Below are 144,179 nucleotides of genomic sequence, written 5' to 3' on the forward strand. Positions count from 1 at the left end.
TAGATGAGATGAATATGTACTCAGTGGTGATGCACAGGTACCGTGATCTCATCTCACAGATGTCATCAATAGCGATAGTTGTCAGTAGACTTAGACAATGAATGCTTGGATTGTAAGGGCTAGGCACGGTTTATCTGTTTTGGAATTAAAACCCAGAAGGGGATATAGACATGCATATAGAAATACCCACACATCACAACTTTCACAAGAGCTTTGGTATCTGCTCCCGGACTTCTTTCCTTCTTCCTGCTTCTCTGATTCTGCCCCTGTGTCCTTGACCTCCTGACTTTGTCTGGCTCAGGGATCTTTCCTTCAGTTGACTAGCTTGCTCCATTCACGTACTTAAACACATGACATGCACGTGCTACAGGCTGTTGGTTGGAGCCCAAGGTATTCTTGCTAGTGATGTGAAGTTGGCACATTATTTTCCCACAAGCAGGAGTGGACATGGAGAAACAAATCTATGAATGAATATATTATATTAAAAACAAAAAAACAACTACAGGGGCACCTAGGTGGCTCAGTCAGTTAAGTGTCGCCTGTTTTTGGCTCAGGTCATGAACCCAGGATCCTGGGATTGAGCTCCGAGTCAGGCTCCCTACTCCGTGGAGAGCCTGATTCTTCCTCTCCCTCTGCTGCTCCTACTGCTTGTGCGAGCACTCTCTCTCTCTCTCTGTCAAATAAATAAATAAGATGTCAAAAACAAAAACAAAAACTACAGCAGATCTTATTCTCTTGGAAGACCAGCACTGGTATCATCTGGGAGCTTGTGAGACATGCAGAATATAAAAAAAAAAAAAAAAAAAAAAAAAAAAAAAAAAAAAAGGTAAAAAAGGAATGCAGAATATCAGGCCCCAAACTGGACCTACTCAATCTGAATATGCTTTTTAACAAGATTGCTAGGGAACTAATTTTAGAAATACTTCCTGGGAAACATATTAGATTAAAACTCAAGTTCTTATAGCAACACACCGTAGCAGTAAAAGCATGGAAACTAAAGCTAGAATGGTTCACCATTGAACAGTATGAATCATACAACTTTATTAACCTCTCAGAGACTCAACTTTCTCATCTGTAAAATGGGAATGATACTAGTACTACCCCATTGGATTGTAATTGAATTAATAATTGCAGAATGCTTGTAACAGTAACTGGCACTTAGCAATTAAGTGCCATATAAACATTGTTTAAGTATGCTTTTCTAAAGCTCAGTGTCACATAGTCAAGAACTTCTAGAACCTCTTTAAATAATAAACTTATGGACTAATTACCAAGGCATGATTGACTCGTTTCTCCAGATCTCACCTAGTACTTCCTTACTCTCTCTTCTGGGTTGCCTCTGAGCCTTGCATATATTCAACTCTGGACTTAACTACTCTGCAATGTCATTATTTGTTTTTCAGTCAGTCTTCCGTACTAGATGATGGGCCCTTGGGAACCAAGTCTGCATCTTGGTCTTTCTGTTATCCCTTCAGAGTTTGGCACAAGCAGGTGATCAACAAATGCTTTTAAAATGAATGAATAGGTGTTTGATTCACCACTATTTCTATTTCTTAATCTTTCTTAAAGCCTAGACATCTCTATTTCTCATGCATTTTTCTCTTTACATTATTTAATACCATCAGTTAATATTCACAGAAAGCCCATTGTATATAACTGTCTACATATTTTTTTCATTTACTAAATACATTTTTGCATTATTTATATCAGGTTTGAAATGGTGTCTGGTAGTTCTGATAATGCAGATACCTCTAATGGAATTATTCCAGGGAGAATTTCTGCTCTAAGTAAGCTTGGCCCTTGTATCCTTTTCTAACAGCAGGATGTGACTTCTAGTTTGTGTTCCTTTGGACACACATTACAACATGTGTTATGCACCCAGCTATTGGGACCTAATTAAGACATACATTCTTATCTTTGAATATTCAGCAAAAACCCAGCAAATCAAATCCAGCAATGTAGAAAAATGATTTTATACCACAAGAAAGTAGGATTTATTGCAGGAGTGCAAGGTTGGTTTAACATCAGAAGATCAATAAAATTAATAATATGTTCTATTGATACGTGACAAAATCCTACCGTTTCATGATGGACACTCAGTACACTAGGAATAGAAGGGAACTTCTTCCCATTGATAAAGAGAAGCTGCGAAAAACTGTCAACCAGGATCATACTAAATGGCGAAAGACTGAATACTTTCCCCTTAAGACAGGAGACAAGACAAGTTCCACCTGTATCCAACACTCTACTGGAGGTTCTTCCAGGTGAAGGAAATGGGACTGACTGCTAATAGATTTTTTCTTTTGAGATGATAAGAACGTTTTCTACTTAGATGATGGTGATGTTTGCACAGGCATACTAAAAACCATTGAGTTGTACAGTTTAAACAAGTATGTTTAATGTTACATAAATTATATTTCAATGTAACTGTTAAAAAGCCACTATTTAAAAAAAAATGACAAGTGACAAATGTTAGGAGAACCTTTCACCTTTTCCTAAGCACCCAGGGAATACCGCACAGTGCACTAAACTCTTTAAACATATTATCTCCATAATCAAATATAAAGGAAATGTTGCCATTATCCCTATTTTACAGCATTTGACAGATGGGGAAACTGAGGCTTAGAAAGTTTAAGTAATCTTTCAAGGTTACACAACTAACAAGTGGTGAAGGTGGACTTTGGTCCTAAATACTACCAGGCTACAATGTACAGGGGGAGCAAAGGGGAAGGACCTTCCAAATTCTACTATTAGTGAACACATTCTTTGATTATTAAATCTTCATGTCATTATAATTCTGTGGACTTATACCAGCCACTTTCTTTGTATGAGGTCGGGGACCGGACTTGGAACTGGGGCTCATCTGAGTCATGAAATGTTCCAGAAGTGGGCTGAGCTGAAACACAGATTTAGGCATGGGGAGATCACTTTCACTCACCCTACAGCAATGATAACATCCTACCCAAATCATCATCAGCACACAGAGGCATAACAGTAAGACTATTCTCTTCTTTCAACTCCTGGGAAAACAACAGGAAGAGAGAGATCTGCAGCATCACATTCTAGCTCTTACAAAGCAACCTACCCATCAAAAGGGAACATTGGTGAAGAAGAGATGGGACAGCGGCAGGTGAAAAGGGGCTATGGGAGGAGATTTTCCCTCTATTGCTAAAAAATGGGACTCAGTGAGCACTGAAGCACACGGAACTTCTCTTCTGTGGGTATCTTTTACCCTCACTGATTCTCTCTGGTTTCCGCCTTTTTCCTTTTTGTTTGAAAGAGCTAGAGAAAGTACATGAGTGGGTGAGCTGGGGGGGTGTGCAGAGGGAGAGAAAGAATCTCAAGATCTCAAGCAGGCTCCATGTCCAGCATGGGCCTGATGCTGGCTTCATCTCATGACCCAGAGACCATGATGCTGAGATCATGACCTGGGCTGAAATCAAGGGTCAAATACTTAACTGACTGAGCCACCCAGGGGCCCCTCTGGCCTCCTTTTTGTGACCTGTCTTTACTTTCAGGGTCCTTGGATGTTTATTTTAACGTGTTTATAAATGTTGAATTGGAAGGTGAAAATAGGACCAGGTGAGGAGTCTGGGTTTGCTGACTCACCACTACCAGCAAAGTTGCATGGGAACTGACCTCCAAGAGAACTAGGATGTTGCTACTGGCTTCCCTGGAGAGCCCTGAGGTTCCTTTTGAAAATTCCAATGAATGTTTTTTTTTTTAATTACAAAAGTAAGACATCTTGTTTTGATATATTTCACCTCAATTTCACCTCCCTGTCAATTTGAGAGCGATTTCCCTGTGGTTTTACTCTGGAGGAAAAACCCAAGTAAACATCAGGCACTAGGGAAGCACTATTTATGATACATTTAGAAGGGAAAACAAAATAAGTTCAGAATGTAAGGACCTATTTAAAAACTGTCCCTGCTCCCCTTCCCCCAGGGGATTTATTTGGAGAAAAGTCCCGAAAACCAGCTTCAGGTAACAAAGCCCAGATACAAAGGTGGGTCAGGCCAGGTGGAGGCCTCTGATCAGTGGGGGGATGCATACTGTCTCCCTGGTTACCAAGGAGTATGGGCCCCGCCCTTTGGGCGCCAATCCCAATCAAGGTGTAATAGGCTGATTCAAATGTCTACTAGGGTAAATTGTAACTCAGCTGGTCACCTAGCATCACTGTAAAGTTTCCTGTGTGTGTTACAATCTCATTGGCCATCTGTGTGTGGCCAGGCCCGACCTCATGGCCTTTGCCCTTAAAAGCTAGACTGTGAAACAGAGAAGGGTCGCCCTCTCTTGTAAGAGGTGCGGCCCCAAGCGTTCGGTTAGATTCTCGATGCTTGGCGCGAAATAAAGCTTTGCTTGACCTTTGTATCAGTCTCGCTCCTTTAATCGTGGACGCATTATTGGGGCATAACTAGAATAATTTTTAAGTGATTCTTAAAAGAAGAAATTAGGTGCACGGAGTCTTATACATATCTTTTGGAAGAGGTAGGCAGCCACAGACATGAATGACCCAAAGCTTGTGACAAATGCATAAAATCAGCACGAGGTACAGAGGATTTTCTCTATGCTAGCAAGCTAGCTGATCTTCAGAAAAGAAGCTTGGGCTCAGGGTCCCTCAGTTTTCTGGGGTTCCTTGCAAGGGCTTTGGAGAGGCTCCCACAGTTTTCTAGACTTAATTTTATATGTTTTTGAAGACAGTAATTTTAAAGAAGGGTAGACAATTTTGCATTATATATTTTTCTGAGGAAGATCCCCACACTCCCAGATTGTGTGAGCTTCAGGCACCCCCGAACCTGCCTCTCAGCCTCGGCTTAAACTTGCTTCTAAAGAGAAACCTTTTTCCTCCATCTCTCCCATCCTAACCGTGGAGTTCTGTCTTGACTACCCAAAGCCTCCCCGATTTCTGAGTGGTTTTGACATGTGTTTTGCACCTTGGTCAAGAGATCTATGAAGTGATGGTGGTATCCTCGGGCTGGGATAATGTGCTCAAATTCTCAACATTAAATTTAAAAGACATAATGTAAAAAAAAAAATCTAGCATTTGAGTTATAAAACAAAATGTACAGGGTAGGGGAAACTTGGCTGGAGTATCATCTGTGAAGAAAAGCAGTTAAGTGTTCTGTTTCACCATAGACTCAGTGTCAGTAGGCTATTCGAGAGCTCTGGAGCAGTAACCTGACAGGCATAGGGGTGTGCCCTGTACTCAGACCACATTTAGTCTATCCTACTGTGTTCTGGGAAGCCCATGTCAGAAGCGTGAAAGCATCCATTTTCTGAAAGGTAAAATCACAAAAATAAAATGAACAGGTGTCAAGTACTTTATTTAACTCATTAATTAAAATCTACTTAAAATGAGATTTTGACTTATGGAGATTTATGTCCTCCGCCAGACAAAAACCATTTGCATTGGCAGGAACAGAAATCATTTGCATTGCTATGGGCAGACGTTTTCATTGTTACCCATTTTCTACAATTTAAGGTCTATCCTGAAGGATTTGTAAAGTAGCTGTGGCAATTCTCAATCGAAGGCAATCAGAAAAGCACACCCCTATAGAATCAGATAACCCCAGAGGGTCTGCTAGCAATGCTCTGAGCTCTACTAAAAGGATACCAGATATCAGTTTGGCCCATTTCCAAAGATTTGGGACATATTTTTCCTACATAAGAGATATTACCAAGGAGGAGAATATTTAGTGTGGAGTAACGGGGAAGGTAGAAACTTGAAATTATGCATTATATGGACAAATGATGGTGGGGGTGGGGGGTGAGGGAGACTGCTTGGGATATGTTCAGCCCAGGGGAAGACAGAGTATATTGCACTGGAGATATTTTCCACCTGGCAATGATAAGATACATTGTTGACAGTGATTCAAGTTATACAGTATTATAGAAATGTCATGAAGCAAAGGGTTATCCTTCTTCTCTGTGGTTTAAGAGGTCAGAGCCAGGATAAAGGGAAAACAAACAAAAAAACTCCAGGAAGTTACAGCAAAGCAGATGTTGATTCAATATAAGAAAGTGCTATTTGGATATGAAAGTGCTAATTTGTGGGTTCCTTGCCATGGGAAACATTCAAGCAGAGATTATAGAATTTTTTATAGGAATTTTGTGGAGCCATTGTTACACTTTTTAGAGATTTGGTCTACAGCAGTGTTGTCTCTTAGAAATACAGTGCAACTTGTGGAATTTAAAATTTTCTTACAGCCAGATTCTTTTTTAAAAATACTGATTACATTGATTTTAATAATATACATTGTTTAACATGGTATATCCAAATCATTATTATTTAAGCATATAATCAGTATAGAAACCATGAATGAAATCTTTTGTTCATTTTTTGTGGTGTTTCTGAAATCCAGTGAGTATTTTCCTCATGGCAGCCCATCCCAGTTTGGACTAGCCACATTTCAAATATCCAATAGCAACATGTAGCTAGTAATGATATTATTGGACAGCACAGGTCTGGATCACTGGTTCTCCAACTTTAGCCTGGAGGACTTGTTAAACATTATCGCTAGGCCACATCCCCACCTGCCCAGTCTGGTGTGGAGCCCACAAAATTTGCTCTTCTCACAATTTCTCAGGTAAAGCTGATACTGCTGTTCTGGGACCATGCATTATAAACCTTTGTTTTGACAAACCTAAGATCTTTACACATATGGTGAGAAATGCTTCTCTTGACAATGGTTATACATTTTGGATGTCTGTCACATATTTTTTTGTTAAATGATGATCTTTGTGCAATAGAATTGAGATTTTCTGGGTTGATTCTAAAATGATTGACTTTTCAGTCTTCGTTGAAAATTTCCTCTCTTATATTATCTTGAGCTCCTAATGTTTCACTTACATTTGATTTTCAACAGAGGTACTTTTATAAAATTCACTGAGACTATATAAACATTAATACAAGAGTAAGTAAAAAAAGGGATTTTAAGATTTTTGTATTCTTATAAAGGGCAATTCAATGATGGGGCATGATTTCCCAATGCATCAGTCCCCAGAGATACAAATCTCTGTTTTTCTTTTGTAACATATCTGTAAGCTACTGAATTTAACTAAATCTTTCTTAAAACTATAAATTTGCTAACCTGCATCAAATTTTATAATCATAATTTTATATCATGATTTTTGAAGCTTAGTAAATATATAAAGTAGGCCCTCTTGTTATTTTTCTTACAATTGTATCTTTTGATTTCCAAGAGGAGCTTTCTTCATTTTCTTCTTCCAGGATTTGGCTATTACATCGATATCTATATCTAATTTACTGATACTACATCATTCCCAACTACAATGTGTTTAGATATCTCCTTGGGAGCTTTAGTTAGGGTCTTATCCAATGATGCCTATACACTGGCTATATCCATATGGAATTAACGAATTCCATTTCAACGTATGCTATCAAAATCCACGTTTCTTGCGCAGGTGTGCTGCTCTGGTCCCTTCAAACGATCAGTTAGCACCAAAGTGGTTTTGAAAAGGCAAAAACGAACAAACAAAAAACAAGAGAGGAGGAATTGCATTTCAGTGTTTTGGGAAAGGAGACATGCCTGGATATTCTTGGTAGCCAAGGCAACAAAAGTTTCTTCTCAGCAGATACAAGAAACACAGACCTCTATTTTTATGTAGCCAAGAAACAAAAGTTTCTTCTTCTTAGGAAGTTTGGTAGTATGACAGGGGCCATTTCCTCATGGTCTTCACAATGCACAAGGTTTCCATCAAATGCAAATATAGATGGGCCTGGGTGTGCTAGCTAGTCAAGAACGCCAGGTTTCCATCAGGTTTTTGTTATAGAGGAGAAACTTATTCACGTTGGGGCGATTCCCAAGGAGGACCAAAATCAATGGTATAAAATATAAAATATAAACAGTTTTAAAATGTAAATTAAAAACTTATGAAGCTTTTCATAAAAAAGAATTCATTTAGGTGTATTGTGGCTCAGAGATGCCATGTGAAAATAAGACTGACTTTCAGAGTATGTACCATATGAAACAAAGTATTTGCTAAGACCCAGAATTTTCATTTTAAATTATGGAGTTTCCAAAGCATGCTATAGGTGGTTGAAAAAAAATTAAAGTCTTGTCATGTGTGTTGGTCAACAAACATTTAATGTGAGGATCTACCATGAACCTCTTAGTAGGTCTTTGAGATTCAAAGACTAATAAAATGTAACCACTGACTTTTGAGAACTTGTACTCAAGTGCAAGAGATAGACATGTAAGTGATAATTATGGTGCAAATGCTTTGGGGATAACACCTGCTTTTGCAAAGTGTGGGAGTTTGGGAAGCCTTTGCAGGGAGAAAGAATTTGAGTAGAGTTTTGCAGGGAGAAGGGATAAGGAGGGTTGAAGGGTGGGGAACAGAAGAAGGAACAAGAGGTGCTCTCCCTTTGGGTGGAGGGAGCACCCTATGCAGTACACATAACAGGAAATAGGTGGCATTATATCTGGGGACCAGAAATTATTTGGTGTTGCAGGAGTTCTAGAAGTGGCTGATTCAACCCAATGGAGATAGATCACGTATGGAGTACATGGGAGTTTTGAGAGTAAGTGGCATTCAAGGTGGAGAGAGTCAAGAAGGGAGGGAGAACAGCTCGTAGTCAACCACAGTAGATGCGGGGAGAAATGACAAGGTCTAATTAGCTAGCACCCAGCTACTCAACTGTATCTATCAGTACCTAATGCATTTTGAATGTCAAATGCATTTTTGAAAAAACAGATTTGAGCTTTTCAACAATCAAGCGGCCGCTATTTATTAATTATCCATGTATTTCTGGAGTTACAATGTTCTATTACTGGAGTAAGAAAGCAACACCAATCTCTGAAGCTAGCAAATTGTGTGCGCATATTTTTTAAAAAGATATTATTTATTAAAAAAATATATTGTTTATCTATTTATTTATCAGAGAGAGAAAGAAAGAGAGAGAGAGAAAGCACGCACACACAAGCAAGGTGAGGGGCAGGCAGAGGGAGAAGCAGGCGCAGGGAGCCCACTGTGGGACTCGATCCTCAGGGCCCTGGGATCATGACCTGAGCGGAAGGCAGGTCCACCCAGGTGTCCCTGTACATGCATGTTCTAATTTCACTGCTAATTGCTTCTATCATGTTGGCAAAGTTAAATTAACTCTCTGAGCCTCAGTTTCCTCATCTGTATACATCGCAAAGTTGTCATGAAGATTAAAGAAGCAAATAAATCTCATAGACTTTGATTCATACTTGGTGCTCAGAATGTGCTCATTGCTGCTCCTGCCCTTTCCCTTCCCCTACTCTGGTGTAAGATATGGTTTTCTTAGGGAGCACCTGGGTGGCTCAGTGGGTTAAAGCCTCTGCCTTTGGCTCAGGTCATGATCCCAGGGTCCTGGGATCGAGCCCCACATCGGGTTCTCTGCTCAGCAGGGAGCCTGCTTCCTCCTCTCTCTCTGCCTCTCTCTGCCTGTCTCGCTGCCTACCTGTGATCTCTGTCAAATAAATAAATAAAATCTTTAAAAAAAAAAAGATATGGTTTTCTTAGATCTGTTAATAGGTTTAACATTGAATTTATTTAAATAACTTTTTAGAATTTTGTGACATCTCTGGAGAAACTGGAGACACTTGTGGGTTGGTTTTGTGAAGGTTTGCTCTAGCCCGGTGATTTTTAGCCCAGCTGTATATTGATATTAATTGGTGGAGCTTTTAAAAACTATGATTCTTGGCTCTGACCCTCTCCTGTAGTTTAAAACCATTGTTAATTCATTTAAAAGAATTCTTCCGAAGATACAACTGATCTTGGGCCATTATTTTAGTTTTTCATGCAGACTACAGTCACTGTTTTGGGTATTCTGAATGGGATTGAAAAGAATGTTTTTGCATCATTCATATTCAATCTGCAGAATCATGTTGATAAGTTAGAATAGCATTTAAGTCGTCATCTGACTGTTCCCTAGTACTGTTCTCCTAAGTTCGTTTTACTACGAGAGATTCCTTTTCTGGGTCACAACATGAGCTAGGATTTTTTTTTCTTTCCTGGCAGAAATAACATACAATTTTTTCACTTGGGATGACTGTAAGAAGTACTCAAAAGTACTTCTGTACTTCTAAGAAGAAGACTTCATTGTAGTATGATAATACTCAGCTCTGCAGCTGTTAGAGACACATGAGTCTATTCGAAAAATCAATGGTGAAACTACTAGAGAGGCTGCTGGAAGTATTTGGATTTTTCATTGTGTTTTGAGTATCTGGGATGACTCCATGGATTACAAAGGAACTCTTACCTCTACAGCCTTTGCAAAGAGATTCCAAGAAAGTGTTGTCTGAGAAACTTGGAAACCTAGGGGGCACCAGTGGGAAAAAAGAAGAGAAGCTTGCTTGAGTTCTAGGTTGAGAGTTTCTTGATACAGAGAAATGCCAAAAGACATTACTACAGAAAGCAGAAAGAATGTCAAACCTTTTGACCTGAGCCAAAATCAAGAGTTGGATTCTTGACCGACTGAGCCACTCAGGTGTCCCCAAATTGCCTTTTATTTTCTAAAAGTGGTGTAATGTTACTATATCATTAAGGACCCAAGAGTGTGATAATTTGGCAGTTGTCTTGTGGGAAAAGCAGTTGTAATTTTTAGCCTCCCAAGCGTATAAAATGTCCTTTGTAAGAAGTTATGTGAATAAAATACAACTTTGTGGTTAAAAAAAAAAAAAATGTCAAGCATTATCAAGAGACCTGAGAACTGAGACACTGAGGGTGTAAGCTTGGGGCAGGGGTTAAATCTTATGACCTCTCTAAATTTGTCTTTTGCAGCATTTTTTTTTTTTTTTTTTGAGAGAGAGAGAGAGAGAGAGGAGGAGGAGGGGCAGGGGAAGAGGGAGAGAGAATTTTAAACAGGCTCCCGGCCTAGCAGGGACCCTGAGATCATGACCTGAGCCAAAATCAAGAGTCAGACGCCTAAATGACTGATCCGCCCAGGTGCCCCTGAATTCTGCCTTTAAAATGGAGGGATCTGCAAAGGCTCTTCTGTCTGTCAAAAGTTATGAAAGACGTTTGAAATGGGCAAAAGAGATTTCTCGATGTCTTTTTAGTGGAAATCTCGCCATCGTATGAGGAGCCTTCCCAGGAGAGTTAGATTCTCTGGGGTCATAAGTCTTTGTCTTTGCTCTATTTTGTAACTCTGTAGCAGGAGAAGCTGTGCCTTAAAGTCATCAGTTTATAAATTTATTGAGCTGCCGGGAAACCATAAGCTGGGAAACTACTAGACACTAGCAAGGCAATGATACATAAATAAGATAGGTTTGCAGTCAGTTCCTAGCCTAGGAAAAGAGTCACATATCCCCACTGATGGAGTCTTCCTTTACCTGTGTGCCTACCAGCTTCTCTGTCCTCAAATCCATCCAAGAATAGGGAGTCAAAGAAGAAACATTATGCAAAATAGTATCCTTAAATGATGGACTGTTCTTTTATTGAAAACAACTGCGAGTATTTATAGTTCATGATAAATTTTGTGTGGTTAGACTTTTTTTTTTTAAACAATTTTTTTTAAAGATTATATTTATTTATTTGACAGACAGAGATCACAAGCAGGCAGAGAGGCAGGCAGAGAGAGAGAAGAGGAAGCAGGCTCCCTGCTGAGCAGAGAGCCCAATGCAGGGCGTAATCCCAGGACCCTGAGATCATGACCTGAGCTGAAGGCAGAGGCTTTAACCCACGGAGCCACCCAGGCGCCCTTGTGAGTTGATATTTTTATAGTATCATATTTTTGTCTTTCATAGAGGGGAATGCTACTCTTGTCAACTTCATCAAAGTATAATGTGGATTAGGCACTATGTGTGTATGTTGGTTCTTTTCACAATGAGGGCACACACAGTTGTCCTTTGACGTAGACTGGTCTTTCCCTGCTGATGGCTCTGTGGGAAACCTACAAGCACCTCATCTCTGGGATCTTCCCCAAGGGTCATACCATGATTTGTAAGGACTGTTTCTCAAGGTCATTACTAGAGGCATTCTGAATATGGGTACACCATTCATCATGGTATCCCAAGCCTTTAGACAGAATCTACCATCGAGTAGTTAATCAATAATTGCTGCCTCAGGGCACCTGAGTGGCTCAGTGGGTTAAGCCTCTGCCTTTGGCTCAGGTCACGATCTCAGGGTCCTGGGATTGAGTCCTGCATCGGGCTCTCTGCTCAGCGGGGAGCCTGCTTCCTCCTCTCTCTCTGACTGTCTCTCTGCCCACTTGTGAACTCTGTCTGTCAAATAAATAAATAAAATCTTAAAAAAAATCTTTAAAATAAATGCTGCCTCAATGAATGAATGGTTGAATGAAAGGACACATTGAAGTCATTAATGCTTATGGAGAGCGATATACTTGCAGTACTGATGGACCTCCTGAAAGAGAGTCAGCACTTGGTATTTGTGTCCTTGAGGGCTGCTCACATGTGACTTGGGTTTTGAAAGTGCCTAAGAAGTAGGACAGAAAGTGTGTAAAAATTCACATCTCAAGTGATCTTCTTGTTTTCTTCCCATTACCTCAGCTCCTCTGGTATACTTACTGATTACTTTCTACTTCCCTTGTATCTGAAATATAAATTATCAACCTTCACCCCTGCCCCCCACCCCATCTATGTGGTTATTGGTTAAAGAGACTTATTGAAAACCAGTCTAGAATACATAGAGTTGTCTAGAACCAAACTACCCTGAAGTCAAATACCTAGAGTCACCTACTGATTATCAGCAGGTCTTATTTTTTTTTTTTTAAAGATTTTATTTACTTATTTGACAGACAGAGATCACAAGTAGGCAGAGAGGCAGGCAGAGAGAGAGGAGGGAGCAGGCTCCCTGCTGAGCAGAGAGCCCGATATGGGGCTCAATCCCAGGACCCTGAGATCATGACCAGAGCCGAAGGCAGAGGCTTTAACCCACTGAGCCACCCAGGCGCCCCAGCAGGTCTTATTTTAATCTTTGGTCCCAAAGGGATATGGTCAATTCCCTAAGACTTGCAATACATTTGAAATCCTTAAGTGATGGACTGTTCTTTTATTGTTTTACATGCTTTGGGCAATCTCACGAATATGCAAGACATAAAGACCACTCCTGACTAGGAATATAATAGTAACTACTATTAATAATAATATAGATAGTAATCAAACTACTAATGATAATAATCAAATTAACTCAAACATAAAATGATCTAAAAAATATCCAGGTCATACACACTAAATGTCAGTTTCTTATAATTACCACCATGATAATTACATTATTTGAGAGTTTATTACATGCAAGGTAGAGTCAGTTTTGCTATAAATGTGACACACATGTTCTTAAAGACCAATGTGCTGTGCAAAATTGGCAGTGACCCTCACAGGGCTCATGGAGAAAATGAGCTTCGGGGCACAACACTCAAAAACTTCATCAGTGACACATTAAAAAAAAACGATGGAATGTAATAAGGTGGTAGTTTTTTACACATTTCAGAGATTAAGAAGTGCTAAAATAAGTGTGGCTTTTGAACTTGGAAAAGACTGATGTTTGCTGTAGCTTGTGAGTTACTGTGAAGGGGTGGGAGGAAGGTTCCTTGAAATCTGACGGACCGTGGTCACATCAGATGAGGATGGCTTGGCTGCTGATGCGCGGCGAACTAACGTAGCTATGGATGCCTGATGGGTGCACGTGTGCATTTAGTGTATTCTCTGCACAGCTCAGTTTACCCGGGTGTAGTTTTCTGTGTTAGTCTTGTATTTCGCACAGACAAAACTGTATAAGCAGCAGGAAAGTCTTGTTGTGCTCAAATTGTTCCTCACAAACCACTTGCATTAGAACAAATTTGCATTTCCAAAACAAGCATTCTAGGTGAGCTGACTGTTCTAGTTTAAGTACATTATCTATATGAACTTAATCATCCCATCACCCTCTTGGTTTGGTACTATTAGTGTTCCCATTTCTTTGATGAGGAGACTGAGGCAAAGAGAGGTTGAATAATCTGATCAAGATCAAAACTTAGTGACAAAACCATTATACTCTAATCTACTCTACTATATTTTCAACATTAAATGTTAATAATAATAATATGTTTAATGAGAGAAAGGTTTCCATCAGACTTTTGGAGAGGACAACTTGCAGCAATTCTTACTGTTTGATAGTCATTGTGTCTCACCGAACTCTCTTATGTTGAAGTTTTAGTCTATTTTTCTGTTATCTCCTTTGTCAAGGTGGGAATATCAAGTCACAATGTTGTATGTTACTGCCCCTTAAGTAATTAAGGCCCAGTGAAGTGCTTAGTCTTGTTTAGTGCTTGGCATGTACTCAGAACCAAACTACACTTTCTCTTCCACCACTGATAATTATGCTAAAAACAATATTTGGTGAAGTCTGATCAATGGGGTTCCAATCACAATGTAAACACGCTGTGCTCCATTAGCATTAGAAATGTTTATTGCTTTGTGTATTTCATTAGCGCCCCTGGTTCCTCCTCATTACACAAACTCTTTATGAAATAGAAATATTTAATATAAAACATCTTGAACGCTTTTTGTCTTTGATGGGTAGCATTTTAGGTTGCTAAGTAGGCACTTAATTCATATCCCATTGAGAGCTGGTTGCAAACGTGAAAGGATGAATAACTAATGAGATTTTGAATGGGCTTTTTGCTACAATAGTGGCTAAAGCTTGGCTCTGAGTGAGAGGTGGGAGAGGGTTATCGAAAAAGCTTTGTCTGTACAGCTGGTTGGACTTGGTTCAGATTTTAATTCTTCCATTGGTTAGCTGTGGGGTCATGCCTAAACCACTTAATTCTCTGAGTTTCAGTTTCTTCATCTGTTAAAAAATACCTTTTGTCATATTATGAATTAATGGCTAAATCACGTTGTATACTTAATATATAATGGGTGATTAGTAAATCACCAGCTAAGGAGGGAGGACGCTGCAGTCCACCAAGAGACATCTATTCCTGGGTTGTTAGTCTGAATTGGGTAAGCCTGAGTTCTTGAAGCCAAGCTGTGGACCATGTGCCGGGAGACATAAGAGCTAGAGAAGGGGCTGAACAAACGGGCCACAAGGACAGAGAAGGGAGAGGTCAAAGGAACAAGCCGAGGTGGGCTAAGGCTGCAGACCAGGGCTGGGTTAGGAGCAAATCTCTTCAACATGGAGTTCCAGCCACCGATTCCCTTTTTTATACCTATGCACACTTTAAAACATGGAATGTAGGACAGGAAGAGTGAACCTTCATGTAACCTATAGGCTGTAGTTAATAACAATGTGTCCATATTATTAGCTCATTATCTTTGTATCAGATGTACCACAGGAACGCAGGGTGCTAATAACGGGGAAATTGGTGTACAGAAGAGGGTAGATGGCAATTGTTTGTACTTTCTCCTTAATCCTTTTTGGAATTAAAAAATAGTTCACAAAATAAAGTCTATCATACTTAAAAAAAGTTTCAGTTGTTGTAGGTCTCTTTTTCCAAGCTGCTTCTTTTTTTTTTTTTTTTTTAAGCTCCCTTTACCCTTCCCCTGTGAGCATTCCTGACCCCCCAGCTGCCAAGACTGGCCCAGGATATCTCCCAGTTTGCTCAGAGGTGGAAGGCAAGAGGGCTGGCGTATGCATTTCACTTGGTGTTTGATTCTTTTTTTTAAGATTTTATTTATTTGAAAGAGAGAGAGGGATGAGCAGTGGGGAGAGGCAGAGGGAGAAGCAGACTCCCTACTGAGCAGGAAGCCTGATGCGGGCTCCCTCCCAGGACCTGGAGATCCTGACGTAAGCCGAAGGCAGATGCCCAACCGACGGAGCCACCCAGGCGTCCCTGCTTGATTCTCACCTGTTCCTGCAAACAACATTCTCCTGGTGGTGTATTACCTGAGTTCACCAACTCTAAAGGCAGTCAGTGTGGCAGGTCAGAGCCTGGGTTCCAGAGACAGACCTCTGGTCACCCACCACCTCTGTCTGTGGCCACAGATGAGTCTGAGCCTTTTTTCTCACCTGAAAATGAGCAATATTGATACTCTTAGGAGAATGAAAGGAAACAGCGTGGGAAATGCTTTGCGTAGAATCTGCTACATAGGTTAAGTGCTTGTTTCACTTATCCATGCTGTGCGATAAACCACTCCAGAGCTTCCTGGCTGAAAACAACGATTTATGACTTCTCATAGTTCTGGAGCCAGGAGTTCAGGCAGGGTCTCTTCCCGCTACACCTACCATCAGGTGGGGTCACTCACTTGGCAGCATTCGGCTGGTAGCTAAGCTGGGCTGGAAGGCCCGGAAGGGCTTTTCCCCTACGCTTATGCCTCTGTGTTCCTCCCAAATGTCATGACCCGCCTCCCTTGCTCTTCCTCGCAGCACGGCGCACGCTCAGGATAGGAGGGTTTCTTCCATGCAGACGAGTTTCTGAGAGCAAGAGAGGAACTGCCCAGCCCTCTTGAAGGCTAAGCCCCAAATTGCACAGGGTCACTCCACCACAGTCTGTCAGACAAAGCAAGTCACAAAGGAGGCTCTGACTTAAGGGGAGGGGAAATAGCCTCCTCCCTCGAATGGGAGGGTGGCATGTGTCTACAGGAGGGCAAGAATTGTGGCGGCCATCTTTGGAGACCTCCACAGTGCTCAAATAATTACTCTCCTATGAATTGGTTTGTTATCTTGCATAACAGGCATCCCTTTATCTCCTACAGCTAAACAGCATATTGTAAGGCAGAAAGGTGTCCCAGTTGCTGTGGGAACTAAAGTATGGGTGTGGCCAAGACACTGATACAAGCTGGCCACTGTGTCGCCTTTCAATGTTGAAAATGGCTCAGTATATTTTTAGTACTGTTCCGTCAATACTATGTTCTCACATAAGCGTATCACCTACTGTGTATTTTACTCTACGTCACGAGATTATTGAGGCTTTTAAAAAAAAATCACTAAGATGAACATAGACACATTATTTGAATGTGTCATTTCGCATTTTTATTAACCGTAGAAAATCTTCTAGAAAAAGAATAGTTGAGGTCTTGCTGGCTTCTGTATTTGAGTGTTTGGCGTTTATTTACCCTTTTGACTAGTATGTCCTTTGTACCTTCTTTCCTCTTCCCTTCGGTGGTCAAAGAGCACTTATTTATCTTTCAAGACCGTTTATATGTCATTTCCTTTATATATATATATATATCACTTCCTTTAAAGCCCCTATTGACCCACCTGCCGCCAAGTAGACCTGGATCACTTCCTCTTTTGTGGCCCCACTGTACCCTGAAAGCTTCTACCTTGCAATCATAATTTTTATTGCACTAATATATTTATAAAGGCTAATCAGGTCACCATATGGCTGCTGGCACAGGGAAGCGAATTCCTAAGTGCCTACCATGAGGGGAATACAAAGAGGAATAAGACGAATCCTTTGCTCTTGGGGCTTATCATCAATTGGAGGAGGAGGTAGCAATAAAATATGTATTTCAAACAAAATCATAATTTCAGGGCTGGAGATCTGGACACGGTATATGGAAGCGCTTTAACCGTGTGAGTGGGAGTTCCATTTGGCAGAACACTAGGAAGGTTCCCTAAGAAAAGTTTTGCTTCCTAATACAGGTAGATTTGAGAAGTATCACTGTAATGATCTCACCTCCCAACTGTAGCCTTTGTTATTTTGGTGCTAGATGGAGGGCCCTATGCCTAAGCGATATGACCTCAGAAGTGAAGGGAGTTACAGCCCATGTTTACTCAGAGCAGATGGGCATTTCCAAGGGATAAGGGCTTTCTCACTGTGTGGTAAGGCTGTGGGGACCCTACTTAGGGCCAGGGGTTCTAAAACCTTTGTAAGGTGGGCTAAGGGCCCCACTTGAGACTGCTTCTCTGCAGACCAGAGAGGTACTTCTTTTTTCTTTTTTTTTTTAAAGTACTTAAAGATTTTTTTTTAAGGTTTTATTTATTTATTTTACACAGAGAAAGAGACAGCGAGACAGGGAACACAAGCAGGGGTTGTGGCAGAGGCAGAGAGAGAAGCAGGCTTCCTGCTGAGCAGGGAGCCCCATGCAGGGTTCGATCCCAGGACCCTGAGATCATGACCTGAGCTGAAGGCAGACAACAACTAAGCCACCCAGGCGCCCTGAGAGATACTTTCATGTGAAAGAAAAAGGCAGATGAAAAAAGCATTTGAGGAAATGAAAATTACCCTTGAACTCCCCTTTACCTGATGGGCTACTATAACAGCTAGGTTGTATTAGGTTAAGCTGCTGTAACAGAGTATCCCCAAATTTCAGTGGCTTATAAAACAAAGGTTTACTTCTCACTGACATGACATGTCAAATTCTGGTTGCCTGTGGCTCTGATCTATGGTTCTTCGTTATGTCAGGATCCAGAGTGACTGAAGAAGCAGGGCCTTTCTTGGACTGGGTAATTTGGGGAAAGAGGGACAAACAGGATGGTAGAACCACATGACAACTTCTAACGCTTCTATTGGAAGTGGCTGGTGCCCATCTACCCGTATTCAATTGGTCAAAGCAGGTCCTATTTAGTCGGTGAAGTATAATCTCATAGAGAGGGGCAGTGAATGACAGGAATGATAAAAAAATCTGTCACAGCTACACCAAACCTGAAGACTCCAAGTTGATGTTCAGAAGGCAAAGACCAAGAAGAGGTAAAACTAAAATAGATTCATAAACAGAACTGTAAGCAGGCAAAATATGAGATTAATCTGATAAGAAAAAATATGAAAGAATTAAACTTCTTGCCTTATCAGCAAAGCTTGAAAGCTTCAGAAATCAAAATGTACAGAATGAGGAAATGTTTGATGTTGTGAAACTCAATAAAGGGAAGCCTCACTAGAATGGAGTTGGGAGGTCAGAGGGGGAAGCACAGAATTGGGGAGCCTTATCTCTCAAATGTCTATTACACAAAGAATTGTCAATTCAGACTTGAACAAAAGAACGGTCAACAGGAAAGAATCAACAATTACAGGCCCCAATAGGGAATGATGTCCATTGTATCCCCTGTAAGAAATGAACCACCCCTGCAACTCAGCCAATGAGAAACGATTATCACCTTTAACTCTTATTTTTCTCCAATGGGCTTTCATTCAAAACAACCCCTTCCAACCGCCTCCTTCTTTTCCATAAAATAATAGCTCTTTCCTTTATTTGCTGGACTTGCCTCTGGTTTTGCCATAGCTTACATGTTCCAAATTGCAATTCTCTGATATTCCTGAATAAACCTATTTCTGCTGGTAAAATAGGTGACTACTTCGTTTTTAAGGTTAGCAATGTCTTTACTAACAAAACAAAAATCAGACTAACAAACTAAACCAAAGAAATGTCTTACTTCAGACATAATCCCATTGAAGGACACTTTTTTTTTTTTTTTTTTTTGAGTAATCTAGATTGGTCTTGGCAGGTCACAGAGATGGAGAAATGGATCCACAATGAGCACTTCCATGATTTGGCATCATTACTTGATGATGCTTGAAATGCTGTTTGCTCACTCACTGTGCTCTAAAGCCAACTCATCCTTTTGCATTTGCCTTAAAAGCCATCTTTTCCAAGAAACTTTGCTTCATCATTCCCATCTATATGAATCTCATCTTCCTTAGCATCACTATTAAATATATTGCCTTTATTATAGTTAATTATTGATCCCCCCCCCGCCCCCGCCAAGAGAAGTGTGAATTCCCTGCAGGGAGAAGGAGTGTTATTCACTTTGGGGTCTTCCATAGTGCACAATACAGAGCAGTGCACGTGAAGATATACGATTCATTTTTGAAATTCAGAAATTTACACAATCTGGTTAGAAGCCATTTGACATAACTATGTTAGTTCTGTCCTTGAGGTGCTCCCAGAGCATAAGATACACAAAAGAAGAGAGTAATAATTGTTTGCGACTACTGCGGGGCCGAAACTCACCAGCACAAGAAGAAAGCCTTGAAAAGGTAGGCAAAGGATAGGAAAAGACTGGGAGGAGAAGGGTGTGTGAAGCAATCTCAGTGTCTCTTTGTCCCTGTGACATCTAGATAAGTTTGTCCCTTTTAGGTATTCCTATTTTCTTAGTATTAAATAGTAATCAGTTATATAAGCTTAGTTTTAATGAACTGTTCTACTGATGAGGTTTGACCTCAGTTATGGAAACATGAGAAGCAAGCAATAGAAAGTTAAAGGAATCTAATATGATATCAGGTTGAAATATTTTAAAAATTGCATATGGGGATATGTGGAGTACTTATGTTCATAATAGAGAGCATGAATATTTTTAGATTCTCTGATATTAGATTTGGGTGTGCTTGTTCTAGTTTATAAATCAACGAATTGGCCTATATCTTCAGGTCTGTGTGTTTAGGTTTTATGGTGACAGATACCTTATAATAACTAGAAATAGAAATTCCATCTTTAGCGATAATATAGTACAGGGACCTGAGAAGAGAAGGTCTTAAAGAGCTGTTAATTAGCAGAAATCTGAAGCACACAGTCTCAAAGCAATTAAGGCTGTTAATTGACTGCACTGTGGAATGGTTCATATGTTGCTGGGTAGGGTATCCTAGGCTTGCAGTGGATACATTATACACAAGACGTTGAATAATTTAGAAAGAACAAGTACGGGTAAACATATGTTTGCGTAGTGGTTAACTACATTTATGAATAGTGATATATTGTTGGCTATATACAGAATGGTCTATTAGCTGCAAAATTCAATATTGGTAATTCAATCTTGCAGCCTGTCTGCAGTAAATATGGCACACCATTTACTACTCAGGGAACATTGAGTTCTTTGCCATGGTGATTTTGCTGTCCTCTGGCTTGGTAAACATCTCTGTAATTCATGTAATACTTTAAATGAAATGGTGGTCACACAATGGTTACAGTGTGGCATCTATTCATGTTTGGGCCAGGAGAATGGACATTCCTGATGAGCCCAGGGTGGCAAGATGATTTTATTATTTTCTATAGGTTCCATTAGCTGCAGCATTTGATTAATGTGTGAATACACTTCTAGAAAGAAACTTTAATGAAAATTTCAAGATTGTGAAACAGTTTTCAACAACAGAAAAATAAATGAAATGTTCCTTTTAGAAGAACTTTAGTGAAAATGGTTAATACTTTGGGTAGTGCTTACTATTTTCAAAAACTATAGGTTTAGGGTAGACTTATACTTCTGTCAATCTCAGGCTTATTAAGGAACAGAAGAGAGAGGATATCCACTAAAGAACACCCAAAAGGCAGTGAGTGAAGAATGAATTTCATTTCTGTTAAACTGTGGCTCAAGTCCTCATAACTTTTTACCTACCTTAAGGGGGAGTTTTTTATTTTTATTATTATTAATTTTTTTAATGAGTGCTTGGAATCCTCAAAGCTAAAGCTGACCGATAGTTCTCACCTCTTTTGCTAAATGTTCCAGAAAGTGTCAGAATTGATTGACTTAGGCCCCCCCACCCTCAATCTCAATCCACTTTCTGGAGTAGTTTCTAATAACCTGTTAAATGCCTTTTTTACATAGTAGAGGGCTGAGCAGCCAGTGAATGCTAGGAGCACAGAACATGAAAATCCCCAGAAGGAGCATCTCCATCCTATGAGGAATGAAGCATTCATAAAGATGAGATGATTTATGAACCGGCAATGCAAACTGCTAACAGACGTTGCGGTACGTGCCCTGGCCTTATAAAAACAAATTCTGCTTGAGGTCCAAATCTGAGCTTTTAAAAATGCGGAATTAACCTGGTCAGGGGTTATAAACTGGGGCTTTTAAAACGTATTGCAACACGGGGGTTAGGGCATTAAGTCGTTGGGAAACATGTTTTAGAGGTAACAATGCTACCTCTTTAGATCAGGAAAGTTCTGTTTGTTATGCAATGTGTGCATTTCATTATTTACACGATTTCATTAGGCGTTTGGGAGCTGTGTACAGGTCAAGCTGTTCCTGTAGCAGCACCCCAGACTCTGAAACTAAAACCAAACATCCTTTCTTTATTGCTTGTCATTGCCTTTGAGATATTTTTGGGGGGGGAATCCCCAAATTGTATCTGCTTATCTAGATTGAAACATTTTTGTCTTATGTTTTAGGAACTACAAGTTCCTTGGAAATTTTTCCATTTCAACTTTCCACCGTCCTTTAAGGACGATGATAAAGTAAATAGCCAATAATAAAAATTCAGAGTGGGAAACGTCTTACAGGGTCTTCCCAGCCCTGTCCTTTACGCATAGCTATTAATCTCTCTCCTTCCTGAAACCCCCACCTTCGCTTTTTTTTTTCTTTCTGTATTTCCTGCAGTAAAGCCGAAAGTAAATAAGCTAGAAAGCCCCGGGTCTAGGGCCTACACACACGGGTCCCTGGGCGACTCGCGGGCTTCTGGAAGGTAAGCGTGGGAGAGCCGGCAGTGGGGAGCCCACCCCACAGGTACGGTGACCGGGCTTCCGCAGTTTCCCTGGTGGGGCCAGTAGCTCCAGGTCCTTTTCCTGCCGGCCGCCGAAGGGGGCGGATCCTCCCGTACCAGACACGCCCCGGTCGGGTTTATAACCCGCCGACTGCCGCTCCTGGAGCTACGGCTCCCCTCGCGCTCCGCCGGGACTCGGGGCGCGCGCGCTCCCCGCCCCGGCCGCCTGAAAACTCCGGCCCAGCCCGCGCCCGCCTCGCGCCCGCACGCGCGCTCACACCCCCACGCGCGCGCTCACACTCACACAGCCGTACGCTCGCACCCTCACGGACTTCTGGTCGGTCTCCCACCTCCACGCGCGCCCACTCCCACTCCTGCCCGCTTCCCTGCTGCCCAGCGGGCTCCGCGGGCGAGAGCGCCGAGGGGACCCACGGCCTTTTCCCCATGGCTGACCTGAGCTTCATCGAAGATTCCGTCGCCTTCCCGGAGAAGGAGGAGGATGAAGAGGAGGAGGAGGAGGGGGTGGAGTGGGGCTACGAAGAAGGTAACCGGCCGCGAGTCGGGCGGGCTGTCCGAGGTCCCGCGTCCCGCCGCGTGCGCGTCCCGCCGAGTCGCTGCGGCTCTCGCGCGCGCCCAGCACCGCCGCGGCCCCTCTTTCCCACGTGCGTCTCTGTCGCTTTCCAGCTCCCCAGGCCCGACTGGGGGCCGAAGTGGCTCCAGGCAGAGAGAGCGTGCCCGCCGCCTGCGCGCGTGTCAGGGCGCCGGTCGGTCCTGCCGGGCAGCAGCAGTTGGCACTTGCGGCCACGCGGAGGGCCAGCCTTACGCGGCGCCTCTAACCCTTGTGTGCCCTGAGTGCCGGCGAGGAGCAGCGTTGCATTTTACTCAGCACCTTGGGCACCCAGTGTTACCGAAACTGCTCGGTTCTTGCTTGCTGTGAGGACCCTGCGGGGAGAAAGCCTTCTCGCCGCTAGTCTTTCCGTGAAGGATGCGAACGGTGTTCAACTCTTGCTAAAGAAGTCCTAAATTTCAAGCCTGATCAGCGGGCTTGGTCGGAAGGGGTTGACTTTTTAAAAAAGTTTTGTTGGCTGCATTTATCCTAGAAGATGGAAATAGTTTTGACCGCTGATGCTGATGGTGAAACAAATGGGGAATTTATAACTTTATAAAACATGCCAAGAGAATATATATATGTATATATTGTAGGACAATAGCGGTGTGGGTATATGTGGATATGCCCACTTCTCTACTGCTGTATTTGCATTTCTGAGAAGAGGGTTTATTCACTAGGATCAGATTTATGGTTTTTGGCTCTCGTCAAGCAAGTTCAGAAGTTCAGGTATTTCTCAGGGACTGCATGTAATTGAACTAATGAGCAGAGGAAATTTTTGTGGAACTCTTGATTCTTTTTCAATCACTTCGAGATGACCTAAATTTCGTAGAGTTATATATTATTACATATATGTGGACGAAGACAGAATATTTTGTTAGTACAGCCCTTTGTATATGATATTTGGTAGCATTAAATCATTGAAAATATGAGTGCAGAAATTCGTACACCTTTACCATATTTCATCTGTAGAGAAACAATAGTCGTAACCTTAATAATGTCAAGGATCATAAACAGTGTCTAAATCAGCTTTTATGCGTTGAATTTTATTGGAACTTTTTTATAACATGTTCTAAATTTGCTTTATTTTGTGCTTAGGTGTTGAGTGGGGCTTGGTGTTTCCTGATGCTAATGGGGAATACCAGTCCCCCATTAATTTAAACTCAAGAGAAGCTAGATATGACCCCTCACTGCTGGATGTCCGCCTCTCCCCAAATTATGTGGTGTGCCGGGACTGCGAAGTCACCAACGATGGACATACCATTCAGGTTATCCTGAAGTCAAAATCAGGTATATTAGAAGATGCTTTTGCATGCCTTTGTAAATTAGAAGTTCTTACAGGCTACTGAGTTGATTTGGCTTCTATGACTTTAAAGGTAGAATTAACCGTAGTACCATTATCAGGATAGCTTACTATCCTATAAAATGCATTTTTTTGGGAATTGATTTCTAAAAAGTTTTTGAGAAGCTGAAAGGATGAAATTATGGCGATGGTAGTTTGGTTGTTCTGTGTTACATGATATTGCTGAAACAACCTTAGTTGATCAAATTAAACTTTGTGGGATTTATGGAAAAGCATGTGCAGGTGTCCTAATCTGCATTTTGTCCTAAATCGTTCATTAGCTTAATTCATCCAGAAAATTGTAATTCTCTGTTTTATTGCTTTGTAAAACTAAATATTAGGATTTATTGCCATAATCTGGCATTTGAGATAGACTTCTCAAATTAATTTTCTCTACTATATTAATGTGGCAAGAAGAATTTTAATAGCTATCAAAAACATCCTCTAAACTTAGTAAAAGATTTGAATGACCAGAACTCTTGTTTGTATTTACTTATTTATAACTCTTCCTCTCCCCCTTGAATCCGTTTGAGGTAGATTTGAAATGTTTTATAGAGAAGGTGTTGGAAATTATCAAGGAAATTGGCTTAAATGTAGGGGAGAAGAAAGAAGAATTTTTTAAAAAAAATTAGTATTAACATTATGCTTTTCTTTTCTTTTTTTTTTTTTTTTAAAGATTTTATTTATTTATTTGACAGAGAGATCACAAGCAGGCAGAGAGGCAGGCAGAGAGAGGAGGAAGCAGGCTCCCTGCTGAGCAGAGAGCCCAATGCGGGGCTCGATCCCAGGACTCTGAGATCATGACCTGAGCCGAAGGCAGCGGCTTAACCCACTGAGCCACCCAGGCGCCCCACATTATGCTTTTCTTAGTGAATAGCTGTATTTCTCTTTTGGAAAGAATATAAAATTAGAGTATGTTGAAATACTAGGAAGTACTAATGAACAGAGATCTCCTGTACTTAAAATTAATTTTCTGAATCAATAATATAATATCTCAAACCATAAAGTCTTTAGGTTTGTTATATGACAGGGCAGGCACTGATTTCCAACTATGGAATCTTTGTTTTAAAACTTACTGTGACTGTTCCTAAACTTTAATTTAGAACCCATGAGCTAGGCATAGGTTCATGTAGTCTTCCTTGATGATCTGACTTGGGTCAAAGTATGGGCATCATCCCAAACAGATTCTCGGTGTTACATGCGGTCAAAGAGAGACAGCTTCAGATGGAAATTTGAACTTAAATAAAATTTTTTTGGGGGGAGGGGCTATCCATGAAGGACATTAGGTATTATTTTTAAACTGCACAGTAAAATTATTAAATGCTGACTGTCGTGGTTTATAAAAAGCGTATTGATGTAATATATGTGTATTGGTACGTTGAGATATCTTTGTGTTTCTGAAGGTAAACATTTATATGTCTATAGAACAAAAATGCATTTCACATCAGGCACAGCGGTCAGTGCATATGAGTTGCATAACAAATGCTAAGACCGTTCTCGAGGATTCATAGTTTAGTGAAGAGTCAGTCATTTAAAGTATTAGTATGAAGATGTTATGGAAGAGTTATGAAATCTGGAAGCATAGAGGAATGACTGAGCACAAACACTTTCTGCTCTAAGATCCAACTTACTTGATCAAATTGAATTTAACATTTCCTTCTGGTACCTTCTCAAATATTGACGGTTTCCCTTGGCCTGCTCACTCATCCCCAAAACAGAGACTATCAAGCAGTGCCTTGACTCTCTAACCAAAAGGTTTTCCCTTGCACTCCAGTCCCCTCCCTCCTCCACCCCTGACCAGCAGGGGTGAGCTCTCTGTCTGTCCTAGCCTAATTTGAGTACACATGTTCCAGACCCCTTACTCCTGCCTCCTTAGAGAGCTTGCTCCTTTAGAAGCCCTGTCTCTTTTCTGCTGCTGGAATGTCTTCTTTGTTGTTTCTGCTTTTTCCATATTTCTCAAACTTAAAAAACAAGGGGCAAAAAAAATACCATGTGTGGACCATTTTTTTTTTTTTTTAGTTTTTCTTTTTTTTTTTTTTTTTTTTTTAATATTTTGTTTATTTATTTGACAGAGAGAGAGATCACAAGTAGGCAGAGAGGCAGGCAGAGAGAGACGAGAAGCAGGCTCCCTGCTGAGCAGAGAGCCTGATACGGGACTCAATCCCAGGACCCTGGGATCATGACCTGAGCCAAAGGCAGAGGCTTAACCCACAGAGCCACCCAAGTACCCCCTTTTTTAGGGTATTTAAGCTTCGCAAAGGAGTAGTCTGAAAGCCCCAAGCACATTGTCCTTCATTTATTTAATCAAGAGTTATCTTTATCAAAATAGGATATATACATGATTTAAGTATTTGACTAGTGCTATATGTTGTTTTTCTCTACCCTTGGGGAGACCCCATCCCCCACCTAAAACTTTTTGCCTTGGTGACAATCAGTTTGAACTCTTAGCTACTTCTCCTGTCTCCATCCCTCACGGGTATGTTCATAGGGTCCTGCTTTGACATGTAAGATATCTGTGAACTCTTTGCTACGGAAAATGAGGCTGGTCTCCTAACTACCCTCCCCCATCATGGTTTGCCCCTCTTTTGTCGCTGTAGACTTAAATTACAATTTTTTTAAAAAGATTTTATTTATTTATTTAACAGACAGAGATCACAAGTAGGCAGAGAGGCAGGCAGAGAGAGCGGGGAAGCAGGCTCCCCGCCAAGCAGACAGCCTGACTCGGTGCTTGATCCCAGGACCCTGGGACCATGAACAGACCCGAAGGCAGAGGCCTAACCCACTGAGCCACCCAGGTGCCCCAACAATTTTTTTTTTTAAAGATTTTATTTTTTTATTTGAAAGAGAGGAGAGATTGAGAGAGAGAGCGAGCATGAGAAGGGGAAGGTCAGAGGGAGAAGCAGACCCCCTGCTGAGCAGGGAGCCCAATGTGGGACTCAATCCTGGGACTCCAGGGTCATGACCTGAGCTGAAGGCAGTCGTTCAGCCAACTGAGCCACCCAGGCACCGCTACAATTTTTCTTTAAATTAGTACTCAGTATTTTTATCATTATGACAGTGTAGCTGTTGTTTCCAGCTGAGACTACAATCTATTTCCTTTACTGAACAATGAGGCGTGTTTCTCCCCTGGAGTTAATGCATTTTTGTTTATTTAATTTCTTATTTTATCTATCATGATTTTATTTCCAGGCTCTGACAGATGGCAGAGCTACATCGAGAAGTCCTTCCCTCCCTCCAGAAGTCCTTCCCTCCCTCCCCTTGGTCTTTCCCCCGTCCCTTTGGAGGCCTCTCCCTTCTCCTGCTTGATCTCTAGGCCTGCCCTCTAGCCATCGCCTGCAGCTCCTGGACCTTATGCCCACGAGGTCCCTTTGCTTCTCTCTCCTGTGCAAGCGCATGTTTCCTGGATGCTGTCCGCCACTTTTGAGGTTGATCCCTCATGTCAGGGGTTTCTTGGTTTATTCCCTCCTATAGTCCATCTTCCAGTAACTTCCTGAGAAGGAGGGCGTGTGAGGGCTCATGTTTGGCTACCTTGTATGTCTCTGTGGTGCGTGCTTAGTGGGCTTTTTGATCAGGATGATTGTGTCTTCTGTTTCTTAGAAATTTTCCTTACATTAGGTAATTGATAAGTTTTCTGTTTTTCCTTTATTTTCTTCTTTCATAACTCCTCTCTTTTTGTCTTTTCGTTCTGCTTCCTGATGGATTTCCTCAGCTTACATCTTCTAGTCTTCCCATTAAACTTTTGCTTTCTGTGCTAACTTCTAAAAAAGTTGTGCTTATACTACTTTTCTTAGTTGTTCAAGTACAGCTTCTGCTGTTTATTTCCTAAGTGCAAAGTCTTTCTCCATTGTTTTCCATCCGTCTTTCTTTCTTTCTTTTTTTCCTGTTCTATGTCTCTGTTTATTCTGGGTTCTTTTATTTATTTTGTCTCTTTTAGATGGGAGTTTTTCTCCAGTGTCTACTTATCTTTGGCTCTTTATTCATATTTAGGGATGGGTCTAAAAATTGGATTAGAAGCTCTGTGCACGTGGACAGGGATTGCTATCTGGTGGGCATCACAGTAATGTGATTATGTAAGGATCTGGCCATGTTGTAGAAGGAACTTTTGTAGGTTTATCCAGTTTTCTGGGGAGAGGGATGTGGTGGCTCACACCTGATTGTCAACATTCTGGTTGTTGACCCCAGGCCAAAGAGTCAAACAAGAGTAGTACATTTGTTACAGTTGATGAACCCGTGTTGACACATCATTATCACCTAAAACTTACAGTTTAAATTAGGGTTCCCTCTTGGTGTTGTACATTCTGTGCGCTTCCACAAATGTGTAATTATGTGTCTCCACCATTATACTGTCCTACAGAATAGTTCCATCATCTTAAAAATCCTCTATGCTCTACCTACTCTTCCCTTCCTCTCTCCATCTGGCAATCATTGATCTTTTTACCATCACCATAGTTTTGCATTCTTCAGAATGTTGTACAGTTAGAAACATACATTGACTTCTTTCACTTAGCAATGGGCACTGGTTTCTTTTACCGGTTTTCTCTGGTTTGCCAGATGCAGGTGGCAATCTTTGTTTTACCTTCTGCAAAGTGGTGCCTGCTTTGGGTCAGGTAAATAGAAATCAGGCTCCCAAGCTGCCCTTGGAAGATTACAGTGGTGGATTGTGCGAGATAGGAAGAGGTGATTTTTGGCTGCCATTTTGAGGGGAGGATGGGCAGAGGAGGTAGCATTGGCAGTAATCACTGAAGCGTGAAGAGCATTTGGATGAGGAAGTTTGGAATATATGGGAAGAGAGGGCAATAAGCAAAAAAGATGCAGCTGTGGGAAGGTCTAGACCTTGGATGAGGAAAAGAGAATCCTGAAGTGTATGTGGAAGAAAAGATTGATTCATGGAAAATGAGGTTAATATATACATCGAGAGGCTGTGTTGGAGCAAGCTCATGAGAGATTTTGAACCAAATCCTAAAGAGTATAATCTTTTTTCTTTTTTTTTTCTGTAAAATATATTGTTTCAGGAAAACTCACTGGGCCATACTGAGTAAGATGGGATCTGGGAGAGAGTGGGAGCGGCTGTGTTGGCAGTGCCAGTGGAAAGGCAGGGATGACACAGGGAGGTCTCTGAGATGCCATCCACAGGAAGTTGGTGATGGGGTATGTGACCAGCGCTGAGGAGGGAACCATTGGAGGGATGCCCTGGGGTGGAGCCCCTGTGACTGGACCATGCTTTGGGTCCTTTCACTGTGCTTCCGCCTCTGCTCTGAGCGTATTTCGAGGTGACAGAGTGCCTCCTGTCATGGAGTTGAGCCAAGCGTCACATTCTGGGTCCTGTTATCTCCTGGAGTTTGGAAAGTGTTATGAAGGCTGCCACATCCATCATTTAATTTCTCTTTCGAACTGGTGAATCATTGTAGCACAGGAATCTCCATGGTTAGTGTGCACAAATGAAAATCAGACATATTGCAGTGGTATAAAGAGTAGCTTAAGCATAAAAATATAACTCTAGATTTCTAGCCTCAGTGGCTGGATAGTTAAGTCCTGAGAAAGTGTGAGACTGGCCAAGTTTCTGCAATAGAACGTCATTCCATCTGACTGCAAGCTGTGTGTTAAGGGTAATGACATTTTTAATGGACCATTGGTATGGGAGAAATTGCTAATCAGAATAGGTCATTTGTGTCCTTTGTTGTAACTTATTATAGAAACCTTAATTAGATAGTTTTACTTCTGGGTCTTTTATAATTCTCAATATTAAATTTAGGCTAGATTACTTTTATTATTAAATCATACTTTTTTTTTTCAAAAACATGACAACTTTTTTATAGTGCTTCTTAATAGCCTTGCTGATTTAAAGATGGAGTTGTCAAAAATATCTTAAAATTTTCTGCACTTAGGCAGTGGCTCTGTATTGTTTATGAGATGTCAGGGTTGAATTTCTTTATGATTGACCTATTAGCTAACTTTGGGGGTCTTGCATTACTTGGACAGTTGTCTTAATCTGCTTCCCTTTGCTTATGCAGACCCAGGCTAACTGGCCTCCTCCCCGTACTGTCCATGTTACCCCCACTCTTAAGAACTGATGATATTCATTCTTTTTTTTTTTTTTTTAAGATTTTATTTATTTGACAGAGAGAGATCACAAGTAGGCAGAGAAGCAGGCAGAGAGAGAGGGGGAAGCAGGCTCCCTACTGAGCAGAGAGCCTGATGTGGGGCTGGATCCCAGGACCCTGAGATTATGACCGGAGCCGAAGGCAGAGGCTTAACCCACTGAGCCACCCAGGTGCCCCGATATTCATTCTTTAGTATAAAATGAAACCTTAGGTTAGAAGGTAAAGGGAGTAAAATAATCATTGCTTTCAAGATTTCAAATGCTTTTTAGAAGAACTAATTTATACTCTTTTTGGAATGTTTTGTGAATACGTTTTGGATTCCTTAAAAGTCAAACTGAGGTTATAAAATCTTTAGACCCATTGAGAATGAACTGTTTGGGTCTAGATCCGTTGGGGGACACAACAGTTAACAGTTTCCCTCTGTGCTGGAGACACAGCAGGGCTGTGGAGGACTCTGTCTCCAGGCCTCACCATCTATGCCTGAGTTATGACAGTCAGCTAGTCAGGCTTGCTCTTTGCTGGTCCACTGTTCACAAAGGTATGGAAGTAATATTTTACTAGTCTTCTACTTAAAAGCTATTGGCGATTCCCTCCATAATAACCTCCCAGTTCATAGGCATAGCCTACAGTTCCCCTCCCAGTGCTCACATCTTGGGAGCCTAACCTTTATTCTCCTGGAATAGACTCAGTCCTTTCTCGGTCCCTTCTCTCGGCTTGGTATGTTCTTACTCAATTCTCTTTGCTTCCTCTTCCAGACTCTGCTTAGTGATCTCCTCTGTAAAGTCTTTTCTGACTTTCCGATGCCCCCTTGGTTCTGGCATGGCCCTTGCTGGGTGCCTTTCCTGCATCTCACGTTTAAATGGGAGCATTGTTTCTTAAGCACTGAGAATACGTATTCCCTCCGGCATGGAGACTGTGTCCTCCTTTTTACATCCTTTGGGGGGCAACACAGGGCTGGGCAAGGAGTCCATCTTAAAATGTGAGTCGAACTCAAATAAAATGAGGGAGGCTAAGCCTTTGAACTCTCTGGCAAATTCGTTTTTGGAAAGGCTTGTGGAAGCTTAGCTAGATTTAGGTAAATGCATATATATATCATGCCTTTATGGGTTTCTCAGATTTTGCAGAGGTTTCTGAGAGGAACTCTTTTTATATGTACAAGCATAATAGCTGTGCCTGTTAAAGAGCATTAAAGAAAAAGCAGCTAGTGGCAATGGCATCAGCTTATCTTCTATTCTTTCTGCAAGTGTGTTATTCTAAGGAAATGCAGAGTGTCATCAGTGGGACTCTCACATTGTTTCATTGTAATTTGATTGAACATAATGACATCACAACTAACCTGCCACATGGTGACACCATGTCACTTAGCAAAATTTGATGCTCATAAATATAGGAAAAGTGTACCCCTTTTGGTATGAGTAGTTTCCTTATTAAAAAAATAAGCTGGGAAAAAGGAGAATAATGCTTTAAGAGGATGTTGCCAAATGGGTAAAACAGAGCTACTGTTTATTTTTAGTCTATCAATGCTAGCGTTCTTAGGGGATGAACAGGTAATGCTTTTAGCCGGCCCCTCATAAAATTCTGAATTCAGTATTTTGTTATTTTTTATGGCTTTGTACAGCCATGTGATTTGAGTGTGGTTTAACTTTGGATTATTCATCTGCAGCAAGAGTGACTGGTACCCAGAGCCTTGGCTGCTGGCTGGAAGCTGTGTCCTTGTCATTTCTTCCTGGGGACCAGGCCCCGGCTGAATGCTTCCCTTCTTGGTGTTTATTTTCAACCTGATAGAGTGTAAGACCTGTGAGGGTCTTATTTCATGATGATTTTATTGAACATAATGGCATCACAGCTAACAAATCTGCCAGGGGCTGACCACATACCGTTCAGCAAAACGTTGATCTCCATAAACGGGCGAATTTTCATTTCTCTCTAACAAAACCTAAGATTCTCAAGGGTAGTGAATTCCGTGGGTTTTAGCAGAGTCGGTATATCTTAAGCATTTAATGTGGTCCCTGGTATAAAAATATTAGTTGAAAGGATGAGTATATGAAGCCCTGTGGGCTTGGAGCTGGTCCCCGTCCACACAGAAACTGGTGCCATTTGAGTTTCTATGGCATTTAAAATAGCAGCTCTGTCCTCAAGTTCTAAGCTGAAGGCTTGGTTCCTAGGAAAGAAATCCTGGGCATCCATCAGATGGGTGTGTATTTTGGTGCCCTGAATTCACTGTCAAGGTCACTTATCTCCGTTTTTAGAGGAAAGCCTTGGGAGACGGTGCTCCCCAGGCTCAGAAATACTCGCCCTTGTGTGCGCACATACCCTAGGAAGAAGTTTGGGGGAAAGATTTTATAAATCCTCTTTTCCGGGCTTCATGTGCTTCCTGGCACAATGCTGCCCTTTCTCTTTCCTCAGCAGCATGGAGTTAAGCCTTCTCTAAGACAATTTCCACCTTCTGTTGAAAGTAGTGTTAGGGGCGCCCCTGAATGGCTTGGTCAGTTAAGTGGCGGCCTTTGGCTCCATTCATGACCCCGGGGTGCTGGGATCCGGTCCCACACCCAGCTCCCCACTTAGTGGGGGTCCTGCTTCTTCCTCTCCTCCCTGCTGTGCTCTCTCTTCACTATCTCTGTCTTTATCTCTCTCAAATAAAATTAAAAAAAAAAAGTGTTAAAGAAAAGATAGTAAATAGTAAAGTGTTAAGGGAACCGACTCCCACACCTCAGTTCAGGCTCTCACTGCTCTGGTGAGGGCAACGTTTTGGAGTTCTGGTGATGGGGGCCGGAGTGTGGCCTGGGATGTCACAAGAAGCTTTCCCCCATGTATTTTTTTTGGTTTGGGATGGGGGGTACATTCCACCTTCGGGAGTGGGTACGGTCCAGACTTCCTTCCTGGTTTTTCTTAAGACCAACATCGGGCAGCCAGGGGGAAAGGAGCAATTTTTGAGGTTATGCCCAAACTGGGGCATGGCTGGTTGGAATACAAGGGTTTCATCCACAGTGTGGGTGCTTGTTGGAGAAGATGCCGTGCACTTGCTCTGCCGTTTGGGATATCTGTAAACCTTTGTGATCCACGTGTTTACATTTTTTTTAGTTGTTTTGGGAAATAGGATGAGGTGTAGTACTCAAAGGATGGACTGCGATTTAGAAATCCAGGCTTAAAGAACTCATTGGTTTTTTAGTTTTAGTTCCAGTTCACAGACACAGAGATGTCCTGTCCTGTCTCAGTGTGAGACATGGGTCAGAAGATCCGAGTTCCAGGCTCCTGGAGCTGGCTAGCTGGGTGCCCGGGGCATGTCACACTTCACCTGTCCCAGCTACACTTTCTCAACCCTGTTCATTGGGAAGGTGATACTGACTGACCCCTCCAGTTTTTTTTTTTTTTTTTTTTTTTTTAAGATTTATTTATTTCACAGAAAAAAGAGAGAGAATAAGCAGAAGGGGCCAGGAGAGGGACAATCTCAAGCAGACTCCACACTGAGCACAGAGCCCGACGTGGGGCTCGACGCGGGGCTTGATCTCACGACCTTGAGCTCACAACCTGAGGTGAAATCAGGGGTTGGATGCTTAGCCGACTGGGCCACCCAGGCGCCCCTACAACTTACAACAAGACCAGACATGAAGAAAACATAAAAACCATGTGAGATAGTATCGTCCTAAAGGCCATGTGTCTGCCAGAAAGGAAAATTATAATTGTGTTTTGCTGCTGCTGCTCTTTTTCTTCTTTGAGCTGGCAAAAAGCATGGAACCGAACGTATAGGGTGCTTTTCGTAAGGACTTTATGACTTTCATTTGTGCGGTAGCCTCCCGTCTCCATCTGTTTTCCCTCTCTGTCTTTGTTTTCCCTTTGCTCTTCTTTCTAATTTATGCCTTCTGGCTGGATGACAGGTACTTGATGTAAGAAGCCTTAAATTCTTTTGGAACAAGTAATTAGATGACGAACCAGGCAAACAAATAAATATTTCTGCACCAATTCCCCTTCCTCTCCACTAAGGTTTAGGGTACGGATGGACAGCGGGCCTGTCCCTCTGTGTGGCACTCAGCTCTGGGCACTACTGTTCCTCCACAATGCTGGCCCAAGTGTGAATGCTCCTTTCTTTCAGGGACTGCTTCTTGGGAGAGGAGATAAATTTTGTCAACTTCTTGACTAAAAAAACTTTTAAGTCTTAGCTGATATCATTTAGAATAACGGGTTTTTTAAGAAGATTTTATTTATTGGGGTGCCTGGGTGGCTCAGTGGGTTAAGCCTCTGCCTTCAGCTCAGGTCATGGTCCCAGGGTCCTGGGATTGAGCCCCGCATCGGGCTCTCTGCTCAGCGGGGAGCCTGCTTCTCCATCTCTCTCTGCCTGCCTCTCTGCCTACTTGTGATCTCTCTCTCTATCAAATAAATAAATAAAATCTTTAAAAAAAAAAAAGAAGAAGATTTTATTTATTTATTTTAGAGAGAGAGAAAGCATGAGCCGGAGGGGCAGAGGGAGAGGGAGAGAGAGAGAGCATCTCAGGCAGACTCCATGCTAAGTGGGGAACCCAATACGGGGCTGGATCCCAGGACCCTGAGATCAGGACCTTCCCTGAAACCGAGAGTCGGACACTTAACCAACTGTGCCACCCAGGTGCCCCTAGAATTGACAGTTTTTATAGGAAAAATGTGGACAGTCTTTATTTGTGTCAAAATTGGTCATTTGTAATGAACAAAGTTTTCCTCTACAACGTCAGGGTGTGTTTAAACTAAGGAAAGTATTTTGTTGCTTCAAGACCGGTTCTTACACAGGTGTATTTTTCATCATCCTTTAGAGTGCTCCTGTTTGGGACAAAGTTCTGGGTCCTATCCAGAAATGAGAAATAGAGACAGGGCCCTGTGGAGCAAATGTTAGTATTTTTCCCCCTAATGTTAACATTTTAAATCATGTTAATATTTTATTATAACTTTATTTCACTTGCATTTCTGTGGTACTACATTGTAAACTTTTTAAGTGTAATTTTGTTGTAAAAAAATCACATTGGTGTAAACATTCTTTTAATAGGTAATTTTATTAGCTTGCACTTACTCTCTAAATTGACAGTATGGTATAAATGGGTGATCTGTAAACAAGATATAAATGATCGATTGGTCAATAGCAAAGTACTGGTCAGTGTGAGACGCAAACCCTGTCCTTGTCTCCTGAGCAGTACTAAGTGCGAGTGTCAGGGAGAATAGGTAATCTGTGTTTTCTTTGTCTACTCCTTTACCTGAAACACACAGGAAGTTGATGGGATGCAATATTACCAAGTATTTTATAGTCTTTGAACTGTATCAGTGTGATAGTGTAAATGCTTCCCACAGTTAGAATATATTTCTCATTTTGGCTCTCTGAATTTAATATATAGAGCTCATGAGAGCTTTCTGGCAAAAAATGTCTCCAATGTTTATTCTACAGTGTTCTACTGTACTGATGAATATGTTTTTTGTTAATTAAACAGAACTTACTTTCTTTTTTCAGTTCTATCAGGAGGTCCATTGCCTCAAGGGCATGAATTTGAACTGTATGAAGTTAGATTTCATTGGGGGAGAGAAAACCAGCGTGGTTCTGAGCACACAGTTAATTTCAAAGCTTTTCCCATGGAGGTAAGAATAACAAATCATCTTGTAAAACTCTTATTGTTTATGTAAAATATTCAGCGACTTACTGAGAATGGTTGAGTTTAGAAGTAGGTGTATACCATTTAAATTTTATCAATTTATAGTAAAATAACAAAGCGCTTAAGAAAGTGTATGCTTGGGTGGCAAATGGCATTTACCATTGACTTTGGTGAGCGTGGAGAGTGCACACGGGTGATTGGCCATAAAGGTAATCTACACTATTAAGTTTCATTTCAGTATTGTTACTGTTCTAAAAATTCTGCTGCCTCTGCAAATTCAGTAAGTCATTTCTGTAGATGCTACAAATAGATGATAAACTGAAAACCAGCAAAGTTAGAGAAACCTCAACATTAGTCAAAAGTCTGGTTAAAATTGATAAGTTGGATTTATTCACCCCAGGCAATTAGAGAGAGAGAGATTTTTAGAGAGTCATTCTTTTGTCTAAAGAATTCCCTCTTTACTTCCCTTAGTCAATTCCTACTCTTTCTTCTCGACCTAGTTGAAGTATCATTTCTTCCATGGGACTTTTTCTGAGTTCCTTTCCTAAGCAGAATACATTGCTCCCTCTTCTGTGTGCCCAGTGTACTTGACAGATTGTTGCCATGGCACTCATTGACTGTAAACTCTACTGTCTGCGGTGTCTTTCTCACTGATTCTGTGGGCTCCTCCTATGGACCAAAGCGTTGGTGCCTCCACCCACCCCTAAGTTGCATGTTGAATATGATGGAATTAGGTGGTGGGGCCTTTGGGACGTAATTAAGGTTAGATGAGGTCACTAGGGTGGAGTCCTCATGAATGGAATTAGTGTCCTTATAAGAGTCCAGAGAGAGCTTTCTCTTCCCTGCTCCATTGCCATGTTAGGGCAGACAAGAAGATGGCTGCCTACAATCCAGGAAGTGGGTCCTCACCAGACGTCTGTTCTGCCAGCCTCTTGATCTTGGATCGTTCAACCTCCAGAACTGTGAGAAATAAATGTTGTGTAAGCCACTCCAGTGGTGGTCATTTGTTGTAACGACTCAACGTTGACTAAGTTCCTGAAGAAAAGTCTCCCTCTCCTCTTCTCTTTACATCCATCATTTGGTCCACTGCTGGATACATCAGAGACAGCCCATGTTGGTGAACTTCAGACAATGTTGCTGTTGGTCCAGGTCTTGTTTCTGTGTTTTCCTGTAAGGCCCCAGATGTCTGCAGGAAACAGCATGTCGGTGGCACGTAACAGTATTTGGAGGCTGCTGGAATGCCAGTCTTCCTTCTCTGTTGTTGCCAACTGCCCGTACCTTTAGGTATGGAATTGAACATGGCTAGATTCTGTGTCTAGTCCCACCTCAGTGACTGGAAATCACTGCTGTATAATTCCTATTAGTGATACATCTACTTCACAGAATCAAGGAAGAGGAAGTATTTCTTTATATTACTTTACATATTACTTTAATTATAATTTTTAAAAAGTGCCTTAGGAATCTTAGGATATGCCTTTCATTAAAAAAGACTCAAATGCCTTTTTTTTTTTTTTTTTAAGATTTTACTTATTTATTTGAGAGAGAAGAGAGCATGAACGGGGCAAGGGAGAAGCAGGCTCCCCATTGAGGAGGGAGCCTGAGGTGGGACTCGATCCCAGGACCCTGGGATCATGACCTGAACTGAAGGCAGCTGCTTAACTGACTAAGCCACCCAGGCACCTCAAGACTTGAGTCTTAAAAGTGAAATATTTAAGTGTTTGAAGGAGGGAGGTGAAGGGGAAATGGTTGCAGTAAGCTGGGGACCACCTGAGTATGTGACTGTGGCCTTGTGACTGTGACTAAGACCTTGGGGGGGGCACCTGGATGGCTCAGTGGTTGGGCCTCTGCCTTCAGCTCAGGTCATGATCTCAGGATCCTGGGATCGAGTCCCATATGGGGCTCTCTGTTCAGCAGGGAGCCTGCTTCCTCTCTCTCTCTCTGCCTGCTTGTGATCTCTGTCTGTCAAATGAATAAATAAAATCTTAAAAAAAAAAAAAAAAAGACCTTGACGGGGAAGGTCAGGTCTTTATTTATTATCATCCTAGGGACTTTTTTTTGTCCGTACCTACAGATATCGTCTCCCTTCTGCTGCCTGAATACGGTTCTGCCCTGTCTCTGTGTCATGTCTGGCCACTGCACTGTCCTCACCCACCCTGAGAAGGAAAACACACACCAGGAGGCATCAGAGAGGAAAGGGGACACAAAACAGTCCAAAACAGCTGGACCTGCAGGGTAGTGAGGGCAGAGTCAGGGGCTGGGCTGGGAGACACAGACGGGCAGGGCTGCTTTGGGTTTAAAGGACTGTTTCATCATTTTCTCTCAAACAGTCTTCAAAGACCTATTTGTACTATGAAAAATTTGGGGAGAGATGGGAGTAATTAGACAGGCAACAACTTCCGGATGAGAATTTAGCGGCGCTGCTTGCAACACGCAGAATTTACAGCTTTGGGAACGCTTAATTAGATTAAGCGAGTTAGTGGTCTGTGCTTTTTGCTCTGTGGTCAGATAGAATTTCCAGGCCACATGTTCAGACTGGCCCTGTTACTTGGTGGCATTTTAACTGCTCTGGTCCATTAAACACAGGTAATGGTTTGTTTTGAGTGAAGATGAAATTCTGATAGGCTTTGTTTCTGCAGAAATATTTATATTTGGGATAATGGAATTACTGGCTGTAATTTTTCCAAAATAGGTGATGAATAATATTTATACTCTGTTATCCCAGATTATCTCTGATTCAGTCCTAGAGAAAATACTTGTATCCTCAGCTGATGTTTGTTTAGTGCTCTGTCCCACTGAGTTGCATAAATGTAGGGGGCTGTGCAGAAGTAGAGGGAGCGTTCTATAGGCCACGTTTTTTCCATTTTATTTTGTTTTGCTTTGTTTTAATGGAGGCTGTGAATACTGAGCTGGGTTTTATTTTTTTTTAAAGATTTTGTTATTAGAGTGAGCGAGAGAGAGCATGAGCAGTGGGGAAGGGCAGAGAGAGAGGGAGAAGCAGGCTCCCCGCTGAGCGCAGAGCCCAATGCAGGGCTCACTTCCAGGACCCTGAGATCATGATGTGAGCTGAAAGCAGACATTTAACCAACTGAGCCACCCAGGCACCCCTGAGCTGGGTTTTAAGGAGGAGAGGATTCACAGTGTGTGCTGAAAGAGAGAAGAGATAGACGCAATGTAGAATAAGTCCAGGAGGGAATGAGAAGGCTAACATGGAGATAGGTAGGTAACTTGCCACTGGTGGTCTGGCCTTGAATTGCCCTCAAGAGCCACCTTAGAGACAAGGGCCACCTTGCCAATAGAATAGTGGAGAGAGAAGGGATCAGGTAGGTACCTTCTTGGGTATGTGATTAAAAAAGTTTTAAGACCCTTTCCATCTTTTATTTACATTTCAGGATTAACTTTAATTTCTAAATCGCATATGTATACATAATTTGTTTTTAAGGATTTGTTTATTTGAGGGAGGAGGGGCAGAGGAAGAGAGACTCTTAAGCAGACTCCATGCTGAGCGTGGAGCCCGATGCTGGCCTCAGTTCCGCCTTCCTGAGATCATGACCTGAGCCGAAACAAAGAGTCAGAAACTCAACTGGTTGGGCCACCCAGGTGCCCCAACAGATTTCATTTGTATCGATTTCACTTAAACTTAAATGGATGGCTTACTAAATACTATAAACAAATATTCATCATGTCCATTGCGTGTAACACAGGAATGGCTTTTACCAGAAATTCATCAACCTCCCTCAACTGTTTAAAATTATAAATACAGTAAAAACAATTTAAAAAATTAGCAGTTTGTGATTTTTTTTTTAAAGATTTTATTTATTTATTTATTTGACAGAGAGAGATCACAAGTAGATGGAGAGGCAGGCAGAGAGAGAGAGAGAGAGAAGCAGGCTCCCTGCTGAGCAGAGAGCCCGATGTGGGACTCGATCACCAGGACCCTGAGATCATGACCTGAGCCGAAGGCAGAGGCTTAACCCACTGAGCCACCTAGGTGCCCAGCAGTTTGTGATTTTAAACAATTTAAATGGCAACCCCTTTGCTAAGCAAGATGGATAAAGCAGGCCATTTCTGCTTTTTCTTCTTGCAGTTTTCGGTTTTGAGAAACACACGAGTTTCCATGGCATCTGACATTCTCACTGTGCTTTCATCCTCTAAACCTGAATTCTATTATTAATACTGCAGGTTTATGCTTACATGACAGTACCTTAGCAAGAGAAAAACAAATTGTACTGCGTTTTTCTTCCTGTTACCTGAAAGCCTAATGGGCGTACAAACGTCTGAGTCATGTCTACCAGCTGGAATTCTTTCACTGAGTGTGTGGATATTTTGCATCCTGATGTTTAATCAAGAAAGCAACAGGAGTAGAAGGTTGTTGATTTAAGAGAAATCTGAGATCCAATCAAATTAATTCCTGTGTGTTTGTCCTTCTAGTGGCCGCAGAAGCTTCACATTTTCTTTGGGTATCATTAGATATGACAGCTCTTGAAGTCCAAGTTCAATGCTCTATGAATTTTGCCATTTTTCTCCCAATGGTATGCTCCTTGCATCCATCATACCACTGAAATTATTTACTCCATTCCCATTTAATTTTTGTTACAAATCTAACTGATAGAAGAATTTCTGAGTATTTATGTTCACATTCAACTTTTCAGGCTGTATATTCTGTTTCTGTCACTTGTCTGAGAAGACTGTCATCAGCTTCTTTGTGACTTGGAGGTAGCCTAACTTTGTGGTCTGTATAACTCTTGGAAATTATGATTAATCTTTATACATGAATTGCTACTTTCATACTTATATGGAAGAGTGCTTCACAGGCATTTAGATTTTATGTGGGAGCAATAAAATAAAAAAATATATTAGGGGTGCCTGGGTGGCTCAGTTGGTTAAGCATCAGACTCTTGATTTCGGCTCAAGTCATGATCTTGGGGTTGTGGGATTGAACCCCAGGTTGGGCTCTGTGCTTAGCACTGAGTCTGCTTGGGTTTCTCCCCCCCCCCCCAATAAATAAATCTTTAAAAAAAAATCAGAGGATGGGGAAACCAGTAGTGTGGCCAAGTTTTTATTTTTTCTGAATAAGAACATACGAACTGTGCTGTCCCCATCATTTTATAGAGAGATCATCTTTACTAGCTAAATGTAGGAAGGATACAGTTTCAGGATAAACATAGACCTGTAACTTGAACAGATTTTAGCATTTAAGAAACTCACTATGTTAGTTCTGTTTCCTCATTTCACTGCAGGTGAATGAGAGTCATGGACACTGGTCCTGCCCACAGACCAGCAGGAGATCCTGCATGGTGGGTCTGACTTTCTTGCCCTGTGGGCCTAAAAGTTTATAATTTGAGAGTGGATTACCACGAAAGAGGATATTGTAGGACAGATTTTTATCTTTATATTACATATTTAAAGAGCAGCCATTGGTCCGCATACTCTGAAAAGGCTCGGCATTAACTGAGCCACCCACATACCTGTGGTTTATGGGAAGTTGAATGGTTTAGGTAAATATTTAAAGAAAAGAAAAAGTAACTTTGATTGTGCAGAGCCGGATTCTTCAGTTGTGAAGAGTCTTGGCCTTGGTTGCAAAAGAGGCCAACAGAACTGGGTGAACAGTGCATCTCATAATATAGTGGCAATCCCTACTGTTGCATTCCCCACCCTCCAAGCCCCCAGGTCATCCAGCGAGCCTGTATTTTTCTTCCCTTGTCAGTGTCTGCCATTTAAATTTTCTTTCAGGAAAAATGGTCTGGCCTTTTGCTTTGCCGCCTCCCAGGTCATTTGCACATTTGCTGACTGAAAGACATTTAACGTGTGTTCGTTTATCTTAATACTCTGGGGAGATACCAGGAAGAGTTTGCCTGGGTAACAGTGAAATGAGGATCTTTTCAAGTTACACTGTTTCCACGGATAGCTCAAGTAGAGCTTCATGTTTGTGAAATCACTTCCAAATTAGAGGCTTCCACGGACTTCGCTTGACTTCAGTGACAGGACATGATGAGGTTAGATCTATGAGATATATAATCATTATTATTATTTATTAAATAAGATACACAATCTGTTTTCAAAAGGAGGCTTTAAGCTCACCTAGTGCAAACTCTTTTTTTTTTTTTTTTAAGATTTTATTTATTTATTTGACAGAGATCACAAGTAGGCAGAGAGGCGGAGAGAGAGAAAGGAGGAAGCAGGCTCCCTGCTGAGCAGAGAGCCCAATGGGGGGCTCGATCCCAGAACCCGGGGATGATGACCTGAGCCAAAGGCAGAGGCTTTAACCCACTGAGCCACCCAGTCACCCCCAAACTCCTTTTTAATACGGGAGAAATTGGAAGCTCCAAAAGGTTAAGGGTTACAGGGCAACTTACAGGAAGCCATAATGTATATGGCCTGGGTAGAGAAGGGGATATTTTGCTTAATTAAGTATTCCATTTAAGAAAGAATTATCCTTTAATGTTGGTCCTTTCTCTAATTGGTTAGATTGAAAGAGGTAACACAACAGTCCCTACCTCCCCCACACACCCCTGTGAGGGTCTTTTCTGTCTGCATGCACCCATATTTAGAGGTGGGCATGTCCTACCTTGTACAGGATTATAGTGAAGCTGTGTGGCATGGGGCCCTGGCTTTTCAGGATTTGAGGACAAAACTCAGTGGCTTCATGAGGGTGCAGGACCATGGTGTCATGAAGGTGGAATCCTTGCTGCTCCCTGGGGACTGGGGTGGGTTTAATGGATTGTGTAGTTCCCCCACTTTGCCGGTCTGCTCACCAAGGTCTGGAGAAGGAGGAGACTAGCTCAGGGTCATGTACCTAGGAAGTGACAGTGGCCACACAAGATCTGTGAATTGATTTCTCTAAGGGGTGCTTTTTTTTTTTCCCCCTTCACTTTCCAAAGCTAATTCTTACTGGGAAAATCAACGATAGTATTGAGATTTTATTTGCCATGGTAGTTAATACTTTGGATTGAGACTGCTTTAGGAGAAGAAAAGGGAAGGCAAGTTATCACTGATAACTAAAGGAAATGATTCAAAATTTGAGTGTTCAATTTCTTTTGATCAGAAAAAGGAACAAACCGTCAATATAATGATTATTATGATTATAATTTGGCATCCTGGAATCTTCCACGGGGCTAGTAAATTGAGCCTCATGGAAAGACAGATGGAGTTAGAACTTTGTGCTAGGGCCTTTTTGTGGTCATAGTTGCAGAAACTCCCTCTCACATCCAGGTTAAAAAAAACAACAACAACAAATTTTATGTTTCCTGAATTCTGATGAACACTTGCATTTTTACTCCATAAAAAACACAGTTCCTGCTTTGATTTAACATGTTTATTTTTTCATTTATGAAAATGTATTTAGTGTTAGAAACTGCACAGTTTACTGAATAGAAAATAAATTATAGTGTTGAACAAACAGAAATGTTCTTCTAGCTGTACCACATGATGTGGCAATCTGCCATTCCACTTAGAAATAGAAGTGTATAAGGCCACCTCGACCTTTGAATAGTGTTTGAGCCTACCTTCAATTTTATATTTTTTAGTTTTTTTTTTTTTTTGGTAGATTATTTTGTTCTTCTTTGAAGATGTATAACGTGTTTTTGGCAAACTAAATTTGAAAGAATCCTTCGTATGTATACTTTTACAATGTAATGAAAATTTGTACAAAATGAAAACTTGTTTTTGTAAATGAATACGATATGTAATTAATTCATAGGAGGTTATAGACTTGCAGCTAGAAAATATTTTAAATTGGGTTTTAACAGATCTAAATTCTACAATAGAATATATCCCCTTAATATGTCTCCCGATAGCGGCTCCTGGATGGCTCAGTCGGGTAAGCTTCTAACTCTTGATTTCGTCTCAGGTTCTGATCTCAGGGTTGTGAGATCCCTGTGTCAGGCTCCCTAGCAGGGAGCCTGGTTAAGATTCTCTTTCTCTGTCTCCCTCTGTCCCTTCCCCACTCTGTAAAAAAATAGTCTTCAGATGAAAAATAGACTCTGATTTAAATAAGTCAAGCAGAGAGAGTCAATTATCATATGATTTCACTTACATGTGGAGCATAAGGAATAACACGGAAGACATTGAGAGATGGAGAAGGGAAGTGAGTTGGGGGACATTGGAGGGGGAGATAAACCATGAGAGATTGTGGACTCTGAGAGACAAACTGAGGGTTTTGGAGGGAAGGGGGTGGGGAGTTGGGTGAGCCTGGTGGTGGGTATTGTGGAGGGCACATATTGCATGGAACACTGGGTGTGGTGCATAAACAATGAATTTTGGAACACTGAAAACAAAATAAAATTAAATTAAAAAATAAACATATAGTGTATAACCAAGTGGCCATCTTAAAGCAACTCACTTTCATCTGTTCATGCATCTGTTCGTCAGTGGTTTGTTCATCCATCCAGTCATCCATCCATCCATGCATCCCCCCATCTAATCAAATGTTTCTTGGGAGTCTACTGTTCAGGCTCTGGGCTAAGTGAAAACAGATACAACAGTGAGTGAAAAAGACAACCAGTGGGGTTCATAACAACCAAATGCCGTTTATGTGAGTCGTCTCCTCCCCTCCTTTCCCCTAAATTGACCAGCGTTTAAATCAAGTGTTTTCATGGCAGTTAAAGGGCCTTATCCCCTCTACCCTGTCTATGCAGTATGCGTACTCTGGCTGTCAGGAGCTGATTAGAGGAAGGTTTTGAAGACACTTGTTAGAAAGCAAAACATTATTTGAGATGTAATGATTGTCACCCAGACAATTTATAGACTCCTGTGTGAAAGGCTCTGTGTTAGGTATAAACCCTTCTACAGGATTAATTTAGCTGCAGTAAAATTAGGCTTGGTGAGACACTAGATAGGAAACTTTTGATGCTGAGGGGAAAGTTAGGAAAGGCCTAGGTCCTGGAAAGCTGCTGGAGAACCCAGGCCATTTACCAGTCCCAATGTGTGGGGGAGGGGTCAGGGTGCTCGGGTTGGCGAGAATTCAGGCTGGGAAACAAAACCAGAACTGAGATTCCAGCCCTGTGACCTTGAGCAAGCAAGTAAACTTTTTTTTTTTTTTTTTTCGCAAGTAAACTTTTTAAAAAAGATTTTATTTATTTATTTGACAGAGAGATAGAGAAAGCACAAATAAACACAACTGCAGGCAGAGGGAGAGAGAGAAGCTGGCTCTCTGCTGAGAGTCTCTTGGCTGAGGAGAGACCCTGATGCAGGGTTCGATCCCAGGACCCTGGAATCATGACCTGACCCAAAGGCAGCCGCTTAACCAACTGAGCCACCCAGGCACCCCAAGCTAGTCAACTTCTTACAGCCCCAATGGTCCTATGGAAAGGGCTCAAAACTAGCTCAGAGGTTGGCAAGGAGTAAACCTTTCTCTATATTACAAAAGTATCATTATTCCTTTTATGTTATTCCTATGATTAGGAAGAGATGGGGGGACATCAAAGGGGCGATTATAGTTGTGATGATAAAAACCTAGTGAAAGGGAGTGAGGGGAAGACAAAAGGATTTTTTTTTTCTGGTTTTTTTTTTTTTTTTTTGTTACTAACAATTTGAATGGAGAAGAAACTTGAAGTCTTTTCGTTTTCTTTAAAACCCCTATTCCCTTTACTTAAATATATTATCCTCCATAAGTCTAGTCAATATGTTATTTCCTGAGACTTTTTTTAATGATTATTACGTGTGTATATGCAGTAGAATTTATACCATCAGCTTATTTTGTAGTGAAAATCAACTAAATATTTCCTGTGTAAGATAGTTCAGTAATGGCATGATAAAACTTCTAATCAAACAAAAGAGTATTAAGAGATTTTTAACTCCGTAAGACCTTAATTAGTATAAAAGCTATGGAAGTTTGTTTTGGTCTCCTTCTGTAGCTCATTGTGCTTGCTTTGTCTCTTGCTCACTTTCTCTCTCTCTCAAAAAAATAGATAAAATCTTTAAAAAAAAAAAAAAGAATGACCACTTAAAATGGTGCAGCGATGTTGGTAAGATAATTGTGCCTTGGCCACAGCTTTGCTGTGCTTGTATGCATTTTTTTCTTTTAGCTTCTTAGGGTGATGCACAACAGGAGCTCACTATGGAATCCTAGAATGACATGCCAGGAGCCCTGTGGGAAATTGGAATTTGTGGTGTCCTGGTTTTCCAGGAGGGACCCTGTTCTGGTGACTGGCCCTGTCAGTTGGGAGAACTGTACTGATCGAGGCTCACCATGGTATTTGCTGTGGGAGGGATGTGTAGCCATTTAAGCTCCTTCCTTTGCTGGTACATCAGGATAATACAGTTGCACCTGCCCTTATGAAACTTAGGGAGAGACTATAAAAATTAATGGTGTAATATTGGAGGCACCAGCCACTAAATGTCTCCTATGGTGGTTTAAACACAATCTGGTATTCACTGAAAGTACTTTTGTGAAAGCATTTCAAGGGCATAATTAGCTGCATTTGATGTAAATGTTGTAATTTGTGACAGTATAATTGTTTTGGGTTTTTTTAATTTTAGAAGCCTTGGATAGAAAAGAAATCCAGATTTTAAACTGTTGAACGTAAACATTAGGTATAGCAGGAAGACATTAATACTTGTAAGAGCTGACAGTGAAAGACGGACCCATTTTTCATCAATTAATGTTTTCACTTGGGGACCCTGAGGCAAGTATGTTCTTCTCCAAACCCAGCTTAACACGTAGTGGAATTGATTTCTTTGGCTTCAGAGTTAACGTAGTTGTCACGAACATTACTGATGAGTTCTCTAAATTGTTGAGTTCTCTAAGGAGAGCCAAAAACCAATCCCTTTATCCTGCCTGCGTTTTGAACAAATTAGGAAATATTAGGAAATAGGCATTATTAGAGTCATCATTACAGAGAACCAAACATCACCTATATCGGGACTAGAATGACAATGGAAACCTAGCTTAGTGTTAGAGAGGAAAGGCTCTGCCTGCTCAGTTGTAGGCAAGGTAGAGGCGTGTGAGGGAGGGCAGAGCTGATCCTGGTCGGGGAGGGCCAGGTAGGGTTTAGAGAACCTGATCTTAGAGAGCAGGTAGCTCAAATTTCAAAAGAGGAATAAAAAAGAGGAGGAGTTAGTTGAAAGAGTGTAGAGGAAGGCCAGTCCTGTTTAGGGAAAATCCCTCTTTATAGGAGCCCGGAACAGGGAAGAGGCATTTCCTCTTAATAAGACAAGAGTCTTCACAATTCTCCCATGTACCTTTTAAAATTCGATGGCACTAGATGCTAGCAAGAGACCAACTATGTTTAGGAATCAGTGGAGGAAATTCTGTTTTCTTTTATTGCAGGTTTGCTCATTTTAACCATTTGGGATCAAATCCCCTTTTTGTTTGCTGCTCCCTTGGACCAAAGACAATCACATATTTTCCCACTTTCTAGAAGGAGCTGGGAGATGGAGCGAGCAAAGATTTTGATGCACGTGGAGGATTTATTATTATTTTTTTTTCTAATTTACTTGGGTGGATTTTCGCCCAATGCAGCATCTTAGTGTGGGCCAGTCACTGTTGAAACCACAATATGTATGTTGAAATATACAATATGAAATATTATGAAATGAAATATGAAATATGCAATATGAAATATGTTGAAAATACAATATGTAAATTGTATTTACATATATAAATAACTCTTTCCCTTTTCAAAAATGGTGAGCTGGGTCCAGGGCTTAAATTATTAATCCTACTCAAAATTTGGGTCATACAGTGCTGGAACTATTTTGCAATAATTTTTAAGAACAAATGTCACTTAATCCACCCTGTCACAGAGAACAAACATTACAGATTTTTATCAGCAGGCATTGTTTCTCATTAACTTATCAGCCCTGACGTACTTTAACGGTGCTTCCAGTCTTGCTATTTTCCAGCCGAGCTAGATCTTGCCGTGTGGGTCAGTGGTTTGGGTCTAGCATAAAGTAATGTTTGTTAGCTTTTCCTCAGCTGAGCTCCAGTGGGTTACTTCCTTTGAGGTTTTTCCCCTTCTAGAGGCTGTCTTCCCCATGAGCAAGTGAAAGGAAAGTTATGACTGGATTTTGAATCTCTCAGGAAAGCAAGATGGTGGTGTGGTGCATACCATTCAATTAGCAAACATTTGTTAAGGATCTGTATTTAAAGCCAAACCCTGTGAGATACACAACACATAAGACAACAGCATTTCTGTTTAATGATTCTGTAGTATGGTTGAAGAGGTGGAATTAACGTAAAAGCATGTGAAGAGATAACAGTTGGAGGGTTAGATGTAAAACAATTTAAAACACATTCTCTGAGTCCAGCAGAAATTCACCCAGGTGCCCCATAATAGCCATTTTTAGGAGGTCTGTCACCCTGTTGGGAATATGACCTCTTCTTTTTCCGTATATGACCTTCTTTTAGACCTGGATTATTTTTCAGTTATTGTCATATAGCAGCACCACACACAGCAACAAATACATAGTAGCTGCTGGACTCAGAGAAAGCTGTGGAAAAGAATGGATTTTGGAGCTTGGCCTTGACAATCTGGTAGGATAAAAACGATACCGAAAAGGAAGAAGTGGACGCAAGATGTGTCCTAAAGGACAAGCGGGATAAGGCTTAGTGAGTGATTTGAAAAGGCCAGTGTGCTGAGAAATGGAACTTGAGTAATGGAAATAGTCGTGGGATAATTAATAGGAAAATGAGGGAATCAGGAAGTGAGGTACACAGTAAGGAGAGGCTGATGAATTTGGTTTAATAAATGATGCAGTTTTAACAAGCATCACTTTACTCAATTATGTTGGTACTGTTATTAATCCTAGAACACTCTGAAATTAGGTTAAAAAACACAAGTTGGGGTTGCTGGTTCTTGAAAAGATACAAAGGTGCTCTCTGCTGTAGGTAAGGTGAAGAGAGGAAAATATTTGAAATCCTCCTTAGCCTTCCACAGTCTGAGACTTAATGAAGGCAAGGCTGAGCTTTCTCCACACAATAGGAAAGTGCATTACACGGAGGACTGCCAGATTTTAGTTGGTGTTTATTGTTAATTGGAGTTGATTTGTTTTCTCAGGGAAATAATTTTCAGCTTTGGGATTTTCATCCTCTCTTTTTAGTTTGGTGGTCTGAATGCATTGATCTTCACCGGGTAGCATGTATTTCTGCTGTGGGTTTCCTAGGCAACACCCAGCAGAACCTCTCTTTCTGGCGGTGTTTTTGAAGAGACTTTCTCTTGATATCTGTGCTCCTTGGAATTGCTACAGCTTGCCATTGTCAGTTGCTGTTTCTGGAGCGGCTCCTCCTCCTACCTTTCCTCTGGCCGTGTTATTTTTTTTAACATAGATGTCCATGCCCTGTCAGTGCCCCTGATGACTCTTAGAAGTTTCTGGATTTTAAAAATTGAAGTGGCAGAAATAGGAAGGATATTGACTGGGAAATGTGTACATGAAGGTGCGTCAAGTTACATGGATATTTACATTTCCATAGGTCTGAATTTTATTAGAGACTCTCTTTTGGATTCCGCATGAAACTCTGTGCAAACAACACAGAATTTTGTTTTAGGTTGTTAGGATTGGTGTTACTGGCATCCCTGCTCTGGTTAGCCAGAAGGCTGTGGAGAACTAGACTTTGTGCTTCTTGATTCCAGTCCAATTTGAACCTCCTCAACGGGAAGAATTAGCCTTGGTTATTTGAGTTGAGTATCAGAAACATCTTGGCTGTCTCTCTTATTGAATAAAGACTGAATCCTGTGGGGACAAAGATTTGAGATGATGGCAGATGCTTTGCCTTTCTCTTCCCAGGCTTCCTGTTTGAGGGTGGGATGGGGGAAGAGAGTCAGTATAAGATTGGGCTGGCCAAATACTATAATTGGGGGTGGGTGGTAATCTTTAGTACCTACTAAATGTAATGTTATGTTTGTCAAAAAGGAATAGTGCTTTTTTTTTTTTTAAGATTTTATTTATTTATTTGACAGACAGAGATCACAAGTAGGCAGAGAGGCAGGCAGAAGCAGGCTCCCCGCAGAGCAGGGAGCCCGATGTGGGGCTCGATCCCAGGACCCTGGGATCATGACCTGAGCCAAAGGCAGAGGCTTTAACCCACTGAGCCACCCAGGCGCCCCTGGAATAGTGCTTTTGAGTGTGAGGCTTGGGAGCATTGTGTGTTGTGAAATGACATGGGGATGTCAGGAGGGAGAGGGATTTGGAGGAAAGATGTCAGAGTCACCTCAAGTCATGCTGAATTTGAGATTGGTTGAGATTTTTATGTAATTAAACTCAAAGGTAAATTCTAGGAATTTTCACATCGGGAAGTTTGTTTTCTAATAGAATCTCAAATCCTGGCCTCTAGAGGGCTTTAAATAAATATACACAAGTGAGTGTGGAAGAATAGATGGGCAAGTTCTAGCATAGTGTCAGGTTCTGAGGAGGTAAATAGGATAGACCGGACCTTCTCCCACCTGAGGGACTTTGTCCTTGCAGTCCCTGGTCTGGAATGTGCTCCCGTTAGAGAGCCACACAGCCTCTCCTTGAGCACCTTTGGGTCTCTACTCAAATGTCACAGAATCAGTGAGGCTGACTTTAGCTTTCTTTCTTTCTTTTTTATTTTAAGATTTTTATTTATTTATTTGATAGAGAAGAGATCACAAGTAGGCAGAACAGCAAGCAGAGAGAAAGGAGGAAGCAGGCTCCCCACTGAGCAGAGAGCCCAAGGCAGGGCTCCATCCCAGGACTCTGAGATCATGACCTGAGCCAAAGGCAGAGGCTTAACCCACTGAGCCACACAGGCACCCTTAATTTCAGCTTTCTTTAACCTGCTGTGTTTTTCTCCATTGTATTTCATGGTAATTTAATAATATATATAGTTATTTATATATATATATATGCACACACACACACACATATATATATACATATATATGTATATATATACTGTGTATATATAAACATATAATAAATATAACAGTTTTATAGTAATCTATTGTGGTTGGAGTTTAGGGGACCTAGAAATTAAGTAGCTAGAGATATATTTCGAATGGCAGGTTGGGGACAAAGAATGGAGACTTGGAGACTCTAGAATGTCAGGATTATATTGACATGCTTTTCCTTAGTTAGATGTGTGATGTATATTATGATGTATATGGGTGTTTCACTAAGGACAGTGGGGATCACTATTCCACATTTCACAGTTACAGATTTTTTCGTGCACTCACTAGTTACTGAGCACCTACAATGTATGTTGCAGGCGGTCGTAAGTACTAGGAACACAGCATGACAAAGCATGCAAAGATCACTTCCTTGCTAAAACTGTACTTCTGGTGAAATCTAATCAATGTCATTGATCAGAAAGGTGATGCTTTGGGGAAGTCATTTTCAAAAAAACGGGTGTGATACAACTGGGATGATGGCCTTGACAAAGAAAAAGAAGGTAGTGTTAGAAATAGTGTGGGAAGAGAACATTCAGAGCTTACCAAAAAAAGGGTTTTGATAGCTTGTCTGGAGATCAGGTGAAAGGAGGAGTCAGTGATTCCTCTAAGATTTGAGCCTTGATAACTGGAAAAATGGTGGACCTTTTAAGAAATGTCAGAAAGGGGGACTGTTTTGGTGGGAAATCATGGTGGGTACTTTGATAAGTTCTTGGATATGGCATGCGGCGGGGCTGTTGTGGTGGGAAGTCATGGTGTATACATTGAAATGCTTTGAGTTTGTTAGCCGCCTTTCCTCCAAGTGGAAATGCCCAGGAAGGGGCTGGAAATGCAGATTTGTAACTCAGAAGAGAGGTCACTAACCAGGATTTACTGCAGCCACTGGTATTATTTACTTTTGCCTCTCTTCGAATCTGGGTCTAGGTAAATGAGTTAATATAAGAGCACACTGTCTTTTGTTCAGGCAATGTCATGGGAAAACAGTTGCAATTTTAATTTGGTATCACAGGAGTATGTAATGTACCCGAGTAAGCTTAATCAGGCAGTACTTCACCAAGGGGAAGTTATATTCTTAATCCTGGGTAACGGCTATTTTATGCCCTTAGTTTACGTATTACAATTGTAGCTATCGTAGTAGCATACGTTGTTTTCATCCACATCAATAATTAATCCGTTCTTGAACCTTCCTCCACTGTTCACCTCGGTAATAAACTAATAATAAAATCCACTGCTATTACTAAGAAATATTAATGTGAGCACAAGAGATTTAGGACTAGATTTATACTCCTGAAACTGCTGCAGTGATGATATGTTTTCTGCTCATTGATAACTGGTTTACATTTTTCATGTCTTTATTTTTCAGGGTATTAAAAATAATGATACAGAAAATGCCTCTCAGACTATTTTTGTCAGAGCAAAAAGCTTTATCAACTTTTGTGTATTCTTGGAACTTTATTTTCAGGAAATGTTCCATTTTGTTTACCCGAAGCCCAAATGTGAATTGTAATAAATTTTTTCTTTTATTTATTAAGTTATTCTAGGATGTCTGCATCGAAGAGATTGGATGTAAGAAACCAACAGAGTACTTTGGTTTAGTTTCCTCTGTCTCTTGGCAAGGAGTGCCTTGGTTTCAGGCTGGTAATAGGAAACATACCTGAGAAACAATCAGATACTTTCCTTCCACATTATGTCCCAATGAGCAGTTCTGGGTTGGTTAATTCAACTGCTAAGGCATATTTCTAAGTGCCAGTTGCTTTGTTTTTCTGCTAAATCATTTTAGAAGTTGGGCTTTGCACCTTGGTTTGCTCACTCATGGTTGCAAGATGGCCGTATCACTTCTAAGTGTCACATCCTCACAAATTAATGATTAAAAGTTGTATTTTCTTTCATTAAAAAATCGTTTTATGGAGATAAAATTTACATGTCATAAAATTCACCCATTTAAAGCGTACAGATCAATGGCTTGAGTGTATTTACAGTGTCATAAGCCTCTACCACAATCTAGATTTAGAACACTTCCATCACTCCAAGAAGAAAATTACTCCCCGTCCCCTACCCCCCCACCCCTTGCCCTAGGTAGCCGCTAATCAGCTGTCTCTACAGACTTTCTGATTCTAGACATGTCATGCAAATGGAACCACGCGAAGTTTTCAAGGTTCCTTTATCCATGTCATAGCCTGTATCAGTCCTTTATGACTTTGACTGCCAGAAAGTGTTCCACTGTATGGGTATACCATGTGCTGTTTATTCGCCAGTTGACGGACTTAGTTTGTTTCCACTTTCTGGCTGTTTTGAGTAATGTAGCTATGAACTTTTGTGTACAAGGTTTTGTGCCAACAGGTTTTCATTTCCCTTGGGCGTGTATCTAGGTGTGGGACTACTGGGTCATGTAGTAGCTCTGGGTTTAACATTTTAGGAATTGCTCATTTTTTTCCCAAAGGGGCTGTATATCCTTTTACTAGTCCCATCAGGATTTTATGAGGGTGTCCCATGTCCTGGTCAACACTTGTTATTGTCTTTCTTTTTGTGTAGCCATTCTAGTGGGTTTGAAGTAGTACCTCACTGCGGTTTCATTTGCCTTTCTCTGATGATTAGTGATATTGGGCATCATTTCATGTGGCTCTCGGCCATCTGTCTGTATTACATTTTCATTTTGGTGAAGGTGTTGCTTGATGTCCAAAACTTTTTGATATGGATGAAATTTCATTTACCAAATTTTTTCTCTTACTGGTTGTGTTTTTGGTGCCATCTCTATTTTTTACAGCAAAGACATTTTTATAGGTAAATAATACATGCAGTGCCCAAACCACAAATAGTTCATTGAATTTTCAGAAAGTAAACATACCTATGAAAAACCGACAGATTAATAAACAGAAATAACCAGTAGCCCAGAAGCTGCCTTTGTGGTTCCTCCAAGGTTAACTGTGTTCTTGACTCCCAGCATCATAGATAAGTTTTGCCTGTCTTGGGATTTTATATAAATTGAGTCATGTAGCAGTTGTTCTTCTGTGTCTTACATTTTTAAAATCCTGCATTATGTTCAGAGAGTTTTCTACACTCTGGTGTATACTTTCTGTTTGCTTACTTTACTCTCAGAGTATATCATTACATGAAGTTTCCACAGTATCGTTTTCTACTGTTGATAAACATTTAGATTACATTCAGAATCTGGTCTGTTAGGCTAGAGCTTCTGTGAATATTCTAGCCTTCTGGTGTGCATGCACCTAGAAGGGTAGCCTGGGTTGTAGGAAAGGCATAGTTCAGCTATAGTGGATGCTGCCAAGTAATTAACCAAAGTAATTGCCATAATCCATGCTATTACCAGTCTTAGGAATCCCAGAAGTCTTCCTCATCCCTACCAGCCACCAGAATTTCCCTCATATATCGTTGTCCAGGATTTCTGTACATGCAAGTGCCTGAAACAGTCATTTCAAGGTCAATGACAAGGCTGTAATTCTTAGCTTAATCAAGTTCACCCTGTGGGGCTGAAGAGGGGCCTAGCTTTCCCATAAGCACCTGCGCTTGTGATACATAAATGCCACTGAAGTTCTCTCTGCATGGAGGGAAGAGGAGGGAAAGAATGGCAAGTGGAAGTCAGCTGTGTCTGCTGAAAGTAGGAACATCCAGACAGACCAGTTAGATGTCTACCAGAAAAGTGGCTTTTTGCTCCACAAGATATCTCTTCTGGAATTATTTTCAAAATTGAACATGCCTTTTTGGGTTTCAGGTGCTCAATATAGTAAGTGCTCAATAAATATTTTCTATAGTGATTATGCTTTCCTCATTTTTAAAAAAAGATGTTTATTTACTCATTTGACAGAGAGATCACAAGTAGGCAGAGAGAGAGGGGGAAGCAGGCTCCCCATTGAGCAGAAAGCCTGATGCAGGGCTTGATCCCAGCACCCTGAGATCATGACCTGAGCCAAAAGCAGAGGCTTAACCGACTGAGCTACCCAGGCGCCCCTGCTTTCCTCATTTTAACTTGTATTTTTCTAACATTACATTTTCATTAGACCTGCTATAATAAATTGAATGTTTACCTTTGTACAGGGTAGCAAGTCCTCAGTCTTCTCTTTGTCACAGTGCCTTATTGAAAATGTGCTGGGGAGGCTGCTTGGGTGGCTCAGTGGGTTAAGCCTCTGCCTTCAGCTCAGGTCATGATCTCAGGGTCCTGGGATTGAGTCCCGCATCAGGCTCCCTGCTAGGCAGGGAGCTTGCTTCCTCCTCTCTCTCTCTTTCTCTCTACTTGTGATCTCTCTCTGTGAAATAAATAAAATCTTAAAAAAAAAAAAAAGAAAATGTGCTGGGAAATGCTCACTATGAAGTAGTTACCATTTTCCCACAGAAACAGTGTTTTCATTAAATTTTCATTCCTGTTTAAGGCTTACCCACAAATTAATTAAAAATCTCACAGTGTTCTACAAAAGCAGAGGTAATAAAGTAACTGTACACCTGTGGAATAATTTCATTCAGCAAAATTATCTTCTGAGCTACATTACTGTTGAGCAAGGAGGTGTCCTTGCTTTTCTAAGGGGCCCATCTCTAGGACTACATAGATGCACAAAACTAGTTTTACTCACTGCTGTATTTCAGTAGTCTAAAACAAATACGTTGCCTATACTGAAGATTTAGGGAAAAAAAAATAATTGTTTCAATTAGAATTTCTATCATTTTTTTTGAGAGTGGTTTTGGATGGCCAGGATGATAAAGGCATTTGAGTAGTCCGGTTAAAAGTACTAGTTTGACTACCATGAGGGCAGACCAGGGGAATAAATGTCATAAAACAGAGACTCTGGTCAGTCTTGGAGAGATAGGCCCCATCGGTAGGCAAATTCAAGGCCTAGATAAGGGTCTCCTTTTCTAATCAGTGTGCCCACTTCTGCTCTCTGAACACTGGGAGCACTGTGGTCATTGGTGATGATTGATTTTGGACGAGGTACCCAACGTAATCATTTCGTTTCAGAAGTGTTTTTCCCCTAAGTCAGCATGAGCAGCACAAAATTGAAGTGCGTTGCCATATAAACGTAGGTTAAATTTCCTATCTGAATTGTTATGCTTTTTCTGGTTCACACCCATTCATGCCTTTCCTGTTCCTAGTTTGACCTCTTTTTACCGGAGCTGTTTTGGGAGAAGTTCCATCTCAGTCAAGCAAAGTGATACTTTACCTTGTCACAGCATTGAAAAGAAACTTGGACTCCATGTTTGAGGTCATTTGTAGGTGAAAACCCAATTTTCTAGAAGGCGCTTTAAAATAATGTGATTTGCATTTGGCTCCCTGTAGCGTTGCTCCTCTGATAGCAGGAGAGTCTCACACAGATTTCAGGGAAACGTGGTCCCCTTCGGTTAGCACTGGAAGTGATGTGGTGTACGGTGAGCTTGCTCGAAGAATGGTTCTTTGTGCAACTCTCTTGAGCAACAAGTGAGTTGGATTAGTTTGTTATGACTTTAAAGTAAATTACAAAACTTATGTAAATAAGGAAGTATTTTGTGGGAAAAGCATAGGTGAGGATTTTTGCAGAGCTGTTTGTCTCCAGGAGTAGGGTAGTCTTCCGTTTTCATAGTCGTAGAGCTGGGGGAAATTCCTTTCTTGGCAGGGGAGTGTTTTGGTGAAAGTCTGTGACATGCGATTCTATGTGTACATTTATTTCTTTAGCCTGTTAGAGTTCACTCTTCTCAGGGTATCCCGAAGATACAAGATTTTTTTTTTTTTTTTTATCGTTGGAATGTTTTATGTCTGTTGCATTATCTCATGTCCATGGAGTTAATGCAAAATTCATTTTCCTGCAGTCTTCAGAGAATTGCGGAGCCAAGCGTTAACGCTTCTGAAGACCATCCATGTGCCAGGCATATGCCATATCTTATTTAATCATTAAAATATCCCTTAGAGGTAGATGTTATGTGTATTTTTCAGCTGACTAATCCGGTCAAGAGGCGTTAAATAAGTTGCCCCAGGTACATCCGTAATGGTTGAGACTCAGACCAAGTACCATTCTTTTCCCTCTACAATATATGCCTTCTCATATTTCTACTAAAACCATTCTGATTTTTGCTCTAGATAAGTACCTTTACAGGAACAGTGAGGATTAAAAGGGATTTTCTTTAACTTTTTTTTTTCAGATAAATGTATTTTATTGTGAATGGTAGTATTTTAAATACTGTAATTGGATTTAAAATATATTTCCTGAAAATTAGGTTAAGAGGCAATGTATTAGGTGTATCAAGTTGGAATATGAAAATTGACAGAGGTATTTTACAGAGAAATGAAATTGTGTTGAATTTTAAGCCCAATTAAAATTGTTTTATGTGCATTCTTATTGCTAAAAAGAGCTTCTTACTGTAATTGCTATCACCAACATATGTGAAACAGTTAATTTATAATAAAGCTGGCACACTTTCAAAGATTATAGGAAGACATTTTCTAGTGCCGTGTGTATTAAGAGTGTGCACTGTACCCTGGGGCCAGTAAGAAGCCTTAGATGAGCTTTCCCGAGGAGGATGACATCATCACATTTGCGCCATATACCTGCAAGGTCAGGGATGAATTTGAAATGCCAGCTGTAGAGGTTAGTTAAGAGACCTGGGCTGTAATTCCAGCAATAGGTTATTGATAGCTTAAACCAAGGAATTGCTCATGGGGATAAGTCACGTGGATGGATTTGGGAGATTTTAAGGAGGTAGAAAATGGCAGGACACAGCTCTTGATTGTAAGAGAAGAAGATGATGAAAGAGATTTCTGGTTTGGGTCCCTTAACAGAGCTAGGAGCGAAGGTTGGGGGAGCTCTGAGGAGTGCAGGAGGCACTTCAGTGACGAAACACTAATTTTGAAATATTTCAGTAGGCAGTTTAGTACAGGGGTCTAGACTCAGGACAGATTTTGGTGAAAGATGTTGATTTTGGAATCATGGGCATCTAGATGGCCAGTGACACCCTGGGATTGTAGAGGATCCCCCAACAACAATATGCTCAATGGGAAGAGAAGAGGCCAGAGGATGTCTTTCCTAGCTCTCCCCCTCCCTCCTCATCATGTGCTTTCCCTCATGGATTAGCCTGCTAGTTTGCAACTCTGGTAGAAGCGATCCAGCTTTCTATAATGGAAAACGTAGTCCTTACCTTTAACCTTGAGGAAAATAAATAGATGAGTTCAGCAGCAAAATGAGAAAATAACCAAAAGGAAGTTAGATGAGCTTACCTTTGTTTTCCAAGACTTTGAATACAGTTTTCATATATTCCCTTTCTTTTGGCCCCTCCTGTTTCTCCCCACTCTCACTGGCTCTAGTGAGCACTTTCGTTGGTATTAACCAGGAGCTTTCCATGTCCTATCTCTTGCCCTTGTAAGGGCCTTAAATGTTAGAGAGTATGATCTGTCCTTCGCAGCAGAGACTCCTAGAGCTCCAGTAGTTTCCCAGGGAGCTCAGAGGGAGTAAGTGTTCATTCACAGCAGGTGTGTGCCTTTGCACTGTGTGCTGTTGGCATCAGGCACAGCCTGACTGGATTACTAGCCATTTCTTGATGTGTACACCCGTCATTCTTTCTCCCTGGTTTTTCTTGTCTCGAGGGAGAACGCGGTTTGTCCTTCCTCCATGCACTGTGGGAATAATCACGCTGCGAAAGCTACCCAGATCAGTCTTCGGCCCTCCCTCTTTGGAGGGCAGAGCTGCCATGGAAGGGTGGAGCCCAACCGCCTGGGCCATCTCCTGGCTCTGTCCCTTGTTAGCTGTGTGACCCTAGGTGGGGTACTTTGCCTTCTGTGCCTCCGTTCCCTTCTTATCAAGATGGGGTGTTGGTGGTGGTGCCAGCATCTGTTCTTAGGAAGAGGTTAGTGAGGATTGAAGTGAAGTCAAGTTTGTAGTGAGCGGCGCCTGGTGGAGAATGTCACACATCAGAGCACATTAAATAACTATAGAGACACCCAAAGCAGCCTCCATAATTTACTTTGCAGCTGACCCTTTTTACTGCTTTTTTTATTCCATTGAATTAGAAGTTTTATATTTTTTATTTATTCATATCCCGTATTATAAAAAGATTTGAAGGGCGCCTGGGTGGCTCAGTTGGTTAGGCGACTGCCTTCGGCTCAGGTCATGATCCTGGAGTTCCAAGATTGAGTCCCACATCGGGCTCCCAGCTCCATGGGGAGTCTGCTTCTCCCTCTCATGCTCTCTCTCACTCTCTCTCTCCCTCAAATAAATATTAAAAAAAAAAAAAAGATTTGAGGTCTTTGTGATTCCAGTGTTGAAAGCAGTGAGCACTAAAACCCAGGTATTCCTGGTGCTCCGTAAATGTTTTGCTGAATGCTGCCATCATTTCAGAACTCTTTTCTAATGTGTTTTTTATTTGGGGACAGTGGGGCAAGAATACACACAGTATTTAGTGATTCACCGTACAGAGCAAACAGATGCAGTCCATAAATGACTTCTGTTCTGTAACATCAAGACCCGTGACACCCCTTAGCCGCCTTTATTTGACAGAATAACAAATGAAATATAGAGAATTTTGGTTATGGCAAGTTAATTGTACCCCATAATGCACAATTCAGATTTTCTTTTTATTTTTTTAATAAAATAAGAGGGGATTAAGAAACAAGATGGGAGATATTTCTTGGAAAACAGAGGCCAATGTGAAAGAATTTGTTTTAATTGTTTTTGATCTTGCATTAAATAGAAATTAATTTAAAATGATGTGTTTGTTTTCTTTGATTCCTGACTCCTCCCCCAAGCCTTTTCCAGCCTTTCCTAGTGAATTTCCTGGCCGAAGCTTCTGTTTTTGAGAGAAGAGCCCTAACAGTACTAAGATGCCCTCTTTGAAGAGGACAGCAACATCAAAGCAAACAAAAGGAAATTAGCATTCAAAGACGAGGTCATTCTGCTCTGAAAAAAGATCTTTTTAGAAATTTCAGAGAACTCAGGTGCCTTTTGAATGGACAATTCCGAACCCTAAGAACACTATAAATAGCTTTTGATATTAATATATTAATAGATGAAGTTGCTCTGAAATGTTTTACCAGACCCTCTTATTTTTCTTCTACCTGTGTAAGAGGATACATAATTAAGTTTAGGACCAGACCCTCTTATTTTTCTTCTACCTGTGTAAGAGGATACATAATTAAGTTTAGGCAAACATAACAAGTAAGTGACAGTCAGAGATAGAATTTCAAATAATTTATTTTCCATTTCATGCTTTACAGCGCTTTGTCACTATTCTATCTGTCTGCACCCTGGATGTCCTTCTCTGCATAATAGCTGCATAATTTATTGACAGTGACATCTTCAAGTGCAGCCTCACCTGAAAATGATACACACTAAATCCCAGTTTATCTGCAGATGAATGGCCGCCTCGTCCAGGGAGGAGATCTGCAGAGAGGGGCTGTTCTCTCTGCTCTTCTGCAATTAATTATCGCTCTCACTTCGTTACTCAAAACATTTCACTTCGTTTCCCGTTCTTTTTAAAAATTTGAATACTTCGCGTCTTCTTTGTTTCAACCCTCTCAGCAGAAGTGTAGCCGAGACATTATCTTTTCTTTTCCTTTTTCTCATTTCATCACTCTTCCCGAGTGCTTTGAAAATGGGTGTTTTGGAGTGTGAGGGAGCAGGGGGAGGTGACATTCTTGGCTTCCAAAACTCAGAATCTAGTGGGAGATGGGGCTGCCACTCTCCATCGTTGAATTTCTCGGGGGCGCAGTGAAGCAGTTAAGCAAAATCAGGACACAGAAACCAGGATGGCTGAGCTCAGAGGAAAGTTCTCGGTGACTATAGTTTGGCAGGAGAATGGTTTTCGGGGGCAATTGCTTGTGAGTTCATAGGTGCACTGAATACTTCTGATTTATCAAAACTTTCAGTGGCTTATGATTCTCTCAGGTTTTACCCTTGCCCGTTGAAAGAATAGATTAAAAGAACACTAAAGGCAAAGGTGACTTAAATTCAAGTGTACGGTTTCTCTTTATTAAAAAAAAAAAAATCAGTTAGCCCTTACTTGTAGTTAGTTACCTTTTGATTTGTTTTCTGATACTCCCCGCCCACCTTCTTGGATGAGTGGCCTTGCCCTGCTGGTTTTATCCTAATGTCTGCACATTCTGCCTCTGTGGCTTTCATTCTATTGCCCGTGCCTTCTCATTTATCTTTAAAAAGAAATAAATCCCAAATCTCTTCCTCTCCTCATTTTCTTCTGTTTCGTTGTATCTTTGTAGCAGAGCCTGGACACTGTTGATCACAATTTCTTCTAGAAGGATTTTTCTCTTTTGTCCATCAGGACTTTGGAACTTTCTGCCTTTCCTCCCGCATATTTGATACTCCCCTTTTCTCATCTCACTATTTCTGAAAGCTCAGTCTTTTCCCTTCTGTCACTCTCTTTTGTGACTGGATGCATGGGTGAGCGGACTCTGTAAAGCTCTCTCTAGACATCTAAGGCTATCTGTAGTCCATAACTTCAGCCTGTCTTCTTAAAGCAGTTCTCATTCTGTATCGCTGACTCATGGGAGACCTGTTGGACTGTTGTGATGTAACTTTCAACTCTTCTCTACGAGTGAACTCCTCTTACTTTTGGGAAGTGATACAGGGTGGAAACCCCAGTTATCTCTTTTCCTTTGTACCTATTGGTTCAAGCTGTTATCTGTTTCCATCTCCCGTCATGTCCGTCATGTCCGTCCTCAGTCTGTCTGTCTCTCTATCAAATGCCTGTTGAGGCCCAGGAGAATAGGTAGTAGAGTTTAGGTAAGTCTCAGGACAGGACAGGGTGTGGCATTCTAAATGAGTGGAACATAAAAATGGGGAGGCTGTTGTGAACGGTCAGGAGTCTCACTTGGTTTGAGTATTTTGGAGATAGTTAGGATGGGGAAGGATGAAGTTAGAGAAATTTAAATCTTGTGTGGGCAGGAAATAAAGCAAATTAGACATTTTTGAACAGAGGAAATGTGAAAGCTGCATGAAATAGAGCTTTATAATACAAACAATTAGGAGCCAGGAAAGGCGTTGGTGAGTTGGAGATAAAGGGTTCGGGGGGTGGTCAAGGTCTCAAGCCCAGGAGGTTGGGGCTCCGTGGTGAAGCTGGTAAGAGGGCATTTTTGAAGGGAGCTGACGTGGATCCTAGCGATACTGAACTTAAGCTGACATGAAGCCCTTTGAAAGGAATTGGCCATCAAGCATGTGAGGATAGGAGACTTCACAGAATTTGTGTGAATGAGTGCACAGGGCTAGAGAAAGAAGTTTGTGAGTCATAAGTGCCTTTTTAGCCTTCACTGCCTTTTCCATTCCTCATGATTCATTCTTTTATACTTTAATGTTGTCGTGTTATTTATGTTAATAATAAACCTCATTTATCTTGAAGATAGCTTTCTGTTAGGCTGCCATGAAATCTTCAAACTTATTTTTCTCAGTGACAAATAAGTGATTATAAGGCTATGGCTTGTCACAGTTTCATAACTTTGGACAAATTTATCTATCGCTGTGAGTTAAGTACATTAAGATTAACGTTTCACGGGTACTAATGGCAGAGCGGCGTAATCATTTGCAGGAAATTTGAATTTGTGAGCCCTACAGCAAAACTTGTGATTTTCTCTGAAACTGTAAAAGGATGCTTTACAGTTGTTATTGTAGGGTCAGCTTTTGTTTGTTTGTTTGTTTGTTTTTGTTTTTTTTTTTAATAGGAAGGAATGATGGTCATGATGTGGATAAGAGGAATAATGGCTCTCTGCTTCTTATTTCTCCATAATATGGACATTGTGCTTTTTTTTTTTTTTTTTAATTTTATTTATCTGACAGAGAGAGGCACAGCGAGAGAGGGAACTCAAGCAGGGGGAGTGGGAGAGGGAGAAGCAGACTCCCTGCTGAGCAGGGAGCCTGATGCTCCCTGATGGGCTCAATCCCAGGACCCTGGGATCATGACCTAAGCCGAAGGCAGATGCTTAACAACTGAGCCACCCAGTTGCCACAATATGTACATATATACCTCACGGGAGGTCACATACCTTGAGGCCTTGTGGTTGGGGGATGGTGGGGGTTGGGGGATGGTGGGGGTTGGGGGAAGAACAGTAAGTGAGGAAAGCCTTGGCTTTGATAGAGAAAACCACTGTCTTCTACTCAGACATACCCAGGTTGGGAAGAAGCCAAAACCTTTCGTCTTTTGAGGGTGAGTCCCTGAGGGGAGAGTGGAGAACTGCCCTGTTGTTTCTGTTGAAGAGTTCTCTCTTTTTTTAGCTACTGTTGTTGGTAGCCATAGTGGGAGTTGGGGTTCAAGGGGCAAGAGGCAGGCCCTATGCCACTTGCTGTGCTATGTGCTCAGGCTCCGGAAGGCCTTGGTGAGGCAGAGCCCTGCCCCCAGTCATCTTGGGTCCCATGGACCCTGACAGAATGAGTGGGAGCATCAGGAGTCCAGGCGGCCCTTGTGGCGAAGGTGCTGTCTCACCCCTAGACTCCTCAGCCACAGTCAGGGTCATTTAGACGCTCAGGTTTGATTCTCAAGTAAGCCACTCTCCACTCTGAAAATTCATCCCTCTGCTTCCTGGCCTTTGCTGCCTGCATATGATTAAGGCTAATGAGCACGATTGTGCCCAGGGAGAGAAATGGAGGGATAAAGAGAGTCGGCAGGGAGAGGTGTGAAGAAGCCAAGCTGGGAAGACACCGCTCTCCTTGTGTCACGGAGCCTGACTCTCAGACGAGTCAGTGACTTGTGAAGTTCACAGAACTAGAGAGCTGTGAACTGAACCAAGACTCTAAGACTTGATTGCTGGTGCACAGACCTTTTGTGAGAGCATGTTGCCGCTCAGAATTTATCAATAGGGTTGCAGAAGTTCCCAGCATCCCCGCCTCCGTGCTCTGTAGTCTTCTCCATGGGCCAGACACACCCCAGAGCCCGTGTCTACCGTTAGGCTTTGAAGTTAGCTTCCTAGCTTCCACTTCCCAGTTCCCTCGACTGATAACAGCATCTGCTTGGACCTCTGCGATAGCCTCCCTTTGACTGGACGGGCCGCTTCAAACTCCGCTGTCCCTCTGCAGATCTTGGAGCACCTACCCTCACTGTTGTTCATATTCAGGAATAAATACACGTGCTCATATGTATTTGATCTAGGTCTGTCTTTTTCTGTGTAATTATTTTGTGAGGTATAGGGAAGCTAAAATTTTAAAAAAGGACAAAAATAAATGAGCAGAAGTTCTGGTATGTATTTTCTGATCCTCTGTGAATTGTTTTGTCACTCCGTGCCCCTTCCCTACAGCAACCCTGCTTGGGCTTAGGAGAGGAAATTCCAAACACTGTCATTTTAATTGTCAGGGTCCTTTGTCTTTATCCCTGTGGCTACTTGTCTTGTTCATATTTAAACCTCCATTTGTCTCCACACTTCCTGCTTGTTTACTTGTCTGTACAACCTGTGCATCGGTCAGGGTTCTCCAGAGGAACAAAATATATATTGAGACTACATATCTGAGACAGAGAGTGGGGGGAGGGAGAAACTAAGATTTGTTTTAAGGAACTGGCTCATGAGCTCACAGGAACTGGCAAGTCCAAAATCTGCAGGGCTGGTCATAGATTGGAAACTGGGGTAGAATTTGTGTGTTATAACCTGGAGGAAGGAGTATTTCTTCTTCTTCAGAGGACCTCAGTCTTTGCTCCCAAGCCTTCCATGAATTAGATGAAGCTTACCCACATTATGGGGATTAATCCACTTTACTAAAAGTCTACTGATTGAAGCATTATCACATCTTTTTTTTTTTTTTTAAAAGATTTTATTTATTTATTTGTCAGAGAGAGAGAGGGAGAGAGAGCAAGCACAGGCAGACAGAGTGGCAGCAGAGGCAGAGGGAGAAGCAGGCTCCCTGATGAGCAAGGAGCCCGATGCGGGACTCTATCCCAGGACGCCGGGATCATGACCTGAGCCGAAGGCAGCCGCCCAACCAACTGAGCCACCCAGGCGTCCCACATTATCACATCTTTAAAAAGCACCTTCACAGCAGCATCTAGACTTTTTTTTTTAGATTTTTTTTTTTTTTTTTTACATTTATTTGTCATAGAGAGCGAGTGAGCACACAAGCAGGGGGAGCGGCAGGCAGACCAGGCAGAAGGAGAAGCAGGCTTGCTGGGAGCCCAGTGTGAGGCTTGATCCCAGAACCCTGGGAATCATGACTTGAGCTGAAGGCAGACCCTTAACCCACTGAGCCATCCCAGGACCCCAGGATCATGACCTGAGCCGAAGACAGCTGAGCCACACAGACGCCCCTCAGTTTCCTTAATTTTAAATTAATTTCTTTTCTGTGTTCCAGGAACTCACCTATGATACTATGTTATATTTAGTTCTCATGTCTCCTTAGGTCCCTTTGTCACTGACATATTCTCAGGTTTTCTTGTTTCTCTTGACCTTGACTGTTCTGAAGAGCACAAAAGATATTTTGTATTAGGTCAAGTATTTTGTACACTGTCCCTCTGCTGGGATCCGTGTGATGTTTTTTTCCATGATTAGATGGGGTTATGGGTTATGGGGTGGGGGGGAGACCACGGGGGGAACGTATCATTTGCACCACATCCTGTCAACGGCGCACGCTGATGACTGAAGCTGCTGACCTTGCTCCCCTGATCCGGGGAGCGTTTGCCTGGTTTCTTCACTGTAAACTCAATCCCTGAAACAAAGTCACTGTGTGCAGCATCTGCTTATGGCGTGGGTACCCTCAATTTTTTAAATGCAAAAGACCGCCAAGCAGGTATGGAAGATCAGGTGTGAGTAAACAATGTTGCTGAGTTCTAAGGAGTGGCAAGGTGAAACACAAAAAGAAACCAGGGTTTTTGGGGGACTTGTTTTATTTTAGAAAAAAATACCCCATAATGTTGCTATGAGAAGTAAGAAAAACGTTGATTTGAACTTGGTGATTTGTCGAATAAAAATAGATTTCAACCTTGGGCCTTCTTTGTTTATTTAATTAAGTTAGTCGGTTCTTATCTGTACACTGTACACTTATCTGTACCCCTGGGACTTCATGCTATTGTTGCAGCCAGAAGAGGAAAGATTAAAATTGGTTTGTCTTTCATTATTAATTGAAACGTTATGGAGCATTCTTTTCTCAAAGGCAGTGCTTTGACAGTTGCATGTACTGGGCGGTCGCGGTCCATGTTGGCTTTTCATAGCCTGTCCTAGCTTGGCCTTGAATGTGGTCTTTTTCTAGGTTCCAGCTTCTATTACAGGCAGAGGACTTCATTGCCTCCCTCTAGCGGTCAGTTTAATAATCTCGCATTCTAGTAGGACAAATTCAGCTGTAGAAAAATCAGTGCCTATTCTCAACGATAACGTACCTTCATATTTTAATATGGATGCTAAAATGACATGGTGATTGAATTTTAGCTCTGTCCTTTTGGATTCGAACTGATTTTTAAACGAGGCAGTGTTTTAACGTGGTAAGTAACTATAACTTGATTAAAAGCTGTAGTGATGAAGATAGCATTCTCGGCAGAAGGTTGACCTAGCTACTGTTTTCCTAAGGACTTCAGTGGGCATTTGATTTGAACGAGGGAATTGAATTTGGCTTCTTGCCAGTGTTTTATCAGTGCTGTAGGAGCAAGTGCATGTTCTAGATAAACTTGAAAGCCACAAAGCTTTATGAAGCTAGGAGTGAGGGAGTCCCTCTAGAGCACTGTTTGTCATTCCTTCACAGATAAAACTTTATCTCTGGTGCAGGAAATGGCCTTCTTTTAGAGCTCTCCATCAACATTCATTAACAACATTACCATGACTTGAAGAAGATGCCGCATTATAGGGTGCTCTCTCTGTATATCCTTGGAGAGTTGAAATAATTTACCAGAATTTGAGGCTGGCTTTGTCGTGGTTCTGATGGAAATACCAGGTGACCCAGTATGTGATTTTGTGGGTATTAATCCCTGGAACGAGTGCTGGTATTTGTGCCCAGACCCGGGGTTTTGTCCTCTCGAAAACCAGAGGAGACAGCGTTTATGAAAGGCAAGGCGACTAAATCAATGAGCCTTCTGCCGGTCTCCTTAGATGTGCTCCTGATGAGGATTAAAGCGGAACTGAAGAGTCCGCAATCCACTGAGCATTGATAGCTGTTTGGAAATAAGGAGGAAAGACTCTTCGAGAACCTGGATTCCAGCAGTGGTCTGTGTGTGTCTGTTTGGGACACTTCCATTGCATGTGGTACCACAGAGATGTAACAGACCTCATTAAGGAGAAATTGATCTGTCCTTGAGGTTTTCACTAGAAATGCATTAATAACGAGACGACCCGTCTTGTTTCCCCAGCTCCATCTGATCCACTGGAACTCCACCCTGTTTGGCAGTATCGACGAGGCTGTGGGGAAGCCACATGGCATTGCCATCATTGCTTTGTTTGTTCAGGTAAATGGTCTCCTGCTGTGACTGTTCTGTTGTTCAGAGATCCTTATTTCTGATTCCTTGGCAGAATATTTTGTGCTCTCAGTTTTATTACTTCTTAAACTCCTGTGCAGAGAACACAGCTCATTTGAGAAGAGGACACCTGATTCTTCTGGCTCGCGAGAGAGCAGCCATATTCACGGGTAGCAAATTGTTCATTTAGTCTGTAGACATTTTTTTTCTAACTGGGCTTCAGGGTCTTTGGAGAAATGATGTTGAAAATGTCTCCTGAAGGCAGAGTTCATTTTATTAATGAAAAAGAATTTTAGAAAATGTTTTTGGATGCTGGCGCTTGCTGTGAAATTGAAGAAAAATCAATAATGTAATCATATAGTAGACTCTTTTAGCTCTTTGTTATTAATAATTTTTACTCCAAGATGATTTGAAGTGTCTGATCGAAAACACTGATAAAATAAGACTGGTGAAGATCTTGGTGGATACAGTCAATATAGAGTTTAGGTTTGAGCTCTGTAGTGGGCAAAGGATATTAATTAAATTTTGTGAAACATATAAAAAAAAGACTACCTACTTTCAAAAGTAAAAATTTAATCTAGTCCCCCACCCCTGCCATGAGTCTTTTTAACTTTGTCTTGTCTGTTGGATGTCCTAAAAGATGAAGAGGTAAAAGAGACCCTGCTTTCTCCTTCCCCATCCTACAGAGTGGTCCTACAAGGGCCAGAGAGGTCGGTCACAGATCACAGTCACACACAGATTTAGTGTCGCTGTCAAGACCAGAAACCATTGCTGTAACTGCAGTTCTGTGTGGTTCTGGGCTCTCCTTTTGGAGAATGTGAGACTAGAGCAGTCATATGAGAACAGTGATTGTCAGTAACTTAATTTTTCGAAGAAAGTGGGGCCTTTGCAAACCTGCTTTTTTGGTGTCGTATATATTTCAATAGTAATATTAAGCACAGCAGTTTTCCTTTATAAATTTCTCACTCAGGTATTTGTCTATTGACAGAAAGGTTTTAGCCTTTTAATATTTTAAAATCAGTATCTTGAAAATATGACACCTGTCACAGAATTTAAAAGCAAATTCCCAGAGTTTTAAATGAACCTTCTTACTCTTTACTTCATGGCTTCTTTTTTTTTATAGGCAAGAGCCTATTTTATAACTGCATTGTATAAGCAGAATAAAATCACGTTATCAAGACACTGGTAAAAATGTTTTGATGACTTCTAGTGTACTAAAGTAGTAACTATTGAAGTCTACTTTTGTAACCTGAAAAAATTAATAAAGTGCCCAAATTTGAGAAGTTGAGGCAATAGAAGTAGAAGGTAATGTCTTGTTATTAAAAAATAAGAATGAAATAAAATAAAATAAATAACTGAACACTCACATCAAGAGGAGAAATAAACATGTTCATTTTATCTCTGGAGTTGGAATTATTAAATATTTGTGAATGGAATTAAATACGAGAATATTCTCACTTCCTTATCCTTAGCATAGGTCAGGTGGCATAGGCTGATAGAGCACTAGGCTGAAAGCCAGGGCTCTGGGAACCAGCATCAGTATTCCAGGAAGAACCTCATGGTTGTAGGCCCCAGGGAAGCTTATGAGCACGTGCACCTGTTCTAACTTTCCCCGAGTTTGCTGTGAGGAGCCATTCTCATTACCTATGAGAGAGTCAACTTACAGAAAGTCCGAGAGCAGAATCTCATGAAAGAAAGAAGGACTGATGAGGAGTGTCCACTGAAGTGGAGACGAGAGGGACTGAAGTCCATCTGGGGCTCTCACACTTCAGCAGGAGGAGTGGGGGAACGGGAGGCAGGGGGGAGGCGGGGGGAGGCAGGGGGGAGGCAGGGGCGGTGAGCGTAGGTTTCCCTTTCAAGAAGCATGGCTCAAGAAAAGAAAGACAGATGGGGGTAATAACTCATGCTGATGTATAGGAAAGTTCTCTTTGTCTCATTTCAAGATCTGCGATCTGCCTATATGTTTATTCTGAGCAAAAAGCATGAGTGCAGATGCAGAGTTTAAAAATACTGGGAAAAAAAGGGATACTTGATATGTAAGAGTTCTGGAGGAGACAAGAAGATGCTGGATAGAGAGCTTTTGTGGGTAGACTAACCTCGGAAATTAGGGGCATCCACACTTTAACCAGAGCAGAGCAGGAAGAAAGAGTGGGTAGAAACGGGATGGATTTAAAGGTGAAGAAAGGCATGAAGTTAGAGGAGCTCATGCTTGATGACCTTCATCATCTCTGAGACACATGAAGCGGAATTATTTCTAGAGCAAGGGAAGCATGGGTGTGGAGTTGGGTTTTGAAATAGCCCAGAGGGGAGTGGTAACAGAGGTGACAGTCAGTGTGGGAGACCCACTTGAGACTGAACATCATAGATGGTGCAGGACGAGATCTTGTGGCTTGTTTCTCTATCCAAGTAGAAGAGTAGAAAACTTCTCAAGAATTGTTGAATTGATCTCTTGCAGAGCAGATGGCTTAGGATGACACAGGGATGAGAGAATGGAGGATGGCTAGAGAGGTGTCAGGAAGGGAAAGAGACAAAGCCAAGAGGCCCCTGGGAGCCGTGGCTCCTTAGATCAGTGAATGGGGAGAGAGAGAGAGAGGAGAGGGTAAGAGCTGCATGGATGAGAAGCTGTGGTCAAAGGGAACGGTCTTCAGAGCGGAAGTTTTCAGAGGGAAAACAAATTCAGGGAATGTTCTCAGGATGAGTGCCGAGGTAGAATGGGGCTGGAAGCCACGGGCTAGGGGTAAAGACACATTCCAGAGAGTCGAGGTCCTCTTAGTGATTGCAGGAGGTGAGGACGACGAGGGGGTGACCAGTGGGTCATTTTTTTAAAGAGGTGGTGACAGTATAACTTCGCCCCAAGTAGAGCCTGGTAGTATCTGAGGAGGATGGTCCAGTCCGAGGAGGACAGCCTCGTGCCCATGGGTCAGAGTGTGCATCGGAGGGTACCCACAGGGTACTGACCTCTGCTTTCAGCCTTGTCTCTGGGGGAGACCGCACAGCGTCCACTCGGAAGGCCCGGGTGAGCTGGGCCTTGAGCAGCCCTGAGGGCTTCACACAGTCCAGCAGGCAGTGGCCCCTGTTGCAGAGGGCACAGTGGAAATGAGGTGAGGTCAGAGTGAGAGGTGGAAAAGCACGGGCCAGGGCCGGGCAGGGTTGATGGGGTCATTTTGGATAGTGAGGGGTAAGGAGGTAATGGGTCTCCTGGTTCTTGGCTGACTCTGGGCACCAGGCTATGTTGTCACCTGGGCTGCTCTAGGATTTCGGGGGCTGGGCTGCACAGAGTAGCATCTATACTCGCTTTGTTGGGTCGTTATCACCTCTTCCCACAGAAATCCGGCAAAGACGGAAAGGGAAGTGATGCCACAAGAGCTAGAGTTTGTTGCAAGATTTAAAACTCTTGCCCATAAAGTACGGAATCTTTAGAGAAGGAGGAGCCTGAGATACTACTACTCTCCATAAAAACTGTATTTGATGCTGTTTGGCATTCTAAGTAAGGATAATAGTGGGTGATAGTAATTGAATTAGGACGGTCTTTGCCCTTTTCTGAGGTCTTTGTTGTCTTATCTTCAACCCCATCGCTTTTATCCTCAGTACCCCACCCCTCCCCCACTGGATAGACCAGGAAGCTGAAGGATAGAGAGGTTAAGTAAACTTGTTTCCGCCTGAACACTGAGTCAGGCTCAGAACCTGGGCATCCTGTGAGGGCAGCCTTGCTCCTGAACCTCTCCAGTATGTAGCCCTACTGGATTCGGATAAGGATAAGTTGTAATCTGAGAGGAGATGCATGGAAGGAAAAACATCGGCCAAGGTGAAGTCCTCCAAGTGCTACCTCACTGTTAAACCAGTACAATGAAGAGGAAGGTCCACTGCCTCCAAAGGTCAGGCCCAGGACTCTGCACTCATTCGTGCATTTGCCTCAAGTATTATTTTCTTAACTTTAGAGAATTCATTTTCCATCTTTTGAGCCTGTCTGAGGAATTGCAGACACTTGGGAAATAGTTAAGTCTGGACTCTTTTGAACTGATCGGCCTATCTTAGGTTATGTAAGTGTCTTGTCTCGTCTCTTTCCTCTCTGATGCCCCTTCACCTGGCATATTTCACACTTGGTGCATGTGGAGAGAAACGGAGAACGTTGAAAGGTTGACAGCTTTTCTAGCTCCTGTAGGTCATCCTGCACAAATGTGTGGGGCAGAAAAAAAGCATATAATAACATTGTTTATCTCAGATTTTAAATTATCTCCTGTTGCTATTGTCCTCCATTATCATGGGCCATTGAAACCTGGTTGAAAAGTGGAGATCAGATGGCACTTACAGTTTTTAAAAGTTAAAGTCAGGAATACTTAATGTCAAATTTCTTTTGAAATCTCACATTCTGTGGAGCATTTTTTACACTAAAAATATGTAATGATACATAATGTTTTAAAATAGAAAGCTATGAGCAGCATATTTTGATGAATTTAAGAATAAAATGGTGGTTATACAATTATGTCCAGTCTTTTTAAAAAGGTTTTATTTATTTATTTGAGAGAGAGAGAGAGAGAGACTGAACACGAGCGGGGGTTGGGGGAGAGGGAAAAAGGGAGAGAGAGAAGCAAGCTATCCACTGAGCAGGGAGCCCGACGCAGGTCTCAATCCCAGGACCCTGGGATCATGACCTGAGCCAAAGGCAGATGCTTAACAACAGATCCACCCACCACCCCCAGTATAGGTACAGTCTTTATAACAATGATCTAGAAATGCCAGAGGTAAAAAAATGAAACAGTCTGAAATGTGATGAGCAATTTTAATTTAGAAATATCCTTGAAATATTAAATTGCAGTATTATATCCTTTGATATACAGTTGTCCCTTGAACAAACTTGACTTTGAAACTGCACAGGTCCACTTATGCATGAATTTTTTTATAGTACTGTAAATATATTTTCCTTTTTTTAGGATTTTCATAATAACATTTTCTTTTCTCTAGCTTATTGTAAGAATAGAGTAATAATACATGTCACATTCAAAAATACATGTTAATTGACTGCTGTTATCAGTAAGGCTTCTGGTCAACAGTGGGCTATTAGCAGTTAAGTTTTGAGGGGAGTCAAACATTGTACATGATTTCCAACAGCACAGGGGTCAGTGCCCTTAACCCCCTCATTGTTCAGGGGTCGGCTGCAGATCGCACAGTGGGTAGTAATCTCTACCTAGTAAGATGAATTTAGAATGAATTCTCGAAAATGTCTTAGAACTAATACTTTCTTGTACTAGTCTCTCTTACAACTTTAATCGCCCTCTGTAGATGCTGACCTGGTTATTAATGAAAAGGTCATTTATTCCTAGAGAAGGAAATTCAGGAGGACTTGAGCTTCACTTTCTGTTAGTTCTTTTGAATGAAAGCGGAGTATTTAAAGATAGTTATGGTATGGTTTATGCTTTATGTATTGCAGATAGGAAAAGAACACGTAGGCTTGAAGGCTGTGACTGAAATCCTCCAGGATATTCAGTACAAGGTAAGTCCTTATTTAAAAGAAAATAAAAATACCGGTTATGAAAGCAGTCCCCAAGACCACTCTCAGATTTGATGATGCGCACAAAGGACTCACACAGTAGCTGTTACTCTTCTGGTTGTGGTTTATGACAGAGGAAAGACACAAATCAAAAAGGAGGACAGTGCGGAGGCGCATGGGGCTAAGTCCAGGAGACACCAGTCATAAGCTTCCAGCTGTGCCCTCCCAGTGGAATCACGGGATGAACCTAACTCTTTCGACTGTGGTATGCCACAGCTCATTTGAAGTGTGACCAACTAGAGAAGCTCGCTGAACCTTTGTGTACAGGGATTTTATTAGGAGTCCGTTATGTGGGCATGAAGTGTCTGTGTAACTAACCCCAGCCTCACCCCCTGCCCCAGCCAAACCAAGCCTTCATCATAAATCACATTGTCAGGATAAACTCCTCTGGTCCAACTGGTACAGCGTGGCCCAAGGCCTCTGGCATACGGAAACACTCTTATCAGGCAGAATATTCCAAGACCTCAGAGCCAATCAAGGCCAGTCCTCAAGACAGGCTGCTTTTTGAGCATTCCAGGCCTGTGGAATTAACCCCTTCCGCCCATTGGTTATAGGAAAGTTGTGTAATTGAAACAAAAATTATGGCAACTATACTAAAAAGTATTTATGTTAAAAAACGAAAAAAGGCAAGTATGCATAAGCTGTAAGATCAGGTATCGCAGAGAAGGTGATTTAGTTTGATACAATTCTGTAGTGATTCAGCCCAGCTTTGCTGGGAAGCCAAGCTCTGTTATATAACCAGTGCTTTTCACGTGCACGTTGAATCTATGGAATCTGAGTGGCCTCGGAGGGCAGTAGTTTAATCCTCAAGAGCTACTGCAGAGACAGTGCAGAGATTCGAAGACCAAGACCCACGGCCGATCCAAAAATCAATCTGGAAGTGAAGTCTGATTAGCTTGAGGCTGGTGCAAGCCCAGGGTGTCTTGGACGAGGGAAAAAACGTCTACCAGAGATTTCCCGAGCAGGCTTAGAATGAATCCAGCTACCAAGGGAAAGCACAGACTAGTCAAAAAGCTGGTAAGAAGGGGGAAGGACACATTTTGACTGACATTTGTCTAATAGAAATGGGTTGAGAAATTTTCTTTCATTGCTTCAGCTCATACGACCTCTATCTTTATGGAATACAGGGGGCTGGTGGGAAGCAAGTAAGCTGGATTCTTACAAAGTGTCAAACTGTTCCTAGAAGTAAGGAAGAGACTAAGAGGTTACGTATTAACTTGTTATGTCTGCTTTGACAGAGTAATCTTACAAGAGACCTCCAGCTATCATGACAGGTCTGTTTGCCTCTAGGGCATGAGCAATTTAAGGGACATTTAAAATAATGATTGCAAATGTGATGATTGAACAATGGCACAAGTATTTTATTGAAATTATTTTATTGAAATTTAAATACAACTTTGATAAAAGTTGATAAGAATTGAATATATTTTTTTAAAAATTTAGTCATTTGAGAAAGAGAGCGCATAAGCTGGAGGGGCAGGCCGAGGGAGAGAGAATCTCAAGCAGACTCCATGCTGAGTGCAGAGCCTGTCTCAGGGCTCGAGCACAGGACCCTGAGATCACGACCTGAACAAAAACCAAGAGACAGATGCTTAACCGACTGTGCCACCCAGGCGTTAGTAGAATTGAATATTTTCATTCAGGTGTTAGTTCTCCCTCTCTGGAGAAAAGAGGATCTCCAATAGATCATAGAGACAAGTTACCAAATGCAAAGGAAACAGAATGAGAATTTAGGAGGCAGGTTGTAATGCCAAAAAGGTTAAGAGCTGAGGTCAGAGTAGCAGGAGGAAGGTCATTTCTAAAGAATTCTCTGAACCAGGTTCAGGCATTTTACACCAAAACCCAGGTCTTTGGTGTGGATGTGCTTAGGAGCAGGAAAACTGGGACAGACAACACAGTAGACAGACAATTGTAAATTTCACTCTGAAATTGTAGGGAGAATTGAACTGTGGTCGCAATGACATAGCCATGGAGTCAGAACAGGAGTGTCCTGTTGGAATCAGTCACTGCAGCTCCCCTGAGAAGACAGAGTGGGACGTCTATAGACATCTGGAGTCCGGGATGCCATTCAGAAAAGATGTCAACCTGGGTCCTTAGAGCTAGTAATTTTTTTATTCTAAAATTGAGGAATCTTATGATAATATATGGTGAATTTTTTTCTTTTTCAGGGGAAGTCCAAAACGATACCCTGCTTTAATCCTAACACTTTACTACCAGGTAGGTGTTAATCTCGGTCGTGTAAGAAGGATTTTAACTGTGTGAATATGATTGCGTTGTTTCCTTCCGAATACATACGACTATATATTATTAGTTAATAAAGTTTCTTTACAGTTTACATTCTCTGTCCTAGGTAGTACTTTCAGATTGCTCTAAACGTGAGTAACCTTTTGAAACAAACATTTTGTCACTTTTTCCATTATTCTCTGAAGAGTTTCTTTTGGATTTTCATTTGCAAGAATTGCTACCTCTGTGTAAAGCATGAGTGTAATAACGTAACATTAATATACTTCTAGGATTGGTCAGTGAGGTTCTTACTAATCTCTAGAGTGAAATAAAGTTTATATCTAATTATAAGGTAAAGTCTTTGCAGTGCTACTATCATACAGATGTTACTCTTAATTACTTAGGTATACCTAAACATGTTAAGAACTCGGTATAAAATACTCAAAGCATAGTTTGTAGTTAAAGGTGGTTTTGTATAAAATTTTGGTCTTCATATTTCTCTGCCTAAATTATATGCTGTTTCTCATTGTTTTAAACAAAACCACGTAGGCTGATGCATTGTATCATCTGTGGCCTACAACAAACCAGTTTTTGCCATGTGTTGAACATCTCTCCATCATATTTGATCATGAATTCCTCTAATGCAGAACTAAAAGATTTCTTTTGTCCTGTCATAATAGGACCTCAGTATTTTGCTGTTGAGGGAGATGTATAGAGAGAGCTAGAACAGAATGTTTATTTTTATTTTTATTTTTTAACAGTAAAAATTGCTTTATTATCACAGAATGCCTTTAGATTCTTTTAAAATCATTGCATGTAAAAATGCAAAAACTTCTCTTTACTGTTTTTTTAATTAACATATAATGCATTATTTGCTTCAGGGTTAGAGGTGTGTGAATCCTCAGTCTTACACAATTCACAGCACTCACCATAGCACATACCTTCCCCAGTGTCCATAACCCAACCACCGCATCCCTCCCCCAACTCCCCGTCAACCCTCAGTTTGTTCCCTGAGATTAAGAGTCTCTTCTGGTTTGTCTCCCTCCCGGGTCCCATCTTGTTTCATTTTTCCCTCCTTCCCCCCACGAACCCCTGCCCTGCCTCTCAAATTCCTCCTATGAGAGAGATCATATATATTATGCTAAGCAAAATAAGTCAGTCAGAGAAAGACAATTATCATAGAACAGAATGTTTAAAAGTGCAGTCTTTGAAGTCAGACGGCTTGGTGTTGAACCTGGCTCTGCCAGTTATTAGCTGAGTGACCTTGGGCAAATTATGTCACCCTCTGTGCTTCAGTTTCCCCATCTGGAAAACAGGGCTAACAATAATACCTGTCTCATTGGTTTGCTGTGAGGGTTGAATGAATTCATGTGAAATACTTAGAAGAGTGCCTCACAGGTAGTAAGGGTGGATTAGGTATGAATAAGTCAGGGAAATTCTTCAGTATAGTAAAAAACAACACAGATACATGTCTTCTAAAGTGACCAAACCTGGGATGGCTGGGTGGCTCAGTTGGTTAAGCGTCTGTCTTTGGCTCGGCATGATCCCAGGGTCCTGGGATCGGATCCCATATCGGGCTCCTTGCCCAGCAGGGTGCCTGCTTCTGCTCTGCCTGCTGTTCTCCCTGCTTGTGCTCACTCTCTTAATCTCTCCCTCTCTCTCCGACAAATGAATAAATACAATCTTAAAAATAAAGAGGGGCCCCTGGGTGGCTCAGTGGGTGAAAGCCTTTGCCTTCGGCTCAGGTCATGATCTCAGGGTCATGGGATCGAGTCCCGCATCGGGCTCTCTGCTCAGCAGGGAGCCTGCTTCCCTCTCTTTCTGCCTACTGCTCTGCCTGCTTGTGATCTCTCTCTGTCAAATAAATAAGTAAAATCTTTAAAAAAAATGAAGAAAGTGACTGAACTGGACCTATATGTACACATATGTATGAGTCTATCAACTTTGTAGAGCCGTCTTTGGCTCACAGAGTGATCATGGTTCGAAATCAGTATCAATAGTAGAACGAGGGCTCATCGTATTTTCCCATTGGTTATTTTCTCCGTGACGATCAGTTTAAGAATACAGGTGTGAGGCTGTAGTTTAAAATGACCTCATTCTGAAAAGTGTTGTTTAGACGATTTGTAATTCTGGAAAGTTATTGTTGGCCTCCTCCAAAGTATTATTAATTAACTTACTTTTTCGTGCCATGTCCACCCGGTTGCACAGATCCTTTGCTTCGGGATTATTGGGTATATGAAGGCTCTCTTACCATTCCGCCTTGCAGTGAAGGTGTTACCTGGATATTATTCCGATATCCTTTAACGATATCCCAGCTGCAGGTGAGTACAGCATTTTAAATCGTTCAGAAGAAGTTCTGAGTTAAAGGTTAAATATTGTTTCTGTAAAAGGGAAATGTCTGTTTTATGTCTTAGCTTCCTTTAGATCAGTCACATCTCCACAGATGAAAGTTAGATGTCTTGAACCAGTGAAAGCAATCGAAAGGTCAGGGATGAATAAAACCCAGCTATCGTTTATGATCTGTATTTTAAAAGTTAGTTTTTATAGAGTAAATAGAAGTCACTGTAATAGTCAGACTTTTGATTAGTCTAGTTATTTCTTTGTGTGGGATTCCCCAGCAGTGGAGAGGAGAAAGGTCTTGGAAGTGAAAATGTTGGTTATTTCTGTGAGTCATGGGGCTTCGTGATACTTCTTTCTTGGCTTGCACAGGAAGAGTTCTGTAAGCAGAAGGGTGAAGGAGGTAAAAAGAATGCTCTGGAAAGAGCTGGATTGTTCTCCACCTCCACTTCTGGTCTCACCTTGGGCTTGGCCTCGGTGCTCTAAAGGCTGATGCACAGTGGGTGGGGGCACTGAGTTGAACTGTCATGGGATGTTAGCTGGTGGAACATGAGGCAACATCATTACAATATGTTTAAATAGTGATTTTGATATTATTACAAAAGAGGTGCTTTAAATGTCTCCTGTCCTCCAGGGATCTAAGGGATGTGTTCTAAAAGGCTGTATTTTTTCCTTCATGATCAACCTCAGAAGCCTTAGACTGTACTCCAAACAAATGAAGTTTCCTTTAGAGACCTTTTTTTTTTTTTAACAAATTTTTATTACATCTCCTATCACTTTCTAAGAACCTCAAGTTTATTAACTACTCAGTAAAGCCATCCTTTGCTTGTCCTTAAATCTTCAAAATCCTTTCAACCTTTAACAGTTTCTTCTTCTTTTTGTTTTTCTAAGGATTGATTTTAAAACTTCCCAAATTAGCTTCTCCAGCCTTTTACAGACTTCGATCACACCACCTTGAGGCTTTTATATTTTTAATATGACAGATCCCTTATTTATTCATTTATCCTTGTGTTCTTCAAAGAAGCTATTCCTGAGTGCCAAGCAGACACACAAAGAATATGGAGATTAAAACAGTTTTTATCCTCAAGATATTTACAAGAATGGAAGAGACAAAGAATCCTACAGATGGGTTATGCTGGCTGTGAGAAGTAAGGTGCTCCTGGCACACATAGGAAAGAAACCCAGCATGGCCTAGGAGGGACAGGGAATAATTCCCCCAAAATATTATGAGTAAGTCTGGTAAAGGAGAGGAAAGAAATTAGAAATTTGACTCTAATGTTAGGGATAAACCTTTGGACTAATAATTATGGGTTTGGATTTTAACCACAAAGATGTTAGCTGCTGTAACAAACCAACCTCAACATTTCAGTGACCTATCACAGAAGAGATTTATTTATTTAGAGAGTGAGCCAGCACAGGAGTGTGTACACATGAACTCGGGAGGGGCGGAAGGAGAGAGAGTCTTAGCAGACTCCCTGCTGAGCTGGGATGTGCATGCAGGATTCATGTCCCAGAGGAAGAAGAGATGGATTTGACGATGAGTTGAGCTCAAGTTGAGGAGGAGGCGAGAGGGTCGGCTGACTGCCAAACCTCAGTGCAGCTGGAGATGGCTTCATGCAGGGGGCTAAGAAGGACTTAAGGACACTGGAGAGGGAGTGACGTCCTGGGATGCAGGATGGGAGAGTGAATGGCCAACACGTGGAGGAGGGACTTTAATAGTGACAGATGCCTGGGAGAATTTAAGTAGGGTAGGCGAGGCAGATAACCGTACCTTACAGAAGCGGGCCCAGATGCCACTGGGTGGTTTTGGGATCCAGCTCAGTTCTGGGTGATGATCAGTGATGGGTGCTTAACCACTGTCCCTTTTCAACTCCTGCCCTTTAAGACGCCACAACTTCTTTGAGATCTTCTTTCTATATCAGACCTTGACAGGAAAATCTCATGGTACTAGAGAAAGTTTCTACCTTTTTGGCCTATGTTTTGTGTTCTCAGTTGGAGGAGTTTGATTTCTTCTGACTGAAACAGAGAATAAAATCGTCTGAGGCTGAAGTGGCCATACACATTTAGGGATCTTTGGCATAAGACAAGGAGCCAAGGGATGAATGAGATACCCAAGAAAAGAGTTTGGGAAAGGAAGAGTGGAGAAGATGGGAGAAATAGTCTCTTGGGAGGTTTTCCTGAGAAAGCTTTTTTTTTTTAAAAGATTTTATTTATTTATTTGACACAAGTAGGCAGAGAGGCAGGCAGAGAGAGGGGAGGAAGCAGTCTCCCCGCTGAGCAGAGAACCCGATGCAGGGCTCGATCCTAGAACCCTGAGATCATGACCTGAGCTGAAGGCAGAGGCTTTAACCCACTGAGCCACCCAGGCGCCCCTCCTGAGAAAACTTTTATAAGAGAACTCTTTTATAAGAGAACTCTTCAAGGCCGGTAGGGTCCCAAGGGTCTTAGTAGTCTCCATGTGCTATCCAGTTGGTCCAAGTCACTTCTCTCACTGACATCACATTTCCAAAGCAGGGAAGAAGGTTTGGGATGAGCCGGTGGACGGGTAAAGGCCATGCTTGTTGTTGGCCCCCCAACCAGGTCAGAGTGAGACTGCAGCCTCAGCCGTCCTAAGCTGGGCTGGGAGAATTGCGATTGTTCTGGGAATGACGTATATCAAAGATCAAACACCCCCCCTGCATTTATGTTTCCTACACTTTGCTTTTAGGACAATGATACACACTTCCTCATTGTTGCAGCAAGGAGCACAAATTCTTAGATGACTAAGTTTCAAAACACTGAGGCTGGATACGCAGTATGTTTTGCTCGGGATTCATTCATTGGCCTTTACATGTCCCTGACACTATTAACACAAACAGTTACTGATAAAATGTGTTGCCATAGCCCTGTCTTCCTTTACCCTTTTCATAGGCAGATGTTAGCATGTGGAATTTCTCCTTTGAGAAAAGGTGAATAATTTATTCACTAATTCATGCATTCATTGATTAATTTGGTAATTTGGCATTTTCTATATTCCAGGCGCCGTAGTAGGCACAGAAAATGGAAGAACAGTAAGACATAGTTCTGACATCAAGGGGTTCACCATCTAGGGGGAAAGGCAGATATGCTCACATTTAAAGAACAGTAATTTCTGGGGCACCTTGGTGGCTCAGTGGGTTAAGCCTCTGCCTTCAGCTCAGGTCATGATACCAGGGTCCTGGGATTGAGCCCTGCATTGGGTTCTCTGCTCAGCAGGGAGCCTGCTTCCCCATCTCTCTCTCTCTGCCTGCCTCTCTGCCTCCTTGTGATCTCTGTCAAATAAATAAATAAAATCTTAAAAAAATAATAAAAAAATAAAGAACAGTAATTTCATGTGAACAGTACTTTAGTTTGACATGAATATGTCCTAGCACATAGGACAGGCACCCAATAAGATTTAGCCATCTGGTAGACCTTCCCCAAGCCAGATAATGGGATGTGGCATGAGTATTAGAGGGCATTGTCAATTGGAGAAGAAGTGTCTGCACAGGCACAGAGGCCTTTGGAGATGGCCACTGTTAGTGTAAAAGGCCCATGTCATGACGTGAAATCAAAGAGGGGGATCATGGATGGGCCTGACACTTATCAGTGAGCCTTGATGTTGTGCTGTGGAGGCTTCCTGAAGGCAGCAAGGAATTACTGGAATGTTGTGAGAAAGAGAGAGAGACAAGACCAAGTCTGAATCTGAGACCTCTCTATAGCTCCAGTATGAAGATGTAAATCTGAGTCAAGGTTGTGACAGTGGTCAGGGCGCCTGGGTGGCTCAGTGGGTTAAAGCCTCTGCCTTCGGCTTGGGTCATGATCCCAGGGTCCTGGGATAGAGCCCCACGTCAGGCTTTCTGCTCAGCGGGGAGCCTGCTTTCCCTCCTCTCTCTCTGCCTGCCTCTCCGCCTACTTGTGATCTCTGTCAATTAAATAAATAAAATCTTTAAAAAAGAAGGTTGTGACAGTGGGATGAAAGGAGAGGAATGGCTTTAGAAACAAAAAGGCAGTAGAATCAGTAGAATTGGTGACTGAAGACATAGGCAGGTTTTCAGGGAGGGCAAACCTGCATATTACTCCCTGGATTTTGGCTTGAGTGACTGGCGAGTGTGTAGTGTCACTCTTCATGACAAGGAATAAAAATGGAAGAGTAGGCTTTATGGAGAGTACTAGGAGTTTATGGTTGTGACTGCTGAGAGTTTGAGGATGCCTTCGAGATGTCCCAAGAAAGGGGTATAATTGGTGATGGTTGAAGCCATCCTTGGAGAAAAGGAAGGAGATCCTTTAGGGAGAGAAAAGAAATCATGCGGAGCGTGGGGAGTGGCAGCTGATAAGGGCATGCATTGGGAATGTTGTCCCCACGACCTGACTCAAGGGGTGGGAAGAGTCAGGAGGTTGATGGGAAGCCACGGAAGGTGTGAGTTTTAAGAAAAAGGGAGTGGAAAGAAGAAAAGTATCAGATTTTGCACACACATTAAATGACGGGTAGAAAAGTATTAATTGGATTGAGCCACAAGGAGAGGTCTCAGGCATGGTGAGGAACTAGAAGAACCTGAATCTACAGTCCCATTTGTTCAGCATTGTTTTGTTTAGGGGTATTTTTCTAAAAATAGATCAAACCTTTTAGTGAAAAATAAAATTTTATCACCACAATAAATTTCTGTTTATTGGAAGTTAGCTGGGATTAACCTTGTTGAGCCACAAAAGAGAACATTCTCAATTCCTCTTGGAATTCCGTTAAGGATTCCCTTGCTAGCCTGTTAATTCTTGGGAATGTTACTGTTGAGCTTTACTCTGAATGTTAACTGATGTTCTGTAAATGTGAGCCATAATGTTTTACTCCCCTGTTGACTAGCATGTTATGCCAAAATTCAGAGACAAATCACTGTGTATGCCTTTGCGTCTGGCTAGCTTCACCAAAGGGAACCTTGCTTTCTGTTGTCCCTTTGGGTAAGGCCAGTGAGATTCTAATAACCCTAACAGCCCAAGTCATGTTCCTCGATTGTTGGGAAAAGCCGTATCCTCCTAATTGGGAGCCAAAGCCAAAGGGATGTGTATTAGAAGGAATAACTTCAACTGCTCTTGAAAATAGATGACTTTCCAATTAGCAGTAGCTTTTTAAGAAAAAAGATATAGGTACTATTAGCACAAAGGTCCATTATAGCATCTGCTCAGAAGGCAGCGGTGTTAAAATGCACACACACACACACACACACACACACACACACATTAAAAATGCAACTTAGAGTGATTTAGGAAAAAAATTACAAATTTAGGAGAATATAAATTAGTTTGCTCTTGACCCAAATGTTTTGTTGTTGCTGCTCATATAACTTCAGAGAAAGCAGGGCAGAAATAGAAAAGGTCCAGAGAGGGCAGTAAAAATGAGAGGGACCAAAGAGAGAGATGGGATTCTAAAATATTAGACCAAGAAAAATTGAGACGTCTTGTATTATTAACTTTAAAGAGGAACAGAGACGGAGGGATTATAAAATATTATTTGTGTATAAAACAATGAAAGGGACTGGCAAATAGTAGGTAGGGTCTTTGCATAGCTGAGTCTGTTGGGAAATATAAAACTTCGTATTGAAGAAAAAATGTTTCCTTTCAGATCCCAGGGTTAATGTATGTAAATTAGGCTATTGGGTCTTATTACGGCAATGATTGCTATCTTGCAGTGTACCATCTGCCATAGGATAAGAGTGTCTGCACTAGCCACATTAAAGAAAAGCCTCCAAATCATCGTAGTTTTAAAGATTTTTTAAAAAATTAATTTATTTGACAGCAAGAGGTCACAAGCAGGCAGAGAGGCAGGCAGAGAGAGAAGAGAGAGAGGAGGAAGCAGGCTCCCTGCTGAGCAGAGAGCCCTACTCGGGGCTTGATTCCAGGACCCTGAGGTCATGACCCGAGCCGAAGGCAGAGGCTTTAACCACTGGGCTACCCGGGCGCCCCCAAATCATCCTAGTTTCTAATGAAGAGCACAGCAGTTCAATTAAGGAGGAGTCGTCTCCTTTTGACATGTAGTGTTGACCGTTAAGCCCGTCACGGGACACTCACATGCTCCGGGGTACCCGGAATTCTAGAGTAAGCAACTGGAAGCCTCTGCTCAGTTGAATTTTTTCATCTAATTCTTGGTTAGCAAACCATATGCGAGGGGAAAAGACGTGCAGTTGGATGGTATGTAATTTTCTTTGATTTTGCTATGATCTAGAATGTTCAATTACTTTGCAATAAACAGTGGTCTAAGCATTAGGAAGTTGAAGGAAAAAATTTTTTCAGCTGAACGGTTGTGTTTGGAGATGAGATTCCAAGAACAGAATAAAACATGCCAAATTTCATCAAATCTGTCAACAAATTGTAAGACCCATCCTGATTTCCAGAGACATTAAAATGTGAACAGTAGTCAGAATTGATACTATCATGGCATGTGTGTAAGTATGCACGCATGCACAGAGAAATGATTAAGTTTTACTCTCCCTTTCTGACTTTCTCTGTTTCCACCTTACTAATCTATTCCTCCTTCTTAGTTTATCTGCTTTCTTCAGTTAGATGTGCCTGTCTTTTGTTTCTTTCTCTTTCAACTTCAGTAACACTAGCGAAGCAAAGGGACATGAATGTGTTTACTGTTTCTCACTGTGTGAATATATGTCTGTTAGAACTTAGAAAACCACTTTTAATTTTCTTTTCTTCTCGGTTTTGCCCCTTCTCCATCCTTCTCTGTTACATATTTCCTAGAGATCAAGAAGCAGGACTCTTCCTCGCCCCGACAGCCCTAGTCAGGATATGGGTGTGTGCTTGGCCAGAGGGATCTGAGAGCCCACCTGGTCCTGGGAGACTAACGAGGTCTGTTTAGGGCCAGGACTCAGCAGCAGGGTCTTTCTTGTCTGTGTGCTCCCCACATGGGTTCCGAGGGGCTGTTAACCCTAAAGACCCCAGTTGCTGTGGGACCACTGCATGGTCATGTTTGAAAAACAGTTTCAAGCAATTGGGGACATCTGTTGTGAATTGTCTTCTGTTATCCACAATTCCCAAACTTGGGTGGGCTTGTTCGAACACAGATTGCTGGGTCCCACCCCGGAGTTGCCGATCCAGTAGGACTGGGGCAGGAACTTATCCCAGGAAGCACACTTTGAGGACACCTGTTTCTTGTCTACTGACATTTATCTCCATGTGTAATTTAGAACCACATTCTAACATCAGAATGTGGAGTTTCTTAAGAGAAGTGTTGACTATCCTGTGGAAACACCATGCGAGGAGCCACATATATAAGACTAAAATTTCTAGGGGTCACAATAAAACAATCTAATTATAAATAGTTAAAATGAATTTAAATAGTATATTTTAACCCAGTGTACTCCAAATACCATTTTAACATGTAACGAATAGACAAAAAGCATGGATGGGATTTTTTTACATGATTACTTCATGCTAAGTCTGACTTCCGGCGTGTGTCCTGCATTTCCAGCTTGCCTCAGGGCAAACCAGCTGCATTTCGGATGCTCAGTGACCACACTGTGATAATATAGCTCTAGGTTCTCTCTCTTGGGATGCTCCCTCTTCCCTTTCTTAAAATGAGTGTTTTTTAGGCACTTGTGGGGAATTTTGGATATATTTTCTCAGCATCTTCCGTGATAGAGAGCGCTTCCTCTGTGGTCATGAACTCTAGACTGTAATTCTTGACTAAGTTTGCCTATGTGTAGCTCATCAGTAACTGTCCTCAGATGAAGACGGGAAGACTGTGGCAGAGACCAGGCCTGGGTATCGGAATAAGGGAAAGTTGGCATTAGTTTTACTGGGCTCTTCTCTGAGCTCTTCCTCAGAAAAATGAGAAAAATGAGACTAAGTAGAGTCTGTGACAGATGAGTTGATTTATGGATGAGAAGTCTTTAAAAAAAAAAAAGCAATGATTTTAGAAAAAAATAGATAGTGGGTTGAGGAAAATGAAATAAACAAAAACAATTAGACTGAGTACGTGAAAGGTAGAGAGTCCTATCAATGACATAATCTGAGTTTATATATGTATTTATGGACTATTTAAGTAGATCTGGCTTTTGACTCTTAACTTGATTGCTGCCATAAGGAATTATATTACACTAATTCACGCAGTGTCATTGCTTGACCAGAAAAGAAAACCAGATGAGAAAATTGACTTTTATGTGTTCTTTTCTCTTTAAACATGGTAACAGAGATGCAAGTAAAAAGACCTCTGTTAGAGGATATTCACAGGATCTTGGGAATCTTTAAAAATAATTAATGCCAAACCACAAGCCCTGAAAATTAGCACTTTGAATGCACTCTTAAAGAAAGAGGTTTTAAAGCTGAACTTTGAGTTGAATTATCTGGTTCATGAGTCAGTGAAGGTTGGAGTCAATGCTTTAGACCAAGTAGAGTGCACGGCCGATTCAGAGAATAGCTATTCAACTCTGTTACCTTCAGAAGACAAGCATTTCTCCCTGAAGCTTGGGTCTCTGTCCTCTCTCCCTCTCTTTTAAATGGTTAAAAACCGATAGCCATGTTTAAGTAGAGTAGCATTAAAAATTGACGAAGTCATCCCTACTGAAATGTGTGACAGTGATAGTCTCTGTACTGCCCTGACATTTGAATTTCATCACAGACTTTTATCCTGAAATATTATTCCGCTCCTTTCTCACTCTCTCTCTCTTTTCAGTGGGAGATAACGCAGTACGCGCTTGAAACCATTTGAAGTGACTAAAGGTTTTGAGGGGTGGTTACTTCAGAAAAAATTGGCATTTCAGAAAGACGTGTTTTTCCCTCGATCTCTGTTGATGTTTGAAGTCTTCAAAGTATTGCTATGATCAGAGAAAAACATTTCTTGTGAAATAGTTCTCTCCAAGAATGCAGTGATTTGAGACTGGCTGGCTGTGGATTCCCATCGTTTGTTCTAGAAGAAGCTGTTTTCACAGAATTTGCTTCAGGCTGAGGTCTGGGGCTTGAAAGATTTATCTTCGATTCAGAATATGTAAATATAAAGTTAACCTAGCTTTAAAATCAGCTTCCAAGTCAATCAGAAATGGAGTCTTTCTTAAAATATGCTTAGGCAGTGCACTTTCTAGTCCTTGTTCCTCACAGGTGACCCCGTGCCTGGTGTGTGGATTCTAGTTGCCGCCATTATGTGTGATTACATGTGAAGAGGCTGTGAGAAGGCAGGACGTTCTATTTTTGCAGTCTGTTGGTTTATTATTTCCAGTCTATTTTTTGCACAGAAAATTGTAGCTAAATATTTATCTCAAGATGCAAAGGTTTGACTTCAAAAGAAGTGCCAGTATCTACTGAACAGTTGTGTGTGCTGTAGGAGTATGCTAAGTGATTCTCATGAATTATCTTGCTCTTACATTGTCCTTGCAAATGCTGTTATTGTCGTCCCTTACATCCATGTGAAAACGGAAGCTTAAAGAGGTGATGTGGTCTGGCTGTTTGGTTCTTGGGTGTCAGAGCCAGGGTGTGAACTGGGCTGTTTTAAAATTTTTAAATTTTTTATTTTATTTTTTAAAAAAAGATTTTTATTTATTTATCAGAGAGAGAGAGAGCACAAGCAGGGAGAGTGGACAAGGGAGAAGCAGGCTCCCCGCTGAGCAGGGAGCCCGATGTGGGACTCAGTCCCAGGACCCTGAGATCATGACCTGAGCTGAAGGCAGACGCTTAATGACTGAGCCACCCAGGGACTCCTGAACTGGGCTTTTGATGCAGAGCCCAACAGCCTTCACCTCCATAATTTCCTGTTGAAAAAGCCTGACGAGGTTCCTTTCAACTCCACGCTTAGAGAAAACCTAGTGAAAATACATGCCACGAATAATGACAGGGAATTCTCAGTGCAGCCTTGGCTCTGGAAGTTTTCCAAGTGCAGCAAACCATAGGTGATGCCCGTATTCCCAACCGAAGATTCCAAGAAGGTCTGGGGAAAAGCCACAGTGTAGATTAAACCGCTAATTGCTTATGTCACTGGCACTTGTGTTGAAGGGCAGCGAGTAGGTATGATAAAAAAGCAAACAAACAGGACAGTACCAGGTGGGTCAGTCTTACCCCACGTGGGGAAATCAACATGTAGGGAAACCATTTGGAGACATGAGAAAGTGCGATCTGAGAGGTTAGGCTTCTAACTTGCGTTCTGATGTAACAAGTGACTTCCTTCTCCCTCAGCTCTGTTTCCCAACACGTATATAAATAGTTGGAATATTAGAATCCTGGGAGAGTCCATTCTTTTGGGGCCTGGGAACCTCTTCTTAGGAAATGCACATGTAAAATGTTCCATATCATTGAGGGTTTTTATGAGCCCCTAAAGTCTCTAGGGGTTTCTAGACTTTTATTCGAACCCCTGAATTGATGGATCTCCTTCATTCCATTTTCGTTCACTAGTGGCAGAATTCTGTGGCTGTGTTGTGGGAGGAACTTCTGTAGATAGAGCCCTGTGATAGACACCTGGTGGACTTTTGGGGAATTGATGCTCCTGAAAGCGTATTTGTTCCATATCCTGTGATACATGGAGGGCTGAGGTGATACCGGGTTGATGGGAATTTCTGAAGAGTTGGCACTGGAGCTGGGGGAAAAGCGGGTGGACTTGGACTTGTCAGACCCAGCTAATGAAAGGAATGAAAACTGTGTCATGTGACTCTGTGGCATTTAAACGGAATCTCAGGTGATGATACCTGTAGATAAATCGGCTGATGGGGATGAGTCTGGCGAATGTTCATCACATTTGCTTGTTGGTCAGCAACTGCTTAGAGGGTCCTGGCAGGATATGGGTTCTTAGGAGGCGCAGACCTATTAGACCGGAGAAACTGACCCTTGGGACTCTGGGAATCTCTTAACGTGTAATGAGAATCCATGGGATCTGAGGAGGCCACCTGAGAAAGGAAATGAATGTGAAAATTGGTATGGCTAAGGGAGGAAGCTGGGCTTACATTCTTTGGAAAGTTGGAGGTTTTCACTGGACCAGGGCTCTCCAAAAAGCTAGAAGGGCAGCAGAGAGGGTTGTGTGATAAAAGGCATGTCCATCTGATAAATCTGAAATCGATTCAGTGTTAGCATGCAGTAATACTAGATTTCATTAATTAAAGCTATGCTTGGAACACTTACTCTTTGTTTGCCTCCCCTTTACTGTGTTACAGACAGGCATGAGAGCTTTTTGAGAGAGGGGTATAGCATTTTGACCTGAACAAATCTAGCAGGTTTCCGTGACTACTGGGGGTATCTGGAGACCTTACTACCTCTCTTTCTGCTGCCTCCATTTCTCGTGCAGCAGGGATGGCTAATGTCTTAGGTTTGGAAGAATTAAGTCCGTCTTACTCTTCTTGAAGAATAATTTTTGGCTTTTTTTGGTACAAACTGTTATAATTTGTGTGTATTTTAAGTCACTGAGGAAACTCCAGTCTCGTCCGCATCTAGTAAATAATCCATCTGTTTTGTTCCGTTTCTATTTTCAGATCGAAGAATTTCGAAGGCTAAGGACACACGTGAAGGGGGCAGAGCTTGTGGAAGGCTGTGATGGGATTTTGGGAGACAATTTTAGACCCACTCAGCCACTTAGTGACAGAGTCATTAGAGCTGCATTTCAGTAGCCAAAGAGAAGAGGAACAAGACGGTCTTCATCAGGGTATGTGCAGATTAAGTAAGCAAAATGGGGCTTCCAGTTCCGTAAACCAGAGTCATCCTCACGGCTATCCTGATAATTTAGCAGTATGTGTGCACTTCGTTTTGATAAAAGTGAGGACGCATTCTCAATCCCTGTTAACCACAAGTCAGGCGGCTTTAAAAATTTCGTGCAGTGTTGAAAAAGAACATCCAGTCCTTGCATTTTCCCACCAGAGCAGCCTTTAATTCACATTTTGGTTTAATCCTGGCCTTCATCAGGTAAGGAGCCCCACGGCAGAGAAGCAGTCCATCTTTATTCAAGGTAAAGAGGTAAATTCCTTTTTAGGGCTCCCTATGCTTCACCCTTGAAATGGTAGCAGTTACCTCCTGATGACTGAGAGGGCAGATCTGGTGTGCATGAAAACCCTCGTCCTATGGAAGTGCTTTTATTTGATAGATTAGGAAGCCCTTCTTAGGTATATGAATACGGTACGCTTCTTTATGGACTGAAATATAATCTATGCATTTTCATATATTGGATTCAATATATGTATACCTTATCCCCAAAGAACTAACAAAATGAAACATGACAGACATGGGAAAGATCAAATATACGTAGACGACTATATACTGGATTATTTCTTTACCTTGTGAATTTCCCAAGAGTGTGTACATAGGTCAGGGCATGTGGCTGGCCAACCACTGTTTCCCACAAGAGGAGAGCATCTGCTGGAAGTTACGTAGGTGAGCAGGGCAGAGCTTGGACTTGGTTTAATGAACCCTGGTGAGTATAAGCTCACATACTGTGGGAGCAGAACAGTATAGACCGAGTCACAGATGAATAGAAGAAATCCCTGGTTTCAAGAAGGTCAACAGGGTCTTGAGCTAGATAGCTGACATTAGACTTTTAAAAAGTGACCATTTTGTCCATGTGTTCCCCAATCCATTTTTCTTGCCTCTCTGTTACTACTATACCATATATACCCAATAGTTCAACCAGATTGTCTTTTTTCTTATGGGAATGTGCTTTGCTCCTACAGTCCTTCCCACCGCTCCTATTGCCTGTGGAAATCTGAGCTACCCTGCAGGCTCAACCCAAATCCTGTTCTCATCATGAATTCTCTGCTCCTCCCTTAAATTTTACTTCTTTATTCATATTCTTTCTTTCATTTAGCGGTTTGTGTGTTTTTTTACTTTCTGGGTTACAGTCAGACTGAAGGGTTGAGCCATGTTCATTTTGCTCTGATTCCATGAGGACACATAACACTTTGTGTCTTGAATGTCTGTTGGCCAATTAGCGATTCTTTAGAGCTACACACGGCGTCTGTCAGCTAGCCCCATGCCAGTCATTCCCGGACTCTCCGTTTCTGACTTAGCTGGTACGGTTCATCCTCTTCCTATTTTGGAGATGGTGAGAGCCAGGCAAAGTTGCTCTGGTGGGACTGAGAAGGGACTTTCAGTAAATCCTATGTGGTAACATGGAAGAATGTCCCAAGAGTGCTTTAAGCTAAGCCTTATGTTGGAGGAACTAAAGAATTCAAATTATATTTGATCAAAGATCGTCACTGTATGATTGGTTCTGGGTATGCAGAGGTCAAAAGAACAGAGGTCTCTGCTCCCAGTAAACTTAGAATCACATGTCAGGAGCCTGATGGTGGAAAAATAAATATTTCAAAAAACATATGACTCCACTTTGTAATAAATCCATGAATGAGAACAACAACAACAAATACAGAGGAGGAGATTTCAGGTAGAGGGAGTATCTTTTGCAAAGGCCCTGAGGAGTTCCTTCCTGTGGAGGAGGTAAAAATTTGATTGCATTTAAAAAAAAAAAAAAAAGAATTTGATGCATTGAGGTACATAGGAAGGCCCTGTGAGTCTGGGGCGTAGGAATCAAAGGGACAGGGCTCTTATCTTGGAGGCCTTGTCAGCCACATTAAGGGATTTTTATTTTACTGCTGATGCATTGAGAACCTGTGAAGACTTCTACTCAGGGGAGTGGCCTGAGTAGAAAACGTACCCCACGTACATTTCCAATAGATCACAGAAACTGCCGAATGAACATACTGGATGATGGGGGGTCAGGGGTAGGAGTAGGGAGATATTTTATTTTATTTTTTTTATGATTTTATTTATTTATTTGACAGAGATCACAAGTAGGCAGAGAGGCAGGCAGAGAGAGAGAGGGGGAAGCAGGCTCCCTGCTAAGCAGAGAGCCTGATGTGGGGCTCGATCCCAGGACCCTGGGATCATGACCTGAGCTGAAGGCAGAAGCTTTAACCCACTAAGCCACCCAGGCGCCTGTAGGGAGATATTTTAGAAGTCTGCTGGGTAGCCAAGAGGAAAGACAAAGAACTCAGATGCTAGACGAGGAGCAGCGGAGATGGGGAGAAGTTAAAGTGTGTTTAGTAGACACTGAAAGTGATACTCAGTTGACAAATCAGGTGATGATGGAGAGAGACGGAAACATCAAAGATAACTTCTGGGGTTTGGGGACTTCAGAAACTGCGCATGGATGAATGACATCATTGAATGACAACAAGAAAGCCGGAGGAGACTCTTGGAAAGTTAAAGAGTTGAGTTGGAGCTCCTTGGATGAGAGGTGTCTGTCAGTCCCAGTGGTGGACACTTCCTGTAACTCGCTGGAATTTCAAAAGCGGAGATCACAAAGGAGGTCTGAACTGAATATGGGAGTCATTGAGGCATTGGCATGAGGTTATATATACACGTCTCATGTTCTAATGCTGCGCAGGACCGTCTCATTTAAGTGTTCACAAAATTTAATGTGAGACTTTATAGATAAGCTCACAGAAGCATGGAGAAGTTAGATCATGGGCCAAAATCATGCAGTCTTTGAGCAGCAGAGCTGGAAATTGGACCCAGGCAGCCTGGCTGGCAGAGTCCCTTTTCTTACCCACTGTGCGGCAGAGGTCTGGGAGCGTCCCCAAACTGGAGGTGAGGGTGGTATGACGAGGAGGGAATGCTTGTTGCCACAGACCTGAGTTGAGTGGGAAGTGGGGGGTAATGTGTCATGGCAGCTGTCGAGCTGGGTGGGAGGATAGCAGAAGGCTGCAGCAACAGAGGGGGTGAAAGGATTGTGGGACACTTTTTAAACAAAAAACTACTAGCACTTGTCTGTATGCTGGGGTAATGAGCCAGTAGATGGGAGGCAATGAAGATGCCATTTCTCAGGGGGGCTCATCCTAGCAGGAAGGTCTCTGAAGCCTTGAAAGGGGACGAAGTCTGGAGGACCTCCCTGGCTTGGTTGGAAGAACATGAGACTATTGATCTGGGGAATCTTGAGTTTGAGCCTCACCCTGGGTGTAGGGATTACTAAAAAAGAAAGGCAACGAAATCCTGAGCAAATGTGGAAACTGTCTTTCTCATGAAAAGGGACAATTTCTGGACTGTAATAGCAAGGGAGACGGAGGTGGTTAGCATTGTTGTGACTTGCCTTTATTATTTGAGGAAGAGTGGGGCTGCAGCTAGGAGAGGCGAGAGGAGGGGGGAAGGTGGGAGACTGGAGCGGAGGGAAGGGGGGTGGTTGGGCTCCCAGCAGCTTCCCCAGGAGGAGGGACAGGTGGGCTGGCAGGAGGGGAAGTGAGGTTTGGTGCATGTGAATTTATTAATTTCCCCAGTCTAGGTTTAGTGTACTCTCTGAATATCAGTAACTGTAAATGACACATTTTATGAAATCAGATTATAACCTTGAATTTTTGATCCATATCTAGCCCTAGACCAGAGGTGCTTTTCTCTAAATATCTCAATAACCATGACTCTTTTATCTCCCCCCACACGTGTACACAGACTGAAATGTTGCTGACATTATGTGTATTTAAGATGTTTCATATTCCTTATATGATAGGAAGATAATGTACAATTTTTTAAGGCTTTAAATTAATTACGATCTATTTCTTTTAAAAGGAGGATGGACTGGTATCCTTATCGTGGTGACTGAGATTACTTAAAGGGGTCACTTTCCCCAAAATTCCTAGGAGTGGTGCAGGAATTCTTTCAAAGGCAACTCCAGTTCTGACTTCATCCTTCTATGAATACATTTTGACCCTTTTTGACCCTTTTATCTTGAAATGTGTAATACAAATCTAGTCATAGTTCTACATAAAAATTATATTGGGAAATCAGACTTATGGATGTGTGCTTTTTATTTGATATTTAATAATGCCCTAAGGCAGGCAATTCAAATTTTTATTAAAGTGAAATGATTTGACAGTCAGACTTTGAATTTAATGCATGAATGTTTCATTTAAGCTCTTGGAACTGAAAAGGAAAAAAAAAATTTTTTCTGGTGGTTCTCTGAAAAAATGTTTAAAATAATTCAGATTTATTTTAGCTATGTCTTACTAAAATAACTTTAGTTTTTGGACTTAAAATGACTTTTTTTTTTTTTTTTGCATGACATGTCTAGACATCTGGAGGGCTTTGATAAGCCAAGACTTATTATTTCCATGAATAATCTGTGACTTTTTATATTACCATTTAAGAAGTATGAACCATGGTTTTTATACTTGTTTAAAGAACTAGCACATAACTCATCCAGGTGCTGGAAATTCTTAGTTTGCAGTGTTAGTTCAGATTTCTGGGAGCCAGGGACCATGAAATGATCCTTTACCCATTGAATTTTCTGTATGAGAACCAAATCTTAATAACAACAAACAAAAAACAAGACCAAAGTTTAGTCTAGTTTATTTGTTGTTCTTGGTATCTTAATACTGGTACTTAGTTCTGATGAGATGATTACTTGCCTGTTTGTTTCGTGAAGTTTTAGCCCATTATTTAAAGCTTTAATGACTGTTCAAAGACTTGTCTGTTTCCCCTGTAACTCAGATATATTTAAGCTGCACATGTGTATAGTAACTATACTTAGTTATAATTATTTATTATCCATAAAACCAATGCCACAAGTCTCTTTAAATACTTTCCTTTCTTCTCCCCGCTTTAAGGGGGAAGAAGTCTAAGTATGCCTTCAAGTAAATTAAGGGAAAAAATAAAGGAAGCAGAAAAAAGAGGGTTATTAACCAAAGGACTCTGAATGATCCCTTTGTCAAGCTTGCCCTCATTTTTCTTTCTGGGTCTTTGAAGCCATCCTTGACTGTGCTGGACTCTTCCCTCCGTATACTTTTGCAATTAATAATGTTGTCTTTTTAGTTTTAATAACGCTATCACAAGCATCAGTTTCTTATCTGTTCTCTTTTATAACATAAAAAATTACAGCCTTAGAAAAGGATAAGGCTTTTTAGAAAAGGAGGGGCTACAAGGGGAAAGGGAGAGTGTCAATTCTGAATGACCAAGTAGGGAAAAGCTTTTATCCTTTCTGAACAAATGGAACGCTCAAAGCCATATTTTCCGTCAATAGAACTTGGACTTTTCCTCACTCTAATAATTTAACTTGATGCACAGCATTAAGGTGAGAAATGAAAACTCGATGGATATAGCTGTTTTCTATTTACTGTATCATATAGAATTTCTTGAAAATGGAATGGATTTTCTAAAGGATTTCAAAATGATTTCAGGAAAAGGCCAAAATATCAAGGGTGCTCAACCTGTCTATTATGTTTTGATTATGTGATATACAAATTGTTATTAACCCAAGAATGAAAAGCATCAAAGCTGTATAGGCATTTCTTCAAGATTACTCAACAAGGAAAATAATCCCTACTTCCATATTTATCCCTTTTCCTTTTAGGTTTTAGAAATTTTAATGATTTGTAGTAGATAAAAATTGCAGAATGATTTCCCCCCCCCCCCCCCCCCCGCCACAGCTCATGAATTCAAAGAAAATTGTGTTTGGGAAGAAGAAAAGAGAACATTTTGCAGTCATGGGCCAACCTGTATGTTGAACATTCATATATTCTGATCCCTTAAATATAGTAGGTTTCAAGATTTTAAACCTAGAGCATATATTTTTCATAAGAAAATTACTGAGACCAGGTGATCTCCTTTGAACATGTTCTCTTATGCATCATGGATGTTTGTTTTGGTAATTTCCTCAGATCAATTTTTAGCTCCATTTTTCCACTCCGAGACTAATTATTAAGAAAACCATATTCATAAGGAGGCACTAATTTTGGTTTCCTCATTTATTTGCTGTCCATTCTCTCAAGTTTTTTTTTCTCCTGATGAAGTTTACAGAGACTTAGGAAAGCAGTCATTCTGGAGCTGGGCAGGTATAAAAGCTCTGCACCCAGACTTTTCAGGAGGCCACTTCCTGTTGGAGTCCTCACAGCTCAGCCTGTGAGAAGGCATGCTGTCTTTGTAGGCGACTTCTCCAAACCTACAGTTTCTGTTTGCACCAGCTGCACATGACCCATGCATTTATAGTCTCAGACTAGGTCTCTCTAGTCCGTTCTAGTACTGGAGGCCCAACTGTCTGTCTGACTCTTCTCTTGGAGGTGTCAAAGACATCTTAAACTCCGTATGTACGAGAGTGAATTTATGAGCTGGCTCTCTTAGAGTTTTTTTAGAAACCCGAGTTATATTTGACTCCTCTCTCCCTCAGCTCACTACCCATTTCCAATTTATCGTCTAGTTCTGCAGATTTGCCTTCTGACAGCTCCGAAATCTGTGTCTATGTCCCCATGCCCAACATCATACCCCGTGAAGTTAGCCCCATTTCTTACCTGGACTGTCGCAAGAGCACCCCTTCCCATAGGATTATTAAAGAAAGATTGCTACAAATAAAAGACTTGGAGGACATGGTGCGGTCAGACTTGTGTGTCAGCTGTGAGTGGTTGAAAAGAAGACTGAATCCACCTCTGAGTACAGTGGGAAGGGGTGCTGTGACTAACTGGCAGGACCTGCCCTTGGGAGTTTGGTGTCAATGGTGGTTATCGCCATCCGTAATGAAGGGTACCGTTACTGGCACCTGACTGAAATGGTCACTCTTAAGGTACAGAGTCTTCTGGAAATGGGCTTTGGAAAACCTATCTGCATTAGAGCTTCTGATCTGTAGCTAGGTGTTAGCAGTTAGCCAGGAAATACGGAAGCATGATGAAATGACGGAAGTCCTCTTTTTAATATTTTCATATTGTTATGTAATAGTTATGGTCCTGATGATTATATATAGCAAATTGCATTCCATGCTGAGAATCTGAAATCTCAGCATGGAAATGAAATGGCATGAGGGTGAGGAAAGCATTACGGTGTGACAGTGAAGAGGAAATTACCCCAGACATCTTTGTTAGGGATGAAAGTCGTTTCCTGAAGAAGGGAAAAGGGTGAGTTAGAGAAGAAACCATGTGAGAGAAAGATAGATATCGATAGGACCCTCAAAAGGGTGAGAATGTATTTTAAAATATTTTTACTAAAAATATGCCATAAAAAGTTGTTAAACTATATAGGTCTTAGAGGTGCGTGTGTGTGTGTAGGTTTGCTTTATTTTGGGGGCTACTTCAGGTTTAATTAAACAAGCATTCCAGTTAAAACTTGTTTTGATAACATGCAAAGCTAAAATAATCTAGACAATACCCAGTATCTTGGGGACAGAATCTAATATATTTGTTAGGTGATGTGGAGATTTCTCCGATCAAGAAATTGGCCACTAGATAGATAACACGTTCTCCAAATAAATTGTTAAATTGGGAAAACCACATTGTTTTGGATGGGTCTGTTTTCCATTATAGCACTACTTTAACCCCCTTCAAAATTTCTGAATTATTGTTGTACTTTTAGTGGCTAGAAACTCATCAAGGTCTTTAGGGCTTGTTTACAGAAAATCTTTTTAGGACATCTTGGAAACTTGGCATTGACTGGACCTGAAGAAGTTACTTAATCTAGTCATATGCCAGAGGAGGGCTTCAGCTCAATTATTTCAGATAGCTGCTCCCCGTATCTATAGACAAGCAAACAAACCTTTGTTGTTGGGGAATATCTACTTCAGGCTTTTTTTGTTACTCCTGTATAATGCAAAAAGAGTAGGGGGAGCCCGCTCATGAAATAGTATCTCTGTAAAATAGTAACTGAATTTGGAATGCCATTTTGATAGTAATGTTTTTATGTTTTTCCATAAATATTTTTTTATGACTCTAACTGATTATATTCCAAATTTATGTTTTTTCTTCTGTTGACATCATGTGAGAATTCCTATAACCTTTATGCTGCAGAGAAACTCATCTAGTCACTGATATGAATGATCGTCCTGATTTTGCTACAACTAATGATTCTTTAATGGTATCTTTTCTTTAAAGAATGATTATATTTAGTGGGTCCCAGCAATAAAAATCACTGTAATGAGGAATAAAGATTGTGAATAAGAATAACAATGTTATTAATCATTTAAATTAGTCAGTTATGGCACATTCCTGTACCTAAAATATTTCCATAGGAAATAATGCTAAAATCCACATTTACTTATAATTAGACATAATACAAACCTTCTTTCATTATAACAGTTGCCCAAATCCCAATTCAACTTAATTTCATTGACTTTGATTTCTGGACTAAAAGCATTAAGCTTGAACTAGTGAAAAATGTATATTATGTGCATTCAATTAAGAAGTAATTAGATACTCAATCACCCTTACAACACACCAGGGATTAGGGAAGAAAGAAGAAAAATGTGACTCACTGTAGTGTATAAAAGTTTTGTTAATTGGTTTGCTGCTAATTGAGATTGAGAAAGTGTCAAAGTATCATAACATAGGTTTACTACTGAACAACCTTAAAAGCTAAGTTTAATGTTTTATGATACTCTGATGCAGAATAATGTAGAAATTACCAAGCTGTATGATTTATCTTAGAGTTCTGATTAAAGTTTATGTATTCATTCTAAATTATACAGATTAGTGAGTGGTGGGAAGAAAAAGAAATGAGTGGTTTGTTATATTTCAGACGGTGCTGTATATTATCTCATTTAATCCCCACAACAATCCTGTGAGGCCTGTGTTTTGATTTATGTTTTAGAGATAAACTGAGGCTGAAGGAGGTTGAGTAACTTGGGTCATGGTCACAGCTAGTAAAGTATAGAGCAAGGATTCAGACCCAGGTAGGTTTAACTGCAAACCTGGAGCTCTTGTCACTACACCACATTTCAAATAACAAAGGGTAGAAAGTTACGAGTATATCTTTGTGTATCTTTGTATATCCTTGTATATCTTTGCTCCTTATCTCTTTTAGATAATTTCCCGGAAATGAGACTTCTGGGAAAAAAGGACACGCATATTTCTGTTCTCACTAACATATTGCTGCAATACAGGGTTATGATAATAAGGGTTATGCAAATGATGCAGGCTGGCTGGGTTCCGGAGAACCCATAGTGGGTCCTGCAGGACCAGCCAACATAGTCCTTGGCTTAGTACAGGATAGAAAGCAACCTCCAGCCATGAGGAAGTGAGAACAAATTTTATTGAAGACATAGAGCGAGTGCAGATATGGACGGAACATCTGGGAGACTTGGAAAGGACAGGGAGAGTGAATCTCATTGTTGCTTGGGGTCATGGGTTTTTACTGGGGATTGTGGTCCAGTGCCCATGTCTTCTCAGGCATCCAGGAACAAAAATGAGTGTTCAGGTGTGCTCCACACATCACATACACCCTGGAACCAGGGCTTTTGGTGAGTCAGTGGTCTTGGAAAATGTTCATGACCGTGCTTGGTCACTCCTAAGATGTTATCTACTGAGAAACCACTAACTCCTTGAACTCTGCAAGGGGGATAGACCTAATCTGTTCTGTGAGGCATGTGGAAGACAGGGGTGTAGGTCTTCACAAGAATAAAGGCAGAAGGAGTTTAAAAAAGCAGTTTTTCATGGGGTCCCTTTATGTATGTACATATGTTTGTACCACTGATTGAATATTTTATAGAAAGTGTTTCTGCCATTTTTTTCTTATCACTCGGTATACTTTCTACCTCTTTCTCATTTCTTCTTTCCTCCTTGATTTCTTGAAATATGTTTATCTCCCATCTGCCTCTTGAAATTGCTGTGGCAAGAGTTGCCTTTGATTTCTTTCTTTTTTTGTTCTTTGTTCCCATGTCTCTAAATATGATGCTTGTTCAGGACAAAAAATTCAAACAGTATAGAACAAAATAAAGAAGAAGTAATGGATTTCTCAAACCCTCCTGTCAGTGACAGCCGTCACCAGGACTGGGGTGAACACGGAGACCCCATAGCACAGTGGGGAGGTCTCGCGTTCCATTTTGACTCCACCACTAATTAGTTGTGTGATCCTGAAAAAGTTGCTGATGTCTCTTAAGTTATTTTTGTCATCAGTTAGAAGAAGTCCATAGGTACCTCAGAGTGTTACTGTGAAGATTCACTGAGATAATGTAAAGGGCTTAACGTGTTTTTGGTCCACGGTGTAAGTATTCAGTGAATACTTAGCTTTATTGTTATTTTTGTCCATTTGGTCTCTCTTCATGCATTTATCTTCTGTGGGATATGTAGATATACAGTGTTCCTCATGAATTATATTCAGGCTATTTTTCTTTTCTTTTTAAAGATTTTATTATTATTATTTTTTTTATTTTTAAGTAATCTCTACACCCAGCGTGGGGCTTGAACTTACCCTGAGATCAAGAGGAACATGTTCTACTAACTGAGCCAGCCAGGCGCCCCAGAGGAATTTTTTTTTTTTTTAATGTAGGCTCTATATCCAGTGTGGGGCTTGAACTCATAACCCCGAGATTAAGAGTTGTACGCTCTACCAGTTGAGACAGGCAGGTGCCGCAGGCTGTTTTTTCTGTCTGCTTGACAATATATCTATTTATGCCATTGCGTAGGTAATAGGCCATACTTCTAAATGATAACCTTTTAAATAAGTTACCATAAGTATGTACCAAAATTTTATTGCGCTGTTCCTCTATTATTATACATTCAGGTTATTTACAGAATTTTGCCATCCTTAGTGATGCTGTGGTTGATTTATGCATCTGTGTCCTTAAAAAATTCTTGGTAATGAGATTACTGGGTTGGAGAGTTTGAATTAGAGTGCATATGTATGGAGATTGCTCGGCCTGGGAGTCCTATCCATTTATGCGTCCACCAAGCACAGTTCCCCTCACCTTCACCACCGTTAACTGTTTTCAGATTTTTCATCTGTGCCTGTCTGACTAAAAAGGATAAAAACACGTTACGATGTTAAATCCCGGGATGGCTTGGTTCTGTCCCCGAAGTCCCTCTCCTAGTCCACCAAACTCCCTATTCATGACCATTGCTCACAAACCTGGTGGTGTATGTGTATGGTTTAGTGTTTGGTAGGACAAGGTCCCTCACCTAGCCCCTTCTGCAGAATTTTCCTGGCTATTCTCCCATGCTTAATTCTTCCAGATAAGCTGTAGCATCATTTTATCAGAATGGTCGAAATAAAGAGTGAAAGAAAGAGGGGGTGTGAAAAAGAGTTTGAGAAAAGAAAAAGCAAAAAAAATCTTGCTAGAACGTTTTACTTGGATTGCATTGAATATATGGAGGGATTTAAGGAGAATTGGTATTGAATCTTTCTATTAAGGAACAATGCATAGGTCAGGGCTTGTTAAAAGTGTTTATGTTCTTTATTCATTGGACGGTTCTCTCATCACTAGACTAATACAAGGTGTGCATTGGGCTCTAGAGTCAGCCTTGGATGTGGCTTGATGGGGAATATGGCACCGCCACCTGTTCCGCAACTTGGGCAAATCAGTGATACTCCATCAGCCTCAGTGTCCTCATCTATGAGGTAACGATACTAGGAGTAATACTTTCTAGAGATGATGAAATTAAATAAGGTAAAATGCACAGCACAGCACTTAGCAGAAGTTAGCATTCAACAAATGTGAGCTATTACTATTATTGTTTTCTTTTTCTTTTTTTACGGTTATTGTTACTGCTGTCATCTGTTTTGATTAGTGTCATTTTCCATTATATCTTTCTATGGGTTAATGTTTCTTCACTGAACAAATAATTGCTTAGGTTTGTCCTTGGCATTCTTTTTTAAAATTTATTTTTATTTTATTTTTTTATTAAAGATTTTGTTTACTTATTTGACAGAGAGAGAGAGAGAGAGATCACAACTAGGCAGAGAGGCAGGGAGAGAGAGCAGGCTCCCCGCTGAGCAGAGAACACGATATGGGTCTTGATCCCAGGACCCTGAGATCATGACCTGAGCCGAAGGCAGAGGCTTAACCCACTGAGCCACCCAGGTGTCCCTGTCCTTGGCTTTCTTAACTGACCTTTCACATAGTTTCCAGTAATATTGTAGCTGATTATTTTGAATTTTCTAAACAGACCTTGATCACATACTTAAATAATGACAGTCTTCTCCTTTCTAATGTCAATGTTTATTGTAGCATATAGTACTTTTAGAATCATGTTAAATAATCTGGCACCCCTTTCTTATTTCTGATATGCTTTGACTTCTCTTTCCAAAAACAGTAGCATTTTCCTCACACTCTTTTCTCTGAATCTTCAAATGCATTGGACACTCCTGACCTCTTCCTTTATCATCCTCCTTTCTCTCTTTATTTCTTTTCTCGTGACCTGATGTTGTTATTAGTGGGTATGTTGGGGGGAAAAAGGTGGCTGTGCATCCTTGTTTGTCACGGAAGGACATTTATTTTTAGTCTTCTGTTTTGTGTATGGTGGTATTTTAGGGACTGTGTGAAAATAAAAACATAATCAGACATACATGGACTTTCCCCAAAGGGGCTTACAGCCCAGTGTTGGGAGTAAATCAGGTACATGGCTAACTCCAAATTAAAGCAGCCTGTGAAAACTCCCCCAAGAGAGTGTTCTTCTAATACACACGACAAAGAGACCATTCTGAAAGAGAGAATCCTCATTTCCATCACATCCCTATTTAATTATTTGTTTATTTTGTCTTTCTTTCTCTTCTTCTTCTTTTTTTTTTTTTTTTTTTTTTTGGATTTTATTTATTTGAGAGAGAGAGAGAGAGAGCATTAGCAGAGAGAGAGGCAAAGGGAGGGGCAGACTCCACTCTGAGCAGGAAGCCTGTTGCCAGGTTGGATCCCAGGACCCCGGGATCATGACCTGAGCAGAAGGCAGGTGCTTAACTGACTGAGCCACCCAGGCACCCCATCCCTATTTCTTAAAAGATTCTTATTTTGGAAATTATACCCTGGATTATCTTACTTAGGGAGGGAAACTTTAATGGGTTATCAGTGAGCTGAGCGAGACCAGCACTTAGGTCAGCCCTGGGACCTGCAGTGGCCTCTGAGAAGTAGGGTACGTGTGCATGCGTGTCTTTTTATTATTTTATTATTATTTCTTTTAATTTTATGTGCTTGTTTATTTTTGATAGCTTTTCAGGAAATTCTCCCAGTAGTGATTTGATTTGCACTCATTCCCTGGGGTCTCTTCATAGAAGGTAATTTAAAGTTCAAGAATACTCACATGTGAAAGATAGCATCTGTTGCAATTATACTGAAATAGCCGATGATTTAGAGGACTTCTTAGGGTATAGCCATACTTCAGGGTCTTGTTATGAACAGTGATCATTGTATAATAGAACATTCTTTTTTAGAATTAATCTTTCTTATTTTTTATACATACATAGATGGGTATTTGGAGGAAGTCCCAAAGGGGAGCCAGTCAGTTTGATGGCCTTTGTATATTGAAAGTATCATTTCTTTACATGGTTTTTCTGAATAAATATATATTCTGATTATCAAGTAATACAGTTATGGTAGAAACTTGAGAAAATACCCAAATGTATAAAACATAAATTTTTTAAATCAAATAATGATAATCCATTGAACACAGGCAATTAATTTTGTTTCTACCACAAATTGCATTAAAATAACAGGAAAGGTGTTTTTTTGTTATTTTTTTAAGTAGACAAACCAACTAGGAAGAGAAAACAAAAGAGACAGCACCAAAAATATTTTGGAAGCTGGAAGCAGATGGTTGTGAGGTAACAGACTTAGCAGATGTGAGGAACATGCCTGTTTACGTGACAGTCTCTCAAAGGCTCAGGAATTGGTGGCCGCAGATAATCTCTGGAAGCTGGAGTGAGAGGAGGCTGAAATCATGTGTAGTGATTGAAAGCTGACGAAGAGAGAGTCTCCTTATTAGGGGACATAGGTGCCATTGAGTATCAGGATACCTCACTGAAAAATAGAATAATTAAATAATATCCTCATGTCCTGTGTTCTTTCCTCCCCCCCTTGGCCTCCAGGACACTGGCAGGAAGGCCTCTACTCTCTAGACAGGGAGCTCGAAGGGTCTTTCTGGAGAACCTGAGTGCCCCAAGGGACTTCTTTAACGAAATGGCGCAGCTGGTACATTCTGTGGTGAAAGCAGGACAGATAAATAAGTGCCCTCTTGTGTGCTTGGAGTCTCCGCTCTTGTTTTTTTTTTTTTTTTTTTAAGATTTTTATTTATTTATTTGACAGAGATCACAAGGAGGCAGAGAGGCAGGCGGAGGGAGGAGGCGCAGGGGGAGAAGCAGACTCCCCACTGAGCAGAAACTCCCATGCGGGGCTCGGTCCTAGGATCCTGGGATCATGACCTGAGCTGAAGGCAGAGGCTTTAACCCACTGAGCCACCCAGGCGCCCCTCCACTCTCGGTTTTTGTTGTTGTTTTATAGTGGTTGTTCCCATTCTGCGGTATGAACAGTTACGGACATTTGAAAAAGGTGTATGATACAGAAGAGCCCAAAACAAATAGAAGAAGGCAAGATATAAGAAATAAATACTGAGGAAAAGTTAAAAAAAAGTGATCATTCATGTCTTTAGAGAGGTCAGGGAAGAAACTGCAACCACGAAATGGGAATTGGATGCTGTGAAGAAAAGGAATAGTCTAAAAAGCTTTTGGAAATCGTAAACACGATGGCAGAAATTTCTCTAGGAGAATCAGAAGGCAGAACGGAATTTCTTAGAAAGTAGAACAAAAATAGCAGATAAGTAAGAAAATTGGAGAACCAGTGCCAGTGGTCCATTATCCAAATAATAGGAAAACGAGAGAGAGAGCAGAGAAAATGGAAGAGAGGAAGCAGCAACAAAATCATTTAAACATTTTCTCAGGACTCATGAACATACATTTAAAGTTTTAAAGAACCCATTGAATTTCCAGCATATTGATCAAAGTGCACCCACAGCAAGGCGCCACTAATTTCTAGACACTGAGGGAGGAATTACAGGGAGAAAAAAACATTGAAAGAACCTGGAATTTGGACATCAGACCAATAAATAGCAACACTGGAAGCTAAACGTCAAGTGTGAATTCTGAGGGAAAATTACAACTCACTAGAATTTTTTAGCCAGTCAAGCTTAAAGTATTCCTTTTTAAATATCAAGATCATTAAAGATTATTTCCTGAGAAGCTACTAGAAGATATGCTTCACCAAAATGCAGAAAACAGATGGAGCTTTTGGGACACCAAAATGGAGAAAACAGATGGAGCATTTGGGTAACAGGAGATCCAGCAAAGGAGATGCCCAAAACAATTGTGAAGTGGGGTTGTAGAGATAGAGGTAGTGAGTCCAGATGTGAGCAAATGAGAAGGCTCTAGAACTTTCTCCAGGAAGATGAAATAGATTGCATGGTATGCCTTAAACTTCTTGAGAGTCAGACGATTGGGAGGTAGCTTTGGATTGCGTACAGAGAAAACTAAGGTGGGAAAAACCAAGATAATTACAGTTACTCCAGAGGGAGAAAAGAAGTATAGGAAAAAAAAAATGATACATGAATACACATAAATCAGCTCTGGATTAGATTTATATCATCACAGTGATAGAAATAATAGAACAGAAACTGATCCAGCCAAAATTACTATATAACCATATTGGAAGGATGGAGGGAGGGAAGAGTTTATATACATGTGGGTGGTGTATGTTGGGGTTGGGGGATGTCTGACAGGAGGAAGGAAGGTCACATCTTCATTTTCCATGGGAAAAGTCAAGAGACAATACTTAAAATTGAAAAGGAGTAATAAAAGTCACACTATTTAGCTCTGTGGTGTTAATAAAATAATCAGTTAAAAGAGTTGAGGAAATTGGTGGCGTAAGAGATAGGGACCTGCTCGTTTTCATAGGAAATATTCTAGAACTATGTAACCCTTTATGTAAATGTGCAATTTTGATACAAATTTAAAAAATTAAATAAAATTAAAAAAAATAAAGTTGCTCCTGTCATTTTGTACACTTTTTTATGTATACACACACACACACACACACACACACACACATTTTCTTTGAGTGTTTGCTGTGGGCCAGGTACTGCATTGGGCCTTGGGAATACAGTGCAAAGGTGATCAAGTATCATTTCCTTCCATGAAAACTTTCTCTGAAATTCTGGAAAGTAAATTTTGAACTCATGCTGTGAAAGATAATAGGCCATCACGTAGTTCAATTTCCAGCTAGTGAGATGTCTGTAGAATCAGCTGAAATCCTCACTAATAGCTTGATTATGTGCCTGGGACTCACTGTCCTCACCTTTCATCTGTTGTCATACTACATTCTCACACAACATTATGAAGGTTCTATCTGGATCCACGATCATCTGAAGCTCAGAAGGGGTGAGTAGATTGCCTAAAATCGCAGAGCTGGAACTCGAACCTTGGCCTCCCTGGTTTCAAATCTGTACCACAGATTGTGATTGATAGAAATATTTACCCAGGTAATTTGGTGTCTACAGTGAACAAGAGGAAGCATCCATTTTTTTGGGCCGGGGTTGGGGGGGCTAACATAAAAATCGTCCTCACAGTGCCTTGTAGAGGAGAAGCAGCCCAACAAGCCTGGGGCATTACTATCTTTAGTTTCTTCTGGAGGGGGATTTTTAGCAGAGTGAGTACCTAAATTTACCAGGAAGAGACCACGCTCTGGTAGATTAGAACTCACTTAGCATCTGTTGAGAACAATTTACATGGGACCCTTAGAATTTCAAAATGAATGAGACACCGATGGACACGGGCATCTGTTGCACTCGATGTGTGAACGTTCAGTATCAAAACGCTTTGTGTTAAGACCTGAGTTTGTATGATTGAGGAGACTGCATATTAACTATCCTTTGTTTAATTGGTATTTTGGACCATGATAGTTTAAGTTTTAGAATGGCTTCATATATTCTTAAGTTGAAATTTCTTTACTTTGATAAACTTGGAATATATATTCCTGTAGATTCGCCTTTTCCAAATGTGTTCTGCAGAGCCATTAAGATACACATTAAGGTGTTTTGTTAAGTAAGGAGCTGATGTCTAGCAATTTGGAGAATCCTGGATATAATAACCTCCTTTTGGAGATTTACAGGGCACATTAGTGCGTTAGAGACTCTGAGGTGATTTTGTATAGAACCACCATATGTTACTGAATTTAACCAGAATTTCCACAGTTTTTTTGAACACGGATTCATTTTTCCAACTAAGTTTTACTTGAACACATTTTGGGAAATGGGGGACTCCAGGTTATTTTTCTTTTGAAGGAAATGTGCCTATCATGACCTTTCGGCTCCTTTTAGCTCTGAAATGCTGTGGCTTCACAATTTTGACTGTCAGTTCCATGTGAGTCGCTTCGACTTAAAATTTGCTGTGTTGTAATTATCAAGTGTGTACACAAAGTCCTATTTTACCTTTGAAGTTTTATCTGAGGTCTTAAAGATTTGATTAGGACTCACTATTTTCTTTGAAACGTGGTTTGGAAAAATATACGCCACATTACAAATACTTTCTAATAAATTGTTCCAGAAATTGTGTATATCTGTGTACATAGCATACGTGGACAGACACGTGTATGTGTGTATGTGTAATATATCCATACACAGCATATGTGGACATTTTTTAAGTACTCTATTGTGTTTTTTATTAAGGAAGGAAGTTATTTAATTGCTGCAGTGAACATCCTGACACAAAATCTTTGTATGATTGGATGGCTGTATCTGTATAATAAGCTTCTAGGAATATAATTTCAGGTCAGAAAGCATATGCATCTGAATTTTAATAGGTCTTTATTATCCAAAAGAGTGGACCAGTTAATGTGCAGCGACCCCATGAAAGTTGCTTTGGCCACGCCCATCGCTGGCAACATGACTAGATGTTATTGAACATCTGAGCTGATGTTGTTTTCCTATATGGGAAATCCACTCTTTCAAAAAAGACTATCTTTTCATGTATTATTTTGTATTTATTATTTATCCATTTACTTAATAGAATTGGAAAGCTCTTTGGGGGCTAGCAAGAAAGTGGTCTTTTTGCACAAGCAGTGACCGTCTGTGATTAATATACGTGAAGTTAATGATAATAAAGCTGAATTTTATTACTAAACATGGTACAGAAATGTTCAGCCTTTCAAACATTTCCTTCAGTGGAAAATACCTCTGTGAACTTTTGCGCTAGTAGATTCTGCCACAGAAATAAAATGATGGTGGACTTGATGCAAAAATTGCAGAGACGACAAACTTGACCGTGAATATAGTTTTGAAATTTCCACATTTTCTTATGTAATCTTGAGTTTTCACTATCTCTTCTGAGACTGCAAAAAAAGACTTTTCAGTCTGCTGTGGAGGGATGTCAGTGACATAATTGATTCATTCTTTTTGCCTCCAGGAGGAAGACAACGATCCTATAGTGCCCTTCGATGAGAAACGGAAACTTTTGAGCTGCAGCTACGGTTGACCCTCAAAGCCTGCATTGTTCGTCTTCATCTAACCCAGCTCTGATGGACGTCTGTGACAGCTGCCTCTACATGTGCTCTAATGAAATACTAGAAGTGGCTGTACATTCAAAAGAACCCCAGTATTCTATATCCGTACCACTGCTGCTAGGATTCAGATTTTGGCACATATGTTTTTTGCTTATGTGTAGAAGAAATGAAACTAGTTTTCAGAGTTGTTATTAATATGAATATATATCACATATTAATACCAAGACAGGAAAAATACACTCTCAGTGTTAGCGGTCCTTCATTTCCTGTCTCAGAGAAAATTCACTCATTTGGAGAATAATGTAATTCTTAATAATAAGTAAGAGTTTTGATCAGGAACAGCATACGGCTTGCAAATGGAATGTGAAGGATTAGTGAAGGTCATATCTCATGTTGTTCAGCTCTCGTGCCACAATTAATGTCATGCTGGTTATTATGCAAAACAATTTTGGAGTTAATGCAACAACAGAATCACTTTATGTATTTCTCAAAGGATCAAATTGAACGTATGAATCTAATTGATTTATTTGACATATTAGAAGCTCTGGTTTCTAGGAGTTTGAGAAAGGCATAAAAATAGGATAAAAAGTAAGTGGGTACTACATACCAGAAAATAGCTTTATTTTCAATGATAGAAACATAAATTTAATAGTATCCTATAATAATTTAGTGTTGTACATTTTGTAAGACCTTAAAATATTTTATTCTGTGGATTTTACTTTAGTATATTGAGACATTGCTTTCTAAGATAATCAATAATATCTTTATTTTAATTAATTTTAAGTGCTACTGGCAAATGTAAGCATATGCTTAGAAGCAGTTAGATGTGACAGAATGAGATAATTTGTGTAAACTAGTAGTGTGCCTGGCACAAAGCAAGTACTTAATAAATGTTATTTGTTGTTACAATTATTGTTGTAAAACTACAGGGCTCATAGTCCTAATTTGGAGGGATTTGGGGATGCAAAATGTCTAAGTCAGAAATCATACAGGTAAAAGATGTATATGTTGTGAGGTTTTAGATGTGTTGTGTAGAGGCTGTAATAATGAAAGCATTAAATGCAAATAAAAATCACACCCAGTATCCCTTAAAAATGACAGCAAAGGAAGATGCTGGTAGAGCCTTGTGCAGGGAGCGGCAGGAGCGGTGGCCATGGCAGCAGGGTGAGGAAAAGCGGGGACTTGCAAAGGTTTGGGGTCCTCCCTGAGCCCTGGGCCACAGGAGGGCAGCATTGGGCAGAGTCTCTGGGAAGTGGAGAGAAGCCCTGGATCTTTCCTTTCTCTAGTTTCTCCTATGCAAAAATGAAGAAATGGCAAAGCATGGTTGCAAAAACTGCAACCTGTTTAAAGACTTCTCTCTCTTAGACTAAAACATGCCACACACGCTGAACATTGGTCGTAGGTGTCTCCTCATTTGTAACTGATATCTAAAGATGACCTCTGAAGATCTCATTTTCTTATGGATGAGAAGCCGGTCAAAAGGTGACCTGGCAATCTTTCAGTAGAGCCTGTGTTCGGGCCCTGAAAGCAGGGTGCAGGTCAAGTCTTGGACTTGACTTTTGTTGCTTCTTGTAGTCTCCAACCATCTGTCCCTGCAAAACACAAAATAAACATTAACAATTCAAGTGACCTTTAGGGAAATACCTACTTGCCCATATTTCCCCCTTCAATGTTTTTTAGTTGAAGCAATCAAATTTACCATCTGGTTTCTTAAGTGAGAAGATGGACATGAACTACTTGATTCAGCTTGTGGTGTCCATTGCTGGGGCTGTGTGTGTGGAGGCTTAGTAGTCTTTAATATAGGAAACCCCTTCTTCCTTTCTACACTTCGGTACCTCAGGGTCAGACTATGAATGCAGGTGTGAGAGTGATGCTTGTGTAAGAATGAATCTCAAAGTGTAATTTGTAAATCAACACAAGTACAAATAACTGATCTCAAATCTATCCTTCCCTTTGATGGTGTCCTGGGGAAGGAAAGTGAAAGGTATGCAGTGGGCCCTGAAATTGAGGAAGGAGCCTCCCAAGCAAATGTGTATGTGTGTGTGTGTGTGTGTGTGTGTCAGGGGGTGGGTGGAAGGGGGTGTGGGGGAGTTAACTTGGGATAAATGACAAATTTTATGCATCTTGAAATGTAATTTAGGGTGGATTTGTTTGCCTAACAGGAAAAAAAAGCAACAAACGGAGGTGCTTTTTCACATAGCTTACACATCTGAAAGTGTTTCTGATTCGTGGTAATTAACGTACCTGATGGTGTCTAAAGTAATACTGTCCTCAGAAGGTTTGTCAATTAAGATAATTTTTTGTTGTTGTTGGTCAGTTGAAGTCTTGCCAATATTGTTGCTCCTTTCAAAGAAGCAGCATTTAGTTTTGTTGGTTGTCTCTACCGTGTTTCTATTCTCTATTTCATTAAGTTCTTCTCTAATCTTTATTATTTCTTTTTCTGCTTGCATTAGGTTTGGTTTGTGATTTTTCTAGTATGTTAAGGTAGAAGATTAGGTTATTGGTTTGAGATTTTTTTGTAATAAAGCCCTTTACAGTTATGAAATTTTCTCTAAGCATTGGTTTCTGCTGCATCTTGTAAGTTTTGTTTGGTATGTTTTTGCTTTCTTTATCTCAAAATATTTTCTAATTTGCCTTGTGATTTCTTCTTTGACTTAATGGTTATTTAGGTGTGTGTTGGTTAATTCCCACATATTTTTGAATTCCAAAATTTCTGTTATTGATCTGTAATTCTCCTCAATTATGATTAGAGGACTAACTCTGCATGTTTTCAATCCTTTTAAATCTGTTGAGGCTTGTTTAATGGCCTAGCATATGGCTTGTTCTCATGACTGTTCTGTGTGCACTTGAGAAGAATGTGTAATCTGCTGTTGTTGATGTGTTCTGTAGATGCCTGTTAGGTCTGGTTGGTTTATGATGTTGTTCAAGTATTCTATTTTGTTTATCTTCCTATTTCTATTATTGAAAATTGGATATTGATGGCTCCAACTATTATTATTGAATTATCTATTTTTCCTTTCTTTTCTGTCAGCTTTTTCTTTAAGGATTTTGGTCTTTATTGTTAGATATATATATAAAATTTCCATATTTTTCTGAAGGAGTTCTTTTATTATTAAAAAAATGCCCTTTATCTCTAGAAACATTTTTTGCTTAAAAAGTAACTTGTTAGTTATTAGTAAAGCTATTGCCACTTTCTTATGGTTGCTATTTGCTTAATCTATCTTTTCCATTCTTTCACTTTTAGTGTATTTGTATTTTTGAATCTAAAGTATGTCTCCTGTATACAAAGTGGGATCTTGTTTTTTCATCCAGACTGACAATCTCTCTTTTGATTGCATTTTTTTAACCATTCACATTTAATGTTATTGTTGATATAGCTGGATTTATACCTACCACTTTTTGTTTCCTACATGTCTCATGTCTTTGATGTTGTTCTTCTATCTTTCCTTTATTGTTTTCTTTTGCATTAAGTGAATATTTATACTTCAATAGCTTTAGTGATTTTTTTCTTTTACTTTCTTTGGACTTTATTTTCTTAGTGGCTGCTCTAGAGCTTACCGTGTGTGTGTGTGTGTTTAAGTTTATGTGTTTATATATTAGAGAGTATGAGCAGGGGGAGGGGCAGAGGAAGAGGGAGGGCAAGAATCTCAAGCAGACTCTCTGCCGAACTTGGAGCCTGATATGGAGCTTGATCCCACGACCCTGAGATATGACCTGAGTCAAAACCAAGACTCAGATGCTTAACCAACTGAGCCACTGAGGTGCCCCAGAGAGCTTACCATATACATGTAATTCATCAGAATCTACTTCAGATTTATACTAACTTGGTTACAGTGAGATCAGAAATATTACCCTTATATTTCTCTATTCATTCTTTTTCCTTTTTTGTTACTGTTTTATATATCATATGTATATATATAAGTCCTATGAACCCAACAATATATTGTTATAATCATTACTTTATAGAATTGTCTATTAAAGAAGCTAAGCAAAGGAAGGACAAGTAGAATTTCTTTTTTATAGGATTCCTTATGTTAGTCTTCTTATTTATCATTTCTGGTTCTTTTAATTTGGCCCTGTAGATTCACATTGTTGTCTGTGTAATTTTCTTACTCCATTCTCTTACTTTGTTTTCACCTGCTTCATATATGTTATTATTGTCAAATACATTACATTTCTACATGTTCTAAGGCTAATAGTACAACTATATGACACTGCTTTATACAGTTGCTTCTTAAGTAAGAGATGGAAGAAAGATGCACTTACACTGTCTTTTATAATTATATAATTACTTTTACCAGTGCTCTTGGTTTTTGGTATGGATTCATACTATTGTCTGGGGTCACTTGGTTTCAGGCTGAAGGATTTCATGTAAGGCAAGTCTACTAGCAACAAATTCTTTTTGTTTATGTGGGAATACATTTATTTTACCTTTCTGTGTGAAAGTTTGTTATAAGTAAGATTCTCGATTGGCAGTTTTTTTTCTTTTAGCACTTTGAGCATGATATCTCACTGCCTTTTGGCCTCCACTATTTATGTTGTTTCTCATGAGGTGTCAGCCATTAAACTTAGTGGGGTTTCCTTCTACATGACAAGTGATTTTTATGTTGCTGTTACCAAATTCTTCTTTTTTTTTTTTTTCCTGCTTTTCTTGTTACCTGACTCTCCTAACCATTCTACTATAATGTATCTGGGTGTAGATCTGTTTGTGTTTATCCTATTTGGAATTTGTTGTGCTTCTTAGATATATAGATTAATATTTCATCAAATGTGGCATGTTTCTGGTCATTCCTTTTTTACTTTTTTTTTTTTTCCTTTTCTCTTTCTGGTGCTACCATTATTCAAATGTTAGGACACTCTTCTTTTTTTAAGATTGTATTTATTTGAGAAAGAGAGAGAGAGAGAGAAAACCAGAGCAGGGTGAAGGGCAAAGGGAGAAGCAGGCTTCCTGCTGAGCAGGGAGCCCGATGTGGGGCTCGATCCCAGGATTCTAAGATCATGACCTGAGCCAAAGGCAGACACTTAACCAGCTGAGCCAGCCAGGTGCCCCTTGTTAAGGCACTTGATAGTGTCCCATATTTCTCTGATCCTGTGCTCATTTTTTCCCCTTTCTACCCACTCCACCCCCTGCTTGTTTCTGTTGTTGTTTGCCTTATTTGTTTAATGACTTTGCTGAACTATGCATTTTTTTTTTTTAATCAACTCTATTACTCCATGCACTGTGAAGTCTAGGAATTAGCTTCTCAGAGAACTGAAATTCTGGGCACATGCACATCATCCTGGGATGACGGTGATGTAACAGGACTCTCTTGGGTGGTCTCTTTCCTTGATCTCTCTGCTAAGCTCTGCCTCACAAATACCCTAGCTGTTAGGTCCACTAATTCCTGGGTGATTGCTTCATTGTTTTTGACAATGCCATGGGGCATAAGTTGCTCCACATCTGGTTCAGTTAAGTTTGGACCCCTTTGCTGGCATTGTTTTGAGGTCAGCTATGAGATTTGTTCTGATCCTAGGAGGGTTTTTGGCTGTCTCTTTCCATGGTTCTGTCTGAAAAACTAGCTAGTGATTTAACTTGTTACCCTGATACAGCTAATATTCTCCTCTTAATTACTTGTCACCAAAATCTCCATTGTTTTCCAGAGCAGCCTCAGGCTTGAACTTCCCCCACACTCTGTTACTAATAAAGTTAATTCTTGTATGGAAAGTTTTGGTGCTCTTTGCTCTTACCGTCTGTCCTAGACAAAATATTTATGTCACAGTTCTTGAGCTGTGGGTGGGGTCAGCAGCTTGTTTCTTAATGCAGTGACACTCCAGCTTTGCAAAGAGGGTTCCGGATAAGGGCAGTAGCCTCTCATCTTTGTGGCTTGCCTCTCCCAGAATGTAGTTCCAAGATGGAACTACTGCTGTATGAGTGAGCTGGGGCAAAGGTGATCAAGACCCCAGTATTCTCAGCTTGCTCTACCTGGTGTTGAACCTCTGGTCTGTGAGTGGGGGCTTTGGAAGGAAGGGACCTATAATCCTCAGGTGCTTAGCCTCTGCAACCTTTTTAGTATCCCTTGATTGGGAATTGAGGGGAGCCCCAGCTTCCTGGTCATCCCCACCAAGGGTGGAGATTTAATCATGCTAAGCCTGGAGCAGGGGAAGGGAAAGAGTGGGTTCATGGTTTAAATTCCAAATACTCTAACTATCCTTACTGAGATTAAGAGATTTTCTTGAATAAATATTTCTTCTTTTGCTGTATGTCCTTAGAAAAATTTTCAGACTTTTAGATGTCTTTTTTTCCCAATTCTGTCAGTTATGGTTGTTTTGCTGAGAAGCAGGTCTGTGAAGCTCTATATGTCATTCTGGATGTAATTTTCTCTCATTTAAGTAGTGTATTAATTAAAATGTCTGGCTGTCATTTCCCTTTTGGAATTTGCACTCAAGTAAGCATATTTTCCAGAATTTTGTGTCAAATATCATCATTGTGATTGAGGGTAGAAATTCGTGGTTTTTGGTAAAATTTCTTAAAATGAAAATGACCTTGATGTAACAATATTAGGCATTAACTTATGGAATTAATTACCATGAGATTTTATTCCTCTAACCAACTAATTAAAAGCAATTAGCTAACATATGCCGATAATTTTCAAGTCTTAACTCTACAAACTTTATCCCAAGGTGGCATGTGCATAAATACACTCCTGAATAAATCTCATTTTCCTTGGAATCTTCATTTTTTTAAAGAATATACTGATATAGCAAATATTCCTGTGATGAAAAGCAACCCATATTTAGTTAATTAAATTTAATTAATAGTATAAAACATTATGGAAAATGTGAGCTATTGTACACTGATGAGGTAATGTGAATCCTAAGAATATGCACAGGGAAACATTCTTTCCTTCCTTTCTATGTTCCGTTCCTTTGTTTACAGTTGTTTCCAGTGCTAGTTTTGTGTGAAACTCTCAACTGGCACTCACTGAGATAGTAAGGTGGTGAAATATGACCCTTCAGACAATTTTAAGAAAGGTAAAAACAACATAGAAGAAAGGATTTTAAATTGGAAATTTTGTGTTGTATCAGGCTTAGATGATGTTTTATTAAAGCATACTAGAAGTTTTATACTTCAGGTTGTAATGGAATGCCCATTATCAAGTTTTAAGAAACTTTTCAATGAATCTGTATAAGCTGCCTTATAAAGGCTTTTGTCCTCCCTCCCTCCGCTTGGAACACTATAGTTTTAGTGAGTCAATAGAACTTAAGAAATTTCTTAGAGCTGCTCCAAAGACCTAATATCCTTGTTTTACTGCCTTTGGGTCTGATTCATTTTCAGAATAACCCTACTGCATAATTCCTTTGATAAACTTTAATTGCTTTCAAATTATATTGGAATTCAGTCAGCCTCAGTAGGAATTTTCCTGTGAAATTGTATTAGAACCTGGCCCAAAGGGATTTTCTTAAAATGCAGATTAAAGTCCATACATTGCATGAAAAACATTTTATCTTTTATAACATAGAGATGCTTCTTTATCATATAAAGGAGATCTACAGTATTATTGTAGTGTAAGACTGAGATGAAAATTGATCCATTGAAATTTCAGTCATATTAAATAAATTTCCTTATGAATACTTTTTTGAACAAATCTCATTTGAATGAAATGATCTTGGTATAGAAAAAGTCCTGTAATATATGTGATTTCTTTCCCCCCTTTTTTCTACTCCTACATTATTTTCATATGAAATGGTTCCAAATATTCAATAAATATATTTGAGGCATTATTAAAAAAATTCACATGCAAGTCTAGGGAAGTGTTTTATGATGGCTTTGCAGAAAGGAACTTGCCTCTGCTAGTAGGCTCAGTAGTCAAGAAAGCCAAGCCAGAAATGTGAAGCCGTCTGGAAAAAACAAGAGACTAGGTATGAGAAGCCTATGATTCCACAGGTTTCTATTTTCTAGGTCCCCACAAAGGAAATGTACACACAGTTCTTGTGGGTAGATTGGTCTTCCCAGGGAGAGAAATTAATACTTCGGAGCACCAAGGAGGTGATTTTCTCATTTATGTGAGAGAAAACATTCCAAGTGGTATTCTGCTGTGTGGGACAAGGAACAGGTGAGCAGTTAGCTCCAAGGAACGGTACATCACACCGAGGTTAGGACCATTATTACTGCCAGTCCTTGCACAAAACCACATATTTGAAAACATCCTATGGACCTTGATTACACCTATTATTTCTCACTGCAGTTCTGACCCTTGGGTTCTAGCCTTGTGTCCCTCTGTTCTCAGAGCCCCTTGAGACTATAGGATACATTGTTGCTAACTCAACATCTTTGGCAGGATTATATGTGTTTCACTACTACCCTTGGAGAAGTTTTCTTTCTTCTAGGTTACTGACAACTGGTCTATATTTTTACATTCTTGCACGTTTGTATTAAATATATTTTTCTCATTGTAGTTTCTATACTATAGGAGTTCAAAAGAGGCAGACAGTATTGAAGCCAGAAAAAACTTTTTTTTTCTTTCTTTCTAAATCACCTTTTAAAAACTATTGAGAGATGACGACATAATTGATTTCTGGAGTTTCTTAATTCTGTTCTTTGATTTTGCCAAGGGAAAATTTCCTTTCCTTACTTTTGACCAGAAAGAAAAAAAAAATGTGTCAAGTACCTATGGTAGAACCTCTCCATCTGACGAATTATTTGTATTTTTGATTTCCTTTAGACTCTTTCCAGTGCGTTGCACAATGCTTTTAAGAAAACGGACTTCCTTCAACAGCATTAATTCCCAGCATTGCTGTGTGAGGTGGGAGAATTAGGAATCGGAATCTATGATATATCTCTTCCAGCTGATGTGTGGAAAGGAAACCCCAACATAGCCAAATGGCGAGAAAACAGGGCCTGCACCTAGAAAGTGATATATAATAAGAGTGCACTCCTGGGGCAGGTGCATGCATGAAAGGAGATATGAAGATGTCACAAAAAGAACAAAAAATTTCAGTGAAGCCAGACCCACCAGAAAGTAATGGCTGTAATAGATACAGGTCAGTACCTTAGATGATTTAAAGTGGTATTCATAACACCATTCTCTGAGCAAAGTTTTTGATTGACTCCAAGTTATGTGCTCTCCTCATGTCAGGCATTCCGATGGGCAGGCATTCTAGAAGATTCCAGGCATAGACTGAAGCCAGACTCTTTGATTTGAATTCTGAGTCTGACTCCTGCCAGTGATGTGTGACCTTGGGCCATGGACTAAATCACATTGGGTATCAGCTTCTTCTTTTTTGGATCTCAAGATTTAAATCTTAAGATGTTCTTTTTTGGGACATCTGAATTAAGTGTTTGCTGTTATTAACACTCATGGGAGCATCTGAATTAAGTGCTGTTATTACTCCATCACTTACAGGAATGTCTAAGACATTAGAGAAGCCCTTTTAGAATATAGTTGTCTTAATTATGTATAAAAGTTGTATTCACTTGAGCAACAACTGTTGATTGTGCAGTTTTATAAGTCCCAGGCATTGTGTGAGGTGATGGGGATATAGTGAGGAATGGACCAGAGCAATCCCCACTTTTCTGGAATGACAGATGTTAGGCGGGTAGGCTGCCTGGCAACTTCAGCTTGCCCACCCACCCTACAGACTTTCTGGAGACTTTGCAATGTACGCACCTCTGCGCTCAGCCTCTCAGCATATCCAAGACTACATAGATCACCTCAGATCTCCTTTCATGTCCAAGATGACTGATACCAGTTCCAGTCTTTCATTCCTCAGTCAAAACACTGAGAAGTAGGTTTTCTCTAACCTTAATGATCCAATAGCAAAATACCAAACAAGTTTTCATGACACTGAGTACAATATAAAGACCGAAGAACTGTAACTGTCTGGTGTTTCCATTGCCATACCTTGTTAATGACATGTATTAATTCTGTCATGAGATTGGAATGGACCATCCTTACGGTTCTGTGCTTTCCTTGTGATGGCTGGCAGGTCTGCATGTCCATGGATGAAGGAGGCACTTCATATCACCAGTTCCCAAGAGCCCAGGGCTTTTGGAACAGGACTGCCCAACACTGTCCCCTTCCTTCTCTTCATCACTCACTTTTGCCTTTTTGCAAGGATCATCGGTTTTGTGCCCACTGGCTTTCCCTGGGCTTCCACATGGACAGTCATGGACCTCCCTCTGTGGCACATGTCAGTTAGTCATTCCCATACTGAGAGAGGAATATCACTCACCAAGGCAAAATCTCCTGAGGAGTTCCTCATCATTTTTCTTCTTCCCAATCCTGGGTACTAAAAGCAGCTGTAGTCCACAACTAGGTGAAAGAAGATGATGAAATGCTTTGCGAAGGACGAATGAAGCCATACTGCGAAATGAAGAGTAAATAGGTTTACTTCATTTTATATGTTATTGTCTGTTGATGCAGACAAATAATTTAAAAAGCTATGACTGCATCTTGTATGGTTAGATAGAGACAGTCTCCCAAGGGTAACTTCCTTGTTTCAGAGTCACTGAGGGACCCTCTCTTAGAGATGTACATGTAGGCATGTAGGTATGCCCCACTTGGAGGGAGGGCACAGAAGAGTGTGACAAAGGGGAGCTCCTCTTGGTAAGGAATGCTCTGGGGTACAGTTGACACTATAAAGAGCTAGGGTCCTTCTGGGGAGGGAAGAAGGTAAGATTCTCAAGTGAGTTTGAAAGTTAGGGGAACCTGTGGGAGTTCACTGCTTGGGAAGGGCCCCCTGAGGCCCAGTAAAGCAAGGTACCACATGGGAGGGGCAGGCCTATCTGGTGATGACATCCCATGAAAGCAATAGCCTAAGAGTTGTGGGCTAGGACTGGTGGCAGTATTTTGGGGGCTGAGGCTGGAATCTTCTCTGGTTGGAAAAAGTCACTTTCTGCTTGGAACCTGACTGGAATCTTATCTCCCAAATTCTCTCACAACATACCAGACTTCCTAGGCAACAACATGAAATCCAGGAAATCCAGGTAGCATGGGGCAATATTTTTTTAATAAATTCCCAGGTTTGTGTATACCAGATAATGGTTAAGTTAAGAATTTTTAGCTTGTCTTATCTCAAATGGAAGTAGAGTATTTAATTTCCAAGAGCCACTTAGGTGAGAAAGAGTTGAAAACTCTGTGAAGGTAAGTGGACTTATTATCTGGAGAACTTCCTACATTCACTAAATGTCAACACTCATTGCTTTTGCTTCCAGGGGAGTCGGCATTTGTTTCATCCGTCTGTGGTCTGTTCATTGCCCACATTAATGAGGCCTCTCTTGGGGCCAGAATGGGTGAATGAAAGTAAGCTCCTCGATTGGCCACCTACATTGATAAATCATACTTCTTCACAATGATAGAGCACCAAAGACAAACAATTGCAATGCATGGACCGTTTGTTTCATCTTGGTGTGTGCAAAAAAAAATGAATAAGTCTTCACAGAGGTAGATTTTCAGTTGCCCTTCATCCATCAAAAAAAAAAAAAAAATACACAACGCTAACAGAACTTTACTGTTTTTGACTGAAAACACTCTAGCAAGAGAATCTGGAGCAGATAAAATAGAGTCATTTGGTTCCTGTATACTCAAAGCTACAGAATTTGATCTAGCTCTATCTAGCACATTGAAATTTTAGTAGCTTTGTGTTAGCTGGGTTTCAGACAAGGTTCTAACAAAAAAAAAATCAGCAGTTACTGAATTATTGAATTGCATAGTTAGGAAATGGGCAGGGTCCTTTGCAGTAGCACATTGAGAACAGAATTAAGTGACAAGGAGACTTGAGGGTCACTCTGGGACTGAAAGTCTCATTCAGTTACACAATGGACAAGTCCCTTCTTGGACAGGATGTCGGTTTGTGGGAGGTGATCCAGAATATAAGTGTGAGTTAAAAGTAGTCCTTTTAATTCCATTCTCCCGTATTTCTAATTAATCCAATCCTATTGGAACACTACCTTATTGTGTTCCTTTATACATTTCTATCACAGAACCCCAATATATGATATCACCATTGATAAGTTTTCTCAGTTTACACATTCCACTTATTTCCATGCCCACTCTCTAGTCAGGACCAGTGAAATTTATGTAACAATATATTATTATATGCTTCTCAATTTCAACCCATCAGAAATATTTAACAGTACCTTATGTGATACTGTGAAACTACTCCTAAAGGAAATTATTTTGTGGAATGCATTTAATTAATGCATTATCTTTATTATTATTATTTTTTAAGGATATAGAGCTTTCTAGAGAGCAGTCCCACTGACAGGGGCCCCTAACAGTTTGGAGTAAGAGCTACTGCTCACTGAAATGCCTCCTGGGATGATGGCCAAATTCACTTTGAAGCCGAAGACAGAATAAAGTAATGTTTACATGATTTGGGGGTCAGACAAGCCCATTATGGTGATTTTGCTTAATGCTTGTCATATAGTCTATAGTTTTCTTAATATCATGCATGTCCTGATGCAGATTTTATGCTTCAGCGAGCAGGCATCTCTGGTCACAAATGCAAGGGCTGCTGCACAGTAGAAAGGGTATATTTAAGATGGTTATGATGGCCTTGAAAACATAGTCAAAGCCAAGTGCAGTAATTAGACTCCTCCTTCTATTTGTTTCTCTTCTTCTGTTGTAATTAAACATGATTGGTAACATCTGACATTTCTCCTGTGGCAGGGAGGGAGACGGCATGCAAGGATATCATTTATGTATTTCGTGAATACTTACTGAGTTCTTAGTGTGTGTCTGTTAGTATCCTGTGCTAAGGGAGACATACTACTTGCCCGAAATACACCCAAATAATTCAGAGCCTCTTCTAAAGCCAGATGGATGGCGCAAAGTATATGTTCAAAAAAGAAAAAAAAAAGAACATTCTGAGACGAGCAGGGACTGTTTCATGGGGAGGGTGGCTTTGGACTTGAAAGTTGGAGAGGAAGGTTAGGGAGGCAGGTGAGGAGAGGGCCTCCTGCTACGTAGACCAGTAGGAAGAGAGGTGTGAGGAGGGTGGGTGCGATACAGAGCTGGTGACGGGCCATTATAGCTGAATCTAAATATAGGCAAGAAAAGTGGAGAACTACTATGATCAAAGGCAGGTGAAGGAATCATAGTGAGTACTTTGAGAGCTAAGTTAGGAAGTCTGACCTTTATCTATCTACCAGAGATCATGGATTCATTATGTGAGTTAATTGTGAGCACATAAGAAGCATGCACTGTGACAGACACTGGAGATGCTAGAGGATAAATGATACAGAGCCAGCAACGAGGCCCAGAAGCATTCTGAACAGGGGTTTGAAGTATCTGGAGATTATGCTCCCACGTTATCCGTGGTGGTCTGGAAGGGGGGACCCTGGGGGCTGGCAGGCCTGTCGCCCAGAGATGCGGGCAGGCAGAGACTGATCAGGGTCAAGAAGCAAGATGGAGAAGCAGATGGGGCAGGAGCCTGCTTTACCTCCTGGCTTGAGCACTGGGGTCTGAGTCTGCCTCCTTACTTGGACAAACTCTTCTCCTCACGAGTCACTCATCTGACGAGCAGATGGGTCTAGCTGTCAGTAAGCTGCTGCCCCTCCACTTACTTTGTGGGGTGCATCATTTGCAAACATTTCATGTTACTCTGCGTTATTCTGCAGACTCCACGAAATATAAAGTGACCCTCTCGTGTGCTCTAAATGTCTTACTTGTAAATTGCCCTCACAAAATAGTACAGGGCCCGGGTCTGCTCCTCACAGGCAGCATTTCAGCACCTTGAAAGTAAGGACTATTTTCAGTCTCTTTGTTAGGGTCCCACAGAGTGTTTTCTCCCATACACTTGATGCCTGACTGGATTCCCAGTGAGGTAAAAGATTCTGGACTTGCTACCAGACCCAAACAAACCTCGGTAACAACTAAAAACAAATTTACTTCTCTTTGTGGAAATGTAAATAACGTGTGTGTGTGTGTGTGTGTGTGTGTGTATTTCCCCCTCCCCGCCTCCCCTTCTCAGCAATCCTTGTGGAATCCATGATTTCGCCGTAGAAACATTCGCCCTCTGGAAAACACCCAGCAGCTTTCTTGCCTTTCACATTATCCTAAAGCCACATCACCCTTCTTCTTTTGGACTTGCTGACAACACAGTAGTTCAGGGTCACACGCTCAGGATGGGCGTGTCTTCTTGATAAAAACTAATGGCCATGTGGTTGTTCCATCAGCTTCTGACATTGTTTCTATTTTCTAAAAGTGTTCTCTAAGAGGATGCACGGGCTGGGCCCCTCAGCTCCCCCTCAACATCCTGTAACCCTGTAAGTTCCCCATTTTCTCTGGACCCAGCAGACTTCTCCGGGCATGACAAATCCGTAGATGACAAATCCAGAAGGACCTTGGAGATGGGCATCCACGAAGCAAAGCAGAGGAGGTGGGCGCTGGGCGTTCCTCTGCTGGCCCATGGAGAGTTGCTTGAACAGAGCGGTCCCCAGCCGGGGGTGGGGGGGGCAGGGAGGGGTACGAGATAGGGAGACAGAGCAAGACCAATGGGTGGGCAAACCCATTGTGGTGCTCTCATGGGTTCATCCCTTACCTGGTCAGCGTCCAGTCTTCTACTCTGCTTTTTGCTTGTTTTTACACAGGGCTCCCTTGCATATTTGTATTCCTTAAAAAAAATGGATTTATTCTATCCACTTTACGCCACCTGAGTGATTTTTCATTTGATGTAAGCTAGTGCGCTATTTCTCATTTTGATGGGGATTTGTCTTTGGAATTAATTTCAGTCATTTCTTCCTCTCTTCATATCTTTAGCAACTTGCAAACATTACTTGGAAAGACTAGTTTAAATGATTTATTGGATCTTTAAAAAACCATTAATATGTCTTCCTATTCCATAATTATTTTACTTAACAGGTTATAAAGTTATACCTTTTTCTTATTTAGAAGTGAACAAAAAACCCCAGCTTCATTCTGTTTATGTGGTCAATAGAGGATTTAAAAAAAAAATGTCCAGGATTAGCTGGTTGTGTCCACACACTTCAGTGGATTTTCGTCAGCTTTTGCAAATACCCAAACAATACTATTATTTTTCTCTTACTTTAAACTCACCAGAGAAAAGATTCAACCCTAGGCAGTTTTTCAGTTAACTTAGTCTTTCTATTCAGAAGGCTCTCACGAGAGTGTTGCCCGAAAGCCTTGCCCCTTGACGTGGCAGCGAGGAGCCCGACCCAGACCCTGGTGTTGCTCTGCCATGACATCCTTCTCTGCACGAGCATTCTGGAATGTCTGTGGATGGGTGAACTGCCTTAGAAGGACAGCCTCCCATGATTCCTAATCCCAGTACTGCAACAGCGGGCAGAGCTGTGTAAGACAAAAAAGGCTTTTCCCAGCTTTGTGTGAATCACTACTTAGGCGTTTAAAAACATGGAGTCTGCTCTTTCAGTGCAAAGGACTTCTGTTAATATTAATGAAAAGTCACACATTCACCTCCAAGCCAGAAAGGATGCCTTCAATCTTTCCCCAGGATTCCTAGACTATAGAGAAAGCGTATCTGTCCTTTTCATAGCCGAGAGGAATGGAATAATGAAGCTTAGGGGAAGTCTAGCAACATTTAAAATGAAGCTTTCCATTTGTTGACAGTAGACAAATACTTGAGCGTCAGAACTTAATGCGAATGGCTCCATTTGGATTTTTGCAAGATCAAAGGGAGGTTTAGAAACCCGTTACAGATGCTCACCATTCATTTTCTCACTAATTCAAATCAAGTGTCTTATCAGTTAGAAAAGGAGAGGAGATAAGACATATTAGATGAAAGGCGGGAAAAGTAGCAACGTCATGGTCCTGTTCCTCATCTCTTAAGGGAGGCTGTTCCATCATTCCTGTGGGGCGAAACTACCTCTGATGTTGGCTGGCTAACATCAAAATGAAGCTTTTTCAGACTATTAGATTGATTAGCAAATCCTTACAACCAAGAGTAATAGGAAGCATTCGACAATAGGGCAAAATTATGTAGCAGTGTTCTAAGAATCACCATTTTTATGGTTCAGTTTTCTGTGTCAGTCCACGTGACGAATCCTATTCACTTTGAGAATTTGAGGGTAGTTCTTAACTTTGCTGAAAATATAGGAGACTACCTGTGTAGTGGATGAGGTATGGGTTTGGGAGTTAGAACATGGGCTCATAGTTGTTTAGTTATGTGGTAAATGCTTACGTGTGATGCACGCAGGTGCTCAGCCTCTTAGTGGCAATGGAATTGTGTGTATGGAACTAAATTTTGTGAGCTTTGGTATTGCAGATAGTCTGTCACATTTAGTCTGCCCAGCAGTTTTCTGTAGGAACTCTCTGTCTTCTACCTAATGAGGTGGCCAATGCCTGACTTTCTCTATAACATGGAGACGTGGACTGGGGCAACCTAAATACTCAAGTTATTGGCCACGGTGATTAGCGTGGGATGGATGGACACATGGGCTCATCTGGGCCAATCTGGGAATGTGGCTGGAGTTTCCTGGAAAGAGGAATAAGTGAGCTATTCTCCAGGATTACAAGGTGTAAGAATGGTATTAACTGAGTTTTTTTTTTTTAAACCTTTTTGTATTTCATTTTGTTTGGACAAGTTTGAGTCCTGACAAGAACATTTTGATTCTGTATTGGCAAAATTGGGATAATAATGCTTTTTTCCTTAAAGATTAGCTGTGATGATTGAATGAGGTAAGGTAGGTGAAAGTAAGCGACATACATTACCTATGGAACACATCACTGACCATAGGTGAAGGACTTGGAAAGGCCCACTAGCCTTGAGATGGGGAAGTTAAGGGAGTGACAACGTTGCTGCATCTCTCAGATACTCTAGTGAGATTATCAGCTTTTAAACTGAATCTTGGTTTTCTGCTCAGAGGTATCATCACTATTCCAAGTGAATTATGCTTATAATTTATACTAACAGGAAAGGAATAAAAATCCCGCAGCCACTGGTATCCATTCCTTTAACAGCTATTGGAGTGTTTCTATTCTCAGGCACTGTTTTATGTGCTGGTGCTGGGGAGATAGCAGGGGGAATGTGTGAATCAGCTTCTGCCCCCATCATGACTGCATTTCCATATAGATGCAGGATTGTACCCAGGAACAGACTCCAAATGGGAGTCGGCATTTGGCTCCTGGAAACATGACTAAGGATTACAGTCTCGTTACATGAGCTTGGCTGCTCTTGTTCCTTGTCAGGAGCACCAGGATGTTACCCAACAGGCAATTTGATTCCTTTCTTCAGTTAATTATTTGTCCAGGAGATCCAGGTCTGCCTTGACTCTCTTTTCGCTAAAATTGGAAAATGGAAAAGACAGTTTTTACAGAAGATCTCAGTACGCATGAATGAGGCATCCACAGATGCCGAGTGAGACAATGAATACCGACCCTTCAGCAGTGCCCCGCCCACATTGCCAATGGCCTCATGGATGGACCAGGCGTGTGTGTTCAACCTTACGCTCCCAGGAAAGATCTTGGTTGGAATCATGAAAAATAAACTTCTGCTGTTTTATCTAAAGCTTAAATCTTCACTTTAGGAGTTGTGTCGAATTTGGTTTTAACTGCGTTTTAGTCATCCTAGTGTTAGGTACAAAATGCAATGTTCAAAAATAGTGTTGTCTGTTGGGTGGGAGGAGCGCGAGCTTTGGAATCAATCAGATTAATCTGAGTCCTGGCTCTGTCACTTAGCATTTGGCAGATAAGCTTTCTTAATCCATTTCTAAGTCCATGGAAGTCTCAGCTGAACTCATGCTATAAATTTCCATGCAGTTGTTTCTCATTTATTCTAATCATCTTACACCTACAGCCAGAGGTCATGTTCAGAACGCCACAACCTGATGGAAAGAGGTAGGGGGGTCTACAAAATTGTTATAGGGGTCCACAGAATCTGAGATACTTCAAATCTTGACAATAAACAAAAATAGTATGTTGCCATTTTTCAAGTATCAAAAGATAATTTTGAATTAGTAATGAAACAAATCCTCTTGAGAAATACTGCCTAATTCAAAAAGCTTTTTGCAACTTCCTTCCTCTTTCTTTCTTTCTTTCTCTCTCTCTCTCTTTCTTTCTTTCTTTCTTTCTTCCTTCCTTTCTTTCTTTCTTTCTTTCTTTCTTCCTTAAGATTTTATTTATTTATTTGACAGAGAGAGACAGCAGAGAGTGGGAACACAAGCAGGAGGAGTGGGAGGGGAGAAGCAGGCTTCCCCCTGAGCAGGAAGCCGGACGTGGGACTAGATCCCAGCACCCTGGGATCATGACCTAAGCTAAAGGCAGATACTAAATGACTGTGCCACCCAGGCGCCGCCAACTGTTTCTTTCAATTGGTGGATTTTAAATGCACAAATAATATCATATATGACTTATTAGAGTTTTTAAAATTCAAAAGGAGATCTCTAAAAAAGTTAGGAATCTTTTATTTATTATTTAAATTCAGTTAGCTAACATATAGAACACTATTAATTTCAGACGTAGAGGTCAGTGATTCATCTGTTGCATATAACACTCAGTGCTTGTCACATCACGTGTCTTCCTGAATGCCCGTCCATCACCCAGTTACCCCATTCCCCAGCCCACCTCTCCTCCAGCAATCCTCAGTCTCCTTCCCATAGCTAATAGTCTCTCATGGTTTTTCTCCCTCTCTGACTTCTTCCCTTTCTGTTTTCCCCTCCCTTCCCCTATAATCTTTTGTGCTGCTTCTTATATTCCACATATGAGTAAAACCATATGAAAGTTGTCTTTCTCTGATTGACTTACTTGTTCAGCATAATACCTTCCAGTTCCATCCATGTAGATATAAATGATAAGATTTCATCCTTTCTGATGGCTGAGTAATATTCCATTGTGTGTATATATATATATATACACACACCATTCATCTGTGGATGGACATCTGTATTTCCTTCTCCTTTTTTCCTTTCACCTTTCTTTCTCTCCAACTAAGGGTCTCTAATTTCTGTGTCCTAAACCACTATTGGTTAATGTTATAAAAATAGCCTCCTGCTAAAAAAGATGTTGGCCATTGCTTCTTCCCTTGGAGTTTCTTTCAAAGAAGGAAACTTCTTTCTTTTCCTGCTGAAGTATGTAAATTGTACAAACACTTCCATCCCGTGCCACTGAAATGTCGGTTTTTAAGTGTTTTTTTTAATCCCCCCAGCCAAGGTTCTCTGTGGGGGTTCACAGTGCACATCTCATCATACATACATACATATATATATGTTTTGTATATATACTGAATATAATATATGTAATAATAAATATAATAAGTAAATATAATAAGTAACAAATGTGTGTATATATTCACCTCCACAGATTTCAGGGTGTCATACACCCTAAGATCCTTCCTGCCACAGCCTGAGAAGGAGACCGTATAAAGTCACATTTACTCAGCTCCAATCCACTCATGATTCTAGTGTCTTCTCTCCGTCACCACTCCAAACAAACTGCTGAAAAATCACTGCTAAGTTCTCAGGCTTTGAGTCTCTTTTTATCTTACTTTCATTGTGGGCAAAAAGTTTGTAAATTTAAAATTTCCAAGAAGCTAAAACAAAGGTAACAGAATTAAGAATACCCACTTTCTTGTCACCCAGAATTAAATATTTTAAGAAAGCTGTCATATCTGCATTCTCTGCTTGTTAAAGATGTGAAACATAATGTAAAGCTAACATCTCCTTTGACCACCATGACCAGTCCCACCACCTGACCCTTTTTTCCCAGGCAATCACTATGATTAGTGTGTTACTTCCCAGTTCATCGAAATGCACACATATACATGATTACATAATATTATTTTTGCATGTTTTTATTAATGCATTTATTATGTTAGTATCATTTTATCTCGCTTTTCAAAAATCCAATGTGTTTCTCCTGTCTCTGCATGCTGTAGAGTGTTCTATCTTATGCCTGTATCTTTAATTTGTTCCCAACTTGGTGGCCATCTAGATTGCTTCTCTCTAAAGATGTCAGAAATATACATCTTTGTAACTGTAGGAGACCTTTTTTAATACTTCTTAAAGGATTTTTAAAAAAGGATTATTTAGAGAGAAAGAGTGCAAGAAGGAGAGGGGTATAGGGAGAGAGAGAGAGAGAGAGAGAATCTCCAAGCAAACTCCCAGCTGAGTGGGAGTCTAATGCAAGTCTTAGTCCCAGGACTCTGAGATCATGGCCTGAGCAGAAAATAAGAGTCCAATGCTCAGCCCACTGAACCACCCAGGTGCCCCTAACATAAAGTATTTGTAAATTTTGTTCTATAGGAAAGATTGTGGCACAGTGTTAAATCCTTAGACTTCCTCCTGTGGTAGAGTTATATTGATGCCAAAATCCTTACCTTCTTATCATGGATAGCATTGCTTTGTTTTGCCAAGTTCTCAAAATTTCTTTCTTTTTCATCCCCCTCGGTTATCTGCATCCTTCCACCTGTCTCCTTTCCCTCCTCATAGATCTACTCATAAGCCAACATCCCATTCCATTAGTGCTTTACCCAGTGTGGCTGCTCCAATGAGGTACATATGGCCTTCCTGGGACACTTTCCTTAGAACTAGCAAAAATAAGTCCGATGGAAAAAAAAAATCACAGAGAAAGATCTATTCTTTAAAATGTCAGCTATCAGGCTGATATGAATGACTCAGATTTAGGAAGTGACAAGGAATGTATTGTCATTTTTGAAACAGGAATTACTAATCTTTAACCCTTGACCAGCCAGATCATTACAGGTAAGATTCCTAGTTAGTCTATAAACGAGAGCAGCAGGAAGACTACTCAGTACAATGTGTATTCATTCATCCACATATCAGACCTCATCAGTGAATATTTTATGGCAGTAGCCAAGTAATTAAATATTTGAAGGAGCAAAAGGGTCAAGTGACAGGGTGAGGAGGAGAGAGAAAGTCTTAGGTGCTATCACCTTATGTCCCAGAATTTGATGGGATTAAAACTCTTAGACGTAAAAAGACAAATTATTGTATTATGACATATGAGGACTTTCATATTTCACTTCTCTGATTATACGTGGTTCTTGAGGTGGAAACTGAGGCCTGAACTGAGGCCACACAGGTCTTACTGGTGGCAGGATGACATCGAATGCGTATGAGCTGCTCCAAGTTCAGTGCTCTCCCCCATTGCATGACAGCGTGGTCTGTAGCGTTTGTCTCAAAGGATAAATACTTCACATCTCTACTCATGTTGTAACTGCTAAATGTCACCACAAGGGACAGGCGCACTCAGCTTAGACATTGTAATGGTTTAGAAAGAGTTTGAACTTGCAGTTAGAATCATCATGGTCTCTAATTAGCCGTGTGGCCTGCGGCAGGTACTCCCCGATCCTTATCCATAAAGTGAGCTAGTATCACACATGTGAAACTCTGAGATTTCACCATTGTCAAACATCAGCATCCTTTCTTCTGCTTTTTTCCCTTTAGGACTCCAACAAGTAGCCAATGTAGGTGCTGAAGTTTCAGGCATAAAAACTAGTGTTGTTTAGAAAAGTGATTGGGTGAATGAATGAAAGCTCTATAGGATAATTTTAAATATTCAGATGTGTTAATTGCAAAGAATACATTTCCACAAATAACAGAGTACATCCAATATGTCTTTTAGAGATGCTTTGCTAGATGGAAAACATGATTTGTGATTATTAGTATAATCCTGGAAATAAATATCTGTGTAAGCTGTTTAAATAAATTAAATGTGGGTTGCATTTGCACTATTAGTTCCCAAGACAGCATAAAATAATAACTAATGCAGGACTTCTACTTCTGCCCATAAAGAATCAAATGCTTCGGATATTGCTCTCCTTCCATGAAACCTAGAAAATGGGACTGTGACCCCAAGAGAAGGAAAACAATGGACTGAGCCTTATAGTTGCCCCAGGTTACTGCTGGGGGCCAATCTCCAGGCCATGGCACAGGACAGAGAACACAAGTGGGGCTGGCGGGTTGCTGACTGGGGAGACAGAGATTGTAGTTGGGAGACACAGCAAGTAGTCACAGTTGGTAATCAGAGTACAGAGAGGGCACCTCACAGACGGAGAGCTCTGGGGATCTATAGAGGGTTCTCCCTGTGTCTGCACCTGTAGGTGGTGGTGGATGTTCTTAAGCCAGGAAGAGAGCCACCAGAAGGCAGTGGGCTAAGTGATTCCCAGAGCTCACATGGGTTTTGGGAGTGGGGTGGTGGGGAAGTTTGGCTTCTCACCATCTTGGGTGAAGAAATCTGGTATGACATGGGGTTTGTGACAGAATCCTCACAAAGGTCATAACATTGTTTCCAGGTAATCTAGCTCTAAAGCAGGTGCTCTGAGCCTACCCTGATAAAGCTTAAGCAAGCCTTGAAAAGATCAAAATGATGTGCAAGTAAAATTCCATAAGGAAGCCAAGTACCAAAGGAAAACAATAAAATCCAACACCCACTGACATGAAATTCACAATGGCCAGGAAATGATTTAAAAACATCAGTCTGCTTGCAAATAAGTAGGAAAAAATATGCCTGATAACCAGGAGAAAGATCCATCAGTATAAAAGAACCAAAAACTATCAGAGATAAAGGAATTGGGAGATGAGGATCCTAAGACAATGTTTATAAATCTCAAGTATGCTCAAGGATGTAAAAGAAAACATGAAAAAGATGAGGAAGGAAATGGTAGATATGATAAAGAACCAAATGAAACCAAGAGGTGAAAAATACAATATCCACAAAGACAAACAGACTAAATGAGATTAACATGAGATTAGACACTGCAGAAGATCAATGAACTTGAAGACAAAGCAATATAAAGGATCCAGAATAAAGTGTGTGTGAGAGAGAAAAGGACTGGATAAAATGAACAAAATCTCTGTGAACTATGATAAAATATCAAGCAGTCTGACGTATGTTTTTTTTTTTTTTAAGATTTTATCCATTTATTTGAGAGAGAGAGAGAGAGCGAGCGAGCATGGGCAGGTGGAGGGGCAGAGGGAGAAGAAGACTCCCCACTGAGCAGGGAGCCCAATGTATCACTCGATCCCAGGACCCTGGGATCATGACCTGAGCCAAAGGCAGATGCTTAACCAAATGAGCCACCCAGGTGCCCCATTCTGATGTATGTATAATCAGAGTCTCAGAGTAAGAGGAAAAAGAGAGGGTGGTATAGAGTAATTTTTTAGAATCCAAGAAAATCCACAGATCTCAGGAAAAATAAAAATAGAGAAAACCATGGTTTTCAGTCAGTCAGTGTCCAATTAGAAGAGGGAAACCACATGGTAATTTGAAAGGAAAAGGAATTTGCAAGGGAAAGTTTAATATTAAGAATTATTAACTGTAATAGGGGATTGACATAAAGAGTGATTCACTAGTAAGAAATAAAGAGGATTCTAAGGAATACAGGAGCTGCAGTGTAAGGAGTAGCTGCTACCCCTAGGGCTGAGGTAGGGAGCTCTAGGAAGATACCCTCCAGGGCTGAGATTCAGATCTCAATGCAGAGGCGCAGCTGTGTCTCACTGATAGCAGAGAAGTCATGGTGGTGCCATGCTGTGGAACTTGCTGGAAATGTGCCCTCTGGAACTTGCTAACATTCCATACCCTAGGGTACCTGGGAAAGCTGTTCACAGGGACATGTTTCACTGAAGGCATTCCGCTACAAAACCACCTGAGTAGGGTGCCAGGAGAAGTTGCTAGCAATGGACTGCTGTTGGCTGTGTGCACTGCAGAGTCCTGCCAAATGAGCACACCAGAACCCAATGGAAAACCCCTTCTTTCTGTAGTGTCTTTCCCAGTATCCTTTATTGACAAAACTTACAGCCATTGGCAAAGGAAAAAAAAATAGACAAAGTGTCTAGATCCTTTCTTTTTTTTGATGAGTAGACAGTGAAAAATGACCTTGGAGCTGAGAGACAATAAATTGATAACTGGCACAGTCCACCACTTGACTACCGAGTTTCCATATGCACTCTTTTACATGCATTTGAGCTTTCGTACATCATCAGAACAACTCTATCTTTGCACAGAATAAGATACATTCATCCATTTGACATGTAAAAGTTCCTATCCTTTCCCCAAAAGGAGAAATCTTGCAGTCCCAATAATCATTGTATCCATTACTGATTGTCTTAATTCCTCCTCAAATTTAGCTGGACTGTTCTATTGCTTAAAAACAAATCAAAATGAATTTTCTAATAACATATATAATATAGGAATGGGAAAAAAGAAGTTGGTGGCTAGAGTAGACAAATATATGCACATAACAAAGAGGAAATATGTAAAGCTCCCATAGACGTTACTTCTGTAGTTCATCTCAAGCTTATTGTTGGCTGTGTTTTCTGCCACAGCCTTGTATCTCCCTTGCACTCAGCCAGAGTCTCAGCTTCCCTGGGTTCTTTATCTGGTGGAGTGAGCCAAACTTTTTTTTCAGAATGGCCTGAGTCCTCACCAATTCTGTTTCTTGCTGTATTTTTCTAAGTCACTTTTACTACTGAGCATGGAAGTACCAAGAGACATCCCCGAGGACCCTCTTGATTATTGACATAGTTTTCCTAGCCTCCACTGTCAGGCAGCAATTCAATATTCCTTTGGTAACTGGGAATAATCACTTCAATTAGTAGACCAACCTGGTTTTTATTTTATTTTATTTTATTTTATTTTATTTTATTTTTTGTTTGTTTGTTTGTTTTTTTACCTGTTGTCTTGGTGGTGTAAGAAGCCCCAAATGGCCAGGTAGAAGTTTTAGAGACATCATTATTCTATTCCTGACAGAAGTATTTTCCCCTTGAATACCTTTGCCAGAATTCTATACCCAGCAAAATAGTCTTCAACAATAAAGGCAAAATAAAGACTTTTTTCAGACCAACAAAAATTGAGAGTCATTTATTATTGTTCTTCTGTATGTGTTATTTAAATAAATGTATCCTTTATTCACTAGCTTCTTTTAAAGTTGTACATTTGTCTTGATTTTTTTTTTCAGTTTCCATATAAGTATACATGTGTATTTCTTTTATATTTTCCTGTTTAGTATTCATTGGGTTTCACAAATATATGGGTTATCTGTCATGAGCTCTGGAAAATGTTTAGCCACTGGTTTTTTGAATATTGCTTCTGCCTCATTTTTTCTGTTCTCTCCTGAGTCTCCAACTAAGTCTATGATAGACCTTTTTCTTACTTAGATATGCTGTTCACTTTTGTGTATCTTACATTTAAAAAAAAATATTTTCTATCTTTTCATTTCTTTGTGTTTCATTCAGCTAATTTCTTCTATCTTCTGGTTCAATAGCTCTCACTTCAGCTGGTTATAATCTGATAAACCCATCCACTGAGTTGTTAATTTTTCAGTTTTATTATTTCTACCTGGTTTTTCTCCAAATCATCTATATCACTGTTTAATAGTTTCCATTTTGGTGTTGATAATTTTAACCTTGGCTTTATATACTAGTTGTTTCATAGTCTGATAACTCCCCTATCTACGATTCTTGTGGATCTATTTCAGTTTTCTGTTATTTCTGCTGATTTTTGTTCATGGGATCTTGTTTTTTGTATGCTTAGTTGTCTTTGACTGCATTGGACACTAAAGTTATGGAATAATTTGGGGTCCTAGATGATAAAATCTTGTCTTGAATATCTTTAGGGTCTTCATAAATTATAAAATTCTGTGGCATTGGGACACTTGGGGGCTCAGTAAGTTAAGTGGCTGACTGTTGATTTGGCTCAGCTCATGATCTCAGGGTCCTGAGATGGAGCTCCATGTTAGGCTCTGAGCTCAGTGAGGAGCCTGCCTGGGGATTCTCTCTCTCCTTCTAACCCTCTCCCTGCTCTTTCTCTGTCTCAAACTGTAAATAAATGTTTAAAAAAATTCTGTGGTATCTATCTGAATTGATTAGTGGGCTGCAAATTGAGATTCCATTATGTTGTTGAGAAATAGATGTGGAGGGGAGACAAGATGGTGGGGAAGTAGGAGGAGGTGCCGTTTCAACATGTACCCTAAAGTGAGCTGATTACCTACCCAAGAACTCTGATCACCCATGAAATCAGCCTGAGATTAGAATTATACACTTCTGGATCTCTACGGGGGCAGAAGTGGGCAGGTACAGCGGAGTGGGAACATCAGACTGATATCAGAAGATAAACAAAAGGGGCAGGGAGCCACCAGAAGGGACCCATTGGAAAGTAATACCCCAATACGAGAGAGCCCGAGACTGGGGACCAGCATTAACTTGGAGTCTGGTTGAAAGCACTCAAAAAGAGCAAAGGATCGTGGGGGGAAATTGTGGGAATAGGGGCAGTTAGGGACAGGGGCTTAATTCCGCTGACCCAGGATAGTCACAGCTGGCGCTGAGCCAGAGCAAGTGCAGCGAAGAAGCCAGGTCTTGGTCCTTGAGTCGCCAGAGCCCCTGAGAGTGTCTGGTTGGCGGCTCCCGTGAGGGTGAGGGAGACTCGTCAGCAGGCAGAACCACAGCCTTTTGCACTCTCCACGCTCATGCCGCGCTACCAGAGTCTGCGTCGCGCCCCACACCCCCCAGCCCAGAGGTGCGTGCAGGTTCCAGCCAGCAGAACCACAGCTTTTTGTACTCTCCATGCACGCTGGCCATGCGACCAGAGTCTGAGTCGCGCCCCACACCCTCCCCTGAGAGAGGTGCATGCAGGCGCCAGCCCAGCGCTCTTGACCCGGAAAGTCTGAGCACTCCCACCCTGGACCAGCGGGAAAATCTCAGGGTGCTATCACTGCTTGGGACCTCTCCGGTGGTCTGGAGCTGCCCAGACAGCCGCCGCTGTCGTGGTTTTGGATACAAGCAGGAGTTTCTGTGATCCCAGAGACTGTGACTGGGAACGTGCTCTGGCAGTGGCCGAGGGGGAATTTATGTGCTCTGGAGCACCCACAGGGGAACAGACTGAGGCTTCTCTCTGAGAGGGAGGTCCCAGTGCAGTTCACTTTCCTCTAAACCTCCAAAAACCATCAAAAGCTGCCAAGGGGAGAGAAAACAAACGAACAAACAAGCAAAAAAAACTTCCAGAGAACAAAAGCCTGAAAAACCGGTTTCCTCAGAGCCCAACCCCTTGATGGGGGCAGGAGGACTTAACTCCAGCAAGACTCCCTGAAAACCCATGCAGCAGGTCCCTCCCCCTGAAAGCCAGTCCCCCCCAAAAAAGACAAGAGGACAACCACCACTACTTCATAGATACAACTTCTTTTTTAATTTGTTCCCACTATTCTGGTTCATTTTTAAATATATATATAACTTTTTAACATATTTACCATCACAGTCAGATGTCTAGTACATCAAATTCCATAATAACCTTTTAACCTGAACTTTTTGATACATATACCTGTTTTTCTTTTGCTTTTCTATTTTTAAATTTTTTAAATTTTATTTTATTTTAGTTTATTCTTTTTTAAAAATATTCATATAGAGTTCAGCTTCAAGGTAATCCCCTTTCCCCAATCAATGCTACCCCTATAGGTAAACCAGTTTTAATTCCCCTTTATCTTAGGAAAGTTGAGTCCTTTAACAAAGATATCAAGATACATCCAGGAAGAATCAAAATAACCTTCCTCACCCACACTGAGAATTTATAACCACTCTCCCATCTTTTTCTTCTGCCAGTGTTTCTGTGTATTTGTTTTTGTCCTGGTAGTATATAATTCTTACACTTGGAGTTCTTTTTGACGAGGTTCTTTTTTGTTTGTTTGTTTGTTTTTATATATTTGTTTATATTTCCCTTGTCATCTACTTTTGTCGGTCTTTTTGTTTGTCTGTTTTTGTTTGTATACTTCATAAATCTTACCTTGGAGGCCATTTGGGCTGGGCCTTCTCTTTCATTTTATCTTTCTTTTTTTCCTGTCTCTCTCTCTCTCTCTTTTATTTTCTTTTTTCTTTCTTTTGGGTGGGGACTCTTGATTGCTCAGAAGGGTTCCAGGGTGCACCTTGCCTGCACCATGGTCGATACATTCAGTTACACATCTGTTCAGCCATCTCTCACCAAAATGACTAGGAGGAGGAATGCCCAACAGAAGAAAAATTCAGAGACTGGGCCTTCTGCAACAGAGCTAATGGATATGGACATAGATAATATGTCAGAAAGGGAATTCAGGCTAGGCTAACAATCATCCAGGCAATAGCTAGGTTGGAGAAAGCCATGGATGAAAAAATGGAATTGATTAGGGCCGAAATGAAAGCCACCAGGGATGACGTTCACAGTGTTCTCAATGAGTTCCAATCTAATTTAAATTCTCTAAAAGCTAGGGTAACTGAGACAGAAGATAGAATTAGTGATCTGGAGGACAAACAGATAGAGAAAAAGGATCAGGAGGAAGCCTGGAACAAACAGCTTAGAAGCCATGAAAACAGAATTAGGGAAATAAATGACACCATGAAATGTTCCAACATCAGAATTATTGGAATCCCTGAGGAAGAGGAGAAAGAAAGAAGATTAGAAGATATAGTTGAACAAATTCTCCATGAAAATTTTCCCAATCTCGAGAATGGAACCAGTGTCCATGTACTAAAGGCAGAAATGTCTCCCCCCAAGATCATAGAATCTAGAAATACCTCAAGACACCTGATAGTGAAAATGATGAATCATGATTGTAGACAGGAGCTCTTGAAAGCAGCTAGGACAAAGAAATTCCTTACGTACAGAGGAAAGCCCATCAGAATAATGTCAGACCTGTCCACAGAAACCTGGCAAGCCAGAAAGGGCTGGCAAGACGTATTCAGGGCACTAAATGAGAAGAACATGTAGCCAAGAATACTTTATCCAGCAAGACTGACACTCAAAATGGATGGAGAGATAAAGAGCTTCCAAGACCGGCCAGGTTTAAAAGAGTATGCGACCACCAAGCTGACACTGCAGGAAATATTAAGGGGGGTTCTATAAAAGAGGAAAAATCTTAAGAATATCATTGAACAGAAATATATGGAGACAATCTATAGAAACAAAGACTCCACAGGTAACACGATGTCAATAAAAACATCTCTCTCAATAATCACCCTTAATGTGAATGGCCTAAATGTGCCCATAAAAAGACACAGGGTTGCAGATTGGATAAAACGACAGGACCCATCCATATGTTGTCTACAAGAGAAGTAGATGTGTACATCTGCCTTTACCTATTCATGTTATTAAATCTGTTAATTTGGGAGAAGCTAACTTGATCTAATAGCTAACTTTGGGCCAGGGATTTATAGTCATGTCTTTTGCCTATTTGATTAAAACTTATTTGATTAATGTTCTAGTTTCCCTTTTAAGCTCCTTGCTGTGTATTTTAAGTGTTAAATAAAATTATTCTAGATTTACTATTTTAGGTCACATGACTTGGAGTTTTAATTGATTAATATTTATATTGTCTGAGTAAAAAAAACCAAACGCTCCTTTTTTAAAAAAAGAAAGTTCTTTATGTGATCTCTATTTGTTTCTACTACTTTAGAAGATAGTTGGAAGTACAAGTAATGGAGCACTAAGTGATTTTGCACAAGAAGCCACACAGATATTAATTACACTGTAATTTGTCCTGATTATATTGATGGTATCTTACAGAATCTGAGAGATTTGATTATAGTGATATAGTCCCCAAAAGGCTCTATCCAAGAGTTATCTGCCTAATACGATAGACTGCTGTAGTTAAATAATATTAAAAGTTATTTTGAAACAACCTAAGTACATTAACTGTTCAGCTTGGAATGAACTCTTTGCTAAGAACTGCTAATTGTTGTGTTCCCTTGAATTCAATATTCATTCCAACAAAGAGATAAAACCAAATTGCAGCAGGTCATAAGAATTTCTTTTCCCTTCTCACCCTCATTTCTTTCCAGACTGTCATCTTATTTATTTATTTATTTATTTTTAAATTTTTTTTAAATTTTATTTTTTATAAACATATAATATATTTTTATCCCCAGGGGTACAGGTCTGTGAATCGCCAGGTTTACACACTTCACAGCACTCACCATAGCACATACCCTCCCCAATGTCCATAACCCCACCCCCCCTCCCAACCCCCCTCCCCCCATCAACCCTCAGTTTGTTTTGTGAGATTAAGAGTCACTTATGGTTTGTCTCCCTCCCAATCCCATCTTGTTTCATTTACTCTTCTCCTACCCCCTTAACCACCCATGTTGCATCTCCTCTCCCTCATATCAGGGAGATCATGTGATAGTTGTCTTTCTCCGATTGACTTATTTCGCTAAGCATGATACCCTCTAGTTCCATCCACGTCGTCGCAAATGGCAAGATTTCATTTCTTTTGATGGCTGCATAGTATTCCATTGTGTATATATACCACATCTTCTTTATCCATTCGTCTGTTGATGGACATCTAGGTTCTTTCCATAGTTTGGCTATTGTAGACATTGCTGCTATAAACATTCGGGTCCACGTGCCCCTTCGGATCACTACGTTTGTATCTTTAGGGTAAATACCCAGCAGTGCAATTGCTGGGTCATAGGGTAGTTCTATTTTCAACATTTTGAGGAACCTCCATGCTATTTTCCAGAGTGGTTGCACCAGCTTGCGTTCCCACCAACAGTGTAGGAGGGTTCCCCTTTCTCCACATCCTCGCCAGCATCTGTCATTTCCTGACTTGTTAATTTTAGCCATTCTGACTGGTGTGAGGTGATATCTCATTGTGGTTTTGATTTGTATATCCCTGATGCCGAGTGATATGGAGCACTTTTTCATGTGTCTGTTGGCCATCTGGATGTCTTCTTTGCAGAAATGTCTGTTCATGTCCTCTGCCCATTTCTTGATTGGATTATTTGTTCTTTGGGTGTTGAGTTTGCTAAGTTCTTTATAGATTTTGGACACTAGCCCTTTATCTGATATGTCATTTGCAAATATCTTCTCCCATTCTGTCAGTTGTCTTTTGGTTTTGTTAACTGTTTCCTTTGCTGTGAAAAAGCTTTTGATCTTGATAAAATCCCAATAGTTCATTTTTGCCCTTGCTTCCCTTGCCTTTGGCGATGTTCCTAGGAAGATGTTGCTGCGGCTGAGGTCGAAGAGGTTGCTGCCTGTGTTCTCCTCAAGGATTTGGATGGATTCCTTTCTCACATTGAGATCCTTCATCCATTTTGAGTCTATTTTCGTGTGTGGTGTAAGGAAATGATCCAATTTCATTTTTCTGCATGTGGCTGTCCAATTTTCCCAACACCATTTATTGAAGAGGCTGTCTTTTTTCCATTGGACATTCTTTCCTGCTTTGTCGAAGATGAGTTGACCATAGAGTTGAGGGTCTATTTCTGGGCTCTCTATTCTGTTCCATTGATCTATGTGTCTGTTTTTGTGCCAGTACCATGCTGTCTTGATGATGACAGCTTTGTAATAGAGCTTGAAGTCCGGAATTGTGATGCCACCAACTTTGGCTTTCTTTTTCAATATTGCTTTGGCTATTTGAGGTCTTTTCTGGTTCCATATAAATTTTAGGATTATTTGTTCCATTTCTTTGAAAAAAATGGATGGAACTTTGATAGGAATTGCATTAAACGTGTAGATTGCTTTAGGTAGCATAGACATTTTCACAATATTTATTCTTCCAATCCAGGAGCATGGAACATTTTTCCATTTCTTTGTGTCTTCCTCAATTTCTTTCATGAGTACTTTATAGTTTTCTGTGTATAGATTCTTAGTCTCTTTGGTTAGGTTTATTCCTAGGTATCTTATAGTTTTGGGACAATTATAAATGGGATTGACTCCTTAATGTCTCTTTCTTCTGTCTTGTTGTTGGTGTAGAGAAATGCAACTGATTTCTGTGCATTGATTTTATATCCTGACACTTTACTGAATTCCTGTACAAGTTCTAGCAGTTTTGGAGTGGAGTCTTTTGGGTTTTCCACATATAGTATCATATCATCTGCGAAGAGTGATAGTTTGACTTCTTCTTTGCCAATTTGGATGCCTTTAATTTCCTTTTGTTGTCTGATTGCTGAGGCTAGGACTTCTAGTACTATGTTGAATAGCAGTGGTGATAACGGACATCCCTGCCATGTTCCTGACCTTAGTGGAAAAGCTTTCAGTTTTTCTCCATTGAGAATGATATTTGCGGTGGGTTTTTCATAGATGGCTTTGATAATATTGAGGTATGTGTCCTCTATCCCTACACCTTGAAGAGTTTTGATCAGAAGGGATGCTGTACTTTGTCAAATGCTTTTTCAGCATCTATGGAGAGTATCATATGGTTCTTGTTCTTTCTTTTATTAATGTGTTGTATCACATTGATTGATTTGCAGATGTTGAACCAAACTTGCAGCCCTGGAATAAATCCCACTTGGTCGTGGTGAATAATCCTTTTAATGTACTGTTGAATCCTATTGGCTAGTATTTTGGCGAGAATTTTCGCATCTGTGTTCATCAAGGATATTGGTCTGTAGTTCTCTTTTTTGATGGGATCCTTGTCTGGTTTGGGGATCAAGGTGATGCTGGCCTCATCAAATGAGTTTGGAAGTTTTCCTTCCATTTCTATTTTTTGGAACAGTTTCAGGAGAATAGGAATTAGTTCTTCTTTAAATGTTTGGTAGAATTCCCCCGGGAAGCCGTCTGGCCCTGGGCTTTTGTTTGTTTGGAGATTTTTGATGACTGTTTCAATCTCCTTACTGGTTATGGGTCTGTTCAGGCTTTCTATTTCTTCCTGGTTCAGTTGTGGTAGTTTATATGTCTCTAGGAATGCATCCATTTCTTCCAGATTGTCAAATTTGTTGGCATAGAGTTGCTCATAGTATGTTCTTATAATTGTCTGTATTTCTTTGGTGTTAGTTGTGATCTCTCCTCTTTCATTCATGATTTTACTTATTTGGGTCCTTTCTCTTTTCTTTTTGATAAGTCTGGCCAGGGGTTTATTGATCTTATTAATTCTTTCAAAGAACCAGCTCCTAGTTTCGTTGATTTGTTCTATTGTTTTTTTGGTTTCTATTTCATTGATTTCCGCTCTGATCTTTATGATTTCTCTTCTCCTGCTGGGTTTAGGCTTTCTTTCTTGTTCTTTCTCCAGCTCTTTTAGGTGTAGGGTTAGGTTGTGTACCTGAGACCTTTCTTGTTTCTTGAGAAAGGCTTGTACTGCTATATATTTTCCTCTCAGGACTGCCTTTGTTGTGTCCCACAGATTCTGAACCGTTGTGTTTTCATTATCATTTGTTTCTATGAATTTTTTCAATTCTTCTTTAATTTCCTGGATGACCCATTCATTCTTTAGAAGGATGCTGTTTAATCTCCATGTATTTGGGTTCTTTCCAAATTTCCTCTTGTGATTGAGTTCTAGCTTCAGAGCATTGTGGTCTGAAAATATGCAGGGAATGATTCCAATCTTTTGATAACAGTTGAGACCTGATTTAGGACGGAGAATGTGATCTATTCTGGAGAATGTTCCATGTGCACTAGAGAAGAATGTGTATTCTGTTGCTTTGGGATGAAATGTTCTGAATATATCTGTGATGTCCATCTGGTCCAGTGTGTCATTTAAGGCCTTGATTTCCTTGTTGATCTTTTGCTTGGATGATCTGTCCATTTCAGTGAGGGGAGTGTTAAAGTCCCCTACTATTATTGTATTATTGTCGATGTGTTTCTTTGATTTTGTTATTAATTGGTTTATATAGTCGGCTGCTCCCACATTAGGGGCATAGATATTTAAAATTGTTAGATCTTCTTGTTGGACAGTTCCTTTGAGTATGATATAGTGTCCTTCCTCATCTCTTATTATAGTCTTTGGCTTAAAATCTAATTGATCTGATATAAGGATTGCCACTCCTGCTTTCTTCTGATGTCCATTAGCATGGTAAATTCTTTTACACCCCCTCACTTTAAATCTGGAGGTGTCTTCGGGTTTAAGATGAGTTTCTTGTTGGCAACATATAGATGGGTTTTGTTTTTTTATCCATTCTGATACCCTGTGTCTTTTGATTGGGGCATTTAGCCCATAAACATTCAGGGTAACTATTGAGAGATATGAATTTAGTGCCATTGTATTGCCTGTAAGGTGACTGTTATTGTATATTGTCTCTGTTTCTTTCTGATCTACTACTTTTAGGGTCTCTCTTTGCTTAGAGGACCCCTTTCAATATTTCCTGTAGAGCTGGTTTGGCATTTGCAAATTCTTTCAGTTTTTGTTTGTCCTGGAAGCTTTTAATCTCTCCTTCTATTTTCAATGATAGCCTAGCTGGATATAGTATTCTTGGCTGCATGTTTTTCTCGTTTAGTACTCTGAATATCTCATGCCAGCTCTTTCTGGCCTGCCAGGTCTCTGTGGATAAGTCTGCTGCCAATCTAATATTTTTACCGTTGTACGTTACTGACTTCTTTTCCCGGGCTGCTTTCAGGATCTTCTCTTTGTCACTAAGACTTGTGAATTTTACTATTAGGTGACGGGGTGTGGACCCATTCTTATTGATTTTGAGGGGGGTTCTCTGAACCTCTGGATTTTGATGCTTGTTCCCTTTGCCATATTGGGGAAATTCTCTCCAATAATTCTCTCCAATATACCTTCTGCTCCCCTCTCTGTTTCCTCTTCTTCTGGAATCCCAATTATTCTAATGTTGTTTCGTCTTATGGTGTCACTTATCTCTCGAATTCTCCCCTCATGGTCCAGTAGCTGTTTGTCCCTCTTTTGGTCAGCTTCTTTATTCTCTGTCATTTGGTCTTCTATATCGCTAATTCTTTCTTCTGCCTCATTTATCCTAGCAGTGAGAGCCTCCATTTTTGATTGCACCTCATTAATAGCTTTTTTGATTTCAACTTGGTTAGATTTTAGTTCTTTTATTTCTCCAGAAAGGGCTTTTATATCTCCCGAGAGGTTTCTCTAATATCTTCCATGCCTTTTTCGAGGCCGGTTAGAACCTTGAGAATTGTCATTCTGAACTCTAGATCTGACATATTACCAATGTCTGCATTGATTAGGTCCCTAGCCTTTGGTACTGCCTCTTGTTCTTTTTTTTTTTTTTTTTGTGGTGAATTTTTCCACCTTGTCATTTTGTCCAGATAAGAGTAGATGAAGGAGCAAGTAAAATACTAAAAGGGTGGCAACAACCCCAGGAAAATATGCTTTAGCCAAATCAGAAGAGATCCCAAATCGTGAGGGGGGAGAAAGGGGATAAAAAGAGGTTCAGAAAGAAGAAAAAAAAAAGAAAAGAAAGAAACAATTAAAAAAAGAAAACCAATAAAGAAAAAATATAAAAAGGAAAAAAATATATATATATATTAGATAAACTAGTTAAAAAACGTTAAAAAAGAAAATGGTAAAAGTAAAAAAATTTAGCAGAAGAAGAAAAATAAATTGAAAAAGAAAAAAAATTAAATTAACTGCAAAGCTAAAGAATCATGGGGAGAAAGCCATGAGTTCCGTGCTTTGCTTTCTCCTCCTTTGGAATTCTGCTCCTCTCCTTGGTATTGAAACTGCACTCCTTGGTAGGTGAACTTGGTCCTGACTGGGCTTCTTGTTGATCTTCTGGGGGAGGGGCCTGTTGTAGTGATTCACAAGTGTCTTTGCCCCGGGCGGAGTTGCACCGCCCTTACCAGGGGCCTGGCTGAGTAATCCGCTCAGGTTTGCTTTCAGAGCTTTTGTTCCCTGAGCGCTTTCTGTAGAGTTCCAGAGGGTGGGAATGAAGATGGCGGCCTCCTGGTCTCCGGCCCGGAGGAGCCGAGAGCCCGGGGCCCCACTCCTCAGTGCGCCCTCAGAGAACAGCGCCGATTTACTCCCGTCATCCTGCCTCCGGCCGCGCTCCGAGCTGACCGAGCCTGCGACAGGTTCAAGGTAACCCCCAGCTTAGAGCTCACTCCTCAGCTCTTTCTCTGTAGCCGGCTTCCCTGTTCTAATACCTGTAAGCTCTGCGACACTCAGACACCCCTGATCCTTCTGTGACCCTGCGGGACCTGAGGCCACGCTGACCCTGCGTGGGCTTCACCTCGGTTAAGCCTCTGGAGCGATGTCCCTCAGTGGAACAGACTTTTAAAAGTCCCGATTTTGTGCTCCGTTGCTCCGCCGCTTGCCGGGAGCCGGCCCCTCCCCCCGCGGTCTATCTTCCCGTAGCTTTGGATTCACTTCTCCGCCCGTCCTACCTTTCAGAAAGTGGTTGATTTTCTGTTTCTAGAGTTGCTGTTCTTCTTCTCTTCGATCTCCCGTTGGATTTGTAGGTGTTTGCAATCTTTAGATAAGCTATCTAGCTGAACTCCCGCTACCTGAAGTAGTCTCAGCCTGCTACTTCTCCGCCATCTTGACTCCTCCCTCCATCTTATTTATTTTAATTCTTTTTTTTTCCAGTTTTATCACGTCTAACAATAAATATCTTATAGTTATCCCTCTGATTATAACATTGTTCCTTTGGGAAAAGTGAGGCTTTGAATTATACTATTTTTCCAAATGTTTCCAGGATTAGGAATATAATGTTACTCAAACTGGTAATATGCATATCAGTTTACGTCTAATTTATTTCCTTTGAAATGTGAGGATAAATATTGCTCTATTTATAACTGGATCATCAGATATGTTTCTCTTTTTTCACAGAGCACAAAAATCATTCTCAGGATATGTATACGTGAGGGAATTAAAGTTATTTTGAATCTATTCTCTTTCTTTCTGCCCCATACTTCTTTTTTTCATTCTGTTCATAAAGACTCTATGCTTAAAGAAAAGAAAAATGACATGGCAGACACAGAAATACATTTTTTCTTCATTCATACACAAAGCACCCCTATATTTTGGTCCATTTTGGGGAGAAAGTAATTTAGCTTATTTTCTATTGTATTTCCTTATTTGAAGTGTAGACTAGAAATTTCTCCAATGTTTTTTAGACTTTAGCTTTTTTTTGAAAGTCGAGATAGTCATATCATCTTCTCATTAACTTTCTCAAAAATCTAAATACTTTCTTGGTCTGTTGTGAACTTGGTACTTCAGATAATTTTAATACTTTATTTTTTC

At 40.8% G+C, this 144,179-nt stretch overlaps 1 protein-coding gene and 1 pseudogene across 1 annotated transcript; one reads left to right on the forward strand and one right to left on the reverse strand.

Moving 5' to 3' along the window:
• The first annotated feature begins 22,701 nt into the window (after positions 1 to 22,701).
• LOC111155430 (carbonic anhydrase 8) lies at positions 22,702 to 108,240 on the forward strand. Its single transcript, XM_022515585.1, has 9 exons — positions 22,702 to 22,823; positions 23,985 to 24,176; positions 35,797 to 35,921; positions 67,003 to 67,098; positions 72,536 to 72,598; positions 74,824 to 74,872; positions 77,087 to 77,199; positions 88,657 to 88,826; positions 107,288 to 108,240. Exons 1-8 carry the CDS (start codon positions 22,724 to 22,726, stop codon positions 88,789 to 88,791), a joined length of 873 nt encoding a protein of 290 aa, XP_022371293.1. The 5' UTR covers positions 22,702 to 22,723; the 3' UTR covers positions 88,792 to 88,826; positions 107,288 to 108,240.
• On the reverse strand, positions 40,337 to 42,596 carry LOC111155382 (annotated as a pseudogene).
• Positions 108,241 to 144,179: the final 35,939 nt, after the last annotated feature.

Source organism: Enhydra lutris, unplaced genomic scaffold (genome assembly GCF_002288905.1).
Source record: "Enhydra lutris kenyoni isolate GAN:26980312 unplaced genomic scaffold, ASM228890v2 scaffoldscaffold41, whole genome shotgun sequence".
NCBI lineage: Eukaryota > Metazoa > Chordata > Mammalia > Carnivora > Mustelidae > Enhydra > Enhydra lutris.

What these genes read in the sequence shown, in the direction of transcription:
- LOC111155430 (XM_022515585.1), top strand. Translation starts at nt 22,724, where the DNA reads ATGGCTGACCTGAGCTTCATCGAAGATTCCGTCGCCTTCCCGGAGAAG. An exon ending in TATCCTGAAGTCAAAATCAG is followed by an intron (nt 24,177 to 35,796) that starts GTATATTAGAAG and finishes TTCTTTTTTCAG; the next exon opens with TTCTATCAGGAGGTCCATTG. An exon ending in TCAAAGCTTTTCCCATGGAG is followed by an intron (nt 35,922 to 67,002) that starts GTAAGAATAACA and finishes TTGTTTCCCCAG; the next exon opens with CTCCATCTGATCCACTGGAA.